We start from the raw sequence: 144179 nt of genomic DNA on the forward strand, positions 1-144179 counted from the left end.
GTTTCAGTTCGCAATTCATTTCTCATGAGCTTTAAGAAATGTATGAAACAACAACAACAAAAAAATCTGACAGTTACCGCGCCAAAGGAAGGACTCAACCTGAATCGCATCTTTGCCCGAACCGAGAGCCAGCTGGTGGGAGGCGCGGCCCCGCGAGCTGCATTCTGGGAAATGTAGTCAGCAGGTGCGCGAAACCTGAGGTGCTTCCCCTGGGGCATTCTGGGAAGTGTAGTCCTGGAGCTGGGTATAGTCGGCGGCTTGGAGGCACTTCCGCTCCAGGAAGGCGAGGTCGGGGCCGAGGTTGCTGGCAGTGAGGTGAGTTAAGCGCGCGTCCCTGCGGTCCCTCCGAGCCTTCTCGGCCTCGGCGTGGGGCCAACAGTCAGCCGGCCTTCGCTCCTGGGGAAGGGGTGTCGCAGCCGGCGGCGGAGGACGGGGACGTAGGCAGCGGCGCAGTGCCGCTGCTCCGCGAAGCCTCGGCGTCGGGGCGGACGCGCGTGGCGAGCGCAGTTTGAAGGTCTCCCGCGCTCTCCGCGTCCCCGGCCCGGGTCGCGGACCTGCCAGCCGGCGCTGCGCCCGCCTCGCGGTAAAACAACGGGCGAGTGACTTGACATCTCCTTGCCTCGGTTTCCCTTTGGCTAAAAAGCGTTAGCGCCTTCCCAGTGGTGTTCTGAGAATTCAGTGAGATTGGGTAGGAAAGCTAGAAATCAGTGCCTGGTGCAGGATCGGACGGGACCGTGAATTCTGTCGTCAAACTCGGGCCCCCGGTGGCTGGGAAGCTCCTGAGAGCCCGGCGTGGGCTCGGAGCCCCAGCTGCAGCTCCGCTGGCCCTTCACTGATTTACGCTGGGGGGCCGGTCCTGCACGCCTGGACTCATCCGTGACACTTCAGAGTTCTCTTCAGCCGGACCCTGGGGAAAGTTCTCCGTGGTTTATCCCAGAGAAACAGCTGTGAGCACGGCCTCGCAGAGTGTCTGCGGCATAGCGAGTCCTTAACTGTTCGCAGCGTGCCGCAGCTGCGTGTCCTTAGTTTACATGCAGCAGGATTTCTTAGTCTGCGGTTATTAGCCATTATTTGCCTCCGTGCATACGGGAGAAGAGACTTAGTTGAGGCTCTTCCAGCTTAGTAACATGCTCAAGTAATTACACCTATTAAAATGGTGTAATGTGGGGGGAATCATGACAGTCTGTCATTAGCAGTACAACAAATTATCTGTGGGATCACCAATCAGTTAGGGTAATGCTCTTAAAACATTTTTTTTTTTTTTAACAAATCTGCAAGGGAAGTTTTATGAAGCATAATGGCATCTGCTTATTTGACACTGCAAGACATAGGGAATACTGACATTCCTATGATCCCCGTTTACATGTGACTGGATGGAGGCGCAGAAAGATTAATAACTCCCTCAGGGTTTATGCTGCTAGGAAGTAGAAAGCAATAAGCAGAAATGCAGAATTTGAACCCAGCTACTTTGGCCCCATTAAGTTATATTGCCTGTATGTCTCTCATTTCCTCTCCTACCCAGGCTCAGGAGTGCTCTGGAAACTACCAGAAGCACTTATGTTAGGGACTGTTTTTGTATGAAGGCAGCTGACTGAGGGCGCCCAGGGGAAGCTGGAATCCAGCTCCTGTTCTAAGTTCTGCCTGGAGAAAGAGGCACCTTTTCCTGTTGGCACAAAGCACCACACGGACTAGCAGCTCTCTCATGATGACTTTCCCTTCCACAGTTTTGCCATCCCAGAGCTCTGCCTCTCCCCAGAAGGAAAAGGAGAAAAATGACCAAGTTCCAGGTAAGTTGGGCTTGCCTTCCTATTCCTTGAAATGATGTCTCATTTCAAAAGATCGGATGCATTTTACCCCTGCTTGGAAAGGGTAAAAGGGGACCCAAGATGTTTGCTTTTTATTTCCAAATAATAGTGTGAAAATTAATATAAAAAAAAAAAACTCCCACATTACAAATGTGTTTACAAATCAGTTTTAATTGTCCCACATGCCTTCTCATTTGAGTTGACATGTCTAGATTTTTAATCATACTTTAAGTACATTTTGGATTTTTTTAAAAGATTTTATTTATTTATTTGACAGAGATCACAAGTAGGTGGCAGGGGTGGGGGGAGGGTGGTGCAGGGAGCAGGCTCCCTGCTGAGCAGAGAGCCCGATGCGGGGCTCAATCCCAGGATCCTGGGATCATGACCTGAGCTGAAGGCAGAGGCTTTAACCCACTGAGCCACCCAGGCACCCACATTTTGCATTTTTAAATGTAATTTTATACTACCTACAATTTATGATGTTGATGATGATGATGGTAATGTTAGTCTCTATACAGTACATCATTAATTTCTGATGTAGTGTTCCATGATTCATTGTTTGCATATAACACCCAGTGCTCATTATAGTGGGTGTCCTCCTTAATGCCCATTACCAGGCCCACCGTCCCACTACCCCCTCCCCTCTAAAACTCTGTTTGATTCCTGGAGTCCACAGGCTCTCATGCTTCATCTCCCCCTCTGAATTCCCCACCTTCATTTTTCCCTTGCTTCTTCTAATGTCCTCTGTGCTATTCCTTATGTTCCACAAATAAGTGAAACCTTATGGTAATTGTCTTTCTCTGCTTGACTTATTTCACTGAGCATAATCTCCTCCAGTCCCGTCCATGTCGATACAAATGGTGGGTGTTTGTCCTTTCTGATGGCTGAGGAATATTCCATTGTGGATTTGGACCACATCTTCTTCATCCATTCATCTGTTGAAGGGTATCTCGGCTCCTTCCACAGTTTGGCTATTGTGGACATTGCTGCTATGAACACTGGGGTGCATATGGCCCTTCTTTTCACATCTGTATCTTTGGGATAAATACCCAGTAGTGCAATTGCTGGGCCATAGCTCTATTTTTTATTTTTTGAGGAACCTTCACACTGTTTTCCAAAGTGGCTACACCAACTTGCATTCCTACTGACTCTGTAAGAGGGTTCCCCTTTTTCTACAGCCTCTCCAACACTTGTTGTTTCTTACTTTGTCGATTTTTGCCATTCTAACTGGTATAAGGTGGTATCGCCATGTGGTTTTGATTTGAATCTCCCTGATGCCTAATGATGATGAACATTTTTTCATGTGTCTGTTAGCCATTTGTATGCCTTCTTTGGAGAAGTGTCTGTTCATGTCTTCTGCCCATTTTTTGACATGATCATTTGTTTTGTGGGTGTTGAGTTTGAGAAGTTCTTTATAGATCTTGAATATCAGATGTTTTCTTCTTTATCTGAAGTGTCATTTGCAAATATTTTCTCCCATTCTGTGGGCTGCCTCTTTGTTCTGTTGACTGTTTCCTTTGCTGTGCAGAGTCGTTTTATCTTGATAAAGTCTCAAAAGGTTTTTTTTTTTTTAAGATTTTATTTATTTATTTGACAGAGAGAGTGATCACAAGTAGGCAGAGAGGCAGGCAGAGAGAGAGGGGAAAGCAGGCTTCCCACTGAGCAGAGAGCCCGATGCGGGACTCGATCCCAGGACCCTGGGATCATGACCTGAGCTGAAGGCAGAGGCTTTAACCCACTGAGCCACCCAAGCGCCCCTCAAAAGGTTATTTTCACTTTTGTTTCCTTTGCCTTTGGAGACCTATCTTGAAAGAAGTTAATGTGGCTGATGTCAAAGAGTGCCTGTTTTCTTCTCTAGGATTTTGATGGATTTCTGCCTCACATGCGGTCTCTCATGCATTTCGAGTTTATCTTTGTGTATGGTTTAAGAGAATGGTCGAGTTTCATTCTTCTATACATAGCTGTCCAATTTTCTTAGCACCACTTATTAAAGAGTCTTTTTTCCACTGGATGTTTTTTCCTGCTTTGTTGAAGATGAGTTGACCATAGAATTTCAGGTCCATATCTGGGCTCTCTACTCTGTTCCTCTGGTCTATGTGTCTGTTTCTGTGCCAGTACCATACTGTCTTGGTGATCACAGCTTTGTAGTAAAGCTTGAAATCAGACAACGTGATGCCCCCAGTTTTGTTTTTCTTTTTCAGTATTTCCTTGGCAATTTGGGCTCTTTTGTAGTTCAATACAAATTTTAGGATTGTTTGTTCCAGCACTTTGAAGAATGCCATTGGTATATTGATCAGGATGGCACTGGAAATATAGATTGCTCTGGGCAGCATAGATATTTTAACAATGTTTATTCTTCCGATCCATGAGTATGGAATGATGGAATGTTTTTCCATCTCTTTGTGTCTTCAACGCCTTCTCCTAAGTGTTCTGTAGTTTCTAGAATATAGATCCTTTACCTCTGGTTAGATTTATTTTGAGGTATCTTAGGTTTTTGGTGCTATTGTAAATGAACCTGATTCCCCAATTTCTCTTTCTACAGTTACACTCTTAGTGTATAGGAAAGCTACTGATTTCTGTGCATTGATTTTGCATCCTGCCACATTACTGAATTGCTGTATGAGTTCTAGTATTTGGGGATGGAGTCTTTTGGGTTTTCCACATGAAGTATCATGTCATCTGCAAAGAAGGAGAGTTTGACTTTTTTTTGTCAGTTTAAATGCCCTTAATTTCTTTTTGTTTTCTGGTCGCTGTTGCTAGGACTTCTAGTACTATGCTGAATGATAGTTGTGAGAGTGGGCATCATTGTCATGTTCCTGATCTTAAGGGAAATGCCCTCAGCTTTTCCCCATTGAGAATGATAATTCGCTGTAGGCTTTTCATAGATGGTTTTTATGGAATTGAGGAATGTTCCCTCTATCCCTACACTCTGAAGAATTCTAATCAGGAAAGAATGCTGTATTTTGTCAATGCTTTTTCTGCATCAATTGAGAGGACCACGTGGTTCTTGTCCATCCTCTTATTAATGTGTTCTGTCACATTGATTGATTTGTGAATGTTGAACCACATTTGCTTCCCAGGGATAAATCCCATCTAGTCATGATGGATAGTCATTATAATGTACTGGTGGATCCTATTAGCTAGGATCTTGTTGAGAATCTTGGCATCCATATTCACCGGGGATATTGGTCTGAAATTCTCCTTTTTCTGGGGTCTTTGCCTAGTTCCAGGATCAAGGTAATTCTGACCTTATAGAATGAGTCTGGAAGTTTTCCTTCTGTTCCACTTTTTGAAACAGCTTCAGGAGACTAGGTTTTATTTCTTCTTTGAATATTTGGTAGATTTCCCCAGGGAATCATCAGGCCCTGGAATCTTGTTTTTTGGGAGGTTTTTGCTCACTGCCTCAATCTTGTTACTAGTTATTGGTCTATTCAGGTTGTCAATTTCTTCCTACTTCAGTCTTGGTAGTTTTATAGGTTTCCAGGAATGCATTCCTTTCTTCTAGATTGCTTAATTTTTTTGCATTTGGTTGTTGGTGATAATTTCTAAAAATTGTTTCTTCCAATTTTAGTATATGTGCTGCTGAAGCGAGCACTCTAAGAATTGTTTCTATTTCTTTGGTGTGAGTCATGGTCTCTCCCCTTTCGTTCATAATTTTATTACATAATTTTATTAATTTGGGTCCTTTCTCTTCTTTTGGATACATATGGCCAGTGGTTTATCGCTCTTACTAAGTCTTTCAAAAAATCAGCTTCTAGTTTCATTGATGTGTTCTCCTGTATTTCTGGTTTCTAATTCATTGATCTTTGCTCTAATCTTAATGATCTCCCTTCTTGTGCCTGGCTTAGGCTTTATTTATTGTTTTTTTGTTTGTTGTTTTTATTTGTTGTTCTTGCTACCCCAAATTTAAGGTGTAAAGTTAATTTGTATATTCAAAATTTTTTCTGTTTTTTTGAGTGAGGCTTGGATGGCTATGTATATCTCCCTTAGGACCACCTTTGCAGTATCCCTTAGGTTTTGGACTGATGTGTTTTCTTTCTCATAAGTTTCCATGAATTGTTTAGTTCTTTGATTTCCTTGTTTACCCAAACATTCTTTTTTTTTTTTTTAAATTTTATTTATTTATTTGACAGAAATCACAAGTAGGTGGAGAGGCAGGCAGAGAGAGAGAGAGAGGGAAGCAGGCTCCCTGCTGAGCAGAGAGCCCGATGCGGGACTCGATCCCAGGACCCTGAGATCATGACCTGAGCCGAAGGCAGCGGCTTAACCCACTGAGCCACCCAGGCACCCCTCACCCAAACATTCTTGAGCAGAATGGTCTTTAGCTTCCAAGTGTTTGAACTGGAATTCTAAACTTTTTCTTGTGGTTGAGTTCCAGTTTCAAAGTATTGTATTGAGAACATGCAGGGAGTAATCTCAATCTTTTGGTAACAGTTGAGACCAGATTTGTGACCCAGTATGTGGTCTATTCTTGAGAAAGTTCCATGTGCGTTTGAGAAGAAGTATTCTGTTGTTTTATGGAGGAATGTTCTGTATATGTCTATGAGGTCCATCTGGTCCAGTGTGTCATTCCAAGCTCTTGATCCTTTGTTGATTCTTCTGCTTAGATGATCTGTCTAGTGGTGAGAATGGAGTGTTGAGGTCTCCTACAATTAACATATTGTTATCAATATGTCTTTTTATTTTGGTTAACAGATGGCTTATGTAGTTGGCTGCTCCCATGTTGGGGACATAAATATTTAGAATTGTGCGATCCTCTTGTTGGATAGACCCTTTAAGAATGATATACTGTCCTTCTGTATCTCTAACTCCAGCCTTTAGCTTAAAATCTAATTTGTCTGATGTGAGAATTGCTACCTCAGCTTTCTTTTGAAGTCCATTGGCATGAAAGATGGTTCTCCATCCCTTCATTTTCAGTCTGGATGTATCTTTGGTTCAAAACAAGTCTCTTATAGACAGCATATGGATGGGTCCTGTATTTTTATCCAAACTGCAACCCTGTGCCATTTCATGGGAGCATTTAGGCCATTCATGTTGAGAGTGATTCTTGAAAGATATGATTTTATTGTCATCATGTTGCCTGTGAAGTCCTTGTTTCTATAGATTGTCTCTGTACATTTCTGTATCACTCTTGGGGTCGTTCTCCTTTTATAGAACACCCCCCCCCTTAATATTTTGTGCAGGGCATTTTGTTCTTCTCATTTTGTTCTCAGGGCATATTTTGTTCTTCTCATTTAATACCTTCACTATGTCTTTACCAGTCCTTTCTGGCTTGCCAGGTTTCTGTGGACAGGTATGATGTTATTCTGATGTGTTCCTCCCCCTGTACATAAGAAATGTCCTCTTCCCATTGCTGCTTTTGAGATTGTTTTCTTGGATCTTTGATTTATGAATTATACTATTATATTATAATATAATATGTCATGGCATTGGTCTGTCCTCATTGATATTGGGAGGGGTCCTCTCTGCCTCTTTGACATGAATGTTTGTTTCCTTTCCCAGATTAGGGAAGTTCTCAGCTACAGTTTGCTCAAATATATTTTCTAGACCTCTCTCTCTCTCTCTCTCCACCCATCAGGGATCCCAGTAATTCTAATATTGAAATGTTTCACTGAGTCCCTAATCTCTCAGTTTGATCCCTTGTGTTTTTGTTTTTCCCATGCCACCTCAGTTTCCTTCTTTTCTATCATCTCATTCTCTAGCTCACTAATTCGTTCTTCTGTCTCATTTACCTGGCAGTCGGAGTATCCAGTTTAGACTGCCTTTCATTCATAGCATTTTTAAGTTTGGCCTTATTAGAACTCATTTCTGCCCTTAGAGATTCTATACTATCGTTATTTTTTTTTCTCAAGCTTAGGTATCGCTTTGATAATTGTTACTCAGAAGTCTATTTCCAACATCTTGCTCATATCCATATCCATTAGTTCTGTGACAGAGGCCATAGTCTCTGATTCTTTCCTTTGTTTGGGGCTCCTCCCCTTAGTCATTCTGTTGAGGGGTGGTTGAGGGAATGTACAGAGTCTAAACTATTGACCATAACCCAAGCAAGATACACCTGTGTTTTATAAGGATCTTAGGGTTGTCGGCCTCTTGTTCTTTCGGCGTGTCTTCTGGGGGCGGGGACTGCCGCACTGTTCCTGTTTGGACAAAGTTGCCCTCTACCCTGTGGGGGAGTATGTGCTCAGTGAAAACTGGTTTTGGGAGCAGGAGAGTTTTGTTCTCTGATGGCTTTCCCTAGTGGCTTTCCTCATCTCTTCCAAGAGTCAGAGCAAAAGTGACCTTATCCAGTCCTTTGTCTCAGAACAGAGAGACCTCAGTCTGTTCTCCAGAAAGCCCTCCAGGCCACACTGTTTCTGTTTCTGTCTGTGCTGCTGAAAACTGCAGCCACCTGGGCTGTTTTCTCCACAGCAGCACTCCCAACCATCATTCCCAGGGCTGGGCATGTCTCTGCCCTTTGCACTTCTAAAACTGACAGTACCCCTATAGTTCCAGGTTTCAGTCTGGGGGGCTGCCCTGAAGTCCTTTCCCTGTGGCCTCCAGTCTTCAAAATCTATGCCAGGTCCGCAGTGCAGGAGGCTTTTGCCTTCCTGGCACAAGATCACTGAAGCTCCCTCCCCCTTCCATGTATCCTCCTATATCTGCCTGCAGAATCACAGCTCCCTGCTTCATACCTGGAGACCAACTTCCGGAGACATTCTGTTTGTAGAGCTCCAGATGCATCTTCTTATATCTCAGGCAGATTTTGTGGGTGTCCAGGATGGATACATGTCCAGCTAGTTCAGGGGACAGGTTGAAAAAGAGTCCCCTACTCCTGTGCCTCCCCACCACCATATTACCTACAATTTAAATGATCACATCATTTTCCATAATTTATCTATGCTTTATCCTAATATCCATTTATGTGGATTTTACCATTTTAAAGATGTTTGCGATAACAGTTTGCTAACATCATATAACCTTTATTCCTGTACAGAAACTCTGAGATCTCAGGGGTTTTTTTCCCCTCTTTAAAGCTCCAGGGACTCCATGGTTTTCTCACATGTGGTGCCTCACATTTTGTTGTAAGAATGTCTGTCTGTTGTAAGAAGTGTGGCTTGGTGTGGCATAGTCCACCTCAGACTAAAGTCAGAGAAAATAATTTTAGTTGTCTTTAAACAAGAAGAGCCAGATTTGGAGTGTACCTAGCTGGCTCAGGCCATACAGCATGAGATTCTAGATCTTGGGGTCTTGAGTTCAAGCCCCACGTTGGTCATAGAGCTCACTTAAAAAATAAGTAAATAATTTTAAAAAGGAGCTAGATTCCTTTTTTATTCTAAGTTAAACCATGTGCGTATTATAGTTAGATGTTTATTTTGTTCATTGACATGTTAGTATGTTTTAAAGAAGTACATACTTAGTTTTAAAAATCCTTAGTACTAGGGATTTACCAGACATTTACTCTGTGGAACAGATGTGTGAGGATATAGGTGGTCCTACCTGCTTTTTAAGATGAAGAAACAGGCTTGTGAACCTTCAGATACCTATTGACATCCACTCAGTGCCCAGTGACACTAAAGTTCCTATTGTCTAATCCAGGAGTTTCAGGTGTTAAATCACAGTAAATGGAAAGATCCAAAAGAAAAGAGACTTCTCTATTCAGGGACCTGAGGCCAGGCTGCATGCGTGCTGGCATGGCTGGTAGACGGAAGACTCCAAAACTAATACATCCTCACCTAATTCCCTTTCTTAGTGGCTGTCTCTCTGTCAGATATATCCACTCGTTGTTTAGTGTGTAGATGCTCAAAACTCTAGCTAGCATTGAGATAATTTTTATTTCTATACAGAAGAAGTTGGTATACATAATAGGAAACAGGAGCCAGTGGGTGGGGCAGTGAACGTGGGAATTTATACACACTAGGAAAAAGGCTTAATATTCTCAGTACAAATTTTACTGATCTATAAGATACTCTATAAGATCTATAGGATTATGAGCAAAGAAAACGAACGGGTAATATATAAAAAAATCAAAAGATATTTTAAAAATTATTTGTGTATTGGGGCACCTAGGTGGCTCAGTGGGTTAAGCCTCTGCCTTTGGCTCAGGTCATAATCTCAGGCTTCTGGGATCGAGCCCTGCATCGGGCTCTCTGTTCGGCAGGGAGCCTGCTTCTCTCTCTCTCTGCCTGCCTCTCTGCCTACTGGTGATCTCTCCGTTAAATAATAAACAAATAAATAATTAAATAAATATCTTTAAAAAATTATTTGTGTATAGTTGACATGCCATCTTGAAAGACAGTTTTTTAAAAAAATTAAGTAAGTGGAGGGCACCTGGGTGGCTCAGTTGGTTGAGTGTTTGACTCTCGGTTTCAGCTCAGGTTTGTGAGATCAAGCCCTGAGTCGGGTTCCACACTCAGCACAGAGTCTGCTTGAGATTCTTTCCCTCTCCATCTGCCCTGCCCCGCTTGCACGTTCTCTCTCTCTCACTCTCTCTCTCCCCCATCCCTCAAATCTTTTTAAAAATTAAAAAAAATGAAATAAGTGGAAATTTTTTTTTAAAGTTTTGATCACTTATCAAATTACCCAAAATTTTAGAAATAAGATAATGTCTAATTTTGGCCAGAAGATAGAGAATCAGGGATACTTCTGTTCTCTTACAGGAAGAGTTCATTGGGAAAATTGTCATTATATTAGCAAAATAAAGGTGCCTATTTTTCAACAGAGCAATTGCCACTTCTTGGAACTTATCCTAGGGAAATAACAGGACAGTTGGCTGAGATCTGTGTAAAAATGTTTTCTGCAGCATTATTAATAATGTAGAATAGCTATTCATTTCTTGGAATCATTAAATATATTCTAGATCACCACTTACAGAATATTATGCAACCAGGAACAATGATGGTAGCAGTAAGAGTGACAGCTGACATTTGTTGAGTACTTAATGCACATTAGATGATGTCCTACGTCCTTTATATATTCTCATTTGATCCTTATGATGTAGACTATCACACAAAGACATTCAAGTATTGAGAAGTTAGGTGACTTGACCACGGTCTCAAAGTCAGTAACGGACAGAGCCTTAGAGGCATGTAGTCTCCAGAACACAGGCTCTTAACCTTGACACTGAATTCTGCATTTGACAGATAGGGTATGCTCCTGCCCGGCAGGGTGCTGAAGGCCTGTTGGATGGGCACATGTGGACGAAGTAGTGAGACTGCCCAGTGAGAGAAGGAGACGGCCTCTATTAAATACTGTTGAAAAAAATTCATGCAACATTTCTGACAAATTTCTTAGAAAATTTGGCACTGTCGGTCAAATTCTAAAATGTGTGTGTGATACAATTTGACCATGACAGTTCTAGAGACGTAACTGTATGAAGGGCACCATGTTGCGTGTACACTGGTGGTTTTTGTTTTCTTCTTCTCTTTCTTTCTCCTCCCCCTGGGACCCTTGCATTTTTGGTGTGCTTGTGGAAGGGGAGAGACTACCACTAAGAAGAGTTGCTCTGATCCCACACAGTGTGGAACAACATCCCCATAGCTCCTCCGCCTCCTTAGCGCGGCCCTGCTGCCAGTGTCCACTGAGTGTGAGACTGAGTCTGCGTGTGCTTGTTGTTGTAGGAGGCAGTGACGTTCAATGATGTGGCAGTGGTCTTCAGTCAGGAGGAGCTGGGGCTGCTGGATTCCACCCAGAGGAAGCTGTACCGTGACGTGATGCTGGAGAACTTCAGGAACCTGGTCTCTGTGGGTGAGGATAGGATCCTTCTGGAACTCATCCCCTCAAGCAGGGTTTCTCCTGAGGTTGGAGGCAGATGGTTCCTTGTTTTGAGGAGTCTCCTGTGCATTTTAGGATGTTTAGTGGCATCCCTGGCCTCTGCCGACTAGTTCAAGGCTTCAGGACTCCTCAGACACCAGAGTTTTCCAGTCCCTTTGGAGCACAGAGACAAGACATTTCTAGTCTTTATTCCAAGGCAGGTGTTGTCTTGTGTAAATGAACTGTAAATGGACAGTTAAGCTTGTCTTTACCTGGATATGTATTTCATCTATCTTTTTTAAACTCATTGATCATGATCTACTGGTGGGTCAGGGAACTAATTTAGTAAATTGAATCAGCAGTCTTATTGAATACTTACAGAACAGAGTCATAGCATCAGAGCTGTTACTTAGAATGGCACACGTCCGTGCATTCAGCAGGGGTCAGAGCAAGTGGTTTCCAGGGAGGGGAGTCAGACTGGGAAGGATGCAACAGAAACAGACCTTGATTAGAAACAGTTCACTTTAGGGGTGCTGGGGGACCCTCAGTTGGGTAAGCATCCGACTTTGATTTTGGCTCAGGTCATGATCTCAGGGTCGTGAGATGGAACCCCACATGGGGCTCTGCACTCAGCTGAGTCTGCTTGAGATTCTCTCTCCCCTCCTGCCCCGACTTCCTCTCCAAAAAAAACGAAAGCGAGAAAGAATAAGAAACAGTTCATTGGATCACTTACTTCGAGAATTTGTATGGTAGTGATATACTTCTAATGATACCAAGTGTATTCCTTATTGTGGGTGGTGATAGGAAAGTGATAAATGCTGCCTTGGGGAGAGGCAGAGCCTTATTATGTTATGAAATCAGAGCCACAATTTTTTAGTACTTTTACCCTTAATGTTTTCCACTTTTATCTTACCGTTTCATAGGGCATTCATCCTCCAAACCAGATATGATATCCCAGTTGGAGAGAGAGGAGGAGAAGCTTTGCATGAAGGAGATCCGCACTGAAAGAGGTAGGCACTCGGATAAGAACTATGCGGCTGGGGTCATTGTAGGTGACAGCCCCATTGTTCTGCCTCTGTTCTGGATGATCTTCGCACGGCAGCCAGAGAGAGCCTTTGAAAACATGAATCATAGCACGTCACTCATCTGTTTCAGACCCTCCACAGGCTTCTGCCTTCACTCAGAGTAAAAGTGGAAGTGCTCGTGGTAACTGGGGGGCCAGTCATTGAAGCATCCACCTCTTTTTTGGGCCCAGGTCATGATTTCAGGGTCGGGAGAGTGAGCCCTGTGTCAGGCCCTGCTCTCAGTTCAGAGTCTGCTTGAGGTTCTCTCTGCCCCTCTGCCCCTCCCTGTGCGTTCTGTCAAAAAAAAAAAACCAAAAAAACTAAAACAGGTGCCTGGGTGGCTCAGTCAGTTAAGTGCTTTTCCAGCTCAGGTCATGATCCTGGAGTCTCAGGATCAAGTCCCACCTTGGCTCTGTGCTCAGTAGGGAGTCTGCCTCTCCCTTTGCCCCTCACCCTACTTGTGCTGTCTCGCTCGCTCTCTCTTAAAAAATAAAATCTAAAAAAACCAAAACCAAAGTGTTCAAGGGGCCTGGAAGGCCCTGTGGTATGTGCTCATCCCCCAGCTTCAACACGCATTCTGCATTTTCTTTTTTATTTTTTTTTTAAGATTTTATTTATTTATTTGACAGACAGAGATCACAAGTAGGCAGAAAGGCAGGCCGAGAGAGAGGAGGAAGCAGGCTCCCTGCGGAGCAGAGAGCCTGATGTGGGGCTCGATCCCAGGACCCTGGAATCATGACCTGAGCCAAAGGCAGAGGCTTTAACCCACTGAGCCACCCAGGCGCCCCCGCATTCTGCATTTGTCTCCAGTCGTCCCTTCCCGCCCCCCCCCCACTGCTTTGCCAACCTGACTTGTGCCTCAGACAACACAGATACGCTCTACGTCAGGACTGTTTCCTTTCTCTTCTCTGGCTGGAATGCTACCAGCCTGTACACTTCCAGTCACTCTGGCTTTCTTACTTATGTCACTGAGAAGTCCTTTCTTCCAAGGCCTTCTCTGACCACCGCTTAAAATGCCATCTCCCATCACACTCCATGCCCTTGACTTGCTTTAATTGTGTGTAAGCACTACACCACCAGACTGACTAGCATATAGGATTTTGAAATTGTGGTAAAATATACATAACATAGAATTTATTTTAGCTGGCTGCATTAAGTACATTCCTGTTGTTGCACAACCGTCAACGCTGTCCATCTCCAGAACATTTCCGTCATCCCAGACTGCACTCTACACATCAGGCAGTGACTCCCTGTTCTCTCCTATCCCAGTTCCTAGTAACCACTGCTCTCCTTTCCGTGTCTATGCATTTGACCCTTGCAAGTACCTCACGTGAGCGGAGTCATGCAGTGTTTGCCGTTAGTGTCTGGTTTCTCTCTTTTAGTGTAATGTCTTCAAGGTTGATGGTGTCGTATGTTAGAACTTCCTTCTTTTTTATGGCTGAATAATAGTTCACTGTATGTACAGATCACATTTTCTTCATCTTTTGTTGGACGTTTGGGTGGTTTGTACCATTTGGTTATGGTGAATAATGTTGCCGTGAACAGGGGTGTACAAGTATCTGTTCAGGTCCCTGCTTTCCATTTTTTGTGTGGATACCGAGACTAGAAATGCTGGATTGTATGGTAATGTTTTTTGATTATATTTGAGAGAGAGAGCATGCATGAGTGGGGTTGGGGGCAGGAGGGGCAGTGGGAGAGGGAGAAGCAGACTCCCCGCTGAGCAGGGAGCCCAACATGGGTTGGAGCCCATGACCCTGAGATCATGAGCTGAGCTGAAGGCAGATGCTTAACCAACTGAGCCATCCAGGCACCCCTCGTTTGGTAATTCTATTTTTAATTTTTGAGGAATCGCCATACTGTTTTTCATAATAGTCACACTATTTTGTGTTCCCACCAGCAATGCACAGGTTCCCACCAACAATGTCCCAGTGTATTGGGACATACACAAATCATCCTTACACTTGCTGTTTCGTGTGGGCTGTTGTTTTTTAACAACTAGTGGGTACCAAGTGGTATCTTGTTTTGATGTGCATTTCTCTAATAATTAGTGAAACTGAGCATCTTTTCATGTGCTTGTTAGCCATTTGTACATCTTCTTCGGAGAAATGTCTGGGCAAGTCTTTTGTCCATTTTTGAGTCGTGTTTGTTTTCTGTTGAGTTTTAGGAGTTCTCTGTATTCTGAATACTAATCCCTTACTAACTGGATATATGATTTGCAAATATTTTCTCATTCTGTGTGTGGCCTTTTTCTCTATTGATAGTGTCTTTTGATGCATTAAGAATTTTTAATTTTCATGAAATTTTCAAATTTATCTTTCTTTTATTCCCTGTGGCTTTGGAGTCCTATCCAAGAAATCATTGTTAAGTCCAATATCATGAAACTTTTGTCCTATGTTTTCTCCTCGGAGTTTTATAGTTTTAAATCCTTTAGATCTTTAATGCATTTTGAAGTAATTTTTGAAAATGGAATAAGGAATGGTCTGACTTCATTCTTTGACGTGTGGATATCCAATTTTTCTAGCACCATTTATTGAAAAGACTGTCCTTTTCCCATTGAATGGTCTTGGCACACTTGTCAAAAACCATTTGACTGTGTATGTGATGGTTTAGTTCTGAGCTCTCTAGACTGTTCCCTTGGTCTGTATGTGTTTATACCAGTACACTGCTGTTTTGACTACTGCAATGTTATAATAAGTTTTGAAATCAGGAAGTAACTGCCTCCAACATCTTTTTTCTTTTCTTTCCTTTTCTTTTTATTAACATATAATGTATTATTTGCCCCAGGGCTACAGGTCTGTGAATTGTCAGTCTTACACATTTCACAGCACACACCACAGCACATACCCTCCCCAATGTCCATCCCCCATCCACGCTATCGCTACCCCTTCACCCCCCAGCAACCCTCAGTTTGTTTTGTGAGATTAAGAGTCTCTTATGATTTGTCTCCTTCCCCGGTCCATCTTATTTCATTTGATCTCTCTGATATGAGGAATTTGAGAGGCAGGGTGGGGGGCTATGGGAGGTAGGAAACAAAACAACTTTTTTCTTTATTAAAAGTTGTTTTGGTGACTCAGGGAATTTCAGGATGGGTTTTTCTGTTTCTGTATTATTAGAATTTTGATAGAGATTGCATTGAATTTGTAGATCCTTTTGGGAAGCATTGATATCTTTTTTTTTTTTTTTTTACCCAATAGAAATGAAATCATTTTTATTTTTTTATTGTGTTAGTACCATACAGTACATCATTAGTTTTTGAGGTAGTGTTCCATGATTCATTGTTTAAATAACAGCCAGTGCTCCATTCAGTATGATTTCCTAACAATATTGAACCTTCCAATCCATGAACTTGAGCTGTCATTCCATTTTCCTATATTTTTAATTGATCAGTGTTGTAGTTTTCAGTGTACATGTCTTTCACCTCCTTGGTTAAGTTAATTCTCAAGCATTTTGTTCTCTTTGGCACTATTGTATATGGAATTATTTTCTTAATTTCCTTTTAGAATTTTCAGTGTATGTAGAAATGCAACTGATTTTGTGCATGACTTTGTTCCTTGCTACTTTGCTGAATTCATTTATTAAACTGTTTTTGTGTGGAACCTTTAGGATTTTTTCAAATCATATCCTCTATTAACAATTTTTTTAATTAAATTGATTTATTTTCAGAAAAACACTATTCATTATTTTTTCACCACACCCAGTGCTCCATGCAATCTGTGCCCTCTATAACACCCACCACCTGGTACCCCAACCTCCCACCCGCCCCCCGCCACTTCAAACCCCTCAGATTGTTTTTCAGAGTCCATAGTCTCTCATGATTCACCTCCTTTTCCAATTTCCCCCAACTCCCTTCTCCTCTCTAACTCCCCTTGTCCTCCATGATATTTGTTATGCTCCACAAATAAGTGAAACATATGATAATTGACTCTCTCTGCTTGACTTATTTCACTCAGCATAATCTCTTCCAGTCCCGTCCATGTTGCTACAAAAGTTGGGTATTCGTCCTTTCTGATGGAGGCATAATACTCCATAGTGTATATGGACCACATCTTCCTTATCCATTCGTCCGTTGAAGGGCATCTTGGTTCTTTCCACAGTTTGGCCATTGCTGCTATAAACACTGGGGTACAGATGGCCCTTCTTTTCACGACATCTGTATCTTTGGGATACATACATGACAATTTTAAATCATATCCTCTATGAACAATTTAAAATCATGTCCTCTATGAACTATTTTACTTCTTCCTTTCCAGTTTGGATGCCTTTTGTTTCTTGCCCAATTTCTTAGGCTAAAACTTCCAGTACTGTGCTGAATATTAGGGATGGAAGTAGGCATCCTTGCCTTAATCCTGATATTGGGGGAAAAGTTTTCAGTCTTTCACCATTGAGTCTGATGTATACTGTGTATTTTTCACTTAAAGCTTTTTATTACATTGAAGCAGTTTCCTTCTATTACTAGTTTGTTGAAAGTTTTTATCGTGAAAGCATTTTGAGTTTTGTCATTTGCTTTTTCTACATTAACTGGGATGATTATGTGATTTTTTTTTCCTTTATTCTGTTAATGTGACATATCACATTGATTTTTTTGGTGTGTTGAACCATCCTTGCATTTCAGGAATAAATCCTACTTGGCTGTGTTGTAGTGTCCTTTTAATATACTACTGAATTTGGTTTGCTATTATTTTTAGATCAGTGGTCATAAGGGATGTTCGTAGTTGCCTTTCTACTGTGTCTCTGTCTGGCTTTAGTGTCAGGCAATACTGGCCTCACAGAATAAGTAGGAAGTGCTCCCTCCTCTTCCATGTTTTTGGAAAAGTTGAACAAGGACTGAACATTCTTTTTTGTTTTTTTTTTTTTTTTTTTTAAGATTTTTATTTATTTATTTGATAGAGAGTAAGAGCAAGAGAGATCATAGAGGGGAACGGAGAAGCAGACTCACCACTGAGCAAGGAACCTCGCGTGGGGCCCAGCCCCAGGACCCTGACATCACAGCTCCGGCCAAAGGCAGATGCTTCACCAACTGAGCCACCCAGGCACCCCAAGAATTAATATTCTTCTTTAAATGATTGATAGAATTCACCAGTGAAGCCATCTAGTCCCTGCTTTTCTTTGTTGGGAAGTTTTTTTTTTATCACCAATTCAATCTTCTGAACAGTTACAGGTCTAGGTTTTCTGTTTCTTTGTGATTCAACCTTAGGTTTGTTTCTAGGAATTTGTCCATTCTATCTAGAATTTGTCAGTTCTATCTAGGTTATCCAGTTTGTTGGCATTGAAATATTCATAGTGCTGTCTTATAATCTTTTGTTTCTTTATGGTCAGTAGCAATGTCCCCACTTTCTTTTTTTTTTAAGATTTTATTTATTTATTTGTCAGAGAGAGAGAGAGCTCAAGCAGGCAGAGTGGCAGGCAGAGAGAGAAACAGGCTCCCCCCGAGCAAGGAGCCCAATGTGGGACTCGATCCTAGGATCCTGGGATCATGACCTGAGCCTAAGGCAGTGGCTTAACCAACTGAGCCACCCAGTCATCCCACCCACTTTCATTCTAATGTTAGAAATCTGAGTCTTCTCTCTTAGCCACTGTAGCTAATTTTTTGTCTATTTTGTTGCTCTTTTGAAGAAGCAGCTGTTGCTTCTCATTGATTTTTCTCTATTGTTTTTCTGTTGTATATTTGACTTATTTCTGCTCTTCGTTATTTCCTCCTGCTAACTATGGGTTTGGTTTGTTCTTTCTTTCTTCTTGTTAAGAGAGAGAGTGCACATGAGTAGGGGGGAAGAGCAGAGGGAGAGGAAGAGAATTTCAAGTGGACTCCACGCCTAGTGCAGAGCCTGATGTAGGGCTTCATCCCACAGCCTTGAGATCATGAACTGAGCTGAAATCAACTCAGATACTCAACTGATTGAGCTACCCAGGCACCCCAGTTTGTTCTTTTTCTATTCCCTTATGATGTAAAGTTTCTTTTAATGATGTAAAGTTTTATTGTTATTTGAGATATCTTTTATTTTTTTCCAGTTTTACTGAGGTGAAATTGACATCATTGTCCAAGTTGTACAACATAATGATTTTATATTTGTATATATTACAGAATGATTACTATAATTTTTGTTAACATCCATGACTTCATATAGTTGATTCTTTTCCTTGTGAGGGGAACTTTTAAGACTATACTGTTCAGAAACTTTTAAACATATAATGCAGTATTGTTAACTATAGTTATTCTGTTGTACATTACATCCCCAGAACTTGTGATCTGTTTTGTTAGAAGACTTGAGATCGAGAGAGAGATTTTTGTTATTCTATATTTGTTTCATGTACATCTTTTTTATTTTTCTTTTTTTAAAGATTTTATTTATTTATTTGACAGAGATCACAAGTAGACAGAGAGGCAGGCAGAGAGAAAGGAGGAAGCAGGCTCCCTGCTGAGCAGAGAGCCCAATGTGGGGCTTGATCCCAGAACCCTGAGATCATGACCTGAGCTGAAGGCAGAGGCTTTAACCCCCTGAGCCACCCAGGTGCCCTAAGTTTTTCTTTTCTTTTTTTTTTTTTAAACTCAATTAGCCAGCATATCATTGGTTTCAGGATGTAGTTGCGTATAACATCCAGTGCTCATCACATCACTCAGTAAATTCAGTTAGCCAACATATAACACATCATTAGTCTCAGATACAGAGTTCAACAATTTACCAGTTGCATATAACACCCGTGTCTTAAAGCTTTTTGCCCCTCTTTCATTATCACATTTGTTTGTTTAGTTGATTTTTTTTGTAGTGACGCATTTCAATTCTATAATTTTTTAAAAGATTTTAGAAAGTGAGCAAGCATGGGGATAGGCGGGGGTGTGGGGGAGAGAACCCTCAGGCAGACCCTCCACTGAGCATAGACACAGGCCTTAATCCCATGGCCCTGAGATCATGATCTGAGCTGAAATCAAGGAGTCATCCTTAACCAACTGAACCACACAGGCGCCCCTCAATTCTATAATTCTGACACCAGTTCTAATATGTGGGGGTTATTGCCATACTAAGCAATTAGTCAGGAGACCAGCTGGGTGCCATACATTTGAACTCAATTCTGACACCATCTGTCTGGATACAGCATCCAGTCCCCATGGCTTAAGTGCTCGGTCCTACAAGATGCCCACCCTCCTCCTTCATCCTCTTTCAGCAGCCAGCCACAAGTCCAAGTTGTTCACCATGCTCCAGAGGTCCCTGCAACCTCCACCTTGGGCTCAGTTGTTTTGCCCGAGGGGCTCACAGAACTCAGAGATAGAGTCTACTTACTAGGTTGTCAGTTTATTATAAAAGGACATAACCCAGAAGAGACCCAGGGGGCAAAGTCTGTGGGAAGGGGTATGGAGCGTCCACGCTCTCTCTGCGCTCACTGGTCTCCCTGCATCTCCACGTGTCCATGGACCTTAGGGCTCTCCAACTCCCTTCCTTTCCAGTTTGTGTGGAGGCTTCATTTCTTAGGCCTGATCAGTGTGGTCATTGGCTATTAGTGGTTGATTCAGCCTTCTGCCCCTCTCCCTTTCCCAGAGGTCGGGAGGTGGGACTGAATGTTCCATGGCTCTCATGGCACCCGGCCTGCCATCCTTGGGGGATTGCTAGAAGTCACCTCATTAACCTAAACTCAGATGTGGTTAAAGAGGTTTGTTAGGAAGTTCAGGACCCGTGTCCCCCTTATGGCTGTGGGAGGGTTTCAGGAACTGAGAACAAGAGACCAAGTATTAAAACAAAGATATTCCCATTGTTCTTTTGTCCCAGGACATTCCAAGGGTTTTGCGATGTGAGATGGGAACTGGCAACTAAAATACATATTTATCGTAAATCACAATATCACATTTTATAGTGTTCAGTGGGTAGGTTTTATAAATCCTTAATTTTTCAGAAGTTTATTTTTTGATGCTATAGAAATATTCCATTTTTCAGTTATTTGGCTTTACAACATAGGAATTCAATCAGTTTTTGACCTCCACCTGGTAGTCTGCAGTCTTCCCATATTAGTATATTCTAGAAACATTTTTATACTTTATTTGTACATTCCTAAAGATTTTTCTCTGCAGAAAATCATGATGTACAAATGTATATTCTTTATTCTTTCCTTTCCAATGTGAACACCTTTGGGGTTTTTTGATGGCTTGTTTCCCTGAAAGCACGTGGACAGCATTCAGTCTTTCACCACTGATAATGGTGTGAGCTGTAGGTTTTCTTATTGGGTTGAGCTCCCGTCTGTTCTTAGTTTCAGTGTTTTTATCATGAATGGGGTTATTTTGTAAAATGCTTAGTCTGCTGAGAGGACCATAAGATTTTCTCCTTTATGCTGTGAATATGGTAAAATGCATTGGTGATTTCAGTGCTAAACAACCTTGCATTCCTTCTCTTATTTTTTTTTAAAGATTTTATTTATTTGACAGAGATCACAAGTAGGCAGAGAGGCAGGCAGAGAGAGAGAAGGGAGGAAGCAGGCTCCCTGCAGAGCAGAGAGGGCCCAATGTGGGGCTCGATCCCAGAACCCTGGGATCATGACCTGAGCCGAAGGCAGAGGCTTCAACCCACTGAGCCACCCAGGCACCCCAGCATTCCTTCTCTTAAAAAACAAAATTACGCTGACTACATTTTTATTTATTTATTTATTTATTTATTTTTTAATTTAGACTTTATTTTTACAGTGTTCCAAGATTCATTGTTTATGCACCACACCCAGTGCTCCATGCAATACGTGCTCCCCTTAATACCCACCACAAGGCTCACCCATCTCCCCACCTTCTCCCCTCCAAAACCCTCAGTTTGTTTCTCAGAGTCCACAGTCTCTCATGCTTAATCTCCCCCTCTGATTTCCCTCAATTCATGTTTTCTTTCTTTCTCCTAATGTCCACCATGTTATTCCTTATGCTCCATAATTGATACCATATGATAATTGACTTTCTTTGCTTAACTTATTTTACTCAGCATAATCTCCTCCAGTCCCGTCCATGTTGATACAAAAGTTGGGTATTCATTCTTTCTAATGGAGGCATAATACTCTATTGTGTATATATGGACCACATATTCTTTATCCATTTGTCAGTTGAAGGGCATCTTGGCTCTTTCCACAGTTTGGCGACTGTGGTCAATGCTGCAATGAACATTGGGGTACAGATGGCCCTTCTTTTCACTACATCTGTGTCTTTGGGGTAAATAGTAGTGGGAGCTCTCTGCCGCTCATGGAGCTCCCAGGGGAGTGAGCCGGTCCGATGGTGGAAGCAAACGGGTCACACACAATAACTGAAAGCAAAAGCTGTTTATTAGCGCATACCACACAATAGCTAATACAAGACAGACAACTCTAGCCGCATGGGCTAGGGAGAGGACCCAGGGTACTCCCCCTCGATCCCCTTCTCTGGAGCACACCGTTTGGGTGCATCAACCGAGAAGGTGACCGATCCCCTCCCTGGAGCACACCTTTTGGGTGCATTGACCAGGAGGATGATCTGAGCGAGAGTGTCCCAAGAGCACACTCTGACAAGCAGAGGGCCAGTGCTGCTTATATGCCAGTTCAGTCACTGCGTCAAAGGTGCTTGTGGTTAATCTGCGGTCTGCTGTACGTGCAAGGCTGCTCATCTGCTGCTGCTGATGTTGCTTGTAGCACGTACACCATGTCCCGGTGGTCAATCTGCGGTCAGCTATAACATCCTGTGTAACACCTTCTAGTTCATAACAGTTCTTAACATCCTGTGTAACACCTCCTAGTTCATAACAGTTCTTGGAAGCTCTTTGCCTGTTTGGAAGCTCTACAACAGTGGGGTTCATGCTCACAGGACTCCCTCAGTCCACCCTTTTCTTTTCTTTTGTGGCAGGGTGGTGGGATTAATTCTTATGATGGTGTTCCCTTTTCTCTGTGGGAAGTCCAGGATGTCTTGTTTCGGGGCAGTTTGTTCCTGTTGTTCTGGACTCTGTCTCGAACACTCATCCACCAAGTGGAGCCGCGCAAATTGGGCTTCCAGCCTTTTCCAGGCTTGACGCCTTGCTCGAGTGATGATTCGTCGCCGAGCTCTACGTCTGCTTCCCCAAAAATGTCTGTCGTCATTATCTGGTCCACCACAGACATGGCAGGAAGGATTTGGTCCTGTTCAGGTATAAGAGAATAACCTACAAACTTATAAAGCATATTTTGAACACATTGAAAAAGGCATGGCCCGAAAAGAAGTAAGAGCAGTACTATAAGTGCTAGAATATCCCATGATCTCCACAGATCCTTGAACTTATTCCATATGGTAGTTAGCCAATTTGACTCCCCAAAATTTTTGAGTTGTACCTCTAATGATTGGAATGAGGCGCCACTCTCAGCCAGTTGCTGCAGTATTAACTCCTTATATGTCCTGCTTTGATTTAACCAGTTGCTCATGGTCCTATTCTTCATAGTAATGTTATATGTGGAATTCCAGACAAGGTGGGTCAGACATACTGGGGTAAAACTCCCACATCCGGCCAAATTCATTAATTGGGCTGTTCCCAGGATCCAATCGATTCTATCTACTCTTGCCTCCAGTTCCATCAGGCCTGTCTCCAGGGCCTCCTGTCTGTGCAACAACAATCCCTGGGTTTCAAGGATGCCTCTCAGGAGTTTCTGTTGCTCCTTCAAGACTCCTACCAGCCCTGAAGATTGGAGCACTCCAGTTATCCCTGATGTGGCTCCGATTCCACTCATCAGCAAGGAGAACAGAAGCAATGGTACCTGTACAGCTCTTTTTCTCCTGCCAATCGACTTTGTAGTCTCCCACATTGGGAATTCACTTTCCCTGAACACTCCTATTGAAGGTTGTTTGACTATGGAGTAGTCTTTTAACTGATGCATAAGGTTGGAGTACGGATCTATAAAATTTATAATGGTATTATTTTGGCATGAGCACTCTTCCTCTGAAGTATTATTATTACAGCTGCTGTTATAGAACCCTTTCCAGGCATTATAACATGTCCAGTTTCCTGTCATGCTTCTGAGAGATGTTCTGACCCAATTAGCTATTAACCTTTTGGCTCCTCCATCCCAGAAGGGAATATTCTTTGCTATTGTACAGTTGTTCCAATCTATTGAGGTGTTACTCGTGACACCACAGGAAGAGCTTTTGTTTTCGCCATCTATGCAAGGACATTGTATGATGACGCTAAAGTTTTTTGAGTGGCAAGGAAATAGGAACCACCTGGCAGGGTTTTCTTGGGGGCGGCTGGTATTGACTTTCCATAGATTTAATACTGCTCCAACTGGCCTCCAAGAGTCACCAGTGTAATTGCATTTCAATTGTTTATACCCTTTTTCCTTATAGCTCAAATATGATAGGGGAAAACCCCCAAATTTGCCTTGTATTGATACCCTTTGTTTCCAGATGGTTCTGGAGCAGTTGACAGACATATTTCTTGGTATCCAATGATATGTGTAGTTACATTTGTCAATGCCAGACATGCTCCCATAAAGTGTTCCATTAGGTCCAAAGATCGCTTCTGAGATCATGGTTTGGTTGATAAGAGTATTAGAAAGGTTAGTAATGCAATACTGCAAAGTTCGTTAGACACAAAAATATTTCTGAAGAAAGCAAAGCTGGCAGTGGAAAGCGCACTTTATGCACAAGCATGAGTTACTGCTAGCAAAGCACATTAATAGCATCTTGGGGGTTTTTGTCCTGTTAAGAGGAATCTCCACCAATTTGAGGTGTGCTTCCCACAGGATGCTAACCTGCATAACAGGCCAAACGCTCCTGGCCTATCCCATTTTCCTTCCCGTTCTTCCCAATTAACCTTGGTTCCTATCACTACTTTATATCTGTTGTACCAGATAGCTTCATTTTCTATATTTTGCATGCCTAAATTTAACCTAAATAGTTTCCTTCTGTCTTCTTGACTTCTTCTTTCGAGGAAGCTTAATTCCTGTCTAATGTGAAATTTTGGGGTTCCTCTTTTACAGATTGTGATTCTAATGACATTAGTTTTTTGGGTGCTACTAAAGGTTGTTCTCCATAGGTTTTGTGGCCTAGTCCTCTGGGTTAGGAACCTCCTTAAAGATTTATTAGGGATGAGGACTGGCCCATCAGGTGTTTGTATTACTATAGCATCTTCCCCTTTCCAAAGGATACAGGCAGGACCTTGCTAATTCCCCTTTTGCTTTCCTTGCTGAAGTCTGTAATAACAGAATTTTTTGTTATTTTGAGTTTTGTAGATATTTATTTGTTCTTGGTTATCTGTATTCATGTGGTATATCATTAGTTCCCAAGGTGTGATATCCCCTATTCCACCCCTTTGTTTTTTATGGAGCACTATTAGTGCTAGATCCAATGCAGCTTGTAATGTCTCTGTTTGCTCTCTGAACTGATTAGTCAGTCTTTTTAATTCCTTATGCTTATTTTCTACTATGGCCTGACTTTGAGGATTCCATGGAATGCCATATGTGTGTTTTATATTTAAGTATTCACATATTCCCTCCACCTGTCGGGATGTGAAATTTGGCCCATTATCTGAGTGGATCCAGTTTACATTCCATAGTTTGTATAAATTTAATATGGCTATAGCAGTGGCTTTTCCCAATTCTGAGGGCAGGATCACTGCATGCAAGTATCCTCAGGAGCTGTGACAAGCAGTAAAGATTATCTTTTCTCCCATATGAGTACAGTCTATCTGCCATAGTTGGGAGTCTACAGGGTTGATGCCTCTTTTTTTTTTTTTTTAAAGATTTTATTTATTTATCAGAGAGAGAGGGGGGCAGAGAGCAAGCACAGGCAGACAGAATGGCAGGCAGAGGCAGAGGGAGAAGCAGGCTCCCTGCCGAGCAAGGAGCCTGATGTGGGACTCGATCCCAGGACGCTGGGATCATGACCTGAGCCGAAGGCAGCTGCTTAACCAACTGAGCCACCCAGGCATCCCGGGTTGATGCCTCTTATTGGGTTTGCCCCTTTAATGCAATTTGGGCATTGTTTAATTATTTCTTTTGCCACTGTGGTAGGAAGACCATATTTCAATTTTAAAACCTTCCAATTATTATGCCATTTCTTCTGTTCTTCCTTTATTTGATTCAGGTTGTCTACCCAGTTGAAAAAGACACCTGTGCTGCCAAAGCCTTGTTGTCCTCTTTCTGTGTTTTTGTCAACTGTGCCTTGTTTAAGAAGTTCATGAAATAAGGATAGGATGATTAATTGTGCTATTTTCTGTCCTGATTGTGATGAAATTCCCCTCTTTCCTCCATTTAGTAACAACTTGAATATCACCTCTAAACCCTTGATCTATAATTCCTCCCTGGATTTGTAGGCCTTTTAAACCTAGGGATGATTTTTGGGTTATCCAACCCCAGTATCCTCTTGGGATTTCTATTTTTGTTTTTATGTTTAGTTTTATAATTTCCCTAGGTAATAGAAATAAATCTTTTGGGGTACATAGATCATAGCCTACATCTTTCGGTCTTTTGTCCTTAATATTTTCTCTCCCCACAACAATAGATACTAATTGGTCTGCTTTTGTGTTTCCAGGTACCCCTTTATGTCCTGGTACCCATTCTATATATCAGTTGTCCTTTTTCATAGCTGATGAAATTATCTCCTTCCATAAACTATCTTCTATGGTTTCTGGGTCTGGTCTAGCTCTTAAAATGGAGAAGCAGTACTTGCTAACTGTGATGATGTTAACCTGCGGATCTGAATCTTGAAAGGCCATTTTTATTCCATATTTTTCTGCTTGCTGATTTGATCCTACTATATGTTCTATTCTATTTTTTCCTGTGGATGTAACATATCCTGCCTTTGTTTGTTGTTCCTTTCTCCCTCCATCCGTATAGAAGACTTCCACATCCTCTAAAGGATCATCACTTTGGTTTGCTAGGGCTTCCTTAAACATTAAATCTGCATTTATTAGTTTGACATGGGGAAACCAGCGAAGATAATTTTGTTGGCTGTACCAATTTTCTAAGGTCCTTTTTTCCATGGGGAGTAGAATAATGGATTCTACCCCTAATCTGATTTTGCATTCTGTGCAAATATTTTGAATAGCTATGGCCAATTTATCTAGGATAGATTTCCCAATATCCCTCTTTAATGGTTGTCTTCCAACCCATAGTATTTGTTTTTTCCCTTGCTCTTCCTGATATATTCCATAATTTATTTCCTGAGAATCCTTTACAATCTTGCAATAAACCTCCTTTTCTGATATGTAGTAATGATATCCCTGATTTTCTGTTATTTTTTGTTGGGCATATTTTACTTCCTCTAAAGCTTCTGTCGTCCATTCCCTATGGGAGTCTAATTGCATATTGCCTCTCATTAAATTATGTAAGTTTTTTTTAAATTTTTTTATTAAAAGATTTTATTTATTTATTTGACAGACAGAGATCACAAGTAGGCAGAGAGAGAGAGGAGGAAGCAGGCTCCCCGCTGAGTAGAGAACCCAATGCGGGGCTCAATCCCAGAACCCTGGGATCATGACCTGAGCCGAAGGCAGAGGCCTTAACCCACTGAGCCACCCAGGCACCCTGATGATATATATTATTAATCTTATTAAATAATAGTTCTAGAAAATAAACTTTTGCCAAAATGTATGTCATAAAATCAATGTTTTAATGACTAACCATTACTTTTTTTTTCCTATATCCTTGTATTTAAAATGACTATTTTCAGACATGTAAACACTTCTAACCAGTTTATCAAGCTTACATTGAGAAAACTACCTGTAGAGAAGAAAGACTTTCTGAGAATCATTGTACTCAGAATCCAACCTTGCTATTTACTGTCTGTGGGATGTAATTCTGTTTATCATTCTTTTTTTTTTAATTTCATAAAATGTATTTCTTTTTTTTTATTTTTTATTTTTCATAAACATATATTTTTATCCCCAGGGGTACAGGTCTGTGAATCGCCAGGTTTACACACTTCACAGCACTCACCAAAGCACATACCCTCCCCAATGTCCATAACCCCACCCCCCTTCTCCCAACCCTCCTCCCCCCAGCAACCCTCAGTTTGTTTTGTGGGATTAAGAGTCACTGATGGTTTGTCTCCCTCCCAATCCCATCTTGTTTCATTGATTCTTCTCCTACCCACTTAAGCTCCCATGTTTCATCACCACTTCCTCATATCAGGGAGATCATATGATAGTTGTCTTTCTCTGCTTGACTTATTTTGCTAAGCATGATACGCTCTAGTTCCATCCATGTTGTCGCAAATGGCAAGATTTCATTTTTTTTGATGGCTGCATAGTATTCCATTGTGTATATATACCACATCTTCTTGATCCATTCATCTGTTAATGGACATCTAGGTTCTTTCCATAGTTCGGTTATTGTGGACATTGCTGCTATAAACATTTGGGTGCACGTGCCCCTTTGGATCACCACGTTTGTATCTTTAGGGTAAATACCCAGTAGTGCAATTGCTGGGTCATAGGGCAGTTCTATTTTCAACATTTTGAGGAACCTCCATACTGTTTTCCAGAGTGACTGCACCAGCTTGCATTCCCACCAACAGTGTAGGAGGGTTCCCCTTTCTCCGCATCCTCGCCAGCATCTGTCATTTTCTGACTTGTTGATTTTAGCCATTTTGACTGGTGTGAGGTGATATCTCATTGTGTGTGATTTGTATTTCCCTGATGCCGAGTGATATGGAGCACTTTTTCATGTGTCTGTTGGCCATCTGGATGTCTTCTTTGCAGAAATGTCTGTTCATGTCCTCTGCCCATTTCTTGATTGGATTATTTGTTCTTTGGGTGTTGAGTTTGCTAAGTTCTTTATAGATTTTGGACACTAGTCCTTTATCTGATATGTCGTTTGCAAATATCTTCTCCCATTCTGTCAGTTGTCTTTTCATTTTGTTAACTGTTTCCTTTGCTGTGCAAAAGTTTTTGATCCTGATGAAATCCCAATAGTTCATTTTTGCCCTTGCTTCCCTTGCCTTTGGCGATGTTCCTAGGAAGATGTTGCTGCGGCTGAGGTCGAAGAGGTTGCTGCCTGTGTTCTCCTCAAGGATTTTGATGGATTCCTTTCGTACATTGAGGTCCTTCATCCATTTTGAGTCTATTTTTGTGTGTGGTGTAAGGAAATGGTCCAATTTGATTTTTCTGCATGTGGCTGTCCAATTTTCCCAACACCATTTATTGAAGAGGCTGTCTTTTTTCTACTGGATATTCTTTCCTGCTTTGTTGAAGATTAGTTGACCATAGAGTTGAGGGTCTATTTCTGGGCTCTCTATTCTGTTCCATTGATCTATGGGTCTGTTTTTGTGCCAGTACCATGCTGTCTTGATGATGACAGCTTTGTAATAGAGCTTGAAGTCCGGAATTGTGATGCCACCAACTTTGGTTTTCTTTTTCAATATCCCTTTGGCTATTCGAGGTCTTTTCTGGTTCCATATAAATTTTAGAATTATTTGTTCCATTTCTTTGAAAAAGATGGATGGTACTTTGATAGGAATTGCATTAAATGTGTAGATTGCTTTAGGTAGCATAGACATTTTCACAATATTTATTCTTCCAATCCAGTAGCATGGAACATTTTTCCATTTCTTTGTGTCTTCCTCAATTTCTTTCATGAGTACTTTATAGTTTTCTGAGTATAGATTCTGTGCCTCTTTGGTTAGGTTTATTCCTAGGTATCTTATGGTTTGGGGTGCAATTGTAAATGGGATTGACTCCTTAATTTCCCTTTCTTCTGTCTTGCTGTTGGTGTAGAGAAATGCAACTGATTTCTGTGCATTGATTTTATATCCTCACACTTTACTGAATTCCTGTACAAGTTCTAGCAGTTTTGGAGTGGAGTCTTTTGGGTTTTCCACATATAGTATCATATCATCTATGAAGAGTGATAATTTGACTTCTTCTTTGCCGATTTGGATGCCTTTAATTTCCTTTTGTTGTCTGATTGCTGAGGCTAGGACTTCTAGTACTATGTTGAATAGCAGTGGTGATAATGGACATCCCTGCTATGTTCCTGACCTTAGCGGAAAAGCTTTCAGTTTTTCTCCACTGAGAATGATATTTGCAGTGGGTTTTTCATAGATGGCTTTGATGATATTGAGACATGTGCCCTCTATCCCTACACTTTGAAGAGTTTTGATCAGGAAGGGATGCTGTACTTTGTCAAATGCTTTTTCAGCATCTATTGAGAGTATCATATGGTTCTTGTTCTTTCTTTTATTGATGTGTTGTATCACATTGACTGATTTGTGGATGTTGAACCAACCTGCAGCCCTGGAATAAATCCCACTTGGTCGTGGTGAATAATCCTTTTAATGTACTGTTGAATCCTATTGGCTAGTATTTTGGTGAGAATTTTCGCATCTTGTTCATCAAAGATATTGGTCTATAGCTCTCTTTTTTTGATGGGATCCTTGTCTGGTTTTGGGATCAAGGTGATGCTGGCCTCATAAAATGAGTTTGGAAGTTTTCCTTCCATTTCTATTTTTTGGAACAGTTTCAGGAGAATAGGAATTAGTTCTTCTTTAAATGTTTGGTAGAATTCCCCCGGGAAGCCGTCTGGCCCTGGGCTTTTGTTTGTTTGGAGATTTTTAATGACTGTTTCAATCTCCTTACTGGTTATGGGTCTGTTCAGGCTTTCTATTTCTTCCTGGTTCAGTTGTGGTAGTTTATATGTTTCTAGGAATGCATCCATTTCTTCCAGATTGTCAAATTTGTTGGAGTAGAATTGCTCATAGTATGTTCTTATAATAGTTCGTATTACTTGGTGTTAATTGTGATCTCTCCTCTTTCATTCATGATTTTATTTATTTGGGTCCTTTCTCTTTTCTTTTTGATAAGTCGGGCCAGGGGTTTATCAATTTTATTAATTCTTTCAAAGAACCAGATCCTAGTTTTGTTGATTTGCTCTATTGTTTTTTTGGTTTCTATTTCATTGATTTCTGCTCTGATCTTTATGATTTCTCTTCTCCTGCTGGGCTTAGGGTTTCTTTCTTATTCTTTCTCCAGCTCCTTTAGGTGTAGGGTTAGGTTGTGTACCTGAGACCTTTCTTGTTTCTTGAGAATGGCTTGTACTGCTATATATTTTCCTCTCAGGACTGCCTTTGTTGTGTCCCACAGATTTTGAACCATTGTATTTTCATTATCATTTGTTTCCATGATTTTTTTCAATTCTTCTTTAATTTCCCGGTTGACCCATTCATTCTTTAGAAGGATGCTGTTTAGTCTCCATGTATTTGGGTTCTTTCCAAACTTCTTATTTTGGTTGATTTCTAGCTTCAGAGCATTGTGGTCTGAAAATATGCAGGGAATGATCCCAATCATTTGATACCAGTTGAGTCCTGATTGAGGACCGAGGATGTGATCTATTCTGGAGAATGTTCCATGTGCACTAGAGAAGAATGTGTATTCTGTTGCTTTGGGATGAAATGTTCTGAATATATCTGTGATGTCCATCTGGTCCAGTGTGTTGTTTAAGGCCTTTATTTCCTTGCTGATCTTTTGCTTGGATGATCTGTCCATTTCAGTAAGGGGAGTGTTAAAGACCCTACTATTACTGTATTATTGTTGATGTGTTTCTTTGATTTTGTTATTAATTGGTTTATATAGTTGGCTGCTCCCACGTTGGGCGCATAGATATTTAAAATTGTTAGATCTTGGGGCGCCTGGGTGGCTCAGTGGGCTAAGCCGCTGCCTTCGGCTCAGGTCATGATCTCAGGTCCTGGGATCGAGTCCCACATCGGGCTCTCTGCTCGGCGGGGAGCCTGCTTCCTCCTCTCTCTCTGCCTGCCTCTCTGCCTACTTGTGATCTCTCTCTGTCAAATAAATAAATAAAATCTTTAAAAAAAAATTGTTAGATCTTCTTGTTGGACAGACCCTTTGAGTATGATATAGTGTCCTTCCTCATCTCTTATTATAGTCTTTGGCTTAAAATCTAATTGATCTGATATAAGGATTGCTACTCCTGCTTTCTTCTGATGTCCATTAGCATGGTAACTTCTTTTCCACCCCCTCACTTTAAATCTGGAGGTGTCTTCGGACTTAAAATGAGTTTCTTGGAGGCAACATATAGATGGGTTTTGTTTTTTTATCCATTCTGATACCCTGTGTCTTTTGATTGGGGCATTTAGCCCATTAACATTCAGGGTAACTATTGAGAGATATGAATTTAGTGCTATTGTATTGCCTGTAAGGTGACTGTTACTGTATATTGTCTCTGTTCCTTACTGATCTACCACTTGTAGGCTCTCTCTCTTCGCTTAGAGGACCCCTTTCAATATTTCCTGTAGAGCTGGTTTGGTGTTTGCAAATTCTTTCAGTTTTTGTTTGTCCTGGAAGCTTTTAATCTCTCCTTCTATTTTCAATTATAGCCTAGCTGGATATAGTATTCTTGGCTGCATGTTTTTCTCGTTTAGTGCTCTGAAAATATCATGCCAGCTCTTTCTGGCCTGCCAGGTCTCTGTGGATAAGTCAGCTGCCAATCTAATATTTTTACCATTGTATGTTACAGACTTCTTTTCCCAGGCTGCTTTCAGGATTTTCTCTTTGTCACTAAGACTTGTAAATTTTACTATTAAACGACAGGGTGTGGGCCTATTCTTATTGATTTTGAGGGGCGTTCTCTGAACCTCCTGAATTTTGATGCTCGTTCCCTTTGCCATATTGGGGAAATTCTCCCCAATAATTCTCTCCAGTATACCTTCTGCTCCCCTCTTTCTTTCTTCTTCTTCTGGAATCCCAATTATTCTAATGTTGTTTCGTCTTATGGTGTCACTTATCTCTTGAATTCTCCCTTCGTGGTCCAGTAGCTGTCTGTCCCTCTTTTGCTCAGCTTCTTTATTCTCTGTCATTTGGTCTTCTATATCACTAATTCTTTCTTCTGCCTCATTTATCCTAGCAGTGAGAGCCTCCATTTTTGATTGCACCTCATTAATAGCTTTTTTGATTTCAACTTGGTTAGATTTTAGTTCTTTTATTTCTCCAGAAAGGGCTTTTATATCTCTCGAGAGGGTTTCTCTAATATCTTCCATGCCTTTTTTGAGCCCGGCTAGAACCTTGAGAATTGTCATTCTGAACTCTAGATCTGACATATTACCAATGTCTGTATTGATTAGGTCCCTAGCCTTCAGTACTGCCTCTTGTTCTTTTTTTTGTGGTGAATTTTTCCGCCTTGTCATTTTGTCTAGATAAGAGTATATGAAGGAGCAAGTGAAATACTAAAAGAGTGGCAACAGCCTCAGGAAAATATGCTTTAACCAAATCAGAAGAGATCCCAAATCGTGAGGGGGGAGTAAGGGGATAAAAAGAGGTTCAAAAAGAAAGAAAGAAAAAAAAAAGAATTTAAAAAAAGAAAACAAAGAAAAATATAAAAAAGAAAAAATATATATATTAGATAAACTAGTTAAAAAATGTTAAAAAAGAAAAGGGTAAAAGTTAAAAAAAATTTTAGCAGAAGAAGAGAAAAAAAATGAAAAAGAAAAAAATTAAATTAACTGCAAGACTAAAAAAATCACAGGGAGAAAGCCATGAGTTCCATGCTTTGCTTTCTCCTCCTCTGGAATTCTGCTGCTCTCCTTGTTATTGAAACCACACTCCTTGGTAGGTGAACTTGGTCTTGGCTGGATTTCTTGTTGATCTTCTGGGGGAGGGGCCTGGTGTAGTGATTCTCAAGTGTCTTTGCCCCAGGCGGAATTACACTGCCCTTACCAGGGGCCGGGCTGAGTAGTCCGCTCGGGTTTGCTTTCAGGAGCTTTTGTTCCCTGAGCGCTTTCCATAGAGTTCCGGAGGATGGGAATACAAATGGCGGCCTCCTGGTCTCCAGCCCGGAGGAGCCGAGAGCCCGGGGCCCCACTACTCAATGCGCCCTCAGAGAACAGCGCCCAGTTACTCCCGTCTGCCTGACCTCCGGCCACGCTCCGAGCTCACCCAGCCTGCGACCGGTTCAATGTAACCCGAGCTGCGAGCTTACTGTCGGCTCTGTCTCTGTAGCCGGCTTTCCCGTTCCAATACCTGCAAGCTCTGCGACACTCAGACACCCCTGATCCTTCTGTGACCCTGCGGGACCTGAGGCCACGCTGCCCCCGCGTGGGCTTCACCCCGGTTTAGCCACTGGAGCGATATCCCTCAGTGGAACAGACTTTTAAAAGTCCTGATTTTGTGCTCCGTTGCTCCGCCGCTTGCCGGGAGCCGGCCCCTCCCCCCGGGGTCTAGCTTCCTGTCGCTTTGGATTCACTTCTCGGACAGTTCTACCTTTCAGAAAGTGGTTGTTTTTCTGTTTCCAGAATTGCTGTTCTTCTTCTCTTCGATCTGCCAATGGATTTGCAGGTGTTTTCAATCTTTAGATAAGCTATCTAGCTGATCTCCTGCTAGCTGATGTAGTCTCAGCCTGCTACTTCTCCGCCATCTTGACTCCTCCCCAAATTACATAAGTTTTTTTTATCTTTAATCCTGGTATCATGGAGCTAGCCCAATTGATCTTCCCTAATATCTTTTGCAGTTGATTTAAAGTTGGTTTTTCCGGGATTTCCAGTTCCCATTTTTGCAATTTCCAGGTTTTAGGTTCTAATTCATACCCCATCCATTTATATAGGGGAGTTTCTTGTAGTTTCTCCTCTGGGGTCTCAAACCCCCATTGAAGTAGCATGTCTCTAAGATTTTGCACTATCCTTTGATGTTCCCTTTTGCTTAAATATCCTATTAGTAAATCATCCATGTATTGATATAATACTATCTCAGGATGTTGTTCTCTCCAGGGCAAGAGAATATCTCTAAGGGTGCCTTGGTATATAGCAGGGCTGTGACTCCAGCCTTGTGGGAGACAGCACCATTGGAACCTCCTTGATTGTTTAAGGAAGGTAGGGTGAATGCCTTGTAAGGCCTAAAATCAGGATCCAATGGGATAGTAAAGTAGGCATCTGCTATATCTAAAATAGTTATACATTTCTTTTCTGGCAACCCTGCAGGGAAGGGTATTCCTAATTGTATTTCTTCTCCCTTTAAAGTCATCTTATTAAGCTCCCTGAAATCTATTAACAGTCTATATTTCCCTGACTTCTTTTTTATGCAAAATATGGGTGTGTTCCAAGGGTTATCCCATGCTGCTTCTTCTATTTTCCCTTCCTTTAATAATTTCTCTATGATTTCTGTAATTCCCTCTAATTTATCCTTGCTAAGGGGCCATTGTTTTATTTGGGGTCCCTTAGTAGGGTCTTTAAGTTGTACCTTGTAGGGCCTAATCTTATCTGATAGATTAGCGCATATTAATTTAACCTTTAGTTTCTTTAAAATATCTCTTCCCAAGAGATTTAAGGGGACTTCTCCTACCAAGATTTTTGAAGAAATCCTTTTTTCTCCTACTTGAATATTTAAGGGACCATATTTTTGAAATCTTTGGAGACCCCCTACTCCAATTATGTTGACTGCCTCTAAGCATGGTCCTAGATCCAATTTTCTTGCTTCCTTGTTGCTGATAATTGATGTATCGGCCCCAGTGTCTATCAGCATATGAATCTCTTTTTTATTAATATACACTGGGGGCTATAGGCCTACTATTTAGGCTAAGGACAGGGAGGGATATAGTTTGTTGGTCCCCCCCTCCTGATGGGCGGATTTGCTCGCCTGCATTACCTTCCCAGGGGACAACCCCTGGGGGCGCTGCCCGTTTCCCTGTTTGCACTCCTTCTGCATGTGGCCTGGTTTTCCACATTTAAAGCAAGTCATTTTTTGTTGTTTCTTGGGCTCCCGACATTGCTTTGCTATGTGACCAGGTTTGCCACAGTTAAAACATTTTCCTTCATTTCCCCTCTTCCCTTGTCGCAGCCCCGCCTGCAGGGCTTGGGCTAGGAGAGCCATTTTGTGTTTATTTGACCCTATCTCCCTACAGGCATACATTTTGTCCTCTAGAGGATCTTCTGGTCTTAGATTTCTCATGGCTGCCTTGCAGTCCTCATTTGCATTATTTATACTTAGCTGCTGTTTTAGGTATGCCTTGATTTCCTGATCTGTTATTTCTTGATCTATTTGGCCGAATAATCTATCTATGAAATCTGGATAAGGTTCTTTTGGACCCTGTCTGATGGATGTGGCCTTAGGAGCCCCTTTATAGACTCTGATGGCATCCTGAAAGGCTTCAAGAATCATGTTTCTATATAGGTTCCTAGCCACATTCCATTCTGGTCTGGCAGCTTCTTCATTTTTCATGTTTAGACCTCTAATTTCTGCCACCGTCAGGGGGTGAGGTCCTGCTGCACCAGGGCCTGGTGGTGGATGCATCCTCTCATATTCTTCTAGCCTCTCATTCAATTTGGCGAGCAAAAGTTCCTTTTGCCCGGAGGCCCCTGGGACTATGTCTAAAAGCCCATTCATCTCCGGCGAAGTACTACTTGCCGTGATGATCCCCAAATATTGGAGAGTTGCCTGAGCAAGAAGTCCTGACTCCTGTACCTTGCCTATCCAACTGCTGTAGAATCTGGGATTAAATTGTTCATATTCTTGTTGGCCATGCCTAACAACTACTGGATATGCAGCCTGGACCTTTTGATCATCCTGCCTTAGGGGATTTTTGACATCCTCATCTCCAAAGCCTGGATGACAAACCTTGTATTGTACAAGTCCTTCTCTTATCTTAAATTTTTTAAGAAGACAACTCTCTTATCTTAAATTTTTTAAGAAGACACCATATGCTACATAAAGTTTCCAAGCAGACCTTGTATAACCCGTCTGGTTTGTTTCCTTTTGCTTCCACCCATCTCTGAATTAGGTCCTCTAGCGATTCCTCTGTCACCTCCTTAACTGGCGTCCCGGTTGCCTCAATGGCTGTCTTCAAGGCCCAGATACAGTTACCTCTGGTAACTGTCTCTTTACTCCCCAAACATTTCCTTACTCTTGACATCGCCTTGAAGACCGGTTGCAACCGCTTCTCATCACTCTTACTTAACCCAGCCCCCATGGCTGTTTTTCCTATCCCCTCTTGGGACAGTCTCAGATCTCTGTTTCAAGATCTCGGGGAGTACTCACCACTGAGGCTTTAGAGGCTCGAAGGATGGCTCACTCTACTTCGTCTGTGTCCTCCTGGCTGGCTCACCAACTGGGAGCTCTCTGCCACTCATGGAGCTCCTAGGGGAGTGAGCCGGTCCGATGGTGGAAGCAAACGGGTCACACACAATAACTGAAAGCAAAAGCTGTTTATTAGCGCATACCACACAACAGCTAATACAAGACAGACAACTCTAGCCGCATGGGCTAGGAAGAGGGCCCAGGGTACTCCCGCCCGATCCCCTTCTCTGGAGCACACCGTTTGGGTGCATCGACCGAGAAGGTGACCGATCCCCTCCCTGGAGCACACCTTTTGGGTGCATTGACCAGGAGGATGATCTGAGCGAGAGTGTCCCAAGAGCACACTCTGACAAGCAGAGGGCCAGTGCTGCTTATATGCCAGTTCAGTCACTGCGTCAAAGGCGCTTGTGGTTAATCTGCGGTTTGCTGTACGTGCAAGGCTGCTCATCTGCTGCTGCTGATGTTGCTTGTAGCACGTACACCATGTCCTGGTGGTCAATCTGCGGTCAGCTATAACATCCTGTGTAACACCTCCTAGTTCATAACAGTTCTTGGAAGCTCTTTGCCTGTTTGGAAGCTCTACAACAGTGGGGTTCATGCTCACAGGACTCCCTCAAGTAGTGCAATTGCTGGGTCATAGGGTAGCTCTATTTTTAATTTCTTGAGGAATCTCCACACTGTTTTCCAAAGAGGCTGCACCAACTTGCATTCCCACCAACCATGTAATAAGAGGGATTCCCTTTTTGCACATCCTCTCCAACACTTGTTATTTCCTGTCCTGATAATTTTGACCATTCTAACTGGTGTAAGGTGGTATCTCAGTGTGGTTTTGATTTGATCTCCCTGATGGCTAATGAGGATAAACATTTTTTCATGTGTCTGTTAGCCAATTGCATGTCTTCCTTGGAGAAGTGTCTGTTCATGTCTTCTGCCTGTTTTTCAATGTGATGATCTGTTTTTTTGAGTGTTGAGTTTGAGGAGTTTTTTTTTATAAGTCTTGGATATCAGCCCTTTGTCTGCAGTGTCATTTGCAAATATCTTTTCCCAGCCTGTGGGTTGCCTCTTTGTTTTGTTGACTGTTTCCTTTGCTGTGCAGAAGCTTTTGATCTTGATGAAGCCCCAAAAGTTCATTTTTGCTTTTGTTTCCTTTGCCTTTGGAGACATGTCTTTTTTTTTTTTTTTTTTTTTTTTGGAGACATGTCTTGAAAGAAGTTACTGTGGCTGATTTCAAAGAGGTTACTGCCTATATTCTCCTCTAGGATTTTGATGGATTCCTGCCTCACATTGAGGTCTCTCATGCATTTCAAGTTTATCTTTGTATATGGTGTAAGAGAATGGTCAAGCTTCATTCTTCTATACATAGCTGTCCAACTTTCCCAGCATCATTTATTGAAGAGACTGTCCTTTATTCCACTGGATATTTTTTCCTGCTTTGTTGGGGATTATTTGACCATAGAGTTGAGGGTCCATATCTGGCTCTTCTTCTATGTTCCAATGAGTCGGTAATATTCCAGTGTGTGTGTGTGTGTGTGTGTGTTTGTGTGTGTGTGTACACACACACACCATAGCATCTTCATCTGTTCATCTGCTGATGGACACTTGGGTTGCTTCCATGTCTTGTAAATAATGCTGTAGTGAAAACGGGTGCATATATCCTTTTGAATTAGTGTTTCATTTTCTTCTTTTTTTTTTCCTTTTTTAAAAAATTTTATTTTTTATTTGTTTTCAGCATAACAGTATTCATTATTTTTGCATCACACCCAGTGCTCCATGCAATCCGTGCCCTCTATAACACCCACCACCTGGTACCCCAACCTCTCACCCCGTGCCCCTTCAAAACCCTCAGATTGTTTTTCAGCGTCCGTAGTCTCTCATGGTTCACCTCCCCTTCCAATTTCCCCCAACTCCCTTCTCCTTTCTAACACCCCTTGTCCTCCATGATATTTGTTATGCTCCACAAATAAGTGAAACCATATGATAATTGACTCTCTGCTTGACTTATTTCACTCAGCATAATCTCTTCCAGTCCCATCCATGTTGCTACAAAATTTGGGTATTCATCCTATCTGATGGAGGCATAATACTCCATAGTGTATATGGACCACATCTTCCTTATCCATTCGTCCATTGAAGGGCATCTTGGTTCTTTCCACAGTTTGGCGACCGTGGCCATTGCTGCTATAAACACTGGGGTACAGATAGCCCTTCTTTTCACTACCCAGTAGTGAAATGGCAAAAATAAAACAGGGGGCATCACGCTATATATCAATACCCAGTAGTGCAATGGCAGGATCATAGGGAAGTTGTATTTTTAATTTCTTGAGGAATCTCCACACTGTTCTCCAAAGAGGGTGCACCAACTTGCATTCCCACCAACAGTGTAAGAGGGTTCTCCTTTCTCCACATCCCCTCCAACACATGTTGTTTCCTGTCTTGCTAATTTTGGCCATTCTAACTGGTGTAAGGTGATATCTCAATGTGGTTTTAATTTGAATCTCCCTGAGGGCTAGTGATGATGAACATTTTTTCATGTGTCTGATAGCCATTTGTATGTCTTGATTGGAGAAGTGTCTGTTCATATCTTCTGCCCATTTTTTGATATGAGTGTCTGTTTTATGTGTGTTGATTTTGAGGAGTTCTTTATAGTTCCTGGATATCAACCTTTTGTCTATACTGTCATTTGCAAATATCTTCTCCCATTCCGTGGGTTGCCTCTTTGTTTTCTTGACTATTTCCTTTGCTGTGCAGAAGCTTTTGATTTTGATGAAGTCCCAAAAGTTTATTTTCGCTTTTGTTTCCTTTGCCTTTGGAGACATATCTTGAAAGAAGTTGCTGTGGCTGATATCGAAGAGATTACTGCCTATGTTCTTCTCTAGGATTCTGATGGATTCCTGTCTCACATTGAGGTCTTTTATCCATTTTGAGTTTATCTTTGTGTACGGTGTAAGAGAATGGTCGAGTTTCATTCTTCTACATATAGCTGCCCAGTTTTCCCAGCACCATTTAGTGAAGAGACTGTCTTTTTTCCACTGTATATTTTTTCCCGTTTTGTCGAAGATTATTTTCCCATAGAGTTGAGGGTCCATATCTGGGCTCTCTATCTGTTCCACTGGTCTATGTGTCTGTTTTTATGCCAGTTCCATGCTGTCTTGGTGATCACAGCTTTGTAGTAAAGCTTGAAATCAGGTAGCGTGATGCCCCCTGTTTTATTTTTGTTTTTCAACATTTCCTTAGCGATTCGGGGTCTCTTCTGATTCCATACAAATTTTTGGATTATTTGCTCCAGCTCTTTGAAAAATACCAGTGGAATTTTGATCGGAATGGCATTAAAAGTATAGATTGCTCTAGGCAGTATAGACATTTTAACAATGTTTATTCTTCTGATCCAAGAGCATGGAATGGTCTTCCATCTTTTTGTGTCTTCTTCAATTTCTTTCATGAGTGTTCTGTAGTTCCTTGAATACAGATCCTTTACCTCTTTGGTTAGGTTTATTCCCAGGTATCTTATGGTTCTTGGTGCTATAGTAAATGGAATCGATTCTCTAATTTTCCTTTCTGTATTTTCATTGTTAGTATATAAGAAAGCCACTGATTTCTGTACATTGACTTTGTATCCTGCCACGTTGCTGAATTGCTGTATGAGTTCTAGTAGTTTGGGGGTGGAGTCTTTTGGGTTTTCCATATAAAGAATCACGTCATCTGCGAAGAGAGAGAATTTGACTTCTTCATTGCCTATTTGGATACCTTTTATTTCTCTTTGTTGTCTGATTGCTGTTGCTAGGACTTCTAATACTATGTTGAACAAGAGTGGTGAGAGTGGGCATCCTTGTCCTGTTCCTGATCTCAATGGAAAGGCTGCAAGCTTTTTCCCATTGAGGATGATATTTGCTGTGGGTCTTTCATAGATAGATTTGATGAAGTTCAGGAATGTTCCCTCTATCCCTATACTTTGAAGCATTTTAATCAGGAACGGATGCTGGATTTTGTCAAATGCTTTTTCTGCATCGATTGAGAGGACCATGTGGTTCTTCTCTCTTCTCATTTTAATTTGTTCTATCACATTGATTGATTTACGAATGTTGAACCATCCTTGTAGCCCAGGGATGAATCCCACCTGGTCATGGTGGATAATCTTTTTAATGTGCTGTTGGATCCTGTTTGCTAGGATCTTGTTGAGAATCTTAGCATCCATATTCATCAGTGATATTGGTCTGAAATTCTCCTTTTTTGGTAGGGTCTTTGCCTGGTTTGGGGATCAGGGTAATGCTGGCTTTCATGTGTTTCATTTTCTTTTGGTAAATGTCCACTAGTGCAATTACTAGTTGATGTGGTAATTCTATTTCTAATTTTTTGAGGAACCTTCCTACTGTTTTCCATGGTGGCTGCAAAAATTTACATTCCCACCAACAATACACAAGATTTCCTTTTGCTCCACATCCTCACCAAAACTTATTATTTCTTGTCTTTCTGATTCTGGGCACTCTAACAGGGGTGAGGTGGTATCTCATTATGGTTTTTTTTTTTTTTTTTTTAGATTTTATTTATTTATCAGAGAGAGAGGGGGGGAGAGAGTGAGCACAGGCAGACAGAATGGCAGGCAGAGGCAGAGGGAGAAGCAGGCTCCCTGCTGAGCAAGGAGCCCGATGTGGGACTCGATCCCAGGACGCTGGGATCATGACCTGAGCCGAAGGCAGCTGCTTAACCAACTGAGCCACCCAGGCGTCCCTCATTATGGTTTTGATTTGCATTTTCTTGAGGAGTGATGTTAGGCATCTTTTCATGGGTCTCTTGACCATCTTTAGGTCTTCTTTGCAAAAATGTCTGTTCAGGTTTCTTCCCATTTTTTAATTGGATTATTTAGTTTTTTGGTGTTGAGTTATAGAAGTTCTTTATGTATTTTGGATATTAACCCCTTATCCGAGGTATCATGTGCAAATATCTTGTATTCACTCGGTTGCCTTTTTACTTCATTGATGGTTTCCTTTGCTGGACAAAAGCTTTTTATTTTGATGTAGCCCCCGTAGTATTCGTGCTTCTGATTTCTTTGCCTGAGGAGATAGATCTAGAAAAATGTTGCTGAGGCTGAAGTCAGAGAGGTTACTGCCTGTGATCTTTTCTAGGATTTTTATGGTTTCCAGTCTCACACTTAGGTCTTTAAACCACTTTGAGTGTATTTTTGTGAATGGGCTAAGAAATTGGTCCAGTTTTCCCAGCACCAGTTACTCAAGAGACTATCTTTTCCCCATTTTGTAATCATGCCTCCTTTGTCATGCCCCCCCAATACCCATCATCTGATTACCCCATCCCTCGCTCCCCTCCCTCCTGTAACCCTTAGTGTGTTTCCCAGAGGCCAGAGTCTCTCATGGTTTGTCTCCCTCTCTGATTTCTTCCCATTCAGTTTTCCCTCCCTTCCCCTATGATCCTCTGTGCTATTCCATGTGTTCCACATATGAGTGGAAACCGTAGGATAATTCTTTCTCTGCTTGACTTATCTCACTCAGCATAATCTCCTTCAGTTCCATCCATGTCGATGCAAATGCTGCGTATTCATCCTTTCTGACGGCTGAGGAATACTCTATTGTGTGTCTGGACCACATCTTCTTCTTCTTTTTTTTTTTTTTTTAGATTTTATTTATTTATTTATTTATTTAAATTTTTAGAATTTATTTTCAGCGTAACAGTATTCATTGTTTTGGCACCACATCCAGTGCTCCATGCAATCTGTGCCCTCTCCAATACCCACTACCTGGTACCCCGACCTCCCACCTCCCCCTGCCCCTTCAAAACCCTCAGATTGTTTTTCAGAGTCCATATTCTCTCATGGTTCACCTCCCCTTCCAATTTCCCCCAACTCCCTTCTCCTCTTCATCTCCCCTTGTCCTCCATGCTATTTGTTATGCTCCACAAATAAGTGAAACCATATGATAATTGACTCTCTCTGCTTGACTTATTTCACTCAGCATAAAGATTTTATTTATTTATTTATTTGACAGACAGATCACAGGCAGGCAGAAAGACAGGCGGGGGGTGGGGAGCAGGCTCCCTGCTGAGCACAGAGCCCTATGCAGGGCTCTATCCCAGAACACTGAGATCATGACTTGAGCCAAAGGCAGAGGCTTAACCCACTGAGCCACCCAGATGCCCCAGGGACCACATCTTCTTTATCCATTTGTCTGTTGAAGGGCATCTCCTCTCCTTCCACAGTTTGGCAGCTGTGGACATTACTCCTGTGAACACTGGGGTGCGGGTGCCCCTTTAACTACATCTCTGTCTTTGGGGTAAATACCCAGTAGTGCAGTTGCTGGGTCATAGGGTAATTCTATTTTCAATATTTTAATGCCATTCCAATCAAAATTCCACTGGTATTTTTCAAAGAGCTAGAGCAAATAATCCAAAAATTTGTAAAAATAAAATCTTAAAAAAAAAAAAAAAAAGGTGTTTGACATCCTATGTCTTTAGTGAACTACAAATTAAAATGAAACACCACTATGCCTGTTAGAAAAGCCAAAATCCCAAACAATGACAACACCATTGCTGGGGAGGCTGTGCAAAATGCACTGCTGCAAAAATGCAAAATGATACAGCCACTGCGGCAGTTTCTTATAGAGCTACAAAAGGAAATTACCCAAATGGGTTGAAAACTTGTGTCCACACACAACTCATCACACAGAGCTTTACAGCAGCTCGGAAGCAATCCGCTGGATAAACAAACCGGTCCATTGGGACGACGGACTCTACCATCCAGTGCTCAGAAGGGAAGACTTCTCCAGCCTTGAAGGGACTGCGAATTACTACCCCACTCTGCCTACCTGTGATCTCTTTCTCTGTGTCAAATTAAAAAAAAATAATTTAAAGAAAGAGAAAATCAAACTCACAGGTTTTACCTTGTGCCATTAATGGTCAGTCACGGATTTGGGAGGAACTCACATTCAGATTAGTCTTATTCCTATGGCTCTCTGGCTTCCAGAATTTCTGCCCTGAGTTTCCTGCTCCCTGGCCCTCAACAGCTTTGGCTTCTTCCTGTCTGATCTGGAAGGGGGGTTCATTTGGGAAGCACTCTAAAGCAAAACAAGTCTTTAAAAGTTGTATAAAATTCTCATTCCCATTTGTAATCTCTCCCTCTCATCCCACACCATCCCCAGGCAACTGCACATCTACTTCCTGCCCCTCTCCATTACTTTGAATTTTAAAAAAATTTTTTAATAAATGGAATCATACAATATTTTTTTTTCAGTTGCCTCATAACTCAGTATAAGCTTAGAAGCACCAGTGTTGTTGCATCTGTCAGCAGTTCATTCCTTTTTATTTCTAAGTCATATTCTGGTGTGATATACTCCAGTTTATTCATTCACCTGTTAGTGGATGTTTGTTTCCGGCTTTGGGCTCTTATAGGTGAAGATCCCGAATGTTCTTATATCCCTGGGTGCCATAGACCTCCGTTTTCTTTGGTAGGAGTAAGGATTGGCGTGGTGGATCATGTGGTGGGCATGTAGGTTACCTTTTGTTCATTGTTTTCACTGGTGTGTGCCTGTATGTGTGTGTGTAGACATTTTTAAACAGATTTTCTTTTTCACACCACTTTTAGGTTCAGTGCAAGTGAGAAAATAGTTCCCACAGATCATACACACACACGTGTGTGCACGCACACACACACAGCATTCTTTCTCCTGACAACATCTGATACTAGGGTGGTACGTGTGTTGTAACTGGTGAACCTACACGGATATGTCGTTGTCACCCAGTGTCTGTAGTTTGCACCCGTGTTCACTTGTGGTGTCGTGCGTTTTGGGTGTTTGTTCCAATTTATAATGGTACGTAGCCGCCCTCCCAGCACCGTCCGGCCTGGGCTCTGTGCGCAACCAGCTCTGTGCGCAACGAGTGAGCCATTTGTTGGCACAGGTGCGCCTTTCCGGGGATCAGACAGGTGGACTCAGAGCTTTTAGCTGTTCCGGATTCACCTTTTTCATTTAGTAATTCACAGTCCCTTCAAAGCTCGAGAAGTCTTCCCTTCTGAGCACTGGATGGTAGAGTCCGTCGTCCCGATGGACCGGTTTGTTTATCCAGCGGATTGCTTCCAAGCTGCTGTAAAGCTCTGTGTGATGAGTTGTGTGTGAACACAAGTTTTCAACCCATTTGGGTAATTTCCTTTTGTAGCTCTATAAGAAACTGCCGCAGTGGCTGTATCATTTTGCATTTTTTGCAGCAGTGCATTTTGCACAGCCTCCCCAGCAATGGTGTTGTCATTGTTTGGGATTTTGGCTTTTCTAACAGGCATAGTGGTGTTTCATTTTAATTTGTAGTTCACTAAAGACATAGGATGTCAAACACTTTTTTTTTTTTAAGATTTTATTTGACAGAGAGAGAGTCAAACATCTATTCATGGGCCTGTTTGCTATCTATTTTCTCTAGTGGTGTGTCTGTTCAGATCTTTTGCCTATATTTTTTTTTTAAGATTTTATTTATTTGAGAGAGAGAGAGATAGCAAAAGAGGGAACACAAGCAGGGGGAGTGGGAGAGGGAAAAGCAGGTTTCCTGCTGAGCAGGGAGCCCGATGCAGGGCTTGATCTCTGGACCCTGGGATCATGACCTGGGCGGAAGGCGCTTAACAGGCTGAGCCAACCAGATGCCCAGGACATCTTGACAGTATTGAGTCTTTTTATAGAATATTTTTCTCTACTAAACATAGAATATTTTTCCATTTACTTGAATTTTGTTCATAAGCTTTAGTTTTTCTCATCTAGATCTTTTAGATTCATACCTACATATTTGACTTTCGAGTGTGCTAATATAAATGATAATGTGATTTTTATTTCAAATTCCGGTTGTTCAGTGCTTGTGTATATGAGAGCAATATACTTTCCTATGTTTTGTGTCCTACATCTTCGCTGTAATTATTAGTTCCAAGAGTTTTTTTGGTTGATTCTTTGGGGGTTTCTACATAGACAGTCGTATCATCTACCAGTGATGAGTTTTATTTCTTCCTTTGCATTCTGTGCCCTTTTTACTTCATTCTCTTGCACTAGCTGGGACTTACGGTACAGTATTGAAAAAGAGTGCTAAGAAAGGACGTCCTTCCTCCTGATTGTAGCAGGAAGGCTTTGTGTTCCTCACCATTCAGATGTTAGCTGTGAGTTTTACAGATGTCCTTTAGCCAGTTGAGTAATTTCTTCTATATTCCTAATTTGCCAAGAGTTTTTATTATAAACGAATATTGGATTTTTTAAAAAAGATTATTTGACAAACAGAGATCACAGGTAGGCAGAGAGGCAGGCAGAGAGAGAGGAGGAAGCAGGCTCCCTGCTGAGCAGAGAGCCGGATGTGGGGCTCGATCCCAGGACCCTGAGATCATGACCTGAGCCAAAGGCAGAGGCTTAACCCACTGAGCCACCCAGGCACCCCTAACATAGTAAGTTTAGATAAAATCCATTAATTTTTTTTAAAAAAATTAAAAAGGGGAGGACTATAAAAGAGCATAAAAAATATTTTCCCTTGTGATGAGAACTTCTAGGATATACATTCTTAGCAATCTTCAAATATGCCATGTAGCAGTATTAATTAACTCTGTTCATCATTATATTACATTACAACCTCAGTACTTACTTAACTTATAACTGGAAGTAGGAACCTTTTGATCCCTTTCATCCATTTCCTCCATACTTGGTAACCAAAAATTTTCTCGAGTTTTTTGTTTTTCTACCTATGAGAGAGATCATACAGCATTTGTCTGTTGTCACTTAGCACAATGCCCTTGAGGTGAATGTATGTTGTCATAGTGGCAAGATTTCATGCTTCCTTATGGCTGCATATTAAGCCCCCCCCCTCGGCTTACACACAGTTTATGCCTCCATCCGTCAATGGACTCTTGTTCTGCGCGTTAGCTCTCGTGAGTGCTGCTCCAGTGACGGTGGCGCAGAGCTTCCTCCCACATGCAGATTTTGTTTCCTTCAGGCAGAAAGTGGACTGCTGGGTCCTGCACTAGTTTCAGACGCTTTGAGGAGGGGCGCCCGGGCGGCTCAGTCTGACTCATTGTATGGGCCCCACACCCAGTGCTCCACGCAACACGTGCCCTCCTTAATACCCACCACCAGCCTCACCCATCCCCCACCCCTCCTCTCTAAAACCCTCAGTTTGTTTCTCAGAGTCCACAGTCTGTCTTGGTTTGTCTCCCCCTCTGATTTCCCTTTGGAGTATTTTTAAAAATATTTTTATTAGGGTCTCCTGGGTGGCTCAGTCATTAAGCGTCTGCCTTTGGCTCAGATCATGATCCCAGGATCCTGAGATCAAGTCCCCCGTCGGGCTCCCTGTTCAGCGGGGAGCCTGCCTCCCCCTCTGCGTGCTGCTCCCCTGCTTGTGTGTGCGCGTGCACGCTCTCCCCAACAAAATCTTTAAAGAAAAATGCTTTGAGGAGCCTCCCCACTGGTTTCCGTACTGGCTGCCCAGTTTACAGTCCCACCAGCAGCGCACAAGCTTCCCTTCCCTCCACATCTGCTCCAACGTTTTGCCAGTTTGATGCCCCCTCAGTCATGAGGGCCATCTTTGTGTGGTTTTGGTGCATTTTCCTGATGTTTAATGATGTTGAGCGTCTTTTCGTGCACAGGTGTCTCCTCTCCAAAAGTAGGCGGTTCCTGTGGGGGGAAAATAGTAAGATGAAAAGGACCTTATCTCATAACAGCAACAATGACGAAAAAGAAAACTCTTTGGGATTAACCAGAAGTATGCCAGATTTCTAGGAAGGCAATTATAAAACTTCCCTGAGGGCCTTGAAGAATGGCCAGAATCCGTGAGAGGCAGAGCGCAGTCCTGACTGGGACCGCTTAGAGAAGTCGGTCCTTCCCAGATTAGTATGCGCAGTCAGTGCAGGAGCCGTAGGAAATGTGCATGAATTAAAAAAAAAAAAATCTTTTGTAACCAAAACAGCATGAAGAAGTCATTTCCAGTCATTTCTATGGAAAATTTTTGACTGTTCCCAGACCCCAAAAATGACCTTTCTTAGGCTTTTTTCTACCTGGGCCACATCCTGCTAGTGGAGGCGCAGAGTTGGCTGAGATGGAGCAGGGGTGTGCGCACGCGGCTGCGAGCTCTAGCAGCTCCAGCGCAGAGAGGCCACGTAGAGCTCCCGAGGGCCCCGGCCCTCCGCCACTCAGGGTGCCCGCTGTGTCTGCAGCAGCTCTCGGCAAAACCAGCGCTAAATGCGATTTCCACTTTTCACCTATTTGCATAAAAATGAAAATCCTCTTTGGATTTCTTCTGGTTAGCAAACGCCAGTACAGATGTAGGTTTTTGTCAAAATGAAGTGAGTAACACCAACTTTCAAAAAGCAGGTGAGAACTGGGTGCCTGGGTGGCTGGGTGGGTTAAAGCCTCTGCCTTTGGCTCAGATCATGATTCCAGGGTCCTGGGATCTAGCCTCGCATCGGGCTCTCTGCTCGGCAGGGAGCCTGCTTCTCCTCTCTCTGCCTGCCTCTCTGCCTACTTGTGATCTCTGTCAAATAAATAAATAAAATCTTTAAAAAGGAAAAAAAGGTGAGATCTGTAACTGTGGGCTCTTTGATTACAGGTAAACCTCCCTTTACAAGGCGTTGTGGTTTGTTTGTTTACATGTTGAAGGTCTGTAGCAACCCTGCGTCAAGTCTGTCAGCACCGTTTCTCCATCAGCGTTTGCTCACTTCATTTCTCTGTCACATTTTGGTAGCTCTCACAGTATTTCAAACTTTTTCCTTGTGTTTTTTGTAACCCATGACTATGCCTTGTTCCTGATCTACAGAGGAAAGGGTTTGATCTGATTTTAGAACGTTAAACCAACCATTCTTGAAACAGTCATTCCTTCATGATTTAGTGCCCTTTTATACATCATCAGATTAAGTTGGCAAAGCGATGTGACTGTGACCCTGAGGGATATGGGTCTGTCATTGTCTTTTCTTGTAATGCCTGGGTCTGATTTTGGGGGTCAGGGTAATGCTGGCCTGATAAAATATACTGGGAAGTAGTCACTCGTACTCTTCTGGAAGAGTCTATGTGTCATTAGTATTATTTCTTCCTTACATGTTTGGTCAGTTTTATGCAAGAAGCCATCTGGGATCTGACTTTTCTTTGTGCAAAGTTGCAAGATATGAATTGATACAGGGCTGTACAGATTATACCTTCTTGGATAAGCCTTGTTTTCTCTTTCAAGAAATTTACCCATTTCATTTTAGCTTACTGGCATAATTTTTTTTTTAACATTTTATTTGTCGGAGCACAAGCAGGGGGAGCAGCAGGCAGAGGGAGAAGCAGGCTCCCCTGCTGAGCAGAGAGCCTGATGTAGGACTTGATCCCAGAACCCTGGGATCCTGACCTGAGCTAAAGGCAGATAACTAAGCCACCCAGACATCCCTGGCATAAAGTCTGTAATATTCTCTTGCCTTTAAAAAAAAAAAAAAAAAGATTTACTTATTTGACAGAGATCATAAGTAGGCAGAGAGGGAAGCAGAGAGGGGGGCGGCAAGCAGGCTCCCCCTGAGCAGAGAGCCTGATGCAGGGCTCATTCCCAGGACCCCAGGATCATGACCTGAGCCAAAGGAAGAGACTTAACCCACTGAGCCACCCAGGGGCCCCTTCTCTTACCCTTTTAATATCTGTACAATCTGTGTACAAATACCTGATAGTCTGCTTTCGTTTTATTTTGGTATGTATTGAGAAGTGGATCGCTTCTCTGCCTTTTGGCTAAGATCAAGTGGAGAAGTGGAATTGTTGAATAATGTGGGGGTTTCAATTTATTCAAATTCTGGTTAGTTAATGTATAAGGTAATACTGTTTCTGACATAGAGTTTAGTGATTAACACATATGTATAACATCCTATGCTCATCACAACTGCCCTCCTTAAACCCATCACCTGCCCACCTCCCTCCATCAACCCACAGTTTGTTCTCCGTAGTTAAGTTTCTTACGATTTGCCTCCCTCTTTTTTCCCTTTCCCTGTGTTCATCTGTTTTGTTTTTTAAATTACACACAAGTGAAATCATATTGTATTTGTCTTTCTCCGACTTCACCTAGCATAATACACTCTAGCTGCATCCACATTGTTGCAAATGGCAAGATCTCAATCTTTTTCATGGCTGAGTAATACTACATTGTGTGTGAGAGCTATATTATATAGATTAACACATAATATATGGATTTCATACATATAATCACATTATGTATATAGTTATATATATTATACATATAATCATTTTTTTAAAGATTTTTATTTATTTATTTGACAGACAGAGATCACATGTAGGCAGAGAGGCAGGCAGAGAGAGAGGAAGGGAAGCAGGCTCACCGCTGAGCAGAGAGTCTGACGTGGGGCTCGATCCCAGGACCCTGAGATCATGACCTGAGCCGAAGGCAGAGGCTTAACCCACTGAGCCACCCAGGTGCCCCTATATAATCATCTTTATCCATTCATCAGTTGATAGACATCTGGGCTCTTTCCGTAATTTGGGCATTATTGACAACGCTGCTATAAACATTGGGACGTACGTGCCCCTCTGAATCACTATTTTTGCATCCTTTGTGTAGATATCTAATAGTGCAATTGCTGGATCATTTAACTTTTGGGAAAACTCCATATGGTTTTCCAGAGCGGCTGCAGCAGTTTGCATTCCCATCAGGAGTATAAGAGGGTTCCTCTTTCTCCGGACCATCCTTGCCAACATCTGTCGTTTTCCGAGTTGTTAAACTTAGCCATTCTGACAGCTCTGAGGTGGCATCTCCTGTAACTTCTGATTTGTAGTTCCCTGTGAGTGATGTTGAGTGTCCATTCACGTCTTCTGCTCACTTTGTAACAGGATTGTTTTTTGGATGTTGAGTTTGAGAAGTTCCCTCTAGATTTTGGACACTAGCCCTTTATCAGGTTGGTCATTTGCAGATATCTTCTCCCACGCTGTAGGCTGCCGCTTTGTTTTGTTGATTGCTTGCTTCGCTGCGCAGAAACTTTATCCTGGTGAAGCCCAGGAGTCATTTTTGCTTTTGTTTCTGCTTCTGGAGATGGGCCTAGTAAGAAGTTGCTATGTCCAAGGTCACAGAGGCTGCTGCCTGCGTTCTCTAGGATTCTGTCTCATGTTTAAGTCTTTCATTATTTATTTATTTAAAGGATTTTATTTATTGACACAGAGAGATCACAAGTAGGCAGAGAGGCAGACAGGGGGCGGGGGGTGAAGCAGGCTCCCCACCCTGAGCAGGGAGCCAGACATGGGGCTCGATCCCAGCATCCTGAGACCATGACCTGAGCCGAAGGCAGAGGCTTCTGGGCCACCTGGGCCACCCAGGCTCCCCTCCTCCCATTTTAAATGTGGTTTTTTCCCCCCTACTGGACAGTCCCTCGTTCAGTGTAGATCTTTATTTTTCAGCCAGCCTCGAGTATTTTTTAATGTTTCCTTTCAGGAACAAGGGCTGAAGCTTCTCAGTTCACCACCTTGCTCATGTCACTCTCCTGTCCCTAATTCTTTCTCTCTCTATCCTCTCAGGAGGCAGGAATCCAAATGAGGCAGAAACTCTTCACGAGGCAGGAATCAGGTGCCTGTCACTGGGAGAGCTTTCATGTTGGCAAATCAAGAGACATGTTGTAAGCAAATTAATCAAAAACCAAGACTCTGGGATAGATATTCAAGGAAAGAGTGCTCCGTTCTTCGACCAGTGTGACTCCCCCTGCCAAGTGGGAGCCGGGATATGCATTCAGGCTTCAGTGGAGGACAGCTGCTTCATGAACCTTCTGGAGGGTCGTTCTAAGATCCTTGAAAACCAAGAATTTCTAGCCGGGAGAGTTCAGAATCCTTGGAGTAAAATCTATCTCAGCGAAACACAGAATTACCAGCGAAGTTGTAAGCAGACTCAGATGAAAAACCAACTATGTATATTTGCTCCGTATGTTAACATTTTCAGCTGTATTTCACGCCACGATGACGACACTGTGCACAGGAGAGACAGAGCTCATAACAGTGACTGCGGGAAGGTGTCCCCTCTTCTTCAGCAGACCTACCACTGCAGTGACTGCGAGAAAGCATTCAGCGATGGCCGCAGTCTTGAACTTCACCGGCAGATGCACTCGGGAAAGAAGTCCCCCCCTTACGGCGCACATGACAAGGGCAGCGGTTACAGTGCAGCTGTTGCCGTTCAGCAAAGTGTCTACACAGGAAAGAAACGCTATTGGTGTCACGAGTGTGGGAAGGGTTTCAGCCAGAGCTCAAACCTGCAGACTCACCAGAGGGTCCACACAGGGGAGAAGCCCTATTCGTGCCTTGAGTGCGGTAAGAGCTTTAACCAGACCTCGCATCTTTATGCGCATTTGCCTATCCACACCGGAGAGAAACCCTACCGCTGTGAGAGCTGTGGGAAGGGCTTCAGTCGGAGCACTGACCTGAATATTCACTGCAGAGTTCACACGGGAGAGAAGCCCTACAAGTGCGAGGTGTGTGGGAAGGGCTTCACTCAGAGGTCGCACCTGCAGGCCCACGAGAGGATCCACACCGGAGAGAAACCGTACAAATGTGGAGACTGCGGGAAGCGCTTCAGTTGTAGCTCCAATCTTCATACCCATCAGAGGGTCCACACGGAGGAGAAACCGTACAAGTGCGAGGAGTGTGGGAAGTGCTTCAGTTTGAGCTTTAATCTCCACAGCCATCAGCGAGTCCACACCGGCGAGAAGCCGTATAAGTGTGAAGAGTGTGGGAAAGGCTTCAGTTCGGCCTCCAGTTTCCAGAGCCACCAGAGGGTTCACACAGGAGAGAAACCGTTTCAATGCAACGTGTGTGGCAAGGGCTTCAGCCAAAGTTCGTATTTTCAAGCTCACCAGAGGGTCCACACGGGAGAAAAACCATACAAATGTGACGTGTGTGGGAAGCGCTTCAACTGGAGCTTGAATCTCCACAACCATCAGAGGGTCCACACGGGAGAGAAGCCGTATAAATGTGAGGAGTGTGGGAAGGGCTTCAGTCAGGCCTCAAATCTGCAAGCTCATCAGAGTGTCCACACGGGGGAGAAGCCATTCAAGTGTGAAGCGTGTCAGAAGAGATTCAGTCAGGCCTCCCATCTTCAAGCACATCAGAGAGTCCACACTGGAGAGAAACCGTATAAATGTGACACGTGTGGTAAGGCCTTCAGCCAGAGGTCAAATCTTCAAGTCCATCAGATCATCCACACGGGAGAGAAACCATTTAAATGTGAGGAGTGTGGGAAAGAATTTAGTTGGAGCGCTGGGCTCAGTGCTCATCAGAGAGTTCACACGGGAGAGAAACCCTATACATGTCAGCAGTGTGGTAAAGGCTTCAGTCAAGCCTCGCATTTTCACACACATCAGAGGGTCCACACCGGGGAAAGGCCTTACATATGTGACGTCTGTTGTAAAGGCTTCAGTCAGAGATCCCATCTTGTGTATCACCAGAGAGTCCACACTGGAGGAAATCTATAGATGGGTTAGGGGTGGTGTAGCTTTCAGTTAGAGTTCACATCCTCCTCTCCGCTGGAAAATCCATGCTGGGAACTGTGGAAAGTTCCTTCAGAACTCAGAAACCTCAAGGAATCTTCACATGCCTGTAAGCTCTGTACAGTGCTATTTTAAGGACTCGGTTGGGAGAGAAATTCTTTACAAACATCAGGTTTCACAGATAAGAGAAAACCTGTAAGTACACTCAGTGTTTATACGAGAATTCTGAATGTCCCGATTTTCAGGAAAGAATTTCAAAATTCATCCAAGTCTACCCAGGAAAGAAGCCTTATAAATGAAGAATAGGGGCGGAACTTGAACAAAAGTATCATGATGGGCGAAATGAATGGCAAGAGCAATGTATCCGCCACGTCAGAAGTGAGGTTTTTCACTGCTTTATCTCTACTGTGTAGACATGCGCTTGGCTCATGAGAAATGCCCAGCACTTACTGAACAAAGTGGAGAAAATCTGTAATTAGGACAAGTATTGGGAACTCATACTCCTCTGCGTGGATTTCATAATAATATACTCAAAAGGAATCTTGCAAGTAGCCTTAATGAGATTTCTTTCAGGAAACATTCAGGTACAGAAAATCACGTCATGCCGCCAGTCACAGCACTGCAAATTCGGATGGAATGTGGGAATGGCCCCATCCTCCATCCAGCCCTGGTTCTTTGTAGTAGGTCAGCCCTTGTGTACAGCATAATATTTAGTATCATTAGTGCTTTATAGACTGAAAAATACTGTTTTTAACTAGTAATACTACAATTTATATGCTTGGAAATTTTGGACTGTAATTCATTAAGGTAGGACTTCACTGTAACTCTCGAAAGTGTTGAAAGTAGACTAATGACAAGTTTTTTAGTAAACTCGAATTGTTAGCAAGTGGCTTCTTCTCATTATTTCCCTTCACGCTTAGATCAGACTGCCTTCTCTATGCACAGTCCTTCATCCAGACCACTGTAGGCAGCGCCTTTGGTAGATTTCAAGGACATTTTGTCACACCCCCATTTCTCCACCCGCCTGCACCCTCCCTCAAGAGTAGAACAAGAAACATTGAGTTTTTATTGAAATTTCATTAAATAACAATTTAGATATATTACCGTCAACGCAGCATTCTGTGTTCAACACCTCTTGTCAAGAGTGGTCATAAGCTGGTCAATATATACTGAAATACCCTTTGACCTGGCAGTCCTAGCACTGAACACTTTCCCTTTCAGGTTCTTCTCTCCCCATCTTGTGATTTATAAAAATTGGTAAAGGAATTAAATACAGATGAAACTCTAGTTCCAAAAGTACCCTAATATGTTTTTATTAGTATTGATTCTTTTATTTAGATCTATCGTTAGACATGTTTATTAGTTTTTTATTCATCTTAGAAATATACAATAAGTACTTTTTTATGAAATTAATCTTTAATGACTTAAATTCTTTTGGGTAGACAGGTCACAGGAATGGGGAGGTTTAATGCATGGTGGAAATTGGATAGATGTACAAAAGTTGGATGGCTGGTAAATGGCTATTTAATTCTTGGTATTTTTCTTTATATTTGAAATGTGCCAAATTTAAAATTTACATATTTATATAATTTTTTAGAAGACTTTATTTGAGAGAGAGACAGAAAGAGCATGAGGGGAGGTCAGAGGGAGAAGCTGGGAGCCCGATGTGGGGCTCGATCCCAGGACTCTGAGATCATGACCTGAGCCGAAGGCAGGCATTTAACCAACTGAGCCACCAGGCGCCCCTGTATTTTTTTTTTATGTAAATGAAAAGAGAGCTAGTGGTATAGACTTTTAGGTTTGGAGGAAGTTTACCAACTCTGCAGTTGATACAGTTGTTCTGAGGCTTGGACAGTTTACATTCTACCTGTAACTGAGGCTTTCTTAATAATTATTAAGAAAGTTCAATGAAGAAAGTTGTCCCCCCCAAGGACTCTAATCTTCCAAATGGTCTCCTGTTTTCCCTCATGCTCCTTGCACTAATGACCAGGTTTGGACATAGGGTGTATAGCCTTTGTCCATTTTCCCTTCCAAACGACTGACTCCCTCTCCCCCCATTAACTAGCACAAACTACCCACTATTCCTTCACGCAGCCACCTGCCAATCCCCTTATTCTTTCTTGCTCCTTGATTTTATCTCCAGAATCAGTCTTGCTACCCTATCACTACTCTTTTCAGACTACTTGCAGATTATTGTATCCATTCCCCAAACCCTGGCCTCTCAGTTCCTTGATTACTCTGCCTCTGGTGGTCTTGTCTTCCACAGCACCTCAGCCCTTGGCTCCAGAGGTAACATCTTGCCAGCAAGAAAATAAACGAGTTGTGTGACCATGTGACGTAATGAGCACTGGGCGTCATGTGCAACTATGAGCAACTGAACCGTACATCTGAAACTCATGATACACTGTGTGTTAATCTAACTGAATCGAAATAAGGTAAATGGAAATCCCTCTGTAATCTCAGATTCAAACACTCCATTCCAATCACCAACTCCTGTTTTACCAGCTTATACCCTCTTCATTCTCATTTTAATAACTCTTAAAATTCACAGGGACCAAAAACCCATTACTCCTACTCCCTTTTCACTCTTTATTTACTTAATTCCCTGTGTATCAGAAAGGAGAACAGACTTCCGTTTACACCCCAGTGCCCCAACTGTCTCATGTCAACCTCTAACACAGGAAGAAATACTTAAAGAGTGCTCATGTCACCCAATCTGTAGAAGAGGCAGAGAAGAGCAAACTGGGTTAGGAATATACACAAGATGAAGCGGTTTACAGTACATGGTTCAGATAGACGTGACTTCAGTGTATCTGACACTACATCCAACCCCAAGTTTTATCTCTCATTTAAGAATACTGCAATTCTCACGGGCGCCTGGGTGGCTCAGTGGGTTAAGCCGCTGCCTTCGGCTCAGGTCATGATCTCAGGGTCCTGGGATCAAGTCCCGCATCAGGCTCTCTGCTCAGCAGGGAGCCTGCTTCCTCCTCTCTCTCTGCCTGCCTCTCTGCCTACTTGTGATCTCTGTCAAATAAATAAATAAAATCTTTTAAAAAAAAAAAGAATACTGCAATTCTCAGGAAAAGGCTATTACAGTAATAATGCCAACACTCAGCATCTTTTTTTAAAAAGTTTAAGACTTTTGAGATTGATCAATTGCTAGAATAAGGTATCTGTGCAGCATTTCATGAGTTGTCATGATCTAGCTGGAAAACACAGCTTCAGAGTGCACTGGTCAATCGTGTAGACGCATACAAGTAACTGAAAGTAACCATATATGAATTATACGACAACGCTAGAAGCATCTTAAATGTGCTGACCAAGTAGTTCCTATTGCACCAAAGCTCCAGCAGATAACAAGTATAAATTCTAGACCAAATACTAAAACTATCCAAAGGCCCTGGAGAATGAACAAAATCAGGCAGATCCTGGAGATAGGTCAACACTTAGAAGAAGGAAATAAAATAAGTCAGTTTCCTACTTTTTATGGCTTTTACCCGAAAGCAAGTCCAGTCTGCACTATTTTAGGGCAGCTAAAACATACACGGAAAACGAAGTTTTCCAACAAAAGAGTTCAAGACCTATACAACTGCTGTTTGAAAGTATGGTGGGTAGTATACCCTGGAAGAGGGCCAGGGAAAGGAAGCTCCAAAGTCTGTGTCTAAGCAAATATGTGGCTCTCTCCTCAGCTATAAAAGGACAAAGAATACTTAAAGGAGCCAAACCAATACTAACAAGTGAATTAAAATTTGAGCTGCCACCTACAGGAAAGAGAAAATCTTTGATTGAGCCCAGCTAAATTAAATGCCTAATAAAAATATTTTTTCAAGATTTTATTTATTTGACAGAGACACAGTGAAAGAAGGAACACGAGCAGGAGGAGTGGGAGAGGGAGAAGCAGGCCTCCCACTGAGCAGGGAGCCCAATGCAGGGCTTGATCCCAGGACCCTGAGATCATGATCCCAGCTGAAGGCAGACACTTAATGACTGAGCCACCCAGGTGCCCCTAATAAAAATATTTTTAAAAATACTCCGGAGGGAAATCAGAGCAGGAGACCAACCATGAGAGACTGTGGACTCTGAGAAACTGAGTGTTTTAGAGGGGAAGGCAGTGGGGGATGGATGACTTTGGTGGTGGGTATTAAGGAGGGAACATATTACATGGAGCACTGGGTGTGGTGCATAAACAATGAATCTTGGAACACTAAAACATAAAATTAAAAAATACTCTGGAGGAACATAATGAAATCCAGTTTCCTCAGTGGATTAATTACAATGCCTAAGATATAATTTAAGATTACTAGATATTTGGGGGCGCCTGGGTGGCTCAGTGGGTTAAGCTGCTGCCTTCGGCTCAGGTCATGATCTCAGGGTCCTGGGATCGAGTCCCACATCAGGCTCTCTGCTCGGTGAGGAGCCTGCTTCCTCCTCTCTCTCTCTGCCTGCCTCTCTGCCTACTTGTGATCTCTCTCTGTCAGATCAAGGCCAAGATGATCCAGATGTGGGAATCAGACGATTTTTTTTTAAAGATTTTGTTTATTTATTTAACAGATATCACAAGTAGGCAGAGAGGCAGGCAGGGGTGGCGGGGGAGATGCAGGGCTCGATCCCACGACTCTGAGATAACAACCTGAGCCAAAGGCAGAGGCTTAACCCACTGAGCCCCCCAGGTGCCCCCAGACAATGATTTTTTAAAAGCTATTATAAACTATGCTTAAAATGTAAAGAAAAATGTCCTTATCATGAAGGAAAAAATAAGAAACCTTAGCTAAGAAATAGCAACTATCAAAAAATTACCAAATAGAAGTTCTAGGGGGTTGACAGTGGAGTAGAAGGACTCTAAGCTCACCTCAACCCACAGACACACCTAGGTGACACCCACATCAGTATAAATATCCCCAGAAAATGACCCAAAGACTAGCAGAGCAGACTCCCCAGAGCTACATATAAAGAAGAGGACTCAGCCAAGAAAGTAGGAAGGGAAGAGACATAAGAGCTAAATGGACCCGTGAAACAGTCTGGGGCGGGGGGTGGAGAAGGAACACACCCCAGATGCAGAGAGAGAAAACCAGACCCCAATCCGGGCACCCAGGCTTGGGGGACCCACACAGAGAAGAAAAATCTCCATAAAAATTGGCTTTGAAAACCAGAATAGCCAAATTTCATGAGTTTTTATCAGTGGAGCTAAAAACTGGAACTTTAAAAATCAGCAGGTGGCTCTGGAAGAGTTTGAAGGGCAACAGGAAACGGAGTCCTTACTCTTTAAGAGACAGCACAACAAACAGCTGGACGGAGATACAGCACAGAAGCATCAGTATGATAAATGCCACGCCTTCTCCTGTGGACCTGCCCTGGCCTAAGCCAGAATTTTGGGTGACTGCAAGACCTCCCCTTAGCTGACCCATGCTGGATGTGTCCTGCACCCTGTCCCGTATTCTCCTGAAGACCTGCCCCCTCCAGTATGCCCTTGGCCAGATCCTATCTAAAGCAGTGCCACAAGGAGCTGTGGGTGTTCAAACATCCCTAACAAAGGCCACCACCACTCCGAAGTGACTCCTGCCCAAGGGAAAGCAGAAGATGACCACACACACAAGTGAAAATGCGGCCCCAGCAGTGGGTTTGGGGGCAGACGTTGTGTCTGACTACAGGCCCTAACCACCAATGAAAGCTTCTCCAGGACAACACAGGGAGAGCGCCCTGCAGTTCAGTGCTACAGCAGCTCTGGAAAATGCCTGGTCTGACTCAGTTTAAGCCCAAGGCAGCCCAAACCAACCCACTAACACCACTTCCCTCAATAGGCAAAGAGAACCACTGCAGATGCCTGAAGGCAAAGCAGCTCAGCCACAGGAACAAAGCCACAGGAAAAAAGTATCTCCTGCATATAACACATGCAGGAGATACTATAAAGTTCCAGGTCCTGGTGAACAGGCGACATTGCACTGTAGGGCACTATGTTCTCTCTTCTTCATGAGGCCACTACTTTCAAGAGCAGGAAACATAACTGACTTTTCTAACACAAAGAAATAGACACAGAATTAGAAAAAATGAGGAGACACAGGAATATGTCCCAAGTGAAAGAAGACAAAATCAAAGAAAAAGAGCTAAACAAAACAGAGATAAGTAATACACATGTTAGAGAATTTAAGTAGTGGTCATAAAGATACTCACTGGACTTCGGTAAAGACTGGATAGCTTCAGTGAGACCCTTAACAAGAGAGTGAATACATAAAAAAGAACCAGAGATGAAAAACCCAGTAACAGAAATTAAAAATACACTAGAAACGGCACCCAGGTGGCTCAAATGGTTAAGTACCCGCCTTGGGCTCTGGTCATGATCCCAGGGTCCTGATCATGATCCATGATCCCAGGCTCAGCAGGGAGCCTACTTCTCTCTCACACACTCTCACTCCCTCTTTCTGGCAAATAAATAAAATCTTTTTTAAAAATAAAAATTAAAAAATACACTAGATAGGATGAATAGTAGACTTCAGGAAGAAGAACAGATCAGCAACCTGGGAAATGGAGTAATGGAAAGCAATCAAGCTGAACATAAGAGGGGGAAAAAAGAATAATGAAAAATGCAAATAGATTAAAGGAACTCAGTGACACTATCAAACCTAATAACATTCACGTTATTGGGATCCCAGAAGGGAAAAAGGGGGCAGAACATTTATTGGAAGAGATAATAGTTGAAACTCCAAATCTTGGGAAGGAAACAGAAATCCAGATGTAGGAGACACAGAGAGCCCCCAAAAAGCAACCCAAGGAAGTTCACATCAAGACATATAGTAATAAAAATGGTGAAAGGTAGTAATAAAGAGTTTTAAAAGCAGGAGAAAAAGAAAATAGTTACATACAAGGGAAAACCCAGAAGTATTCAGCTGGTTTTTCAGCAGAAACTTTGCAGTCCAGAAGAGAATGGCATGATATATTCAAAGTACTAAAAGAAAAAAACCTGCAACCAAGAATACTCTATTCAGAAAGACTATCATACAGAATAGAAGGAGAGATAAAGAGTTTCCTTTCCCATATACACAAAAGCTAAAGGAGTTCATGGCCACTAAACCAGCTCAATAAGAAATGTTAAAGGGGACTGCTTGAGTGGAAAGGAAAGACCATAAACAGGAGTAAGAAAAGCAGGAATCACAAAAGGCGAAAAAGTGTATCTATACAAATCAGTCAAGGGACTCACAAAGTATGACACCATAGACCTAAGATGGAGGGTCGAGGGGAGTAAAGAATGAGTTCCAACATAAGCAACCATTAACTTAATATAGACTGTTAATATGTAGAGTTTATTATATACAAACAGAATGGTAACCATAAATTAAAAACCAGTAACAGATATGCAAACAATAAAAAGTCAAGTATATCAATAAACAAAGCTAACAGAGAAGACAGCAAGAGAAAGAGAACAAAAACAACCACAAAGCAAGTAACAAACTGGCAATAAGTACATAGCTATCAACAGTTACTTTGAATGTAAATGGACTAAATGCTCCAATCAAAACACAGAGTGAAAGCATCAAAATATTAAAAATAGAACTACCATATGATCCAACAATTCCACTACTGGGTATTTACCTGAAGAATACAAAAACAGTCATTCAAAAAGATCTATGCGCCCTGTGTTTACTGCAGCATTATATACAATAGCTAAATTATGGAAGCAGTCCAAGTGTCCATTGACTAGTGAATGGATAAAGATGTGGTGTATATATGTAAACACGTACAATGGAATATTACTTAGCCATAAAAAAGAATGAAAGCTTAACATCCCTAACAAATGGATGAATCTAAAGGATATAAGGCTAAATGAAATAAATCAGAGAAAGAAAAATACTCTGATTTCACTCAAATGTGGAATTTAACAAAATAAATTATTTTGGCACTATTGTAAATGGGATTCTCTTTCAGCTGCTTCATTATTGTCGTATAGAAATGCAACAGATTTCTGTATGTTGATTTTGTATCCTGTGACTTCTTGGAATCTGTGTGACAGTTCTAGCAACTTTTTGGTAGACTCTTATGAGTTTTCTACATAGAGTATCATGTCAGCTGTGAACAGTGGAAGTTTGACTTCTTCCTTGCTGATTTGGATGCCTATTATTTCTTTTTGTTGTGTGAATGTTGAAGCTAGGATTTCCAGTACTATGTTAAATAACAGTGGTGAGAGTGGGCATCCCTGTCTTGTTCCTGACCACAGAGGAAAAGCTTTCAGTTTTTCCACACTGAGATGATGTTAGCTGTGAGGTTTTCATACATGCTCTTTATGATGTTGAAGTATGTTCTCTCTATCCCTACTTTGTTGAGGGTTTTTATCAATAATAGATGCTGTACTTTGTCATGTGCAATTTCTGCATTAATGAAAGGATCATATGGTTCTTTTCTCCTGTTAATGTGGTGCATCATGTGGATTGGTTTGCGAATATTGAACCACGCTTGCAACCCAGGAATAAATTCCATTTGGTCATAGTGAATAATTTAAATATACTGTTGGATTTGGTTTGCTAATATTTTGTTGAGAATTTTTACATCCCTGTTCATCAGGGATATTGGCCTGTAGTTCTCTTTTTTTAGTGAGGTCTTCATCTGGTTTTGGTAGCAGGGTAATGCTGGCCTCATAGAATGAATTTAAGTTTTCCTACCATTTCTATTTTTTTTTAACAGTTTGGGAAGAACAGGCATTAGCTCTTTAAATGTTTGGTAGAATTCCCTTGTGAAGCCATCTGGCCCTGGACTTTTGGCTTTTGGGATATTTTTTTATTACTGATTAAATTTCTTTGCTGGTTATCAGTCTGTTTAAGTTTTCTATTTCTTCCTGTTTCAGTTTTGGTAATTTATATATTTCTAGGAATTTAACCATTTCTTCCAGGTTGCCCAGTTTGTTGGCATATACTTTTCCTTTTCCTTTATTTCCTGAACTCCCTGGTCTCCAAGTCTTAGTAAACAACAGTTTCTTCATCTGAAAACTGTGGCTAATGATATTTGTCCTTTCTACCTTAGAAGAGAAGTAAAAATTATGCTTAATATAAAAACTTATTAAAAACAGAAAAGGGATAACCTGCAGGGTTTCAAAGTAGTTACATATTGAGCACCCAGTTTTTCATAATGTTCTCTAATTCTTAGTATTTCTGTGGTGCTAGTTGTTATTTCTCCTCTCTCATTTGTGACTTTATTTGGGACCTTACTCTTTTGATAATCGTCTGACTAGAGGTTTATCAATTTTATTAACTTTTCAAAGAATAAGCTCCAGGTTTCATTGTTTTTTTTTTAAGTTTCTATATCATTTATCATTATATATCATTTATTTCTGTTCCAATCTTTATTATTTCCTTCCTCCTACTGGCTTTAGGCTTCATTTGTTCTTTTTCTAGCTTCTTTAGGTGTAAGTTTAGGTTGTACCACAAACCATCCCATAATGTAGCTAGGAATAAACCTAACCATAGAGGTAAGAGATCTGTACTCTGAAAATTATAAAACAATGATGGACGAAAGTGAAGAGGACACAAAAAAATGGAAAGACATTCTATGCTTATGGATTGAAAGAATAAATATTATTAATAAAATCCTGAATGAAAGGGGGGTGATCACAACCACTACCAAGGAAATACACATGTGTTGGAACATATTATGAGCAACTATACACCAACAAATTAGGAAGAAATGGGTACATTCTTGGAAACTTATAACCTACCAAGACTGAAACAAGAAGAGGTATAAAATCTGAACAGACGAATAACCAGCAAGGATATTGAAGCAGTCTTCAAAAACTTCCCCCCCAAAAACAAGAGTCTGGGGCCAGGGGAATTCTACCAAACACTTAAGGAAGAAATAATACCTATTTTACTGAAGCTGTTTCAAAAATAGAAATGAAGGGAAATTCCAAACTTGTTCTATGAGTTCAACATTCCCTTGATCCCAAAACCAAAGACCCATCAATAAGGAGAATTATAGACCAATATCCCTGATGAACATGGATGCAAAAATACCCAACAAGATATTAGCTAATAGGATCCAACAGTACATTAAAAGGATTATTCACCATGACCAGGTGGGATTTATTCCTGGGATGCAAGGTTGGTCCAACATTTGCAAATCAATCAATGTGATAGAGCACATTAATAAAAGAAAAGAATCATATGATCCTCTCAATTGATGCAGAAAAAAGCATTTGACAAAATACACCATCCTTTCTTAAAACTCTTTGGGGCACCTGGGTGGCTGAGTGGGTTAAGCTTCTGCCTTTGGCTCAGGTCATGATCTCAGGGTCCTGGGATCTAGCCAGGCATCGCATCGGGCTCTCTGCTCAGCAGGGAGCCTGCTTCCCCGCCGCCTGCCTCTCTGCCTTCTTGTGATCTGTTTCTCTCTCTCTCTGTTTGTCAAATAAAAAAAAAAAAACTCTTCAAAGTATAGGGATAGAGGGAACATACCTCAGTATCATAAAAGCCATCTATGAAAAGCTCGCAGGGAATATCATTCTCAATGGGGAAAAACTGAGAACTTTTCCCTTATAGTCAGGAACATGGTAGGGATGCCCACTCTCACCACTATTGTTCAACATAACAGTAGAACTCCTAGCCTCAGCAATCAGACAAAAAGAAATAAAAGGCATTCAAATTGTCAACAAAGAAGTCAAACTCTCTCTTCACAGATGCCACGATATTTTATGTGGAAAACTCAAAATACTCCATGCCAAAATGCTAGAACTCATAGAGCAATCCAGCAATGTGGCAGGATACCAAATCTATGCACAGAAATCAGTTGTATTTCTATACACTATCAACGTGACTGAAGAAAGAGAAATTAAGAAATCAATCCCATTCACAATTGCACAAAAACTGTAAGATACCTAAGAATAAATCTAACCAAAGAATAAATCTAAACAAAGAGGTAAAAGATCTATACTCTAGAAACTACAAAACACTGATGAAAGAAATTGAGGAAGACACAAAGAGATGGAAAAACATTCCATGCTCATGGACTGGAAGAATAAACATTGTTAAAATATCTGTGCTGCCCAGAACAACCTACATATTCAATGAAATCCTTATCAAAATACCATCAACATTTTTCAGAGCTGGAACAAACAATCCTAAAGTTTGTATGGAACCAAAAGAGACCCTGAATCTCCAGGGGAATGTTGAAAAAGAAAACCAGAGCTGGGGTCATCACTATGCCTGACTTCAAACTTTATTACAAAGCTGTGATCATCAAGACAGCATGGTACTGGCACACAGACAGACATACAGATCAACAGAACCAAACATAGACCCTCAACTCTGTGGTCAGCTAATCTTAGACAAAGCAAGAAATAATATCCAATGGAAAAAAGATAGTCTCTTCAATAAATGGTGCTGGAAAATTGGACAGGAAATAGTAAAGGGGACCCTGAGTGGAAAAGAAGGACCGTAAGTGACAGTATGAAGGTAGGAAACACAAAAACAGGATTGATGAATATTTCCAGGAACCCACAAAAGAAAGGGCTGTAAAGTATGATACCACTTACTTAAAATGAGTGTGTGGAGGTGGGTCAAGTGAAGAATGTATTCAAGCTTAAATGACCACCAAGTTAATATAGACTGCTATATGCAGATGTTGTTATATGCAAGCCTAATGGAAACCACAAATCAAAACCAATAAATATACAAAGAACAAAGAGAAAGAAATCTAAATATATCACTAAAGAAAAACCACCAAACCATGAAAAAGGAAAAGAAAGGATCAGAGATAGTATTCAGAAACAACCACAAACAAGTGATAAATGTCAATAAATATATATATCACTAATTACTTTGTATGTAAATGGACTAAATGCTCCACTCAAAAGACAGGGTGACAGAATGGATAAACAAGATCCATCTATATGTTGCTTAAGAAGACTCATTTTAGACCTAAAGACATCAGCAGATTGAAGGTGAAGGGCTAGAAAAGCATTTGTCGTGCAAATGGACATCGAAAGAAAGCTGGAGTAGCCAAATTACGTTGGATAAACTAGACTTTAAAACAAAGACTATAACAAAAGACAAAGAAGGATACAATATAATACCAAAGGGGACAAACGAGAGGATATAATAATTTTAAGTATTTTTGTACTTAACGAAGGAGCACACGAATACATAAATCAATAACAAAATAATCAATAGTAATATGGTGATGATAGAGGACACCACACTTACATTGATCGACAGATCATCCAATCAGAAAATTGACAAGGAGGAGGGAGGAGTCAAGATGGCGGAGAAGTAGCAAGCTGAGACTGCTTCAGCTAGCCGTAGATCAGCTAGATAGCTTATCTAAAGATTGCAAACACCTGAAAATCCATCGGCAGATCGAAGAGAAGAAGAACAGCAATTCTGGAAACAGAAAAACAACCACTTTCTGAAAGGTAGGACCGGCGGAGAAGTGAATCCAAAGCGACAGGAAGATAGACCCCGGGGGGAGGGGCCGGCTCCCGGCAAGCAGCAGAGCAACCGTGCACAAAATCAGGACTTTTAAAAGTCTGTTCCGCTGAGGGACATCGCTCCAGAGGCTAAACCGGGGCGAAGCCCACGCGAGGTCAGCGTGGCCTCAGGTCCCGCAGGGTCATAGAAGGATCGGGGGTGTCTGAGTGTCGCAGAGCTTGCGGGTATTGGAACGGGAAAGCCGGCTACAGAGACAGAGCCGACAGTAAGCTCGCAGCTCGGGGTGACCTTGAACCGGTCGCAGGCTCGGTGAGCTCGGAGCGCGGCCGGAGGTCAGGCAGACGGGAGTGACTGGGCGCTGTTCTCTGTGGGCGCACTGAGGAGTGGGGCCCTGGGCTCTCGGCTCCTCCAGGCTGGAGACCAGGAGGCCGCCATTTGTATTCCCGTCCTCCGGAACTCTACGGAAAGCGCTCAGGTAACAAAAGCTCCTGAAAGCAAACCCGAGCGGATTACTTACCCCGGCCCCGGGTAAGGGCGGTGTAATTCCGCCTGGGGCAAAGACACTTGAGAATCACTACACCAGGCCCCTCCCCCAGAAGATCAACAAGAAATCCAGCCGAGACCAAGTTCACCTACCAAGGAGTGCGGTTTCAATACCAAGGAGAGCAGCAGAATTCCAGAGGAGGAGAAAGCCAAACACGGAACTCATGGCTTTTTTCCTGTGATTTTTTTTAGTCTTGCAGTTAATTTAATTTTTTCTTTTTCTTTTTTTTTTTTCTTTTTTTCTCGCCTTCGGGTAAAATTTTTTTTTTTTAACTGTTACCTTTTTCTTTTTTAACGATTTTTTTACTAGGTTATCTAATATATATATTTTTTCTTTTTTACATTTTTCTTAGGTGTTTTCTTTTTTAAAAAATTCTTTTCTTTTCTTTTTTTTTTCTTTTCTTTTTGTTTTTTTTTTTTTCTTTCTTCCTTTTTGAACCTCTTTTTATCCCCTTTCTCCCCACTCACGATTTTGGATCTCTTCTAATTTGGTTAAAGCATATTTTCCTGGGGTTGTTGCCACCCTTTTAGTATTTTACTTGCCCCTTCATTTACACTTATCTGGACAAAATGACAAGACATAAAAATTCAACACAAAAAAAAGAACAAGAGGCAGTACCGAAGGCTAGGGACCTAATCAATACAGACATCGGTAATATGTCAGATCTAGAGTTCAGAATGACAATTCTCAAGGTTCTAGCCGGGCTCGAAAAAGGCATGGAAGATATTAAAGAAACCTTCTCGAGAGATATAAAAGCCCTTTCTGGAGAAATAAAAGAACTAAAATCTAACCAAGGTGAAATCAAAAAAGCTATTAATGAGGTGCAATCAAAAATGGAGGCTCTAACTGCTAGGATAAATGAGGCAGAAGAAAGAATTAGTGATATAGAAGACCAAATGACAGAGAATAAAGAAGCTGAGCAAAAGAGGGACAAACAGCTACTGGACCACGAGGGGAGAATTCGAGAGATAAGTGACACCATAAGACGAAACAACATTAGAATAATTGGGATTCCAGAAGAAGAAGAAAATGAGAGGGGAGCAGAAGGTATACTGGAGAGAATTATTGGGGAGAATTTCCCCAATATGGCAAAGGGAACGAGCATCAAAATTCAGGAGGTTCAGAGAACGCCCCTCAAAATCAATAAGAATAGGCCCACACCCTGTCGTTTAATAGTAAAATTTACAAGTCTTAGTGACAAAGAGAAAATCCTGAAAGCAGCCTGGGAAAAGAAGTCTGTAACATACAATGGTAAAAATATTAGATTGGCAGCTGACTTATCCACAGAGACCTGGCAGGCCAGAAAGAGCTGGCATGACATTTTCAGAGCACTAAACGAGAAAAACATGCAGCCAAGAATACTATATCCAGCTAGGCTATCATTGAAAATAGAAGGAGAGATTAAAAGCTTCCAGGACAAACAACAACTGAAAGAATTTGCAAATACCAAACCAGCTCTACAGGAAATATTGAAAGGGGTCCTCTAAGCAAAGAGAGAGCCTACAAGTGGTAGATCAGAAAGGAACAGAGACCATATACAGTAACAGTCACCTTACAGGCAATACAATGGCACTAAATTCATATCTCTCAATACTTACCCTGAATGTGAATGGGCTAAATGCCCCTGTCAAAAGACACAGGGTATCAGAATGGATAAAAAAACAAAACCCATCTATATGTTGCCTCCAAGAAACACATTTTAAGCCCGAAGACACCTCCAGATTTAAAGTGAGGGGGTGGAAAAGAATTTACCATGCTAATGGACATCAGAAGAAAGCAGGAGTGGCAATCCTTATATCAGATCAATTAGATTTTAAGCCAAAGACTATAATAAGAGATGAGGAAGGACACTATATCATACTCAAAGGGTCTGTCCAACAAGAAGATTTAACAATTTTAAATATCTATGCCCCTAATGTGGGAGCAGCCAACTATATAAACCAATTAATAACAAAATCAAAGAAACACATCAACAATAATACAATAATAGTAGGGGACTTTAACACTCCCCTCACTGAAATAGACAGGTCATCCAAGCAAAAGATCAGCAAGGAAATAAAGGCCTTAAACGACACACTGGAGCAGATGGACATCACAGATATATTCAGAGCATTTCATCCCAAAGCAACAGAATACACATTCTTCTCTAGTGCACATGGAACATTCTCCAGAATAGATCACATCCTCGGTCCTAAATCAGGACTCAACCGGTATCAAAAGATTGGGATCATTCCCTGCATATTTTCAGACCACAATGCTCTAAAGCTAGAACTCAACCACAAAAGGAAGTTTGGAAAGAACCCAAATACATGGAGACTAAACAGTATCCTTCTAAAGAATGAATGGGTCAACCGGGAAATTAAAGAAGAATTGAAAAAAATCATGGAAACAAATGATAATGAAAATACAACGGTTCAAAATCTGTGGGACACAACAAAGGCAGTCCTGAGAGGAAAATATATAGCGGTACAAGCCTTTCTCAAGAAACAAGAAAGGTCTCAGGTACACAACCTAACCCTACACCTAAAGGAGCTGGAGAAAGAACAAGAAAGAAACCCTAAGCCCAGCAGGAGAAGAGAAATCATAAAGATCAGAGCAGAAATCAATGAAATAGAAACCAAAAAAACAATAGAGCAAATCAACGAAACTAGGAGCTGGTTCTTTGAAAGAATTAATAAAATTGATAAACCCCTGGCCCGACTTATCAAAAAGAAAAGAGAAAGGACCCAAATAAATAAAATCATGAATGAAAGAGGAGAGATCACAACTAACACCAAAGAAATACAAACTATTATAAGAACATACTATGAGCAACTCTATGGCAATAAATTTGACAATCTGGAAGAAATGGATGCATTCCTAGAAACATATAAACTACCACAACTGAACCAGGAAGAAATAGAAAGCCTGAACAGACCCATAACCAGTAAGGAGATTGAAACAGTCATTAAAAATCTCCAAACAAACAAAAGCCCAGGGCCAGATGGCTTCCCGGGGGAATTCTACCAAACATTTAAAGAAGAACTAATTCCTATTCTCCTGAAACTGTTCCAAAAAATAGAAATGGAAGGAAAACTTCCAAACTCATTTTATGAAGCCAGCATCACCTTGATCCCAAAACCAGACAAGGATCCCACCAAAAAAGAGAGCTATAGACCGATATCCTTGATGAACACAGATGCGAAAATACTCAACAAAATACTAGCCAATAGGATTCAACAGTACATTAAAAAGATTATTCACCACAACCAAGTGGGATTTATTCCAGGGCTGCAAGGTTGGTTCAACATCTGCAAATCAGTCAATGTGATACAACACATCAATAAAAGAAAGAACAAGAACCATATGATACTCTCAATAGATGCTGAAAAAGCATTTGACAAAGTACAACATCCCTTCCTGATCAAAACTCTTCAAAGTGTAGGGATAGAGGGCACATACCTCAATATCATCAAAGCCATCTATGAAAAACCCACCGCAAATATCATTCTCAATGGAGAAAAACTGAAAGCTTTTCCGCTAAGGTCAGGAACACGGCAGGGATGTCCATTATCACCACTGCTATTCAACATCGTACTAGAGGTCCTAGCCTCAGCAATCAGACAACAAAAGGAAATTAAAGGCATCCAAATCGGCAAAGAAGAAGTCAAATTATCACTCTTCGCAGATGATATGATACTATATGTGCAAAACCCAAAAGACTCTACTCCAAAACTGCTAGAACTTATACAGGAATTCAGTAAAGTGTCAGGATATAAAATCAATGCACAGAAATCAGTTGCATCTCTCTACACCAACAGCAAGACAGAAGAAAGAGATATTAAGGAGTCAATCCCATTTACAATTGCATCCAAAACCATAAGATACCTAGGAATAAACCTAACCAAAGAGACACAGAATCTATACTCAGAAAACTATAAAGTACTCACGAAAGAAATTGAGGAAGACACAAAGAAATGGAAAAATGTTCCATGCTCCTGGATTGGAAGAATAAATATTGTGAAAATGTCTATGCTACCTAAAGCAATCTACACATTTAATGCAATTCCTATCAAAGTACCATCCATCTTTTTCAAAGAAATGGAACAAATAATGCTAAAATTTATATGGAACCAGAAAAGACCTCGAATAGCCAAAGGGATATTGAAAAAGAAAGCCAACGTTGGTGGCATCACAATTCCGGACTTCAGGCTCTATTACAAAGCTGTCATCATCAAGACAGCATGGTACTGGCACAAAAACAGACACATAGATCAATGGAACAGAATAGAGAGCCCAGAAATAGACCCTCAACTCTATGGTCAACTAATCTTCGACAAAGCAGGAAAGAATGTCCAATGGAAAAAAGACAGCCTTTTCAATAAATGGTGCTGGAAAAATTGGACAGCCACATGCAGAAAAATGAAATTGGACCATTTCCTTACACCACACACAAAAATAGACTCAAAATGGATGAAGGACCTCAATGTACGAAAGGAATCCATCAAAATCCTTGAGGAGAACACGGGCAGCAACCTCTTCGACCTCTGCCGCAGCAACTTCTTCCTACGAACAACGCAAAAGGCAAGGGAAGCAAGGGAAAAAATGAACTACTGGGATTTCATCAAGATCAAAAGCTTTTGCACAGCAAAGGAAACAGTTAACAAAATCAAAAGACAACTGACAGAATGGGAGAAGATATTTGCAAACGACATATCAGATAAAGGACTAGTGTCCAGAATCTATAAAGAACTTAGCAAACTCAACACCCAAAGAACAAATAATCCAATCAAGAAATGGGCAGAGGACATGAACAGACATTTCTGCAAAGAAGACATCCAGATGGCGAACAGACACATGAAAAAGTGCTCCATATCACTCGGCATCAGGGAAATACAAATCAAAACCACAATGAGATATCACTCACACCAGTCAGAATGGCTAAAATCAACAAGTCAGGAAATGACAGATGCTGGCGAGGATGCGGAGAAAGGGGAACCCTCCTACACTGTTGGTGGGAATGCAAGCTGGTGCAGCCACTCTGGAAAACAGCATGGAGGTTCCTCAAAATGTTGAAAATAGAACTGCCCTATGACCCAGCAATTGCACTATTGGGTATTTACCCTAAAGATACAAATGTAGTGATCCAAAGGGGCACGTGCACCCGAATGTTTATAGCAGCAATGTCCACAATAGCCAAACTATGGAAAGAACCTAGATGTCCATCAACAGATGAATGGATCAAGAAGATGTGGTATATATACACAATGGAATACTATGCAGCCATCAAAAGAAATGAAATCTTGCCATTTGCAACAACATGGATGGAACTAGAGCGTATCATGCTTAGCGAAATAAGTCAAGCAGAGAAAGACAACTATCATATGATCTCCCTGATATGAGGAAGTGGTGATACAACATGGAGGCTTAAGTGGGTAGAAGAAGAATAAATGAAACAAGATGGGATTGGGAGGGAGACAAACCATAAGTGACTCTTAATCTCACAAAACAAACTGAGGGTTGCCGGGGGGAGGGGGTTTGGGAGAAGGGGTTGGGATTATGGACATTGGGGAGGGCATGTGATTTGGTGAGTGCTGTGAAGTGTGTAAACCTGGTGATTCACAGACCTGTACCCCTGGGGATAAAAATATATGTTTATAAAAAATTTAAAAAAAAAAATTAAAAAATTAAAAAAAAAAAAAAAAGAAAGAAAATTGACAAGGAAACAATGGCTTTCAATGAAATAATGAACCAGGTGGATTTAACAGATGTATTTAGAACATACTTTCCTAAAACAGCAGAATACATATTATTTTCCAGCGCCCTAGAATATTCTCCGGAATAGATCACCCATTAGACCACAAAACAAGTCTTAACAAATTCAAAAAGATCGAAGTCATCCCATGCATCTTTTGTATCCTGAGACTTTATTGAATTCACTTATTATTTCATCTTGTTGCAAATGGCAAGATTTCATTCTTTTTGATGGCTGAGCAATATTCCATTGTGTGTATGTATGCGTGTGTGTATGTGTATATATATGTATATACATATATATACATATGTATATGTATATACATATATATACACATATACATGTGTATATATGTATGTGTAGTGTATATACATACACACACACACACATATATGTATATATACCGTATCTTCTCTACCTATCAGTTGATGGACATTTGGGCTCTTTCCATAGTTTGGCTATTGTTGATAATGCTGCTATAAACATTAGAGTGCATGTGCCCCTTCAAATCAATATTTTTGTATCCTTTGGATAAATACCTACTAGTGCAGTTGCTAGATCATAGAGTAGTTCTATTTTTAACTTTTTGAGGAACCTCTATACTGTTCTGCAGTGGCTGTAGCAGTTTGCATTCCCATCAACAGTGTAAGAGGGCTCCCCTTTCTCTGCACCCTTGCCAACAGCTGTTGTTTTTGGTGTTAATTCTGGTCATTCTGACAGGTGTGAGATGGTAGCTCATTGTGGTTTTGATTTGTATTTCCCTATGATGAGTTAAAATGCATTGTTGGATTTGGTTTGCCAGTATTTTGTTGAGGATTTTTGCATCTATGTTCATTAAAGATATTGACCTATAGTTCTTTTTTGTAATGTCTTTCTCTGGTTTTGGTATCAAGGTAATGGTGGCCTCAAAGAATGAATTTGTGAATTTTCCTTTCTCTTCTTTGAAGATGGGGAAAAAACATGTTGAAAACATGATGCAAATTAGTTTTTAAAAAAAGCTAGAGTATCTGTAAAATTATAAAAATATATTTTAGAACAAAAAATAGGTATAAAGACATCCCCCCAAAATAAAGGGATAAATTTATTAAGAATAGATAACCACTTAAATATGTATACATCTACTTAGGATAGAAATTAAAGATATTGACACAGCCACAGTTGGAGTTGGAGACCTCCAAGCTCTCTTCTTTGTAAACAACAGAACAAGTAAATAGATAATCTGTAAGAACATAGAGAACCTGAATACCTCTATCAACCAACTTGACATAAGCACCATTTTTAGATCACTCCACTCAATGGCAGAATACTGATTCCTTTCATGTACACTGCTACTTTCAAAAAGAGTTGAAATCATAAATAAGATGGGATGGGGCGCCTGGTGGCTCAGTCATTAAGAGTCTGCCTTCGGCTCAGGTCATGATCCCAGGGTCCTGGGATCAAGCCCCACGTCAGGCTCCCTACACAGCATGAAGCCTGCTTCTCCCTCTCCCACACCCCCTGCTGTATTCCCTCTCTCACATTGTCTCTCTGTCAAATAAGTAAATAAAATCTTGGGAGGAAAAAGAGATGGGATAAAAAAAAGAAATCACGAGGGTAAACTAAAACACAAAAGGAGTTTATGCAATTAAAATGGTGCAAGAGGAGTGCCTGGGTGGCTCAGTGGGTTAATGTCTCTGCCTTTGGCTCAGGTCATGATCCCAAGTCCCGCATCAGGCTCTCTGCTCAGTAGGAAGCCTGCTTCCTTCCTCCCCCCCCCCCCACCCGCTGCCTGCCTCTCCGCCTACTCGTGATCTCTGTCAAATAAATAAATAAATCTTTATAAAGTGGTGCAAGAATTTAGAACACGAGGTGTTTATATTGAAATAGAAGAAATCAAGAACCTAAGCTTTCACATCCAGATACTAGAAAAAGAAAAGTCAATTAAGCCCAAAGTTTCATTTGGAAATATAATTAAGTAGAAATCATGAAACAAAAAACAGAAGCAGAATGAAGAAAAATTAGTAAAACAAAAATTTTGATTGTGTATATGTATTTATGTGTGTGTATGTATATATACATACACACATATATATATAATATAATGGAATACCACTCAGCTACAAAAAAGAATAAAATCTTGACATTTACAACAACAACAACAAATTTTGATTCTTTGACAAGACCAATAACATCAAATCTCCAGCCAGTCTAATTAGGAAGAAAGAGACAAGATCAAAATTATCAATATCAGGAATGAGAGTGAGCATCATTAGATATATTAAAGCCATTAAAATATAAAATATTATGAACACCTTTGTACCCATAAAACCCAGATGAAAAGTTCCTTGAAAGATATAAAATATCCATTATAAACCCAACAACATAGAGCTATTCTATTCCTATATTTATAAAATGGAATCTATAGTTAAATGTATTCCTTAAAATACAAAAAAAAAAAAAAAAACCCACACTAAATATTCAAGTCTCAGATTGTGACATGGGTGGATTCTACCAAAGAGTTAAATTAATACTAATTCTATATAAAGTCTTCTGGAGAATTGGAGGAAATTCTTTCCCATTCATCTTATGAAGCCAGCATTTCTTTGATATCCAAATCAAAGATACTACAAGAATGGCAAAATGTATTTTCTGCACAGTAAAAGAAAGCATCAATAAAACATAAAGGGAACCTAGTGAATTGGAGAACATGTTTGCAAATGATACTTTTGATAAAAGGTTATTATCCAAAATATATAAATCACTCCTACAACTCAATGCCAAAAACACAAAAAATCTGATTAAAATGGAAAGAACCCTGAGTAGACATTTTTTCAAAGACGACATCCAGATGGTGAATGGACACATGAAAATATGTTCAGCATAACTAGTCATCCAAGGAAATGTAAATCAAAACCACAATGAGATCTGGAGGCCAGAAGTTGCACATTTTCCAAGTGCTGGAAAAAACAAAATACCGATCTTCAAATTATATATCCAGCAAAACTATCCTTCAGGATGAAAGAAAAATAGAGACAGCTTCAGATGAAGGAAAACAAATAATTTGTTTCTAGTGACCTACCTTTAAATAGTGGCAAAAAAAAATTTCAAACAGAAAGGAAATGGTAATAGAAAGAATATAAGAACAACAAAAGGATCAGAAATATGACTTATCAAACTCAACACCCGAAAAACAAATAATTCAGTCAAGAAATAGGCAGAAGACTTAAACAGATATTTCTCCAAAGAAGACATACAAATGGCCAACAGACACATGAAAAAATGCTCCACATCACTCAGTATCAGGGAAATACAAATCAAAACCACAGTGAGATACCACTTCACACCAGTCAGAATGGCTAAAATCAACAGGTCAGGAAACAACAAATGTTGGCGAGGATGCAGAGGAGAACCCTCCTACACTGTTGGTGGGAATGCAAGCTGGTGCAGCCACTCTGGAAAACAGCATGGAGGTTCCTTAAGAAGTTAAAAAATGGAGCAACTTACAACCCAGCAATTTCAGTACTGTTACCAAAGATACAAATGTAGTGATCTAAAGGGGCACAGCACCCCAAAGCTTATAGCAGCAATGTCCACAATAGCCAAACTGTGGAAAGAGCAGAGATATCCATCCCCAGATGAATGGATAAAGAAGATGCGGTGTGTGTGTGTGTGTGTGTGCGCGCGCACACACACGCTCACATGCATGCACACATGCACACACACATACACACACACACATATATAAAATATGGGATATTAGCCATCAAAAAAGGTGAAAATCTTACCATTTACATCAACATGGGTGGAACTGGAGGAGATTATGCTGAGTGAAATGAGTCCATCAGAGAAAGACAATTATCATATGGTTTCACTCTTGGGTGGAACATAAAGAATAGTGCTGAAGATCACAGGGGAAGGGAGGGAAAACTGAACAGGGAGAAGTCAAAGAGGGAGACAACCCATAAGAGAAAACTCTTGACTCTGGGAAACAAACTGAGGGTTGCAGAAGGGGAGGTGGGTGGGGTGTGGGGTAACTGGGGGATGGGCACTACGGAGGGCACATGCCCTGGTGTTATATGCCACTGATGAATTACTGAACTCTACATCTGAAACTAATGATATATGTTGCCTAACTGAATTTAAAAAAAGAAAAATGGCCACATTCAGTATATAATCTTCCTGAGTTTCAGAAAACACATTAGATGATTGAAACAAATACCATATCACCACCTGATACTCAAGACAATGATATTTAAAAGTAGGGAAGGCAAAAGAACTTAAGTGGAAGTAAGTCTTCCACACTTCAACATAATAGCCAAAGCAACCATTAAAAAAAAAAAAAGAAAAACCAAAGAGATATATTTAAAAACCCTGTAAATAAACCAATATCCTAAAGCTCCAAATATCTGTACTTTTACGTCCATTTAACTATATGATAGGGATGCTGCCCATCATATAGCTAAATGTACATAAAAGTATAAAGTCCTTCAGGCAAAAGTCCTGGACGGGGTACCACCTCACTCCAGCTGGATTTCTATCTGAATCCAACTGGGAATATAGATCATGAGAACTAATTGGGTCTCAATTTCCGCATTTTTGAAATACCAGTGGCTGGAAAGGTAGATCTGTAAAGCCAACTGGACCATGTGTAGTGCTAAAATTCGATTATTCCATAAATTCCCAGTCTCCCTTTTTCCCATCCACCCTGTGTTATTCCTGATGACTTGGAGGTCTATAAAAGTGCTCTGAAAACTATAGGAAAGTGTACAAACAAAATGGTATTTGTAGGACACATTCAAGGCTCTTACAGACCCTGAGGCGGAGATGTGAGAAGGGCTGGAGACTTCAGGGTCCCGTGCACTATTGGAACATGGGCAGTTTCCCACCAGAGGAATCATTCATTGCTTTCCCACAAAGGGTAGAGGACAGAAGCAAGCAAGGCGGATTAGACCATTTACTGCTGTTCATTTAGCATTCTTCTGGGATCAGCCTATATCAAATCTATGAAACTAAATAAATTATGTCCAAATTGGCCAATACCTACCACAGTACACCAACCCAACATAGTTCTTCCTCAGCTCACCATGCTACCCTATCCTCTTGACATAAACAGTCCAAAGGTAATTTATCTTTGGAAGTACTAGGTGATGTATGGATGGTTTGGTATGTTAGACAAAGAAATTTAAAACAAAAATATGCCCTCATCATGTTTTATAGATATGTATAAACACCTTAATTTTGTCATAAAGGTAAAAAGGTCTCTGTTTTCCTATATATAATATGCAAGGATTTAGAAAACTATCAATTTCCTTCAATCTCTTATGTTCTGTGACTAGAACGAATTATTTTTCCTGAACAGAGTCAGGCAAAATCCTTAAGACAGTGTAAGCTTGCTGGTTAAGAGTTTGGATTTTGGGGGCGCCTGGGTGGCTCAATGGGTTAAGTCTCTGCCTTCAGCTCAGGTCATGATCTCAGGGTCCTGGGATCGAGCCCCGCATTGGGCTCTCTGCTCAGCAGGGAGCCTGCTTCCTCCTCTCTCTCTGCTGCCTCTCTGCCTACTTGTGATCTCTCTCTCTCTGTCAAATAAATAAATAAAATATTTCTTTAAAAAAAGAGTTTGGGCTTTGGCGTTATACGTACCCATGCTAAAATGCTCTAATTTGTGTATCTGTTAGCTGAGTGGCCTAGTTTCCCACCCTGGGCCTCAGGATCTTCATTTGTGAAAAGGATATGGGAATACCTCCTTTACAGGATTGCTGTAGGAACCAATGTGTCGAAGGCATTGGCATATAAGCATTCTACCATGAAAACTTTGTTTCCATAATTATGTTTACCTCAACAATATAGTGAAGCATTTCAAACTAGATGTCAGATTAGTTAGGGTTTTTTAATGTTATGTTTATCACTATACAGTACATCATTAGTTTTTGATGTAGTGTTCCAGGATTCATTGTTTGCATGTAACACCCAGGGCTCATTGTACCCTTAATACCCATCGTTGGGCTCACCCATTCCCCCACCTCCCTCCCCTCTAAAACCCTCAGTTGGTTTCCTGGAGTCCACAGTCTCTCATGGTTCATCTCCTCCTCCGATCTCCCCCCCTTCACTTTTCCTTTCCTTCTCCTAATGTCCTCCATGCTATTCCTCATGCTCCACAAGTGAAACCATATGATGTGACTTTCTCTGCTTCACTTATTTCACTCAGCACAATCTCCTCCAGTCCAATCAATTTCGATGCAAAAGCAACCACTTTGGAAAACAGTGCAGAGAGTCCTCAAAAAATTAAAAATAGAGCTACCCTATGACCCAGTAATTGTACTACTGGGTATTTACCCCAAAGATATAGATGTAGTGAAAAGATTAGTTAGGTTCATGGCACAAAAGTATATTAAGTTCTATAGTCAGTAGAGAGCTTACCTCTGAAACCCTAATTCTGTCTTATTTGGGACTCTAAGATCACTTACCACGTGACTGCAATGCTGAGTTAACCTCTATCTCTTACATTAGTTCAGTGGTAACCCCTTCCACATTTGGTGTAATGTGTTCTTAAAATAGGGTTAAATCCTGCTTCATTTGTATAGTATAAATCTGACACTGGTGATTTTTTATAAAGCTTCTATCAAGCCAAGAGCTCTTTTCTTTGAGAGAAAACTTTTGCATAAAGACAAATAACCATTTTAAGAATTCATCTCCAGGGACACCTGGGTGGCTCAGTGGGTTGGGGCCTCTGCCTTCTGCTCGGGTCATGATCCCCGGGTCCTGGGATCAAGCCCCGCATCGGGCTCTTTGCTCAGCGGGGAGCCTGCTTCCCCCCTTCTCTTTCTGCCTGCCTCTCTGTCTGTCAAATAAATAAATAAAAAATCTTAAAAAAAAAAAAAAAAGAGGGTGCCTGCCTAGGTGGCTCAGTGGGTTAAGCCGCTGCCTTCGGCTCAGGTCATGATCCCAGTGTCCTGGGATCGAGCCCCGCATCGGGCTCTCTGCTCAGCAGGGAGCCTGCTTCCTCCTCTCTCTCTCTCTCTCTCTCTCCCTCTACCTGCCTCTCCATCTACTGGTGATCTCTCTCTGTCAAATAAATAAATAAAATCTTAAAAAAAAAAAGAATATCCTCTCCATTATTTTAGCCTCTACTAGACATGCAAGTGTATCTTTTCTGTGTTTTTTTTTTTCAAGATTTATTTATTTATTTGACAGAGAGAGAGAGATCACAAATAGGCTGAGAGGCAGGCAGAGAGAGAGGAGGAAGGAGGCTCCCCGAGGAGCAGAGAGCCCGATGCGGGGCTCAATCCCAGGACTCTGGGATCATGACCTGAGCCTGACCTGAGCCGAAGACAGAGGCTTAACCCACTGAGCCACCCAGGTGCCCTGATCTTTTCTGTTTTTAATGCCAACCCAATATATGCCAAAATGGTCCCCTCAAAAAATTATGTAATAAAAGCACACATTCCAAGAAAACAAACAAACCAAGAGGTATCCCCTTATACCTGTCAGAAAGTCTATTATCAAAAAGAAAGAACAAGTGTTGGCAAAGACGTGGAGAAAAAGGAGTCCTTGGTCACTCTTGGTGGGAATGTAAACTGGTGCAGCCACTGTGGGGAACGGTATGGAGGTTCCTCAGAAAATTAAAAATAGAAATACCATATGACTCAGCAACTGCTGGTTTTCACGCTAACAAATGCAAATGCTGATTCAAAAAGATTCATGCACCCTTACAACAGCTAAGATGTGGGAACAACCCAAGTGCCCATCAATAGATGAGCAGATAAAAAAAGATGTGGTGTGTGTGTATATTTCATATTTATGTACTCATATACACATATATAGTATTTTAATATATAAATGGAATATTTACATTTGGAACAGAGTATATGCTTGAAATGGAATATTACAAACCTCAGAAAGAATGAAATAGGGGCATGTGGGTGGCTCAGTCAGTTAAGCATCTGGCTTTGGCTCAGGTCATGATCCCAGGGTCCTGGGATCGAGTCCCACATCAGGCTCCCGGTTCAGTGGGGAGTCTGCTTCTCTCTCTCCCTCTGCCTCTCCCCACCCCCTAATAGTGTGCTCTCTCAAATAAGTAAAAAAGAAGCTAATGAATTGCTGAACACTACATATGTCGGCTAATTGAACATAATAAAAATATAAATAAATAAATAAAATCTTTTATACAATGGATTATTATGCCTCCATCAGAAAGGATGACTACCCAACTTTTGCATCAACATGGACAGGACTGGAGGAGATTGTGCTGAATGAAATCAGTTAAGCAGAAAAAGTCAATTATCATATGGTTTCACTTACCTGTGGAGCATAAGGAATAATATGGAGGACGTTAGGAGAAGGAAAGAAAAACTGAATTGGGGGAAATCAGAGGGGGAGGCGAAGCATGAGAGACTGTGGACTCTGAGAAACAAACTGAGGGTTTTGGAGGGGACGGGTGTGGGGCATTGGGTGAGTCTTGTGGTGGGTATTAAGGGGAGCACGGATTGCATGGAGCACTGGGCGTGGTGCATAAACAATGAATCCTGGAACACTGAAAAAATTTAAAACTCTTTCTGGATCAATTAAAGGGGAACAAAAAAATTAGAAAATCACATCCAGCAATATTTAAAACAATAAATTCATGACCAAGTGGGGATAATTCAGGGAATGCAATGTTAGTTTGACACTTAAAATTATATCAATATAATTCACCATGTTAATAAGACTAAAAAGAATGACCACATGGCCATTTTATAGCTATAAAATTCAATAACCATTAATGATTAACATTCTCCATTAACTATGAATAGAAAGGAATGTCCTCTAACAAAGGGATTTATAAAAACTCTACAGCTGGGTGGCTCAGTGGGTTAAAGCCTCTGCCTTTGGCTCATGTCATGATCTCAGGGTCCTGGGATCGAGCCCCGCATCGCATCGGGCTCTCTGCTCAGCGGGAGCCTGCTTCCTCCTTTCTCTCTGCCTGCCTCTCTGCCTACTTGCAGTCTTTATCTGTCAAATAAATAAATAAAATCTTAAAAAAAAAAAAACACCTCTACAGCTGGGACACCTGGGTGGCTTGGTCAGTTAAGCGGGTGGCTGGCTGCCTTTGGTTCAGGTCATAATCCTGGAGTTCCAGGATCAAGCCCTGTGTCCAGCTCCCTGCTCAGTGGGGAGTCTGCTTCTCCCTTTCCTTCTGCTCCTTCCCCTGCTTATGCTCTCTCTCGCGTTCTCTCTCTCAAATAAAATATTAAAAAAAAAGAAAAAAGAAAAAACCTCTACAACTAATGTCATACTAAATATTGAAAGAATGAATGCTAAGTTTGAGAACTACGCAAAGATGTCTGTCCAGTTTCACCACTTCCATGCAAATGGGCTTGTAGGATGACCAAACACTGGGGAATTTCCGCTTTGAAGACTGAAATCATGATGGGCAGCTTTAATGATCTGTCGCCAGGTAGGACCTTTTTTTTTTCTTTTTTAAATTTATATTTGTTTTGGTTTTGGATTATTTATTTCCATACATTACCCAGTGTTCATTTACCACAAGTGCATTTTTTTAAATGCATCTTTTTTATTGAAAGGTTGCATCTAAATGTTCAATCACCATATTATACACCTGAAACTAATGTAACATTGTAGTTAACTACAGTGGAATTAAAGTTTCAGAAAAGTGTAAAACAATTAAAAAAAAAGATTATTTGACAGAGAGAGAGCAAGAGAGAGCACAAGCAGAGGGAGCAGCTGGCAGAAGGAGAAGCAGGCTTCCCGACGAGCCGGGAGCCAGATGTGGGACGTGATCCCAGGATCCCGAGATCATGACAGGAGCTGAAGACAGACATTTAACTATGGAGCCACCCAGATGCCCCTATATTTGTTTTATTAAAAAGGAATAATTACTGGTGGATTTTCTTCTGGAAGCCAGAAGAGACTTAAAGATACAACCCCCTTCTTCGTTCATGAGCCAATGAAAACTTTAACTTTTATGTGTCCTGTTCCACAAAGACCAAGTCCCTGTTTAACAATACCTGAGTAGGGGCACCTGGGTGTCTCAGTGGGTTAAAGCCTCTGCCTTCAGCTCAGGTCATGAATCCCAGAGTCCTGGGATCAAGCCCCACATCAGGCTCTCTGCTCAGCAGGAAGCCTGCTTCCCACCACCCCCCGCCCCCTCTGCCTGCCTCTCTGCCTACTTGTGATCTCCATCTGTCAAATAAATAAATAAATAAAATCTAAAAAAAAAAAACCAATAACAAAAAAACCTGAGTAGTGGGAACAAAACCCAACCCATGGAGTTGTCTGGGGGGTTTTGTGAGCTTATCTATGTAAGATCCGGCAGTAGATAGATTCTTCACAAATAATGAGGATTTTGAGGATTGTTGCTCCCATTTAACAAATAAAGAGACTGAGGTTCAGGGAGACAAAGTCACCCAGGTCATAAAGCTCAGAAGAGGCAGTGGCCAGACCCGAATCCAGCTCTGACTCTAGAGCCTCTGCTCTTTGCCCGGGGGCTGCTCTAAGAGGAGAGGAGATGCTCACCGAATCAGCCAAAGGTCAGTGCAGGAGCAGATTTGCTTCTGGTGGTGGCTATAATAACCCGACTTAAACCAATTCCTTTTGGTTTCTTTTCTTCCAGTTCTAGTAGTCAAAAGTCCAAAGAAGTGTTACAGAGTTAAAAATCAAGGGACTGGAAGAGATTATGCTGAGTGAAATAAGTCAAGCAGAGAGAGTCAATTATCATATGTTTCACTTATTTGTGGAGCATAACAAATAGCATGGAGGACAAGGGGTGTTAGAGAGGAGAAGGGAGTTGGGGGAAATTGGAAGAGGAGGTGAATCATGAGAGACTATGGACTCTGAAAAACAATCTGAGGGGTTTGAAGTGGTGGGGGAGTGGGAGGTCGGGGTACCAGGTGGTGGGTGTTATAGAGGGCGCGGATTGCATGGAGCACTGGGTGGGGTGAAAAAATAATGAATACTGTTATGCTGAAAATAAATAAATTTAATTTTTTTAAAAATCAAGGCAACAGCAGGTCTGATTCCTTTTGGAGACTCCATGGGAGACTCTGTTTCTTGCTTCCTCCAGCTTCTAGAAGCTGCTCGTGGCCCCTTCCTCCACCTTGAAAGCCAGCTTCAGAACACTGCTCCTTTCCTCCAGCCACCTGTCTTCCTCTTGTAAGAGTCTTGTGATTCCTTTGCGTCCACCTGGGTAGTCCAGGCTACTCTCCCCATCTCAAGACCCTTAACTTAATCACCCCTGCAAGGTCCTTTTTGCCCTATAAGGGAGCATGTTCACGGGCTCCGGGATTAGGACATGGCCATCTTTGGGGGCTGCTCTGGAGCCCACCACAAGGAGAGGAGGACAAACACAGAAAAGAGAAACCTCCTGCTGGCAAAAGACCTGTTTGCCAATAAGATGACACAGGGAAGAAGGTGGTTTCTGGAGCCACATCTTTGAGGTTCTAATACTGACCTGCTACCTCTCTCTGCTTTGTCGTCTCATCTAGGGAAGAGGAAGATAATCGTAGCTTCCTTGGAGGGTTGGGAGGCATAAAGCGGTAAAGATGCAGAAATCATACAGAGCCGTGCAGGGCACAGGGCCTTCCTCTCTTGGGCTCCAAGAACCCTGGAGATACCTTCAACCGGGAGTTGCACAGAAAAACCCACCGGACCAAAGGCAGGTCTGGTGAGCCTGGCTCAGCTTCGCCCAGGACACCAGCAGGGCCGCTTCTGGCCCCAGCTATCCAGACACAGTCTTTCCTGAGTCAAGGTCTCTCCCCATTTTGCCCAGGCCAGTGTCTCCACCTGGGAGGCCCTCGTCCCCTTCATTTCTGAAGGGCGGGCACCAGAACCCGCACGTGCCCCTCAAAACCCCACCCAGCTGTTGACTTCGTGAAGCCTCCCATCACCCTCCCGGGATATTTCATTAATTAACCTCCTGTACTGCCTGAGAGGCTCTTAGCTCTTCCTGGGCTTCATGTCAATAGTCCCCCGAACACAAGAAGGGCGGACTGCGAAATGAGCGAAGGGATGTGTGAGCCCCAGATTGGGTGGGGGTGGGGGGGTGCGGGTCTAGGTGAGGGTTGAGGTTCCCAGGTCAGGGATTTGGGAGAGCAACAGTGTCATTTTCTGGCTTCTACTTCTGCGTTTCTTTCTCTCTCTCTCTCTCTCTCTCTCTCTCTCTCTCTTTTTTCTCAGCAAAAATTTTCAAAGATTTTATTTACTTATTTGGCAGAGACAGAGAGAGAGAGAGAGAGAACAGCAGGCTCCCCCCTGAACAGGGAGCCCTAGGCGGGACTCCATCCCAGGACCCCAGAATCATGACCTGAGCTGAGGGCAGATGCTTAACCGATTGAGCCCCCCAGGTACCCCCACTTTTGACTTTCTTACCTTACCTGCTGTTCTCAAGCATCTCGGGGGATCTTGGGATATCCTCGAAGACATGAAACGTTTCCCGTGAAGCCCTGCTTTGGCCACCTGCCCGTCCCCTACAAAGTGCCCGCTTACCCGCCTTAGAAAAGAAAAGCTCTGTTCCGTCTCCGTTTGAGACACCTTCGGATTTCTGGAACTGGAGCATTCTCCCTACTGCAAGGCCCTTTGAATGGAGTCTCTCCTCACTGAAGTCCACACATGTTTCTGTTTGACACACGGGTCCCTCGAGCTGGGGACGCAGTCTCTGAATGGGCACCTGTTGCGGGTCAGCAGCCCGGCGTCAGATGACCCCATCAGGCAATACGCCCTCTGCTGGGGGTGTCTCCTTGTGATCCAGAGGGCCCAGCGTCACCCTTTTTTTTTTTTCTTGATTGAGATACATCTGGCATATAACACTGTGTAAATTTAAGGTGTACAACAGACTGATTTGATACGTTTATATAAAAATAGGATTGTCACCATAGCATTAATTCCCATGGTGTCACGGATTTATCATGTCTTCCAGGGTTGAGAACACTTAACATCGAGTCTCTTAGCAACCCTAATGTTTATGAGACATGTATGTTGTTCAGAATCCTTGCACAGTGTATCAGGTAACCAGCCGCAGCCTTAACCAACATCTCTCCCATTCCCCCACTGCTAGCCCCGGGGAACTGGTATTTCACTGGCTTTTATGACTTAAGTTTTTTTCTTAGATTTTATTTATTTATTTGACACAGAGGGAGACAGAGCACAAGTAGGCAGAGAGGCACGCAGAGGCAGAGGGAGAAGCAGGCTCCCCGCTGAGTAGGGAGCCCGATGTGGGGCTCGATCCCAGGACCCCGGGATCATGACCTGAGCTAAAGGCTGACACTTAACGGACTGAGCTGCCCAGTGATTTAAGTTTTTGTTTTGTTTTGTTTTGTTAGATTCCACATATAAAAAATATATGGTGGGACACCTGGGAATCTCAGTCAGTTAAGCAGCCAACTCTTCGTTTCAGCTCAGGTCATGATCTCAGGGTCTGGGAATCGAGACCCACATCATGCTCACTCTCTCTCAAATAAATATATAAATCTTATACATGTAATATATATTAAGTACTATGTATATGTTATATATGTTAAATATTAAATGTACATATTTAATATTAATATATAATATTGATAATATATAGAAATATACATAATATAGATTTAATATTAAATATATATTAAGTACTATATATATGCATACAAATATATATTAAACACTATATATGTATATAGTATTTGTCTTTCTCTGACTTATCTCACCAATGTTCCCTATGTTTACCCATGTTGTCCCAAATGGCAGAATTTCCTTTTTTCTTATCGCTAAATAGCATTTTATTATATATATACACCACATCTTTTTTCATCCTATTCATCTGTCAGTTGGTAGACATGACACTTGGGCTGTTTCTGTATCTTGGTTATGGTGACTAATGCTGTAATAAATATGGGGCACAGCATCTCCTGCATAATCCACCTTCATTCCCTTTGGCTATGTACTTTGGCTGTAAGGGTCACATAGTCTGAGCCAGTTTCCTGAGTGGAGCAGTTCCATCCCAACCCCACTGGGCCCAGTGCACGCTGGGGCTGAAACCCCTCAGGCAGACGAGTGTCGGGTTTCAGCCCAGAGACAGGTCCAGGCCAGGGGGATCTGTGAGTTCAGCATCCCAAAAAGCAGCTGCTTTTCTCTGGCAGCAGCAGCGCAGAGGCTCTACGGTCAGACAGCTGTGCCCAAGTCCAAGTAAAGATGTCCGGAGCCCTTTCTACCTCGTCATTCTTCGAGCCCAAACTGACCCTTCAAAAATAAGCACACCAGGGGCACCTGAGTGGCTCAGTGGGTTAAAGCCTCTGCCTTCAGCTCAGGTCATGATCCCAGGGTCCTGGGATCGAGCCCCGCATCAGGCTCTCTGCCTGGCGGGGAGCCTGCTTCCTCCTCTCTCTCTGCCTGCCTCTCTGCCTACTTGTGATCTTTGTCTGTCAAATAAATAAATAAATAAAATCTTTAAAAAAAGAAAAAAAAAAAGCATACCAGGTGGGAGAAGTGGCTGCTGCTCAGGTCAGATACCTGATTTTCCAAGAGCTCATTAGCAACTAAAATCTGCTTTGTAAAACTCCGTAAGTCTATCTCCCCATGGAGATGGGCTCTCTTCGTGTTGCCTCCCTTCCCCAGCGGCTCCAAAAGGCAAGCGGCACAGCAAAAATCATCACTTCTAGAGACTCATTCTAGTCCCAAAATTCAAAATTTAAATCTCAGCCTGTTCACAGGTGGCAGGAAGCAAGGGAGTGTGGCCCCTGAAACATTCTCTGAAGCTTCCTCCTATTAGGATGATGCCGCTGGTGTTTAGGTTAAAAGCACATGAACTTGAGGTGCAGAATACGAAGCCTTGTCTTTAAAAGTCCTCCTCTCGGGCACCTGGGTGGCTCAGTGGGTTAAGCCTCTGCCTTTGGCTCAGGTCATGATCTCAGGGTCCTGGGATCGAGTCCCGCATCGAACTCTCTGCTCAGCGGGGAGACTGCTCCCCACCCCACCTCTCTGCCTACTTGTGATCTCTCTTCCTCTGTCAAATAAGTAAATAAAATCTTTGAAAAAAATTTAAAAAGAAAAAGTCCTCCTCTCGGGCACCTGGGTGGTGGTAGTCGGTTGAACGTCTGATTCTTTGTTCTTGGCTCCAGCTCAGGCCATGATCTCAGGGTCATGAGATCGAGCCCCTCATCGGGTTCCACGCTCAGCACAGAGTCTGCTTGAGTTTCTCTCTGCCTCTCCCTCTGCTCCACTCCTCCCCCATCTAAGCAATAAATCTTTTTTAAAAGTCCCCCATTCTACCCTCTTGTTGTAAGCTCGCTCAAACCCTGAGCAGTAGGTCTAACGTTTACAAGGTTAACAACAGCTGGAGAGGGTGGGTGTGACAATGCCGCCGAGTTTTCTCTGTTAGGGAAGCTCAGTGCTTCCCTCCTCTCCCCTCTCTTTTTTTGGTCTGGTTTAGCTATAACTTTGTCTCATGGAGTGAAGAAACGATCCAAGCTTCCAAGAGTCCTCTCCGTATGGAGTCACACAGAACACACGTAATTCCCCCACAACAAGTTGTGGCAAGACAGGTGAATTATGTCTACGAAGAAAGCCCATTAGACACTCAGTAACCAAAATTTCTACTGCACACAGGCACACTCTGCCTAGCCTGAGTTAGAATTCCTGACACCCAGAAGGAAAAACCACGTTATTTGTACTGTCTCAACACAGTGCCTAGACTTTACCCGAGGGGATGGTGAAAACCCTACAGAAATCCAAGTTCCCAGCTGTCAGAGGTCAGAGTATCTTTGACAACATCTGTCCTCATTATTTCCTTGTATTTGACACAGAGAAATTGACAGCGCGTACTCCTTGGTAATGGGATGGGGAAATACGTTTCTCATGAACCTTTTGTCAGAATATATTGGTAAAGTCTTTCTGGAAGACTCTCAGACAATGTGGCTCCAAATGTAAAATGTGACATTACGCTAGTAAGCCCATAAAGAACTGAATCACTCAGACGTTGCTGGTAGGAATATAAAATATCATGGATACTCTGGAAAACAGTTCCGTAATTTCATTTAAAAACAAACCATGCATTTACATTGCACACTTGAGCATGTATCCCAGAGGAGGGAAAAAAAAAACTTTTGTTTATGCAAAAACCTGCATGTGAGTGTTTATAGCAGCTCTATTCAAGCCCGGAAACAACCCAAATGTCCTCTAACAAGCGCTTGGTTAAACAAAAGTGTAGCAGGTGGAATACTAAACAGCAATAACAGGAGCTATGGAAATTAAGAAAAGGAAACCTCGCTACAATGGAGCCGGAAGGCCAGAAGGGGGCGCTCTCACACTGTCCCACCATCGTCAGGAAGCGACGATTGCCAGTTTTATAGAGCACCCAGTGACGGGTATGAACGAGGGAACGGATTGCATGGAGCCCTGGGTGTTGTATGCAAACGATGAATTGTGGAACCCGACATCAAAAACTAATGAAGTACTGTACGGTGACTAACATAACACAATAAAAAAAAAAATTTTAAGATTTTATTTATTTATTTGACAGAGATCACACGTAGGCAGAGAGGCAGGCAGAGCGAGAGGGGGAAGCAGGCCTCCCACTGAGCAAAGAGCCCGATGACCCTGAGATCCCACTGAGCCACCCAGGCACCCCACAATAAAAAAATTTTAATTAAAAAATAGTGTCAATTACAGAAGCGTCTGGGCTGCTCAGTTTATTGAGCATCTGCCTTCGGTTCAGGTCATGATCTCAGGGTCCTGGGATCAAGCTCTGCATGGGGCTCCCTGCTCAGTGGGGAACCTGCTTCCCCCTCTCCCTCTGCTGCTCCCCCCATGTGCACTCCCTAGGTCTATCAAATAAGTAAAAATCTTTTCTTTTTTTTTTTTTAAAGTGTCAATTACAGACCCCAACAGAAGAATTCTCAACAGGAAAGAATCATCCGAGGCTCAGGAAAAGACTGCATCGCCTCTGGCAGCATCCACCGCCTCCCCTACAGGACAGCAGCTCGGCCAGGGACAGACTCATCACCCTGAACGCCTGCCCTTTGTCCAGTGGACTTTCCTTGGAAGTGACCTCTTCCAACTTCCACCTGCAGAAAAGAACATTTCTCTCCTTTGTTGGACTACCTGTGGTTTCTGCTACTGCTGCTTGCCCCCAAACTGCAATTCTCTGCTCTTCTGAATAAACCCATTTTTGCTGGTAACATAACTCTTCTTCTTAAGGTCAACGAACAAACTATTGATGCAAGCAACAATTTGGTTGGATTTCCAGGTCATTATGCTGAATGAAAAAAGCCAATTTCAAAAGCTTACACTGCAGGGTTCCATTTATGTAACATTGTTTTGAAGGTTAGCAAGACATGTTTTGTTATGTTCAGTTAGCGGGCGTATAGTATGTAACATTTTTGAAATGAAATTGCAGGGACAGAGACCAGAGTAGCGGTTGCCAGGGGTGAGGGGTGAGGGGAGGGGGTGGGGTGTCTGGCTATAAGGGTATCAGTGGGGGGGCCTATGAGGATAGGCCGGCTCAGTTTCTGGATTGCAGGGGTGGTTACATAAAACTACATAAAATCACATAGATATATATACACAGACACTCAGAGTGTTTATAGAACTGGTAATACAGTGTCAATTTCCTGGTTTTTTATATACTACGGTGTAAGATCAGGGGCAGAGGGAGAGAGGGAGAGAATCTCAGGCAGACTCAGAGAGGAGCACAGACCCTGACATGGGGCTTGAACTCACGACCCCGAGATCATGAGCTGAGCTGACATCCAGTCTGCTGCTTAACCAAATGAGCCACCCAGGCGGCCCATATATAACCGTATTTTTATAAAGCTTTGGTATTTGAGAGCATAACCCTGCAGTTGTTCTAGACGATCTTCAGTGTTCATGGCCCTTTAAATATGTCTGTACATTTTAGGATCAGTTTGTCATTTTCCACATATTTCGAACTGAGCGACCCAGATGCCCCTCTTTCAATTTCTTTATAAATTCTTTTACTTCTAACATTATAATTTTCACTAATATACAGGAATACCATTGAATTTTTCATTTTTATGTCATGCCTTGAATTTGCTAATTCTAATATATTTTTTTTTTAATTTTTTATTTTTTATAAACATATATTTTTTATATACATATATTTAATTCTAATATATTTTTAAAATTTTTTTTAATTTTTTATTTTTTATAAACATATATTTTTATCCCCAGGGGTACAGGTCTGTGAATCACCAGGTTTACACACTTCACAGCACTCACCAAAGCACATACCCTCCCCAATGTCCATAATCCCACCCCCTTCTCCCAACCCCCCTCCCCCCAGCAACCCTCAGTTTGTTTTGTGAGATTAAGAGTCACTTATGGTTTGTCTCCCTCCAAATTCCATCTTGTTTCTTTTTTTTTTTTTTAAAGATTTTATTTATTGATTTGAAAGACAGAGATCACAAGTAGGCAGAGAGGCAGGCAGAGAGAGAGGAAGAAGCAGGCTCCCTGCCGAGCAGAGAGCCCGATGCGGGGCTCGATCCCAAGACCCCGGGATCATGACCCGAGCTGAAGGCAGAGGCTTTAAACCACTGAGCCACCCAGGCGCCCCCCATCTTGTTTCATTGATTCTTCTTCTACCCACTTAAGCCCCCATGTTGCATCATCACTTCCTCATATCAGGGAGATCATATGATAGTTGTCTTTCTCCGCTTGACTTATTTCGCTAAGCATGATAGCTCTAGTTCCATCCACGTCGTCGCAAATGGCAAGATTTCATTTCTTTTGATGGCTGCATAGTATTCCATTGTGTATATATACCACATCTTCTTGATCCATTCATCTGTTGATGAACATCTAGGTTCTTTCCATAGTTTGGCTATTGTGGAATTGCTGCTATACATTCGGGTGCACGTGCCCCTTTGGATCACTACGTTTGTATCTTTAGGGTAAATACCCAATAGTGCAATTGCTGGGTCATAGGGCAGTTCTATTTTCAACATTTTGAGGAACCTCCATGCTGTTTTCCAGAGTGGCTGCACCAGCTTGCATTCCCACCAACAGTGTAGAAGGGTTCCTCTTTCTCCGCATCCTCGCCAGCATCTGTCATTTCCTGACTTATTGATTTTAGCCATTCTGACTGGTGTGAGGTGATATCTCAGTGTGGTTTTGATTTGTATTTCCCTGATGTCGAGTGATATGGAGCACTTTTTCATGTGTCTGTTGGCCATCTGGATGTCTTCTTTGCAGAAATGTCTGTTCATGTCCTCTGCCCATTTCTTGATTGGATTATTTGTTCTTTGGGTGTTGAGTTTGCTAAGTTCTTTATAGATTCTGGACACTAGTCCTTTATCTGATATGTCGTTTGCAAATATCTTCTCCCATTCTGTCAGTTGTCTTTTGATTTTGTTAACTGTTTCCTTTGCTGTGCAAAAGCTTTTGATCTTGATGAAATCCCAATAGTTCATTTTTGCCCTTGCTTCCCTTGCCTTTGGCGTTGTTCCTAGGATATTTTTAAATTTTTTAAAAGATTTATTTTTAGGGCGCCTGGGTGGATCAGTGGGTTAAGCCTCTGCCTTCAGCTCAGGTCATGATCCCAGGGTCCTGGGATCGAGCCCCACATTGGGCTCTCTGCTCAGCAGGGAGCCTGCTTCCCCCCTCTCTCTGCCTGCTTCTCTGCCTACTTGTGATCTCTGTCAAATAAATAAATAAATATTATTTTAAAAATAAATTTATTTTTATTTTTTAGACAGAGCATGTGGGGGGGGGGAAGGGGCGAAGAGAGAAGGAGGAGAAACCTAAGCAGGTTCCACACCCCTGGTGAAGCCCCAATGGGGCTTGATCCCACGACCCTGACATCATGACCTGAGATGAAATCAGGAGTCCATCAGGTAACCAACTAAGCCACTCAGCACCCTTCTATTTTATTTATAGATTCTTTGGGATTTCCTACATACATGATAATATCTGCAAATAATTCATTTTCCTTCTACTCTTTGTTTAGTTATGGTTTCCAAGCACTGGCTAAAATCCATAATTAGAGATAACGTGTGAGAATAGACATTCTTGTGTTATTCTTTTTTTTTTTAAAGATTTTATTTATTTATTTGACAGAGAGAAATCACAAGTAGGCAGAGAGGCAGGCAGAGAGAGAGGAGGAAGCAGGCTCCCCGCTGAGCAGAGAGCCCGATGCAGGACTCGATCCCAGGACTCTGAGATCATGACCTGAGCTGAAGGCAGCGGCTTAACCTACTGAGCCACCCAGGCACCCCTCTTGTGTTATTCTTGATCTCAGAAGATTGCTTCTGGTGTGGAACTATTAAGAACTGCTTGCCAAGGTTTTGTCAGTGTGTGTGAGTGTGTGTATATCAGATCAGTGAGACAAAGATCCACGAGTTGTTGTTGTGAGCTGGGTACAGGTTCCACTACTTGACATGTATTAATTCTTTCATTCCTAGTATTCCAAGTATTAGCCTCATTCAACAATGGAGAAAGAGAGGCAGAGAGGCTCACTTACCTGGATATGGTCACACAACCGTTAAGTGGTCACACCAGTACCTATACCTAAGCAGTCTGAGTTCACATTTGGGTGCTTAAGCACAACACCCAAGCCCAGAAGGTTTCACTGGAGAATTCTACCAAATATTTAAAGAATAATCAGAATTAATTCTTCACAATCTCTTCCAGAAAATAAAAGACGCCAGTATAATCCCAATTCCAAAATTGGGGGGTGGTGGGGGAAGAGGGGTATGGAGGAAGATAAAGTAAAAAAGAAAAGGAAAAGTAAGAAAAGAAAAAACTAGACTAAAATGAAACATTTGAGGGGTGCCTGGGTGGCTCAGTGGGTTAAGCCTCTGCCTTAGCTCGGGTCATGATCTCAGGGTCCTGGGATCGAGTCCCGCATCGGGCTCTCTGCTCAGCCTGCTTTCCTTCCTCTCTCTGCTGCCTCTCTGCCTACTTGTGATCTCTCTCTCTGTGTCAAATAAATAAAATCTTTAAAAAAATAAAATGAAACATTCGAAGCAATCACAGAAATTTGAGTATTTTGTTAGGTTTGATAATGGCTTTGTGGTTTTGTAAAAAAAAATAGCCAATATTAAAGAGATGCCTATTGAAATAGATAGGTGTGATATAAGGTATCAGGGATTTGTTTTACATTATCTCAGCATTTGAAATAAAAAGAAGGGATAGATTAAGCAAACGTAAAATCCTGATAACTTGAATTTGAGAGATGACTATGTGGGGAACCATTATATTTTCTCTTCTTGAGATTTTTCATAATTAAGAATTAAAATCTTGAATTTTGGCAACCTGTGGAAATCCTGCTACTTGTGGGAAATAGGGCAATAGTTTTAAACTTCTCAAGCCCGTTACAATGGGGATTACCATCATCTGCCTCCCCGAGGCTCCAATACATATGAACGGTGTCCCTGGGGCGCCTGCGTGGCCCAATCCGTTAAGCATCTGCCTTTGGTTCAGGTCATGATTCCAGGGTCGAGGCATCCAGTCCTGCATCAGGCTCCTGCTCAGCTGGGAGCCTGCTTCTCCCTCTGCCTGCTGCTCCCGCTGCTTGTGTGCTCTGTCAAATAAATAAAAATCTTTAAAAAAGAAAAGAAAAAAGAAAAAGAAAAAAACGGAAAGAAAGAAAAGAAAGAATGGTGTGCCTGCAGTACCCATCCTCCCAACCCCCTGTGGATGTTAAGATTCCCTCACTGGACAGAGCCATCCATCCCTGAGGCTGGACCAGGTATGCAAGGAAGAAAAGACATCTCAGTTCCCTGAATTCACTGAACTGTTTTCCTTTAGAAGAGAAGCAAAACGAAGAGTCATCTATAAAAGCCGGTCTGCCCGACCCTCCTGACTACTCAGTCTGGGCATCACCTGGTAGGAAGTGGAACATCGGACCAGCTATGACGACTCGCTCCTCCCTTACTTGAAACACTTGCTCATACACGCTTTTCCTTAAAGATGATCTTCACCGTTCTTACCTGTGAAGACCGCCCCCACCTGAGACCCTTGTCGCTCTCACCTCTCTTCCTGGGCTTCTGAATCAAATCCTCCCCATTCTTTTTCTTTCCCAAGTCTCCCAAGTGCAGCCACACTATCTTGCCCTAATTACCAAGGACAGAAGTTCCAGAATCACGGATTTGGAAAGAAATCTCAGCAAAGATTTTTACTGGCCGAGTTGTCTGGTTTTACTTTCAAAAGCAAGGCTTGTTTATGTCTGCCTGGGACCTGTTGCCCACAGGGCTCCCAAAACTCATTCTCTCCAGCAAGGATCCTACCCTCGGAAGCCTCAGCCTCGTTGTTTCTATAAACATTCACTGCATAGACATTACATGATAAAACATGATGTCTGCCCTGGGGTTCCTCCGCCCACTGAGCTTTCCAGCTAGAGAATAAACAGCATTAGCCACATCTAATTTGCTTTTGAGGCCATCTATTAAATTCTTTTTTTTAAAAGATTTTATTTATTTATTTGACAGAGATCACAAGTAGGCAGAGAGGCAGGCAGAGAGAGGAGGAAGCAGGCTCCCTGCTGAGCAGAGAGCGGATGTGGGGCTCGATTCCAGGACTCTGAAATCATGACCTGAGCCAAAGGCAGAGGATTTAACCCACTGAGCCACCCAGGTGCCCCTAACTGTGTTTATCTTTGAGTGGATACAAGCACATTTGGAAAAGTGCTTTGAGAGAGCAAAGTGCTTTGAAAAGCAGACACAGTTCAGACCACACATGAAAATAGAATTCCAGACTACAACCTGCAGCAAGGACCAACCTACCGAGAAGACCAATCCTCTTACCAACAGCCCATGATGACAGCCTGCTTTGAGTCACACTTGTGGGAAGCTAGATTGCTATCTCCAGTGACAATCCAGGAAGACAAATAGTAACCGCTTTAAGAATTGACCCTAAATGGTCAGGACTTGATTAATAACCAAGAGCTTCCCTGATTTTTGTCCCTGCTTCTAACTTAGGACCAGCTCCTAAGAAACCCAGATATATACCCTAACCAGGGACCTCCAGCGTCCCTGTGCCAACAACCATCAATCAGGACACAGCCGAAGCCTTCTCTTTCTTCCACTATGAAGCTTTCCCATCCCTCGGCCTGCCTTTGAGTCTCTGCCCAATTGCAAGTGACAGGAGCCAACTCCCTTATTCCAGCCAGCTCTGAGTAAATGGCGCCCCAATCTATTAAATTCTTAATGAGTTGCTGCATTTGTCAAATCCAGGACTGTTAGATTTTTCTTTTTTTAATTATTGCAGTTCTCTGGTGAAATTCTCTGTATTTTCATGAACATAATAGAAGCTATTTTAAAAATCCATGTTTGGCAACTCCAATTTCTGGATCACTGTGGGTCAATTTCAATCACCTTTTTCTTTGTTTTGGGTCAGTTAGTCTTTATTTTTCCTGAAAAGAATTAATTTAGGTTTTAGCCAGACATTGCTTATAAAAATATGTGGAGGCTCTGCCTGGTATCTTTGTCCACAGAGGATTTTTTTTCCTTCTGGCAAGCAAGACAAATACCGAGAGGCCATTTTTATCCCATCAAGATTACTCAGGAGGGTAGGGAAATGAGCAGTCCTGTGTACTTTTGGAAGATAACTGCCCAGTATATACCAAATCTAAAAGCCATTATTCTTGGATATAGCACCGGTTCTAGAAATTTCTTCCAAGGAAATAACAGTACGAAAGCATGAGAATGCATGTCATTGTTCTAATTTTTCATTGAACTGCTTAGAAGATACAAACTGAACATTCGACAGGGAATTGGTTAAAATCTGTTACGTGTTTGTAGACCAATATTGGTAGAAAATCCTTCCAACATATTACTGAGGGAAGAAAATCAAGTTACACTATCGTATGCATATTATGCTAGTTTTGTAAAACTGAACAGATCCATATCCATAAGCACAGACACTCTAAAAATATCCAGTATTGTTTACGTGTGTCAGCAATGTCACGTGAGTGCTTTTTCTGAATTATTTTGCTTACCTAAAACTTTCAGATATTATTTTTTAGGAAAAAAAATCAAATTTTACATGGGAAAGAAAGAAAAGATTCTCCAGAAGACAGAGGCATGATAAAAATGGCAAACTGTAACTCACAGTAACCCTATAAATATTCGCATTTAGATATGGTATATTTAAGAAAATGCCAAGCCTTTGGTGGACTAACAGGGACAAGAGGTTCAGAGGTTAGAAGTACACAGAAAGCGCGGTGGGTGTGTGCTGGAAGTTCAGGGAGCGCCAGTTCTTTAAATAAATCTCCTAAGAGCAGGTTGGAAAAGACAAATGTGAGAACCAATTCAGCCTGAAAGGCAGAGGTAAGGGAATCACAGAAGAACTGCTCCAGAGCCGTTTCCAACTGGGCCTGTGTCCTGGCCTACGCGTATTCTTTTTAATCCCGAGCACCCGCAAATTCTCCCTTGTCTCCGCTCGTCGGAGCTGGGCTTTCTAATTTCTTACAACTGAAAACATCCTGCTACAAAGAGCCAGGAGGTTCAGCAGAATCTGGTAATGACAAAGTACCGTGATTTGTTTTGTTTGTTTGTTTGTTTGTTTACGATTTTAGTTATTGATTTGTTAGAGACAGAGAGCGCACCAGCAGGGGGAGCGCAGGCAGAGGGACAAGCGGACTCCCCGCTGAGCAGGGAGCCCGATGAGGGACTTGATCCCAGGACCCTGGGATCATGCATGACCTGAGCCAGGCAGCCCAACAGAGCAGTGTTAGGGGCGCTGGGTCTCTGATGGTAACATGGAACGCAAGTAACCAGCGTCCCGGAAGGTAAGGTCTGGGGGGACAAAATTGTGGGAAACTTCTCTCTCTCTTACACTGAAGTAAACTGTTCATTCAACCCGGCGAACTTGAAAGCTACTGAGGCAGCTGGGAAGCACGGGGTGGTATTCAAATGCTCTGTGCCTTAGTAGCTTAGTTCAATGTCCAAAATGCATGCTAAGACATGCTCCCCCCTTTTCCCACACTCCTCTCTCATCATCTTTTATGAAATTAAGAACAAGTTCCTCTTTTCCTTTTCATCCTGTCTGTTCCTGTTACAAAAGACCCAGAGGAGACAGTGAGGTGTGGGCTCTGCACGACCGATGATGCACAGAGAGGTCTTAAATGGTCAGATGCAAACGTAAGCTTATCGTGGCTGGAAAAGTGAACATCTGCGGAGGACAGCAGCCAACTGCAAAAAAACCCTCTTACACTCAAATTGCAGGTTGCATGATTTTATGTATTTTTATGAAGTGGTCACTTCCTTCAATTGTTTTAAAAGCTTCTGAGAAGAATCCTTTTCCTGGGGTGCCTGAGTGGTTCAGTCTGTTAAGCATCTGCCTTCAGGTCAGGTCATGATCCCGGCGTCCTGGGATGGAGGCCCGTGTTGGGCTCCGTGTTAAGCAGGGAGTCTGCTTCTCCCTCTGCCCCCCCTCCGCTGCCCTGTTCTCTCAAAAAGTTCATCATCATCATCATCATCATCATCATCATTTTCCAGGTACAGCTGATAATGACTAACTGAGGCTGAGCTCCTTACAACTTTCAAGTATTTGTCTTATTTATAATAGTTTTCCTCTCCACCAAGTTAGACATTTCCAGGGCACCTACTGTTTGTTAAGCACTGGTCTGAGGTCACGGTCACTGAGCAGTAAACAAAGTTCCTGCCCCGCATGGAGCTTCTCTTCTACTGGCACGGACTCGGCCATGCCCCTCCCTACACTTCTGCTAAAGTCCTGACCTTGCTTACCCTTCTTAAGGCCTGTCTCCTGTGTGGATTAGGTTGGCTGTGAAGGTTCTGACTGAAACTGACTGTGCCATTCTCACAGGCTTTCTACGTCGGGAGGACTGTGAAATTTGGGCTCTGCTGGAAACACTGTCTACGATGACACAACAAACAGGATGATAAAAAAAATCCAGCTCTCTCCTGAATTTTAAAACACAGTATTTTTTTTTAAACACAGTATTTCATAAATAATCTCTGCTGTGTGGATTTTCTGATGAAAATGAGAAGTTTACATTCTGAAGAACATTTTTATCACACTCATCACCTGTATTGGATTTATCACCACTATGGACTCTCTGATGAACCTGAAGACGTGAACTTTTACTAAAGCCCTTACCACAGTCAAAACATTTGTAGGGTTTATCTCCCATATGGACTCTCCGCTGGGCTTGAAGATGTGAGGTCTGATTGAAGCTCTTCCCACACATGTAACATTTACAGGGTTTCTCTCCCGTGTGGATCCTCTGATGAACGTGAAGATACGAGTTCCAGATGAAGCCTTGCCCGCATTCTTCACATTTGTAGTGTTTCTCCCCCGTATGGACTCTCTGATGGGCTTGAAGATGGGAGCTCCAACTGAAACCCTTCCCACACACATCACATTTGTAGGGTTTCTCTCCAGTGTCGACTCTCTGATGGTCTTGAAGATGCGAACTCTGACAAAGCCCTTACCACATGTCTCACATGTGTATGGCTTCTCTCCTGTGTGGACTCTCTGATGGACCTGAAGATGGGAAATCTGAGTGAAGTACTTACCACATGTGTCACACTTGTATGGTTTTTCTCCTGTGTGGACTCGCTGATGGGCCCGAAGGTGGGAATTCCGGCTGAAGTTCTTATCACACACATCACATTGATATGGCTTCTCTCCAGTGTGGATTCTGTGATGGGCTTGAAGATTTGAGGCCTTACTGAAGTCCTTCCCACATACCTCACATTTATATGGTTTCTTTCCCAAGTGAACTCTCTGGAGAGGACCAGGATTCTGATTAACTAGCCTGTCACATGCCTCCCATTTGTAGGTTCTGTCCCTAGGCTGGGCTCTCTGATAGGCCTGAAGTTGTGATGTCTGAATGAAGCCTTTATCACATATCTCACAGTCAGAGGATTTCTCTCCAGTGTCATCTACACAGCAAACGCTGAGATGTAGACTCTGACTAGAGCCCTTCCCACACATGTCACACCTATACGGAGCCCCTCCTGGGTGGAGGGGCTCACGGGTAGGAAGACAAGAGTTCTGATTGAAGCTCTTAGCACATACTGGATGTTTGCAGGGCTTTTTTCCTGTGTTGACTCCCCGATGATTTTGCAGGTCTGAGCTCTGACTGAAGCCCCCGTCGCACTCATCATTCCTACCACATTTCTCCCCTGAGTGAATGCTCTGGCAAATGCAAAACACTGAGCTGTCACTGATGTCCTGCCCACACTTACTATGTATATCATGCTTCCCTCCTGAGTGGGTCATGCTATGTTGATGTGATTCCCTCGTGAAGTCTTTTCCACAATCACTGTGGCCACAAGCCTTCCTGATTTTGTGTTCTTCCTGATCATGATGATGATGGGAGGTCCTTGTCGTAACATAACAGTCACACTTACATGGTTTATTTTTTATGTCGACCTGCCGACACCTACTCTGGTAATTGTGTGACTCTCTCAGACAGATTTTCTTCCAGAAATCACCAGTGGTCTTAATTGGAAACTCTCAACTTCTGATATTATTGGAACTCTCCCTTTGAAGCTTTATTACACAGTTTTCATCTTCAGAAAATGGAGGAGATTCTCCTGCCCACATCTGACATGAGGAACCACTTTGTTTTGGCAACTTGGACTTCTTGCTTTGCAGATTTATTGTTGAGTCTTGATTTCTGGCTAATTTACTTGTAAATTGTTCCCACAGCTGCCAGCATGTAACATCTTCATGTAAAAGGTAGCTTAGTCCTACTTTTTGAAAAGTCTCTATCTCATTTCGATTCTTGAGCCCTGGAAGGATAAAGAGGATTCAGAGGTGAAAATGTGGACAAGTGAAATATTTCATTGGTCAGTCACACCAAGAGAACTTATTCAACCCATAAAGACTTCAGCTTGACTTTCTCACTGGCTTTTTTATGCCTACGGAAACAAAGAGGTAATGATTAGGCTCCTGCCCGCTAAGGGCCAAGAAGACTTATTTCCAATGATACCAAAACTAATGTCTGGGATCAAAATTAGAAATACAAAGCTTCAGAGCAACAAAAGATGTCCCAGAAAGATTATATAGAGGAGAAACTTTACTTCCTTGTCCATAAAAATAATCACTTAAATAATTCTTGCCTTTTCTGCAGCAGGTTTGTAAGGGCTACAGAATTGTACATATTTACAAGCCTTAAAATCACGGTTATATGGGGCGCCTGGGTGGCTCAGTGGGTTAAAGACTTTGCCTTTGGCTCAGATCATGATCTCAGGGTCCTGGGATCGAGCCCCGCATCGGGCTCTCCACTCAGCGAGGAGCCTGCTTCCTCCTCTCTCTCTCTGCCTGCCTCTGCCTACTTGTGATCTCTGTCTGTCAAATAAATAATAAATAAAACGTAAAAAAAAAAAAAAATCCCAGCTATACTATACTACCTGCATATTTGTATAAGACAAGCCAAAAATGACGACAGAAGGCTGAATCTGTCTGTTTACAGGTGGGATTGTCGGGTGATGGCAAGAGTTCCCACAGAAAAAAAAGAGAGGGGACGCCTGGGTGGCTCAGTTGGTTAAGCAGCTGCCTTCGGCTCAGGTCATGATCCCAGCATCCTGGGATCGAGTCCCACATCGGGCTCCTTGCTCCGCAGGGAGCCTGCTTCTCCCTCTGACTCTGCCTTCCACTCTGCCTGCCTGTGCTTGCTCTCGCTCGCGCTCTCTCTCTGACAAATAAATAAATAAAATCTTTAAAAAAAAAAAAAAGAAAAGAAAAAAAAGAGAGGACATCTTTGAAAAGTGATTGCATGTATTTGCAAATAAAATGTATTATTTGAAAAAAAAATGTATTTGCAAAAGGAAATACTTCCTCTGTTCCAATGAATCCATGCAATGGTATGTTTATATCCTTAACTTAGCCAGTAAACACACACTAAACAAGCTAGATTTGAGAGAATTCCCCTTTATTCCCATGAAGTCCTAATATATGATATTCAACTGATAAACATTGTAACTAGAAAAAAAAAACACCTAGAAAATGTAATCCCACACATCCCATAGGAGTAAAATCCTATGGCCATCGTGGTCACTTAATTGGGCTGGATTTTCTGATAAGCCTGGAAGGTTAATGTCATTTTTCAGGTTTTGTGGGCTCATATGTACACAAAAGGTGCTGTGGTAGTCAGCACGCAAGACGGTGACCCGGTGGTCCCTGCCTCCGGGTACCCAGACCCCTACAAAGGTCCCCTCCCACAGTGTACCAGGATCAGTCTATGAAACCAACAGAACATGGCAGAAGTGATGCTATGTCATTTCCAAGGTTAGGTCAGGGAAGACATGGTGGCTTCTGCCTTCCACTCTCCACAGCTCTTGGGGAAACCAGGTGCTATGTTTTAAGGACACTCAGGCAACCATAGGGAGAGACCCACTTGGCAAGGAACTGAGATGCCAAACAGCCAGCAAGGAACTGAGATATTTTGCCAACAACAATGTGAATGAGCCCATCTTGGAAGTAGACCCTTCGGCCCCATCAGGCCCTCAGCTTCAGCCCGGGGGCTCCTTGTCAGTGACTTTATGAAGCCCGGAGCCTGAACCACCCAGAAACTTGCCCCAAGATTCCTGGGTTCACATTAACTGTAAATAAATATTTGTGGTTGTAAGCCAATAAGTTCAAGAGTAATTTGTTATATAGCAGTAGGTAGTTAATACAAGTGCCACAGAACTTCTAATCAGGTCGACATTAACAATGTTCTGAAATAGTCCTTCAGTCACGCTAGCTTATTCTGCTCATGCGAACTGTCTTCGGGAGGAGCGTGAACAGTGGGACCCTTCTCTGTGAGCTTCTGTTTGTGAAGATTATTAAGGGAGAAGAAACCCTTCAGTCTGAGCTTCTGTGCAGTAAAAACAGACCTCAAGAAGATTCTTCACAGATGGGGCAGGGCACCTAGATGGATAGACAAAACACAAAATCCTGGAGTGTCCTGATGTTTGCTTAAAGAGCTTTTAATAAGGGACAGGGGAGGGGTGCCTGAGCGGCTCAGTGGGTTAAGCCTCTGCCTTCGGCTCAGGTCATGATCTCAGGGTCCTGGGATCGAGACCTGCATCGGGCTCTCTGCTCAGTGGGGAGCCTGCTTCCTCCTCTCTCTCTGTCTGCCTCTCTGCCTACTTGTGATCTCCGTCTGTCAAGTACATTTAAAAAAACACTAAAAAAAAAGAAAAATAATAAGGGACACGGGAACAGAATATGTTGTGAGATTGTTCTGCATTCAGAGGAATACGGCTTACAGAGGACTGTCCAGTTGTCAGAGCTGTGCACTGAAGATGTGCAAATTTAAATTGTACCTCAGTAAAAAGAACTGTAAGGCAAATAAGTCATTTTATGCCCTGAAAATTCATGGGGCTGTGCGATTATAATTGGTGCAGTTTTCTGTACCTGAGATATATTTCAGTAAAAAGGCCAAAATTTAAAAAATAAAAGTATAGATTTGTACATGGAGGCAAAGCAGCTGGGAAACTACCTAATCAGTAGCAAACAGACAGGGCCCCTCGGGGGCTCAGTCGGTGAAGCGTCTGCTTCGGCTCAGGTCATGATCCCGGAGTCCTGGGATTGAGCCTCCCATCCGGCTCTCTGCTCAGCGGGAGCCTGCTTCTCCCTCTGCCTCAGCCTCTCTCTTTCTGTCTCTCATGAACAAATAAAAAAAATAAAATAAAATAAAAAAGCAGCAGCAAACAGACCATGGTAATCACTGGGATCCTACCCCCCAAGGTTAGGTTTATAGGTAAGAACAAGGCAGCAAGTTGGACGGAGCGAGCACCCAACATGCCTGACCACTTTCGGCCTCACGCAGCAGAAGGATACATGGAAAGAAACAACTGAAGACCAGGGAGACCTTCCCCTCACTACTCACGACACCAGATTCGCAGAGGGATTTTTTTGGTTTTTTGTTTGTTTGATTTGGTTTGGGCTTTGCTGTTCATATCCAGCAGGAATGACTACTGCTGTCCTCTTGGGCCGGGTGTACCTGAGGGATACACAGATTAAAGACAAATGGAGGAAGGAGGGAGCGGAGAGAAGGGGCAGGAAGGGAGGAGAGAGGCGAGGCCAGAGCTGGAGGATGGAACTGTGCGGGGAGGGGGCAGCGCTCACCCAGGGTGAAGCAGGGAGCCCAGGTCAGGACAAGCCCGCAGAAGGCCACCTCGCTACTGGCCAAACGGCCACCGTGAGGACAGCGGGTTGTACGAAGACAGGAGTCAGAGAAGACTAAACACGTGGAGCGACACGGCTGACTGCCCGGTCCTCGCGCACATGCAGAACAGAGCGCCCCCTGGACGAGCTGCTGCAATGAGGCAGGGCAACGGATGCGGGGCGGGGGCGGGGGCGGGCCATCGGGGAGGTGGTGAGGACCCCGAGCTGCCCGCCTCTTACCTGAACGCCCACCCCCCGGGGGTTTCTGCCTCCATCATCCAAACTTTCTCTTCTCTCCCCAACGGTAATGTCGTATCTAATCTGAAGGGTTCACAGCCTAGGAAAAAGAAATGGCGCGTGTGGGTGCCTGGGTGGCTCAGTGGATTAAAGCCGCTGCCTTCGCTCAGGTCATGATCTCAGGGTCCTGGGATCGAGCCCCGCATCAGGCTCTCTGCTCAGCAGGGAGCCTGCTTCCCTCTCTCTCTGCCTGCTTCTCTGCCTACTTGTGATCTCTGTCTGTCAAATAAACAAATGAAATCTTTAAAAAAAAAAAAATGGCACGTGTACAGTGTGCATAAATTGAAGGCAAAAATGCTAATTCCAGAATTACAATCTTTATGCTCTTTACGTAGTATTTTCCCAAATTCTGACCGTGACTTGCTGTAACAAACACCTTTTATGTTGTGATCCAGGATACAAGCACACAGATGTGCTGACCTCACTCCAACCACAACCTACTCCTGCCACATTTCCTTTCCTGCTTTTGCTCACAATTTCTGTTGCACAGTATGTAGCTCCTGACAAGGAGCTATGCCATTTCTGACCTGTCTCATTCAACACAATAATGACGTAAGTCACCACCTGATTCTAAACCTCACAAGATGTCACAACTGTAATCTGATAAAAAACAGACAAGGTACAGAGAAGGTGTCCCACCAGAGTGAGGAACCTGCGACCCCCAAGTTTGGGGAAGCACTGTAAGAGTCCCCAAGTCGTAAGCATTTGAAACCAAGACATTCCAGGGGCTGACATGGAGTCAGAGAGAGCCCTTGTGCTCACCCACGGAGAGCAGGTTCCTGAAGTTTTCCAGCATCACATCCTGGTACAGCTTCCTCTCGACAGGATCCAGCAGGCCAAGCTCCTCTCTGGTGAAGACCACCGCCACGTCCTTGAATGTCACCGCCTCCTACAACACCAAGCACATGCAACTTCATCTCATAACCAATGGCCAGTGGGGACAAGGCACACTAAGAAGGTGGGAGGATGGGTGAGACGCTGTTCTGGATTCTGAGGGCCTTGGCGCTACCTAAGTGGCTTCCTCTTCTCCACCCCACATGTCATTTCCATGACTTTGCCACAGTCACATCAAACATATGACTAAAAAATTAAAAACTAATTTAAAATTTAAAATAATTAAAAATTTCAAATTAAAGTTAACATTTTAAAGTTTAATTGCAATTTGAACAGAAAGGAGGGGTGGGGGAGGATGGATAACCAGGTGCCCTGGGCATTACGGAGGGCGTGCGCTTCGATGAGCGCCGGCTGTTCTACGTGACTAATGAATCACTGAACACTACGGCAAAAACTAATGATGTACTATATATTGGGCTGAACATGATTTTTTAAAAAAGAACACAACCAATTACAAATAATCCCTGTATATTTAACGCAGGAACATTTGCGAGTATTCCTACAGTCAGTGCCCTAGAACAGTAACTCTGGAATCATGGGGTATATACAGTTTATAATTTGATAGGTCCTACCAAACCGTCCCAGAGATGTTAAGTCAATTTAGTCCCAGCAGTCCCAACAAATAATTTTTGTCTTTCCTTTCTGATTCACACAATCACTACGTCAGGGGACAATCACTTCATTACACTCTGACAAACCAACAGGTCACCCTTCTTGGGGAGCGAGACAATGGACCCTCTGCAGTCTGAAGGCCATGCCACCTACCCATGACAGCATTCAAAGTGTCCCAGTGTTCAGTGTTTCTTGCTATACCGTGTAAGTCCCCAAGCCCTGGCCCTCACAAGCTGTAAGGTCTTCAGACAAATCCTTAATCTATTTCCTCATCTGTGTGAGGTGTCCATGCTGGAAGATGGCGAGTTATGTAACTGGATATATATATAATGTTTTCATAACTGTGCTGCCCAATTCAGTAGCCATGTGACTCACATGTGACTAGGTAAATTTAAATTTTAAATTACATAAAATTAGAACTTCACTCCCTCGGTTCCACTAGCCACGTTTTAAGTGGTCAAGAGCCACATGTGGCTAATGACCACCGTATCGGACAGCACAATCTAGATGATTTCCATCGTCGCAGATGTCCACCAGACAGATGTATAGAACACATACATCTGCCACAGAGTAGGTCCTCAAAGGACGCTCATTTTTATTAATGTAATTATAATTGATATGGTAAGTGTATGAGTACAGTTCCACATTGATTTAGTCACCCCTGCTTTCTTTTGATTAATGTTTGCATGGTGTATCTTTTTCCACCCTTTTACTTTTCAACCTGCTGATACCATTATATTTGAAGTGAGTTTTTTTCAACTTGAACATCTGATTAGTTTTATAAAGTGTTTCATGAATAAGGTAGCATCCCATAGAAGGGATAATAGAAGGGAGCCCCCTGTGGTAAGTTTCTTTTGGACTGCATAGTTTGGTCATATTTTTTATTTTTTTATTTTACTTTTTTAAAAGATTTTACTTTTATTTATTTGTCAGAGAGAGAGAAAGAACACAAGCAGGCAAAGAGACAGGCAGAGGGAGAAGCAGGCTCCCCACCAAGCAAGGAACCCAATGTGGGACTCGACCCCAGGATCATGACCTGAGCTGAAGGCAGAGGCTTAACTGACTGAGCCACCCAGGTGCTCTGGGTAATATTTGTTTTTAATTTTTATTTATTTCCAGTATAAATGGCAACAATACATTAGTTTCCTTCATTTGATAATGTCTTGATTCTCCCTTCTTTCTCAAAGGCTAACCTTACTGGACACAGAATTCTGAGTTGACAGCTCTTCTCATTCAGCACCTTAAAAATAATGTGTCAGGGTGCTTGGGTGGCTCAGTGGTTTAAAGCCTCTACCTTCGGCTCAGGTCATGATCACAGGGTCCTGGAATCGAGTCCTGCATCGGGCTCTCTGCCCAGCAGGGAGCCTGCTTTCCCCTCTGCCTACTTGTGATCTCTGTCTGTCAAATAAAAAAAAAAAATTAAAAAAATAGTGACATTTTCTTGGGGCCACCATGGTTTCTGATGAGAAATTCACAGTCTTTGAATGTTTTTTCCCTTATAGCTAAGGCGTCGTATCTCTTTCCCTTAATTTTTTTTTTCTTTGTTGTTAGTTTTCAGAAGTTTAACTAGAATATGTCTTGGTGTACTTCCTTTTTTCTTTTTAGCTATTATTATTGCATTTACTGTTGCTACTACTGGTAGTAAAGACAACAGAGTACTGAAAAGGGGGGAAGACCCCAGAATAGTTTGTGTGTTTATCTTCCTCATTATCAAACCTTAAAGAAACATCTAGTTTAAATAAGAAGTCTGTAATTGCTTATTTTTTAATTTAATTTTTTCATGTTCCAAGATTCATTGTTTACGCACCACACCCAGTGCTCCATGCAATACGTGCCCTCCTTAATATGATAGCTGCTCTAAAATCTTTATCCAATGGATGAATCTAGAAGACATTATGCTAAGTGAGTAAGAAGCCAGTCATAAAAAGGATTGTGTATATGATTCTATCTATACGAGGAATCTAGAATAGTCAAATACATAGAGACATGAAGACATCTTCAAACTGGTGGTTTCCAGAGGCTGGGGTGGGGAGGTAGTGATAGGAATTACTGTTTAATGGGTCCAGAGTTTCAGTTTGAAGATGAGAAAGTTCTGGAGATGTGTGGCAGTAATGCTTGCATGACACTGTGAATGTACTTAATGTCATTGAGCAGTACACTTAAAACCACTTAAAATAATATATGTTATGTATATTTTACCACAATAAGGAAGTCTTTGTCAGATAACGGACATTTTATATCACTTATTACTGAGAACTACAATCAGCGAGCATCATCTTACTGTGTCTGTTGATCATCCTTTAAACCAGCTGAGATTTCACGGTTCTTGTAAACCAAGTGATTTTCCACTGGAACTTGAACCTTTTGAGTTATTATGTAATCAGACTCGTGATTTCATTAAAATCTTCTGTTTGACTAGGCCTCCTCTGACACATCTTTCAAAGGGGAAGGGAGATAGAGCTTTGTTACTGCCAGCTCGGGGACGTAAGCCCAGATTCTCCACTTGGCCTCTGTTGACATCTGGTGGAGTGAGAAGGTTCTGGGCTCAGACTTCTGGCCCTTTACTAGGTCTGTGGAGAGAATATTACATCCTGACTAAAAGGGACGCAGGTGGGTTGCTACTGTTCCCCATTGGCTTCTTCTTCTTCTTTTTTTAGTTTTTAATTAATTTTATTTATAAAATTATATAACTACACTTTTAAAAAAATTCTTTTTTTAGTGTTCCAAAATTCATTGTTTAAGCACCACACCCAGGGCTTCCCATTGGCTTCTACTGACATGAGGGATGGTGGGGGTTTGCCTCAACTCCACTGGGTAGTAGTCAAAGCCCTGAACTTCCACTAGGCTTGCCCTGACACCACCCATGCTGGGAAAAGGAGAGGCAGCTCATTGCCGCTAGGTGAGTGTGGAAGTCCAGGCTCCCACATTGTCTCCGCTGACGCCGGTGGCAGGTGGATGCTCATTCATTACTCCCTGACAGGTGGGTTGGGGTGGATCATTACAGCCTGGAAAGTCAGGAAGTCTAGGCTCCTTGTTATAGCCTGGTAGGGGTGGGTGTGGGGCTCCAGGTTTATGTGTGTGTGTGTGTGTGTGTCTGGTTGAAAAAGAGCAGTTACTATCTAAAAGTTTTCTATCTTGCTAAGCTGCCGTTTCCTTACCCTCTGGCCAGAGAAGGCTTTCTTGGGCTTTTTGGTCTGAGCTCATTGGTATTTCCATGTTGCCATCTTCTCCAGCAAGAAGTCTGGGGTACATGAGGCAAAAAGAAAGGCCAAGTATCTCACTACCACATCACTCCTCAAGTTAGCTCCCTAGCCTGTCGGCCTTCTCTCCACCTTTCGTGTTTGCTTTACATGTAACATCCAGGATTTTTAGCTGTACTTAGTGGGAAGAATAACATGTCCTCCATCTTCCCAGAAGGGGCAGTTTCCAGAATTGTTTTTTAAGAACTGAGCTTTTATGCAGGGAAACTATTGCAGCAGTGTTCTCTAAAACATTTTTTAAAAATCTTAAATTCCTGGGGTGCCTAACTGGCTCAGTCAGGTAAGTATCAGACTCTTGATTTCAGCTTAGGTCATGACCTTAGGGAGACTAAGTCCTGCCTCCGGCTTCCCGCTCAGCAGGGAATCTGCTTGAGAATCTCTCCCTCACCCCCTCCCTGTCCCAGTCTTGCTCTCTCAAATAAAGAAATCTTTTTAAAAAATCTTAAACTTAAATGTCTAGGATTAGGGAATATTTTAAATTTAAAGTTTTATTTATATACCAAACAGAGAAAACACACTCGTGCACACATGCACAGAGGGAGAGGGAGAAGCAGACTCCTGCTGAGGGGAAGCCCAATTCGGGGCTCAATGCCAGGACCCTGGGATCAAATGCCCAACCAACTAAGCCACCCAGGTGTCATGGGAATTTTGGGGGGGTTTAAGGAACATCAGTTCATTGAAATATCATGCAGTTGTCAAAAATGCAGGTGAGAAAAACCTCTGTTTCTGGCTATAACAGAATAACTGGTACTAAACAGGTCCTCTGGGGCGACTGGGAGGCTCAGTCAGTTGAGCTTCTGCCTTTGGCTCAGGTTATGATCTCAGGGTCCTGGGATCAAGCCCCACCTCAGGTTCCCTGCTCAGCAGGGAACTCCTGCTTCTTCCTCTGCCTCTGAATGCCACTACCCGCTTCTTGTGTGCTTTCTCTCTCTCTCTGTCAAGTGAATAAATAAAATCTTTTTTTTTTAAGTCCTCCAAAAAAAAATAAAAAAATTTTAAAAGTCCTCCTATTATAAATAGTAAATAGAAAAAGAGTATGAAAACAAACTGCTTTCAGACACTGAAAGCACAATACTTCAATCTCTGAAATGAAGGGAAAAAAATGAGGCGAGCCCTCTGATTACCCTAGATGTTTGCCCATCGATGACTTCTGAACTGCAAGCACAGGAAGGGAGAACCCAATCAGAGCCTTGCTGAATTGAAGAGACAGAAAAATCAGAATGGGGAGACCGGAGAGGTAGAAAATGCAGAGCAAAGTTCCAGAAAGGAGGGGATTATGCACAAGAAAAGCACTGGATCTCTGCACAGGAATCCTTTTGAGTCTATTGCTAAAAACCAGACTGTGCACATTAGGACTCCACAGGCCAGGCAAAAAGTACCTGGGGAGCAACAGGCTGAATGGTTCCCAGAGCTGAGTAGGACTTAGAAATGTTTGAATTCCAAACAGCCAAATGGAAAGCCCTCACTCACCATTAGGGACATTTGACAGCAACTGAAGGGCCGCCCTACAGTAGAAGGGTAAACTCTCTCTAGAACAGAGTTTCTCAACAGTTGACATTTTGTACCAGGCAGTTCTGTGTTTCTGGGAGCTATCCTGTGCACTGTAGGGCATTTAAGAGCATCCCTGGCTTCTGCCCAGTAGCTGTCCGTGGTACTGACCCTCTAGTCCCGACAGTCCAAAATGTCCAGACATGCCAGATGTTCCGTGGTGCGGCAAAATCATTCCTGAGAGCCACTGCTCTGGAATAAAGGTTACTCTAGACCCACCCAACCAAGCTTTAAAAAAAAAAGGGTTTCAAAGACTTTAACTGAACCAAAGAAACAATGACTTCAGATTATTTTAAAAAATGCACTTACAAAGTTGACGCTCATTCATAACAAAAACTCTGAGTAAAGTAGGACTAGAGGGAACTTCCTCACCCCAAATGATGGACATCTACAAAAGCCCACCAGACAGTGGAAGACTGAATGCTTTCTCCCTAAGATTCAGAACAAGGAGGGGTGCCTGGGTGGCTCAGTTGGTTAAGCAACTGCCTTCCGTTCAGGTCATGATCCCAGGGTCTTGGGATCAAGCCCCATGTCAGAAGCCTGCTCCTCCCTCTTCCTCTGCCTGATACTCCACCTGCTCGTGCTTTCTCTCTGTGTGTCAAATAGATAATAAAATAAAATAAAAAACAAGGAAAGGAGGGTGCCTGGTTGATTAGTCGGTTAGGCATCTGCCTTTAGCTCAGGTCATGATCCCAGGGTCCCGGATAGAGCCCTGGGTCGGGCTCCCTGCTCAGTGGGGTGACTGCTTCTCTCTCTCTCTCTGCGCCCCCCTCCTCATGCTCACTCTCTTGCTTGCTCTCTCTCTAATAAATACAATCTTTTTTAAAAAAAAAGATTGTATTTATTTATTTGAGAGAGAGACAGTGAGAGAGAGCATGAGAGGGGAGAAGGTCAGGGGGAGAAGCAGACTCCCCATGGAGCTGGGAGCCCGATGTAGAACTCAATCCTGGGACTCTAGAATCATGACCTGAGCAGAAGGCAGCTGCTTAATCAACTGAAAACCCAACCCAGGTGCCCAATAAATACAATCTCTAAAAAAAAAAAAAACAGAAAAGAACAAGGAAAGGATATATATGGCAAAACTGTTCTAGAAGTTTTAGCCAGTGCAATAAGAGAAGAAAAGGAAGTCTATACAATGGAGACAGGAATGGAAAAAAATACAACTCTTTATTTACTGATGACTGTACAGAAAATCCTGACAGCTTAGAAAAATGTTTCTAGATTTAATATGCAAATTTAGCAAAGTCAAGATACAAAAGTCAATTGTATTTCTATATTCTAGCAACAAACAAGTAGAAATTGAATTTCAAAAACAACAGCATTCGGAATAGTATCCCCAAAACATAAATTACTTAGGGATAAATTAAACAGGATACATGTAAGAAACCCACATGTTGAAAGCTATAAAACATGACTGAGGGAAAGAACTAAGACCCCCCAAAATGAAAGAAGATATAAATGAAGGACCTAAATGCCCATGGGTCTGAAGGACAAGTATTTAGAATATTAAAAGAACTATTAAAATTCACTACAAAGATAAACAACTTAGTTTAAAAGTAAGCAAAAGAACTGAACAAACCTTTCAAAAAGAAGATATGCAGATGACCAAAAAGCAGAAAAAAGACATTTAACATCTCAGGCATCAGGAAAATATATGCAAATGAAAGCCGCAATGATGTATCACAACACAACTGTCATAGGATAACTAAAATTTAAGACTGAAAATATCAAATGTTAGAAAAAAATGTGGAGCCAACTGGAACACGAACACATTGCTGGAAGGAATAGAAAACAGGCAACCACAACAGAAAATGATTTGACAATTTCTTAAGAAGTTAAGCATATGACCCAGAGATTAGATTCTCCTCCTAGTATCAGTGAGACAGAGAAAGGCTATGTTCATCCAAACATCTAGTACACAAATACAGAAGGAACAATCCGATGTCCCAAAACAAGACGCCACCTAAACGTCCATCAGCGGGTGAATGGATAACCAAATCCGGTAAACTCACACAGTGAAATACTATGCAGCAATAAAAGGACTGTTGATTTGTGTCCAAAAACATGATGAGGAACAAACGGAGCCAGACACAAAATGAGGACAAACTGTACACCTTCATTTACGCGGCGTGGGGGGAACGTCATCAAGAAGACAGTCACTTGGACTGCCAAGTGACCTGTGAGCTGGACCCTGGCACTCGGGGACTCCTCACCTCCTCCCTGTCCTTGGGATGTGGGTTCTGCTTATCTTTCCTGCTCTCAGAGGCTGCTCCAAGGATATAGCCTTGAGACAATGATGTGGTGTTGAAAACAGTATACACGACTGAGGACAGTCAGGGCCTCTTTACAAACTTGCAAGACTTGGAGGGCAGCCGAGGGGATCCATTCATCCTGTTGCGGCCCAAGACAGGCCTCACAGGTAAGTTCCCTTTGCTTAGTGAAATTGCCACCTACCAACCTGGAGTGGCCGGCCCTTTCTTCCATCTCTCCCTGCCTCCCACATATGGGGGCCCATTTCAGATTATACCTGGGAAGTTCCCGAGAGGACCAACATATGAAACTCAAGAAACTTAAGATGAATCTGATCTGTCATGACATAAAGTAGATCAGCTGTTGCCTACAGCCAGGTGTGTGGCACTGGGATTAACTGGGAAGGGACATGAGGGAACCTGAGCTTTTAGAGGTGACAGAAATGGTTTACATCTAGATTGTGGTGGTGTTCATGTAGGTGTGTGTATTTGTCAAAACTGATCAAATGTTTTATGATATGTAAATCATAGGCAAGCTGTAACTCAAAAAGTGATTTTTAAAAAAGATTCTGTTTTTATTTATTCGAAACAGAGAGAGCACGCACACACTTGCACACAGGTAGGGGGAGGGGCAGGCAGAGGGAGAGGGAGAAGCAGGCTTCCCACTGAGCTAGGAGCCCGAAAGGGGACTCGATCCCAGCATCCTGAGCCCAGCGTGACCTGAGCTGAAGGAAGATGCTTAACCGACTGAGCCATGTGGGTGCTCCTAGGAGCCCTTTTAAGATGAGCACACAAAAGAACGCTGAATCACAAAAAACTGAAGTGATATCCAAGTGAAGAGACAGAACTGGAAACCATACATATAATGCAAGTACAATTATGTAAATAGAGCCCAGGGAAAACAGCCGACATACGCAGTGTAGTAATGTGGGCTTTTTCTTTTTTTTCCATTTTCTGAGATCTATAAATTTCTGAGCTGTTATTTGTGAAATGGAGACGATGCTAAAATAAAACCAAAGCTAAAACCAACACAAAAGCTAAGGACAGAAACAAAAAAAGAACCAATCAAAAATTAAGTAACTGGCACATAGCAAATACCGTTTTCCTCTTTGATCCTTCCCACAGGAGAGAAAAGAGATGCATCTCATCTTGGAGGAAAAGGTGTGTAATTTCGATTAAAATCAAAACTCAACTCACCTGAAACTTGGTCATTTTCTCATGCTGCTTCAGGGAGAGGGCAGAGTCCTGGGGAGGCCGAACTGGCAGAGAGAGGCCATGAGACGTAGGCTCTGCCCAGATGGCTGCTCTGTGTGAACTTTAAACAAACCTGTGCTTCAAATCTGTCAGCTGCAAAAGCAAGAGTGCTTCTGTCACAGGATTACTGGGAGGGTCAGCTTGTGGATAGAGGGGGAAACTCATAGCTGACTCCCCCGTGGCTGCAAAAAAAAAAAAAAAAAAAAAAGCAGGTGATGTAATGCACCATAAATTTGTCCTTGCTAATGTCTTCTGCTGTCATTTCCAGTAAATGAGTCTTTTTTTTTTTCCCAAAGATTTTATTTATTTATTTGACAGACAGAGATCATAAGTAGGCAGAGAGAGAGGAGGAAGCAGGCTCCCTGCTGAGCAGAGAGCCCAATACAGGGCTCCATCCCAGGACCTTGAGATCATGACCTGAGCTGAAAGCAGAGGCTTTAACCCACTGAGCCACCCAGGCGCCCCAGCCAGTAAACGAGTTTTTATAAGACATCCAGATTTCAGAGCCTGTACTGTTCATTCTTCCTTTCTATGTATCCACCTATCTATTATTTAAGTAAACTCTGCCCCCATCATGGGGCTCAAACTCAGGACCCTGAAATCAAGAGTCCCACGATGCCCTGACTGAGCCAGCCAGGCGCCCCTTACAATTCTTAGTCCTAAGGAATTCACCTTACCTCTGAAAAGCCCATAATTCTAATTGGGTATATTACTCAATAATCTGTTGTCTTGAAATGATGTTTAATTGACATCAGTATCTGGTTTTGTAAAAGCTGTGAACATGTGAGTTTTCCTCACGCTGCTGCAAGAGGCCCAGTGGTGACTGCCCCTCTCCTATGCTCATGGTGGTCAAGGGAAACTAAAATGATGGCTTCTAGATGTTCTCATTTGAAACAAAAACCTGACAGTCTCTCACTTAAATGAATAATACTTCCAGATCCCAATTTAACGACGTCGCTCTGGGGAATATGTGAGCAAGTCTAGCAAAGCTGCCCAAGCAAATCCAGAGACAGAAAGTGAATTAGTGGTTGCCAGGGCTCGTAGAGCAGGGGTGAGGGGTGAAGCTAAGGAGTGTGGGGTTTCTTTTTGGGGTGATGAAAAAATCCTGGAACTAGATTAGTGGTAGTGGTTATACAACCTTGTGAATACACTAAAACCAGGGAATTGTATACTCTAAAGGGTAAGTGGTATGATATGTGAATTATACCTAAAATTAAAAAAAATATTTACTAGCTATGGGATAAGATTAAAAAAGAAGTTAATAAATTTTTAAACTGGAGTATGTAGCCATATTGAATTCATATTAATAATTCAAAATACAACCTTGGCTCTGTGCCTGGCACGTTGTATAAACTCTAAATGATGAGATGAGGGTTACTGCTCCCATTTAATGGATAAGGAAGCTGAGGATTCACAAGATTAAGTTACTATGAAGGTCACAGAGCTTGGTGAGAGATGACAATGGGCCTGAGTCCAACTCTGACTCCAGAGCTCGTGTTTTTATCTGGTCTCCGGGTTCCTAACCACAAACATGAAGAGGACGTAGAAAGGATGAGAGAGAGGGGAGCCCGAGGGCACAGATCTGCTGGAAGTGATCTGCGGGGAGATACTGGAGCCAGTCCATCAGGATTCTACCATGGACTCTTCTGACTTCCTAGCCCTTCGTGCCCTATTTCCACATCTGTAAGATAGGATCATAACAGTATCCAGCACCTAGTGTTGTAGGAGGTTTCTGTGAACACAATACACACAAATATGCGTCCAATAGGCAACAGCCACTCATGTTCATGGCTCCTCCTACTTCAGACAGAAGTATTCTAATAAAGAGAGCAACGTATCCACTTCTCTCAAAGCCTGGAAGAAATCTCAGTTCGTGACACCAATTCCCTCATCCCGGGCCCTCTTTCTGCTTCCCCTTCTGCTCTGCTCAGTTACAGTTTTGCAAGGAGACCTGACATTTCACAGAGTTTAGTGGGCTAAAGGGCATGAGGTCTGGGGTCCCTGGCTCAGCTCTCCACTTCTGGACTCCAAGAAGCCTTCCATCACCTGAGGGCCACCAGGGTGATAATTAGTGGTTAATCATCTGTTTTGCCTATGATACACCTTTTTCTCCCCAGCACCTAGGATATACTGAGGACTCAAAACACAGGAATCAAAAGATGACTGAGAAGACACTCCATGGGGCAACGTTTGGACTCCCTAATCTCCTTCCCTCAGAACTGTAAGATTCTGAGGGTGTTCTTAATTGGGGGAAAGAGAGATGAACTCTATCTTCCAATGGCTCCATTTCTTCCTCTGGGTTTCCCTTTTTAATTTGCTTGGTTCAAGCAACATCACAGTCATCCTTAAAAGTTAAATAATCATAAAAGGGTCAGTCATGGGCTCTGGATAAAGCAAATCCTATTTAGGTATTTATTTAATGTTTAAAGTTAACTTATTTAATTGTTTACATAGCACCATCAGTTCCTTACTCAAATGTTATTCCACGGACATCTTTATGTAACTGAAGCCCCCCTCCCGACCACTTCCCTTCTCCTTCCAGTCACGCCCCTTTGATACTCGGCATCAGCACTCTCTAACATATTAATGTGTCTTTTAGTTATTTATCTTGCTTATATCTATCCACCTTTTTAGAAGGTAAGCTGGTAGCTGAGAGCCTCATTACTACTCACCAAGCACGTTCATGCATACATTCAACGAGTACACACTGAGCATCTGCTATGTGCCAGGCACAATTCCATATAGTAAAGATACAGCACTGAACAAAGTCCCTGCGCTCATGAAGCTGATACCATAGTTGAAAAGGTAGATAATTTACCAGCCAACAGATAAGCATAGGAGGCATCAGCTGGTAATGGATATTGTTAAAAACATGGCGGGGAGGTGCCATGTTAAGACCTGAGGGTTTTAGGGGCGCCTGGGTGGCTCAGTGGGTTAAGCCACTGCCTTCGGCTCAGGTCATGATCTCAGGGTCCTGGGATCGAGTCTCGCATCGGGCTCTCTGCTCAGCAGGGAGCCTGCTTCCCTTTCTCTCTCTCTGTCTGCCTCTCTACTTGTGATCTCTCTCTGTCAAATAAATAAATAAAATATTAAAAAAAAAAAAAAAAAAGACCTGAGGGTTTTAGTTCAGTGCCATATTACTGGCTGAGTGATCTTCTGGAGACCACTTGTCTTCTTGTATCTCATCTGTAATGTGGGGATCATAACAGCATTCTTTTGAGGAATAAATAAGTTAATACAAAAAAAAAAAAAACACTGGAAACTGCCTCATAAAAAGCTCCCAATAAATACTAGTTATTGTTTTCACCAACTCCGTTATGACACAGTGATAAACACAGAAATGATTCATTAGTCCTGCTCTGTTCCTAAGTAAGTTTGTTTTAGGATATGAAAGTATTATCAGTAAATGGCTGTCAACTTCTGAATGCTGAAAGGGCTGGGGCTTCTGTATATGGCCACAGAGTGAGATAAAGGACAAAAAAATCTCTATATGCATCCTTGTTACTATTTGGGGACTTAATCTGTTTTCAGGAAACCAAGAGCAAATTAAATTCCAAAGGCACAAACTAAATTTGTCACATTGTTTTCTTTCATGGCAACTCTTTTTTAAAAGATTTTATTTTAGAGAGAGGCAGAGAGAAAGAAAACACACATGAGGGGGATGGGAGACAGAGAAAGAGGGACAATCCCAAGCAGACCCACACCAAGCTCAGAGCCTGACGCAGGGCTCAATCTCACGACCCTGAGATCACAATCTGGGCTGAAATCAAGAACTGGATGCTTAACTGATGGAGCCACCGAGGCACCCCTCTTTAACTGCAACTCTTATGGGGCCCCTGGCTTTCTCAATAACCACGATTTTCCTAATCACCACGTAAAAACTTCGGAATCGTTTATGTCCTCTCTCCCTTGACCTCCATATACTTATGATAATCTAGTATATATCCTCTTGCCTCAATGTCTGGATTTTTTTTTGCATTAAAATATTCAAGCAAAAAAAAATGGGAGGGAGGATTATATAGCAAGATGCACAAAACTTAGAACAGCTGAAGGATGACCAAGGTTGATGGATGTGAGACTTCATTATAGTACACTGTCTGTGTCAGACAAAGGGGTAGGATCCAAGATCTGTAAAGAACTTCTCAAATTCAACACCCAAAAAAACAAATAATCAAGTCAAAAAATGCACAGAAGACAGGAACAGGCACTTCTCCAAGGAAGACAAACAGATGGCTAACACACGAAAAAAGTTCATCATCATTAGCCATCAGGGAGATTCAAATCAAAACCACACTGAGTTTGAGTTGTTCTTTATAGATCTTGGATACTAGCCCTTTGTCTGTAGTGTCATTTGCAAATATCTTCTTCCATTCTGTGGGTTAGCTCTTTGTTCTGTTGACTCTTTCCTTTGCTGTGCAGAAGTTTTTGAGCTTGATGAAGTCCCAAAAGTTCATTTTCACTTCTGTTTCCTTTGCCTTTGAAGACCTGTCTTTTTTTTTTTTTTTTAAGATCTTTTATTTATTTATTTGACGGGGGAAGATCACAAGTAGGCAGAGAGAGAGAGAGAGAGAGAGAAGCAGGCTCACCGCTGAGTAAAGAGCCTGATGCGGGGCTTGATCCCAGGACCCCGAGATCATGACCTGAGCTGAAGGCAGCAGCACAACCCACTGAACCACCCAGGCGCCCCTGGAGACGTCTTGAAAGAAGTTGCTGTGGCCGATGTTGAAGAAGTTATTGCCTATGTTCTCCTCTAGGATTCTGATGGATCCTTGCCTCACACTGAGGTCTTTTATCCATTTCATTATCTTTGTATATGGTGTAAGAAAACAGTCGAGTTTCATTCTTCTACACATAGCTGTCCAATTTTCCCAGCAGCATTTATTGAAGAGACTGAGTTGGGGGAGATTGGAACGGGTGACGAATCATGAGAGACTCTGGACTCTGAGAAACAAACTGATTTTGGAGGGGAGGGAGAAGGGAGGTTGGGTGAGTCTGTGGTGGGTATTATGGAGGGCACGTATTGCATGGAGCACTGGGTATGGTGCATAAACAATGAATTCTGGAACACTAAAAAGAAATTTAAAAAACACACACACACATTGAGATACCACTTTATACCAGTTAAAATGGCAAAAATCAACACGGCAAGAAACAACAAATGTTGGAGACACTGTGGAGAAAGGGGAATCCTCTTACACTGTTGGTGGGAATGCAAGTTGGTGTGGCCACTGTGGAAAACAGGTTCCTCACAAAATTAAAAATAAAGCTACCCTATGACCCAGCAATTACACTACTGGGTATTTTCCCCAAAGATACAGATGTAGTGAAAAGAAAAGCCATATGCACTCCAATGCTCATAGCAGCAATGGCCACAATAGCCATTTGGAAGGAGCGGAGATACACTTCAGCAGACAAATGGATAAAGAAGAGCACCTGAGTGGCTCAGGCGGTTAAGCATCTGCCTTCCCCTCAGGTCACCTCAGGTTCCTGGGATCCAGCCCCTCATGGGGCTCCCTGCTCAGCTCCGAGTCTTCGCCCTCTCCGCCTGCCCTCCCCAACCCTCGAGCTTCCTCTCTCTCACACATAAATAAATAAAAAAAATTTTTTTTTAAAAAGGCACAGCATGTTAAATTTCCTCAGGGTGGGACACTGTTACCAGTAGGCAGGGGAACACTCCCTCCTCTCGGCACACTCTGGGAACTCTGGGGCGGAGAAGGGAAAGGAGATAGAACAATTTTTCCCCCTGTGGTCCAGAACAAATCACGGTAGACCATCGCAGGCGCCAACTGGGGTGAGACCAATCTTTCTTTTAAAAAAGGAAGGGTGCGGTCGCGGGGAGTCCTAAGGAATCCTAAACAGCCCTGCTTCCCGCAGGGCTCACTGTTTTCAGGGGCTGGCTCCTCGCCCAGAAAACGCAGATGGGTGACAACCGGCCACCGTTTTCGCGCCGGGACCGCTTCCAAGCATCTTCCATCTATTTAACTCTCGGAACCCTCGCTACACACCCCCGATGGAGGAACGATCCTTAATCCCACTCAACGAAGGAGAAACGGAGAAAGTAAACAAGTCTACGAACGTGTCGCTAGAAGGCTGCAGAGCACGCAGAGGTGGGGAAGGCCAAGGAAACGGCGGTCGCGACGCCCGCCCCACGCGGCCTCTAATCCCTGAGAGCGAAAGGCGGCGCCTGCGGGTCCCACGCCCGGGCGAGCTGGCCGGAGTCGCAGGGGCTCAGCGCTAACTCACGTCCCAGAAGGTTTCCAAGGACTCCGGCTCCGCACTCTCACAGCGCAAATGCGTGGACCCGTCGCAGCTCGGGGACCACCCTTCCCAGAAGCCCCAGCGGAACGAGGTTCAGTGTGTTCTCTGGTGAGATTACCATTTGTTTTGTTTCTTTTCCTTCTTTAAGAAAAAAAATTTTATAGGGCGCCTGGGTGGTACAGTGGATTAAGCATCTGACTCGGTTTTTTTCCCAGGCCGTGACCTCAGGGTCTGGAGATCAAGCCCAGCTCAGGTTCTACACTCAGTGCAGAGTCCACTTGGGACTATCTCTCCCTCTCCCTTTGCAACTCCTCTCCCCACCTGTGTGCACTCTCTCTCTCTAAAATAAATAAACAAAATTTTTTTAAAGGGCCAGAAAATAAATATTTTAGGGTTTGCAGTCCATATACATTATCTGTAGCATATTCTTTGCTTTCTCCTTACAATTTTTTTTCCTAAAATTCTTTACAAGTGTGCAATTCCAGCTCTCATACAAAAATAAGATAAAGGCTGTACTTGGCCAACAACTGTTCCCTGGCTTAGAATTTTATAACAACACATACAGTAATAATTTTATCTATTGAAGATAAGAGTTAATACTGTATAGCTCTTACTATATGCCAAGCATCAAGTTTCCACCCTCACAACAGAAGAGATATTATCCACACTGAACACACAAGCAAATTGAAGAATAGAGAGATTACGCATCTTTTTTGCAGTTACTCAACTGGCAAATGGCTGAACCAAAGTCTAGCTCCGGAGTCTGCTTTTTAATTACAATAAACTGTTTTGTAAACAATATTCCAGTTTGGTCTTTTTAACTTTAGTTTCTCCTAAAATACTTTCAATTCTCTCAAGAAGCAGTGGAGCACTGTGGTCCTTGGTGGCCTGAGAATTGTCACACTCACTCTGAGTAGTATAGGGAAAATGGGAGGTGAACAGCCGATGATGTAATGCAGGGCTGGCCAATGGCCGGATGTGCTCCCCTACCAGTTCTTCACAAGGAACCATTCCTTCACATTAGCCACACTAGCATTAGCAAGGAATCACTATCCGGTGCGTTCTCACTGGGATATGCCCATCTGTGGATTTTTCTTTTACTTTTCTTCATGGTCCTATGAGGTTTTACTTGGTTTAAAGAGTCAATGCCCTGAGAAAGAGAAAAGTTATGGTGCAAACACTATGCCATTCAAATCACCTCTGGCACTAGTTACCCAATACCCCATTCTTTTTCCATGAATAGAACCCCTAAGTTGTAGTTGGGTGCATGTTTACACTCTCCAGTAAATATGTGGATGATACTGGAGCCAATTTTTTTTTAATTCTTGGAGAACAAAGATGCAATTTCTAATTGGCAAAGGCTAGAAAGAACACTATGATGTTGAATTCAGAATTGGTGGTAGAGGGGCACCTAGGTGGCTCAGTCAGTTAAATGTCCAACTCTTGATTTTGGTTCATGATCTCAGGGTTGTGAGATCAAGTTTGAGATTATTTCAAAACAGTAAGTTTAAAGAAATATAAAAATAAATGTGAAGCAAAATCTCATCATTTAGCACTAATTAGAACTAAATATCTTTTTATCTACAATTTTTTTAATGAGATCACATAAAAATCCCGTGCTTTATTTTTTCAGATTAATATATGCTGGACATCTTCCAACATACTTAATTACAATTTACTTTTTCCCGTTTGATGTCTGCATAGCGTTCCACTGGATTAATAATCATAAAATACTTGGGCAATCCATTTGATGGTTTCTATGTTTGCTATTATAAACAATGACCCAATGACCATTCTTTTACATACACTTACAGCAGATACGAATTTACTGCTGAAGATCGAAGATTCATCACTGGGGACCTATTCCTTAATTCTAATCCAATATACCATAGGAAACAGAGCAATGAGTTATGAGTTCTTGGTTACAGGAAATTTTAGTCAGTAATTTTATTCATTTTTCATAGCTTTACAGCTTCCATAAAAATAAAAGTCACTGTAAATAAGTATAAAATGTAAGTTAAAGGGGAAATTATCCTAAAAACTTTCCTGACCCCCTCCCAAACTAGCTAGTATATGGCAAATATCCTTTTCACGCCTTATTCTTAGGCATATATTCACGTTTTTGGGGGGAGGCATATATTCACTCTTAAAGACCATTTATATCACTTGGATCTTGCCAAGAGGGCTGCAAGACATTCCTGCCCTGAATATTAGTTCTATTCCTATTATTATGGTTCCATGTCATCATTTTAGTGGATTTGTTAGAAAGATTCTATCTGAAGAAATCCCTTTCCACTCTCAATGCTTGACAGTTTATTACCAGCACAGACTCTCCAAACGCACGATCTGCATCCTGACCAAAGCCATTAACACAGTCTTCACTTTTAACGATTTCTGCCAGTGTGGACCTTCTGATGGTACATGAGACGCGAACGGTGACTGAAGTCCTTACCACAGACGTCACATTTGTAGGGTTTTTCTCCAGTGTGGACTCTCTGATGGGCCTGAAGACGTGAACTCTGACTGAAGCCCTTACCACACTCCTGACATTTAAACAGTTTTTCCCTAATGTGGACACTCAAATGGACCCTAAGATTTGAGGGGAGACTGAAGGCCTTACCACACTCCTCACACCTATGGGGTTTCTCTCCTGTGTGGACCCTCTGATGATGGCGAAGGTTCAAGCTCCTTCCAAAGCCTTTCCCACACTCCTCACACTTATAAGGTTTTTCTCCAGTGTGGCCTCTTTGATGGTATATAAACTGCGAACTGTACCTAAAACCCTTTCCACAGACGTCACACTTGTATGGCTTCTCCCCAGTGTGGACTCTCTGATGGGACTGAAGACCAGAGGACTGACTGAAGCTCTTACCACATACACCACATTTGTAGGGTTTCTCTCCAGTGTGGACTCTCTGATGTACCCGAAAATCTATAGCCTGACTAAAGCTCTTATCACACTCCTCACATTTATAGGGTTTCTCTCCAGAGTGGACTCTCTGATGAGCGTGAAGATTTGATCGCCAACTGAAGCCCTTCCCGCACTCCTCACATTTATATGGTTTTTCTCCAGTGTGAATCACTTGGTGCAGTTTCAGATTGGAACTGTAACTGAAGTCCTTACCACACACATCACATCTGTATGGCTTCTCTCCAGTGTGGACTCTCTGATGGGTCTGAAGCTTTGATGACTGACTGAAGCCCTTCCCGCATGTTTCACATTTGAATCGTTTCTCCCCCGTGTGGACATTCTGATGGACTTGAAGATTAGAAGCCTGACTGAAGCCCTTCCCACATTCCTTACACTTGTAGGGTTTCTCTCCCGTGTGAACTCGGAAGTGGATGTGAAGATCTGTATTGCGGGTAAAGCCTTTCCCACACGCCTCACATTTGTACGGTTTCTCTCCAGTGTGGACTCTCCGATGGCATATTAACGGCGAATTGTGGCTGAAGCCCTTACCGCAGACATCGCATTTGTAAGGCTTCTCCCCAGTGTGGACCCTCTGATGTATGTGGTAGTGTGCAGCCTGAGTGAAGCCCTTCCCACACTCTTCACACTTATAGGGTTTCTCACCCCTGTGGACCCTCTGATGAACGCGAAGATTAACACTCCAACCAAAGCCCTTACCACACTCTTCACATTTATACGGTTTTTCTTCAGTGTGGACCCTCTGGTGGCACTGAAAGTTTGAACTCTGACTAAAGCATTTCCCACACTCCTCACATTTATAAGGTTTCTCTCCAGTGTGAGTCCTGTAATGAATGATAAGGCCTGTGCTGCTGCTGAATCCCTTGCCACAACTGTCACATCTATAGGCCTTCTCCCCCGTATGGTTAAGTTGATGAAAAGAGCTCTTACTAAAGCAAGCATCAGATCCACGACGTTTGTTGAGTTTCTCTCTTGGGCGAATTCTCTGATGGGTCTGCAGATGAGAGCTCTGATTAGAGCATTTCTCTCTCGTGCAAACGTTCTGATGACATGGGAGCGCCAAGCTATACCCGACACCCTTTCCACACTCATGACATGGACGGAATTCCTCTCCTGGGGTTACATGAGGAATGAAGCCGTCACTCGTGCTTTTGCCACACGTGTTGAATTTGTAAGGTTTCTGTTCTGTGTCAGGGTTACTAAGATCACTGACGGGCGATCTCTTCATGAAGGCTTCACACATACACCGGTTATTTTTCCCATGAACTTGCGGACCTCCACTCTGAATCTGTGACTCACGCAGGGATGTGTTCCCACAGACATCCTGGGTTCTCGAAACTGACAACTCTTGATCGGCAGTGCAAGTGGAGCCATTTCCTTTATGATTCACGACACTATTTTCATGTTCAGAAACCTGAATGGAATCACCATGTGGTAACTGGAAACGCTTTCTCTGAAGACACCTGGTTAAATCACTTGCAACCTGTCTCCAGATTTGCCAGCAGGATAGTTCTTCATGGGAAAGGTATTTCAGTGCAACTTTTCGAAGGGCCTCCATCTCATTTTGATTCTTGCCGCCTGTAAGAAAAAGCAATATTCAGAGATGAGGACAAGCAAATGCTTTGGTAGAGAAATGGCAGGATTCCACATCTATGCCATGGGATAAGGCCTCAATAAACCAGGGGGAGGGTCATGTTTGTACAACATCATTTATCCTTTTATGTTCTTCCATGCAAGTCGAAGCAAAGAATAGGGGTCAACAGACTTATCCACCAAGCATAAATGCGACCCATTCAGACCATAAATTTCCTATTTTAGTAGGAGAGCTGTAAGTTTGAAATCAAATAGCTGCAGGCCACAGAGGCAATCCATACTCCATCCTATAATAACATCAATTAGGGATGCCTGGGTGGCTCAGTTGGTTGAACGACTGCCTTCGGCTCAGGTCATGATCCCGGAGTCCCGGGATCGAGTCCCGCATCAGGCTCCCAGCTCCATGGGGAGTCTGCTTCGCTCTCTGACCTTCCCCTTGCTCATGCTCTCTCTCACTGTCTCTCTCTCAAATAAATAAATAAATAAAATCTTTAAAAAATAAAAAAAAAATAACATCAATTAAAATTCTCCTCACCTTTTCCTCAGTAGGCTTATCACAAGAGGGATTCTACCTGGTTATAAGGTTACAAAAGCTCAACTCGTAGGCAGAAACGGCCAGACCATCCTGAACGCACCTAGTCTTGTCTGATCTCAGAAGCTAAGCAGGGTCGGGCCTATTTAGTACTTGGATGGGAGAAATTAGTAATTTAGGTCCTGGCAGGAATTCTCTTCCAAGAGTAAGTTTGGGAAGTGGTTGGAATACTAACATTCATAGTAGTAATTCAGGGCTCTAGAAAGAAACGGCAAAGGGAAAACTAATCTTGTACGACTGAGAAAGACCCTGGGAGAAAGAAAGCAGCGAAGCACAGTGTACTTGCAAAGGCCACCCTGAAGAGGAAGAGGGGAATTAAACTCTCCTAGACGGTCAAAAGGCTTGGTTTTTTTATTCATTCCCTTTAGGTCCTCACTCTAATGGTGCTCAGTTGGGTAAGGCCTTCCTCATCACCCAATATAAAATAATTCCTTTCCACTCCCATAACACCTTGGATTCTCCGCATTTGGCTTACCCTGCTTTATTTTTCCCTACAGCACATACTATTTGACTTAACTGTATACTTCCTAACTTTTTCTTGTCTTTTTAGACCCACTAGAGTATAACAGTTATGAAGAAAACCTGCATTTTGTTTTCTTCGTTATGTTATTTCCACTGTAGTAGAATTTTTTAAATTGTCGGGATGCATTAATGAACTATCAAACCAATTCCATAAATAAACAAATAGTTAAAAAGAAAAACAGAATATGAGAAGTGTATCACAAACGGTAAGGATAACACTATGAAATGCTTGTTTCAGCTACAAACACACACATAAATACATACATACGTTACACCCAAACTAGGTCAGATGTAAAATATATGACTGAAGATTGTGGCTAAAAATGAATGGAAGCACCGGCTTAAAATGTTTGGGGTGAGGGGAGCAGCAGCACCAAGTCCTTAATGATTAATTTGCTTAAATGTAAAGTTACAATCTAATATTATAAGCTAAAAAAGTCTCAATACATATGTACACATTTCTAGGTGTGGTGGGACAATCAAATGGCCCCTAAAGATGTCCATGCCCTAATCCCTGGAACCTGTGAATATGTTCATGTATGTGACAAAAGGGATTTCATTAAATTTCATTAAAATTAAGGATTCTGAGATCGGGGTGGGGGGGGGCACCTGGGTGGCTGAATCAGTTAAGCAACCAACTCTTGACTTCGCCGCAGGTCATGATCTCAGGGTTGTGGGATCAAGCCCCACAGCAGGCTCAATGTGAAGCCTGCTTAAGATTCTCCCACCCTCTCCCTTTGCCCCTCCCCCTGACCTCCTCTCTTCTGCTTGCATGTGCTCTTTCTCTCTCAGAAAAAAAAAAAAAAAAAGAATCCTGCAGTGGGAAGTTATCTTGTATTATGTGGGTGGGCCCAAAATAGTTACAAGGGTCCCTATCAGAGGGTACATCCATAAATTACTCACAGAATTTGTCACCTAATTTATCACATTTGCAGACAGACTTCTCTTAATTTTTCAAACAGAGGGAGAGCATATGAATTTACTTGCTCTGGGAATATTGAGGTTTGTTTTGTTTTGTTTTTTTAAAGATTTTATTTATTCATTTGACAGACAGAAATCACAAGTAGGCAGAGAGGCAGGCAGAGGGAGAAGCAGGCTCCTCGCTGAGCAGAGAGCCCGATGCAGGGCTCAATCCCAGGACCCCGAGATCATGATCTGAGCCGAAGGCAGAGACTTAACCCACTGAGCCACCCAGGCATCCCTGGGGATGTCGAGTTTTTAATTTCTAAATGAGGAGAACTGAGGAATATGTAAATTAAAAAGAAAGGAAAGGAGATGGGAAAGTGAGGTGAAAAATGAAGAGGGACAGGGCAGGAGAAAGTGGGGGGAGGTGGTAGGCAGTGAAAGGCTTGGTGGGAAAGAAATCGGTGGCTGGGGACATGAACCAGGCATTCTTTCCCGTCCGAGAAAGGCTGGTATCATAGCTCACTCCTATAAGGACTGTGACTATTTAAATAATTTAATCATTTAATAAGTGGAGAGGATCCCCTCCTATGCAGAAAGGCCATCCAAGGCCTTGAGTAGACACAACAAATGAAACTGCCAAAACTCCTACTTCAACGGGAGACAGAGGGTGAGCAAGTAAACAAAAATGTGTTGGGAGGTCAGGAGGCGATCCGTACTCAGACACAAAATAAGGCAGGGTGAGGGGATGAAGAACGGAGAGGATGAGGTTTGAAAGGGCAGACATAGAAGGCCCAGCGGATGCAGATGAAATCCGAGCAAAACCTTAGTAAGGGAGTGGCCGCAGACTCGGCCCAGGCAGAGGGGAAGCTGAGCTGGTCCAAGGCCAGGAAGCAGCAGAGAGAACACTCCAGGGGAGCCAGGAATGACCTAAGTCAGGGTAAAAGCAAGGCTAATCAAAAAAGAACCTGGTGAGGAATCTAGATCAGGGAGGGTCTTGTAGGCCACTACGAGGGCTCTGAGCAAAACGGGAAGTCTTTGGAGGGTTTTTCAGCAGGGGAATGGCATGACCTCACTTGCTTTCTAAGGAATCACTCTGGTACCATGTGGAGAACAGATGACAGGAGAGCAAGAGAGAAGGCAGGGAGACCAACGTGGAGGCTGCTGTCCCGGTGCAGAAGACAGGACAGAGCTCAGATGAAAGTGCGGTAAGCACGGATGTGGGGAGATGCAGATTAGCTGGTACCTGAAGGAACAGCCATGTGGTCCTCACTGGTCACACTTTTTTGGGGTTCCCCTTCCATCATCCAAAGCTCTTCTGCTTCCAACTGAGAAACCATCTCTGGCTTGAAGGGAAGATGTCCTGTGAAAGGGCAGATATACACCTCTAAGATAGACACATGGCTAAAATGTATTTCTGTCCAAGTTTTACAACCCTCAGAACCTTTAAAGTGATATTTCCGGAACTCTCCTGATCATGAACTGTAATAGGTAAATTTAGGCCATGACCTAGTTCATGTCTAGATAGAGATAAAATTAGATTCAGCCAATGTCTGTTCTCAGCCTACTTCCGACACTCACACCACTCACCACAAATGGTCAGTTTCTGCTGCAGTGTGAGGTCTTGATAAGGAACTCTTCTAGTTTCTATCCTTATTCTATTTTATTGAAAAAAAAAAAAAAAAAGTGCCAGCACAGGGTACTAAATTAATGCCATGACCCACCAATGGATTACAACCACAATTTGAAAAAGCATTTGCAAGACACAGTGTAAAAGCCAATTTATATTTATGTTTCCCATTTGTAATTAATTGAGTCAGGGTTTCTCAACTGAGGCACCGCTGACATTCTGGACTGGCTAATTCTTTGCCCTGGAGGTTGAACTGTACACTACAGGAGGTTTAGCAACATCGGTGGCCAGTGGAGCCCCTCCCCGACGAACTGTAACCATCAAACCCGTCTCTAGACATTGCCAAATGTCACCTCGGGGCAAAATAGCCCCTGGACAGAATTTTACCTGAGCAGAAAAACAAGGAAAACCTATGCCTGTAGTCCTAGGGATTAGAAAAACCTGAGTCTTAGGGTCAGGGAATTAATTCAAAAGATCCAAAGCTTTGAACAACTAAGGACACTGACTCTCAAGGGGGTGTCATGGGGCGACTGTCCTCACCCACTGACACCAGGTTCTTGAAATTCTCCAGCATCACATCTCGGTACAGCTTCCTCTGGGTGGAATCCAGCAGCCCCAACTCCTCCACGGTGAAGACCACCGCCACGTCCTTGAACGTCACTGCCTCCTACACATGAAACGCACACAACCTTAATCCCACAAGCGCCACTGGAAAAGGGGCAGCACAGAGGAGGATAGAGGATTACCCCCCCCAAAAAAAACGGCTGCCACTTTGGAGGGTGCCTAGGCAGATTTTTAGTCCCAGAGTGTCCCCCCTCACTGTCCCCTCCTAAGCACCCCACAAGGCTTGGGTTCTGTCTCGATGTCAGCAGTGTTCACAGGCCTTGGGCAGCCCTCCCGGGACAAGCACACAGCTTTTCCGTGTTTTCAACGTACGTGCTGCATCTACCTGCAGCATTCACGGCTGGTGAAAGCACTAAGCTCAAATTTCACAGTTTTAATTCTAGGGCCTTGGGGAAATTCCTTACTTCCCACTATCTCCATTTCCACTTCTCTTTAATGATGTCTGTACCACAAATTGTTTGAAAGCATTAGATGAGTATTTGTAAAGCACGTAAAATGGTGCCTAGCATGTAGCTAACTGCTCAATAAACTTGAATAATTACCATCGTCAGTGTCTCATTCCATTTTATGACCACAGAGTTTAATTTCCCTTAACTGATGATATATCTTCCATCATCCAAATCACATATAGTTACAGATCTTCAATTTTTTTTTTTCAGATTTTATTTATTTGAGAGACAGCAAGAGAAAGAGAGAGAGAGAGAGAATGCACAAGCAAGGGGAAAAGGAGAAAGAGAGGGAATGGGAGAAGCAGACTCCCCGCAGAGCAGGGAGCCCGATTCGGGGCTTTATCCCAGGACCCTGGGATCATGACTTGAGCCGAAGGCAGTTGCTTAACCAACTGAGCCACCCAGATGGCCCCAGATTTTTCATTTTAATCAGTGCTGCAGAGATCCTTTTACTGAGACCTTAGCTAAAATTAACAACTACAAAGCCACAGAATAAACTTTCAAAACTTTCAAAATTTTCAAAGCACAGTGGCAGATTTCCCTCCCAGGAGGTTTTCCCAATTCACCTTTCATGCAAGAGAGTACAAGGGTTCCTGAATCTCTAGACTCTGACCAAATAGGACAATCTAAGTGAAATAAATAATTAGAAAGCTTTTGTTAACATTTGCACATATTTACTTATTAACGATCATTACTTTTGCCATAAATTTGCCTTGACACTCCATTTTTTTTCACTCCTATTCCAACTTGGTTTTTCCTTATCTTACTAATCTTTTTTTTTTTTTTTAAGATTTTTATTTATTTATTTGACACAGAGAGAGAGAAAGAGAGCACAAGTAGACAGAGAGGCAGGCAGAGAGAGAAGAGGAAGCAGGCTCCCTGCTGAGCAGAGAGCCTGATGCGGGGCTCCATCCAAGGACTCCAAGATCATGACCTGAGCCGAAGGCAGAAGCTTAACCCACTGAGCTACCCAGGCACCCCTTATCTTACTAACCTTAATAAAAGAGTTATTAAGTCTTTCTCTAATGTATCTAAGTACAGGTGACTCTTTAACAAGAAGGGTTTGAGCTGCATGGGTCCACCTTACATGCATATCTTTTTACAGCACTAAAAATGGATCCTCTCTTACAATTTTCCTGATAATATTTTCTTTTTCTCATTTACTTTACTATAAGATACAATATACGATACAGAAAACATATAAAATATGTGTTCATCAATTGTTGATGTTATTGGTAAGGCTTCTGATCAGCAGTAAGCTAAGAGCTAAGCTTCTGGGAAGTCAAAAGTTCCATGTGGATTTTCAAGGAGGTCAGGGTCTCTAAACCTTGCATTATTTGAGGATCAACTATGTATCCCATCACTTCCAATACTACAAATATAAAATTACAAATGCAAGTAAAAAAGGCATAAGGTAAAGTACAAAGAGTTGGCCAATGAACAAGGTAGTACTGTAAATTCTTTTGGTCTATTTCAAATTTTTATTACGTTTCCAAAAACTGTCTTGTGAAACAATAAAGATAAGTACTAAACACACACGCGCACACATAGCCTGGCATACCACCCGCACTCAAAATCTGTGGTTTTCCATTAACTTTTCCAAAGAGGAGAAAGATGAGCCTAATCTGTGAGAAATGAAATCACATCTAAGGAAACAGAAAAGAATTCCTTACCTGAAACTTGCTCATTTTCTCCTGCTCTTTCTGAGGAAGGTCAGAGTCCTGAGAAGACATAACTAGGGAAGGACAAAGAAGCCATGAGATGCAGGCCAGAAATTAAATGACAGCTCTCCTACTTCCAGGCTGCAGAGGCTACAGACAGCACAGTGAGCAGAGCATGGAGCAGACTCCAACCCCGAAGTCTGTCAGCCATGGGCCACTGGGCAGTGACCAGGACAACCAAATGCAGTATTCCTACTAGAAGAATGACATCCTGAGGATGTAGGAAATGAAGGGTGCTGTTAACATTTAGTTTAAAAAAAAAAAGGGTTCTAAAGTCAATGGCCTAGGTTTAAATCCTCAAAATAATTCTCACCATCCACATAATGTTAGGGTTGTTAAAAAAAAAAAACCATGCCTCACTGTGATCATCTGCACATGAAGATAAGAGCTGTGTATCTTAACTCACCTCAGAAGGTTGTTCCACAGACTAAACGAGCAGATGGAAAATTCAAAGAACCAGGAGGCCCTTTTTCTTGCAGCTGCAAAAAAGCAGACGATACTTTGCATCATAAACTCTAACTGCACATGTCTTTTCCAACAAAAGCAAAAAAGACCTGGAAGGTATCTGGACTTCATACACTAATGCTCTCCTATGAAAGTCACCTTTATTCTCTGAAAATCCTAATTCCCACTTAAAATTTTTTCTTACGGGGCACCTGGGTGGCTCAATGGATTAAAGCCTCTGCCTTTAGCTCAGGTCATGATCCCAGGGTCCTGGGATCTACAGAATCAGGTTCTCTGCTCAGCAGGGAGCCTGCTTCTGCTTCCCCCTCTCTCTGCTTCCCCCTGCCTCTCTGCCTACTTGTGATCTGTCAAATGGATAACAAAACCTTAAAAAAAAATTTCTTACTTGTCTAACTAAAAATAAATAAATAAATAAATTTATTTCTTCTTACTTACAATTTTTTGCCCACCTAGTAACATTTTATCCACACTGGCATTAGCTTTCTAAAAAGCATCACTTCAAGTCAATTTACCTGGTGAAGTAAAAAAGGCTTATTGATAAATGCGTTTTATCCCATGTGCATAAAATTAAAGAAAGATGCAAAATAAAAATCAAGACAGAAGATAGAGTGAGAGGCTCCAACATTTGTTCAATGGGAGGAGTATGACGAAAACAGAACCGAAGAAATGGCAGAGAGCTCCTATTTCAAAAGATAATTGCTGAGTTCATATACAGCAATTCTGAACAGTACAAATAAAAATAAATACTCTCCTGGGGTGCCTGGGGGCTCAGTCAGTTAAGGATCAGACTCTTGATTTTGGCTCAGGTCATGATCTCAGGGTTGCGAGACCCAGCCCCTCTTTGAAGTCTGCACTGAGCATGGAGCCTCCTTGGAATTCTCTCTTTCCTTTTCCCTCTGCCCCTCCCCCACCTATACAATTTTTTAAAAAATAAATACATCCTAAACAAATCATGCTGAAACTCAGGAATGTAAAGAATTAAAAACTGTGAATAAATAAAAAGAACTGAAAACAACAAAAATCCTTAAAACCCCCAGAAAGAAAATACAGTTTACCTAACAAAATGACAATTTGATTGACAGAATCAAGGAAACAGAATGGAGACCTCAAAGGATTGAATGCTATCTCCAAAAGGAAGAATGGAAATAATCGTCAAACTTGAATTCTATGTTCAACCAAATGACTACTGACGTGAGAGAGGGAAAAAAAGACATTTCAGCTGAACAAAGATGAAGAGCAATCATTAACTGTACGAACCTGGAAAGAAGCAATGGTAAGAAAACACTTGTAAATATGCTGGTAACATTTTTGTTATTTAAAAAAAGGGGTGGGGGGCGCCTGGGTGGCTCAGTGGGTTAAGCCTCCGCCTTCAGCTCAGGTCAGGATCCCAGTGTCCTGGGATAGAGCCCACATCCAGCTCTCTGCTCAGCAGGGAGCCTGCTTACCCTTCTTAATCTCTGCCTGCCTCTCTGCCTACTTGTGACCTCTGTCAAATAAATTAGGGAAAAAAAAAAAAAAACTTAAAAAAAAAAAAAAGCCCAAGAACGATAGGACCAATTTCGAGGGTTGTTGTAACAAAATACAGACCGATAACCTGACCTCCAGTTTAAAAAAGGTGGTGGTGGTGAGGTGCCATCATCAAGTATCAAATACAGATTTCGTTTCTGTATTTCTCAGAATGAGAATACACAGCGGCTACATTTAGTATCTGAGACAAGCAACCGTTTTTATTCCAAACCAGTTGAGCAAGTAAAAGGAAACCAAACTGCAAACAAGGAAGAGCAAAAAGTAAGTGTAGGAAGTCGTAAATTCCAAAAATAAATACACGTGCGTGTGGTTTAAAAAACAACAAAAACGGGACGCCTGGGTGGCTCAGTTGGTTAAGCAGCTGCCTTCGGCTCAGGTCGTGATCCCAGCGTCCTGGGATCGAGTCCCACATCGGGCTCCTTGCTCCACCGGGAGCCTGCTTCCCCCTCTGACTCTGCCTTCCACTCTGTCTGCCTGTGCTCGCTTTCGCTCGCGCTCTATCTCTGACAAATAAATAAATAAAATCTTTTTAAAAAAAACAACAAAAACAAAACGAAACACAAAAAACAAAACTCACCTACACATTCACACATATTAACAAGGAGATGGAACACCCGCAGGTGGATACAGCAAACACTGGAACATTTCCCTAGTAAGTCACTGACCGAGTGACTGAAACCCGTGAACGGAAAACAGAGAGGACGCATCAAAAAAGTACTTTCGCGGGGCGCCTGGGTGGCTCAGTGGGTTGAAACCTCTGCCTTCGGCTCGGGTCGTGGTCCCAGGGTCCCAGAGTCCCACGATCGAGCCCCGCATCGGGCTCTCTGCTCAGCAGCGAGCCTGCTTCCCTTCCTCCCCTCTCTCTGCCTACCTATGGTCTCTGTAAAATAAATAAATAAAATCTTAAAGAAAAAAAGAAGAAGAAGAAAGTGCTTTCGCTAGTACGCACCCAGGAGTCCGTCCTTCCTCCCCTTCCCGAAGTCAGGGGACGCGAAGAGCAGGACGCGGTGGGACGACACGACGGCGAATGCCCCGCGGATAAACTGCAGCGGACATCCCTGGGCGCGGGCGCGGGCGGCTCGGGGCTCCTGAAGGAGACAGGTGGAAAGCTCGGGAAGAGCTGGGTATCCGGGAGGCTGGCAGCCGGGCCACGCCATTGCTCCCAGAGCCCGGGCCCCGCTCCCTGCACCGCGGCTTCCAGGCAGAAGGGAGCGGGGCAGAGAACGCCTGTTAGCAATGGCCAACCCGTTACCCCGTGCCGCCCCCTTTCAAAGCTCCGGACACGTAGCGTCTCGTTTCCTGCGAATCACAGCTCGACCCGAGAGTTACTCCCGCTGTCGCGACTTGACGGAGGAGGAAAGGAGAGCGCAGAGAGCAAGTCGCCAGGTACTGTACCGACAGAAGTAGCAGCGCTGCTGGGTAAGCCGGGGAGGAGAGCCGAGGGAATCCAAACTTCTGCCCTCAATCGCTCAGCCTCCGCCGGCGGCCGCGACTTCTCCATCCTAAAACGGCCGGCTAGGTAGCGACTAGTCCCACGCTCAGGCGGAAAACACTCGGAGGGGGCGTGAGGGTGCAAGGCTGACTCACCTCCGGACCGAAAAGATGGTGGCGGTCTTGCTTTTCCGGGGCGGAAGTGTCTCTGACTACACGGCGCCCCGGAACTACACTTCCCAGAAATCCCGAGGCGGGGGAGGAGCAAGCGCTTGAGGGCGGGGCGGGGGAAGTCCTTGTTAGTTGAGGACTACATTACCCATATCCCCCAAGAGGAGGAAGGACTATGTCCGCCCCCTTAAACCACGCCTTCTTCCTCCGAGCGAATCTCCTCCTTGTAGTTGGAGGACTTCAATTTCCAGAACCCGCTTTCGGGCTTATCATTTTGCAGACATAAAGCAGTTCTCTGATGCCAGGGAAGTTGAGTTTTTTCCATTGACAAACAAAACGCACTTAGCAAATATTTGAACAGAGGCTTAAAAGAAAAAGTTTGTAACAGAAGCAGATCGCGTGATCCGTCACTAATGAAATCGTACCCACTACTACTAGACAAAGAAGGGATAAAAACGATAGCCTTTATTTTGCAGTTTCAGACCCTTTTTAGACATAAAAAAAGAATGAGAGCCCCCCAAAATGCAGTGAAGGCAGAATACATTGTAGACATCAACTTTTGTGAGAGGCACAAATAATTCAAAACTTGGCTTTGGGGAACAGCTAGACATACTCAGAGTAAAAAGACAAACTTCAGCATCCTTGTTTGATCAGTTTCCCAACCGGGGTTTTTGTCTTCATTCCTCAGAGAGACTTCTGAGTTTGAGGGATGAATACATTACCGCTAATTAGATTTTTATGAAATGGTGACTGTAAAAATTATTATTTGCTCAAACATATGATAGCACTGATGTTTAAAAGATATAAAGATGGGGAGCAGAAGGGAATACCCCAAAATATCCATACCTCCCCTATAATATATGTTTGCATTTCTTCTTTACTGAACGTGTTGGGCAGGAAGCTAGGCATGAGAGACAAGAGGATGGACCTTAGACGTCCTGAAAGAGAGCCCCAAACAAGGACCGCCCAGAGACCACCCTAGTCCATCCTGTAGCAACTCGTTTTCGGTTACAACATCCTGACAGAGGAAGAGTTTGGTTTGTTGTGCTCGTTGCACTTGTGCAGAAAGCTGCCTCTTGTCCGCATTGGACCTGTCTCCAGAAGAGAAATAATGCAGTTTCCTACCCTGTGCAGGCATTTCCAATATATTTTGGAAAAGGACATGTGGAGTTGGCTAATTATTATATAATCCAGGACTTTCTCTCAAATGTTGCAACCCCAGCACCAGCCCCAAAGGGGAAAAATGATAGAAGCCCACATCTGGGAGTTTTTTTTTTGGGGGGGGGTGCATTGTCTCTATCCATTGGCCTGCTCCTCTCTTGGATTGTACTTTAATAAAACTTTGCTCTGCTTTCCTTTCCTTTAGCTGTCCTGTAATTCTTAACTGTGGCAGCGAAAAGAATGGAGACTTCTTTCCGTTTCCATCTAACTGTCAATAATAAACGTGTATTCCTTCTGTTACACACATATCTTTCATGAAGTTCTCAATGTATGCTACGGACTATCCCAAACACTTTAGACTCCGGGATTCTCTTGTAACAACTTGTTTTTTATGTAAATACTATTATTTCCTTCACTTTACAGGATCCAGAGGCAGAGGAAGGTTAAGTAATTTGCCCGTGTTACTGAAATAGCAAGCGTTAAAGCCAGGTTTCAAGATTTGGTATTTGAGGGCCACCTGGGTGGCTCGGTGGGTTAACCCTCTGCCTTCGGCTCAGGTCATGATCCCAGGGTGCTGGGATGGAGCCCCTCATCAGGCTCTCTGCTCAGCCAGGAGCTTGCTTCCTCCTCTCTCTGCCTGCCTCTCTGCTTACTTGTGGTCTCTCTCTGTCAAATAAATAAATAAAATCTTAAAAAAAAAATTTTGGCATTTGACAAACGGAGCCTGAGTGCTAATCACTCATTAGTCACATCTTGTATAATCAACATGAACAGATATTTAATTTCAATCACTTTTTTCCTCCCTGATGCCAGAGAGATATTGCATAACACGGAAATTCAGTTATTTTCACCTGCATATCTATCCAGTGCCCTCAAAGAAGTTCCAAATGCTTTAGCAAGTCACATGAACAGGAAACTTCCATATTTTTTTCCTCCTCAAATCCACTTTGTATTCATGCCCAGCTGTAGTAAATAACTTACACTCCCATGAAAAGCCTCTTTGAGGGGCACCTGGGTTGCTCAGTTAAGAGTCTGCTTTCGGCTCAGGTTGTGATACCAGGGTCCTGGGATGAGTCCCGCAATGGGCTCCCTGCTCAGCCCGAAGCCTGCTTCTCCCTCTCCCACTCCCCCTGCTTGTGTACCCTCTCTTGCTGTGTGTCTCTCTCTGTCAAATAAGTAAATTAAATCTTTCCAAAGATTAAAAAAAAATTTTAAAGCCTCATCATATCTGCTACTCATTAGGTCATACTCACCTGCTCCATTCACTTACAGGATGCGGTCTTCCCCACGGCTTAAATATTCTTTGCTCCAATAAGACATCTTGTGGGGTTTTGTCCTGTATGCTAATAAAAGCAATGTGTAAAAGACTACAGGCTTGGAATCAGGCTGCCTAGATTAAAATAATAATCCTGCCACTTATTCTGTGAACTCTGTCCCTTTTTTTACTTGTAAAATGGAGATAACAATAGGAATGAGAAGGAACATCTTGATAAATACACATAAGGGCACTGGAAACTCGACCTGACTCATGACCAACCTGTAAAAAATAAATATTATCCTCAGATGATGGGAAACATGAATGAGGGGTGGATGGTTTAGTAACTTTGCTTTATGATGATTAAAATATTATCAATAACTGCACATCCATGAAGCATCTGGCTCTTGATCTCAGTTCAGATCTTGATCTCAGGACCATGAGCTCATGTCGGCATTGGGCTCCATGCCTCATCAAAATGTTGACAAGGGCTGCAGATGACTCAGGTATTCTGAGCGTGTGTGGATTAATTCCTAGAATGCCAGAGAGAATCTTGGTGAAATTGTGCCATTTTAGGCTACGAGTGTCTTCCTTGATTCTGTTACTGAAAACCAGGCAGCATAAGAATAAATTCCTATTTATTTGGAATAAAGTTCCAAAATAATATTTAAGAAAGAAATACCATTTGTAGTACAGCACCTATGCATAAATACATTACAAATGATAACAGTGGTTATGTCTAATCCCTGAGATTACAGGTTATTCCTACCCTTTTTATATTTTTGTATGTCCTAATCTCTCTATAATGGGCATATATTTTACTATAATAAGAACATAATGTATAAAGCCCCAAAAGATCTTCTAAACCTGTTAGAAAAAAAAACTTCCTCAGAACATATTCAGAACTATTTCCTGTTATATTTTTTTATGTACAACATTGAGATTAAAAACATAGACTTGAGGCTCTAACACCTTGGGTTCAAATGGCAGTTTTGCCTCTTACCAGCTGTAAGTTTTGGGCAAACAAGCTTACCAAGAGTAAATGAAAAAGGAAAAACAAAAAAGGAATTTTCCTTGTCCAAAAGATGAGAGCATTTTCTTAAAGCATTTCCATAGGAAACCCAGGGCTTTTGGGATCTTTTCTCTGACCTTTAGATGCACTTGTAAATCTTGTTAGAGGCCCAATATGCCTCTTAGCAAGTTTAGAATCCAGAAGTGCTTTTCAAAGGTCTAGACTTTAAATTAAACAATTAAAAAATAAAATAAGAGGTCAGGGCTTTGTCCCCTTTAAATGTAAATGTATGAGAAAATAATCCAGTGTCCCTATCACTGTGTGGGTTGAACCAAGGTGCTGTTCTCTGAACTTCAGATCTGCTAGCAGGGGAGATGATACATTTCATTACTCCCTCAGATAAAGTCAATTACCTAAGACATGATTCCCAAGTAAATTTTAGCATAAATTTATCAAACAATTTGCAGCATATGGTGCAGTCAAGTCCTCTTATAGGAAGAAAAGCTATTGTTAATCTTGAGAATGCACAGATCTAGTGGTTGGATTGCATGTATCCAGTATTGAAAAATATAATGGTATAGAAAGCTTGTAACCGCTTGACTGTATAAATGGGATGAAACTTCATTCTTTGTCATCTCTTTCCCTAAAAAGATAATAACAGCATTATCTACCTCACAAGGCTGTTGTCATTTCACGAATTCTTGTAAAATGATAAGGGACCACCACCAGATACACTACTTGTAAGATGAGAATAACGAGACCAAGAAAGATTAAGTAAATAGCAAAACACTGTTCTGCTGGGAAGAACTGACTGGTCGGTGAGGAAAGCCGGCAGGAGAGCCAGGAGACCTTCAGACCAGGAGCCACGAGACCTGCGCCGCCCCAACCCGGAGAAGCACCAGGCCCTCCCCGCGGGAGGCGAACGCAAATCCCTCCCACTCCACCTCCTCTGCCAGCCGCGGTTTTTCTTCCTTTCCCCGAGAGCAGAGGTCCCGCTGGCTCCCCGCTCAGTTTTAGAAAGGTCCCTGGGATGGAAGATACTGGACAGGAAGGTGAGCAGCGGCGTAGCACTATAGCGAGTCTCCTTCCGCCTAGAGGGAGCACCTGGACCACTTCCCACAATCCCCCGCTCCAGCTGCCCAGAAGCGGAAGTGCTGCAGGCTACAAGGACTCCAGACTACAACTCCCAGAATGCACAAGATAAATGACGCCCGAGCTCCGCCCTCTGAGGAGAAACTACTTCCAGGTATTCTGAGCGTGTGTGTATTAATTCCTAGAATGCCAGAGAGAATCTTGGTGAAATTGTGCCATTTTAGGCTACGAGTGTCTTCCTTGATTCTGTTACTGAAAACCGGGCAGCATTTTAGCCACTCGTGAGGACGGGTTCGGGAGGAGGTAAGAGTAAGGTGGTGAGTAATCCCCAAGAGCTTCCCGGTAGGAGTAAAAATATAAGGGAAGTGGATTGTCTTTGGTAGAGACTGAAGACAAACTCCCAATCACGTCACTACTTGAAATTGGTTTACGGTGAATCTTTTTTGTTACACTCTTCAAGCACCTAGCACAAACAAATGAACATCTTTTCTAGAGAAAGAGAACATCACCCTAGGCTTCACATTTTTTCTAAACTCTAAAAATGTATTAATACTAGACCAAAGAGTCCTTGAAGATAAAAGCATTATGAGGTATACAAATAAACACTTCATAAGCTTCAGATGATCAAGAATAACAGCTTCAATGTAATATAAAGCAAACTTTAAGAAGCAAAATTAAGAGGCACATCCGTTCCTGGGTCAGTTAAGCTAGGGTCTCTTGATTTAGGCTCAGGTCATGATCCTGGGGTTGTGGGATCCAGCCCTATGCAGGACTCCCAGCTGGGTGTGGGACCTGCGTTGAGATTCTGTCTCACCCTCTCCCTCTACCCCTCTGCCCCCCCAAGAAAAAAAAGCAAAATTGACAGAATTACAAGGAGAAGAAATTCACAATCAGAATGGGAAGGTTTAGGGTGCCTTCGTGGCTCAGTTGGTTAAGGTCTGCCTTCCGCTCAGGCCATGATCCCAGGGTCCTCGAATCAAGTCCTGCATGGGGCTCCCTGCTCAGCGGGGAGGCTGCTTCTCCCTCTACCCCTCCCCCTTGCTCATGATCTCTTGCTCTCTTACTCTCTCTCTCTCTCTCAAATAAATAATTTTTTTTAATCGGAAGTTTCAATCCTAGGTGGAATTGTAGAGTCTTAAGAGCATTTACTATAACAGAAGGGAAGCTAAAAATAAAAGTGGAAACATCCATCTCAGGAATTTAATAAAAAGAAAACAAAAATATGGTAAGTAGATGGAAGGAAATGATAAAGATAAGAAATTCATGAAATGGAAAACAGACTGAATTTTTTTTTAAGTCCAGAGATCATTCCATGAATAAAACAATAAAAATGATGAAGTTTGGTAAGAGTGACCTCTGGCCTCTCCCCTTGTGCTCTCTCACTCACTCTCTCTAAAATAAATAAACAAATCTTTATTTTTTTTAGAAAGAAAGAAACCATTGCCTAATCCAAGGTCATGAAGATTTATGGTTATGTCTTCATCTAAAAGTCTGATTTTTAGGTTTTTTAAAATTTTGTTTATTTGAGAGAGAGAGTACAAGCAGGTGGAGTAGCAGGCAGAGGGAGAGGGAGAAGCAGGCTCCCAAGAAGCCCAACATGGGTCTTGATCCCAGGACCCTGGGATCGTGACCGGAGCCAAAGGCAATCACGAAACCAACTGAGCCACCCAGGTGCCCCTGATTTTCAGTTCTTATGTTTAGGTCCTTGATCCTAGTTTTTGTATATTGCGTGAAGAAGCGGGTGTGACATCTTTTGCCTGTGCACATCCAGTTGTCTCAGCACCATTTGTTGAAGAGACCATTCTTTTGCCACTGAATTGTCTTGGCACCTGAACTGGATTTTTAAATTCATTTATTGTGTCCTACATTGAATAAACATCCTTAGTTATGAAGAAACTAATTTTTTTTTAAATTTATTTGACAGACAGAGATCACAAGTAAGCAGAGAAGCAGGCAGAGAAAGAGGAGGAGGCAGGCTCCCTGCTGAGCAGAGAGCCCGATGTGGGGCTTGATCCCAGGACCCTGAGATCATGACCTGAGCAGAAGGCAGAGGCTTTAACCCACTGAGCCACCCAGGTGCCCCTATGAAGAAACTAATTTAACAAAATTTGTCTTAATTTCCGTGCTTTTGAAATTCCCAAGTTTCAACAATATTATCTTGCATCTTAAAAATTAACTTTCTTGGAGCTCCTGGGTGGTTCAGTCCGTTAAGCATCTGATTCTTGATTTTGGCTCCGGTCACAATCTCAGGGTCATGAGATTGAGCCCTTCCTTCAGCTCCCTGCTGAGTGTGCAGCCTGCTTAAGATTCTCTCTCTTGGGGTACCTGGGAGGCTCAGTCAGTTAAGTGACCAACAGGCTTGTGGCTCAGGTTGTGATCTTGAGGGACAATAGAATGCGTAAATAAAAATGAACTCATTCCATATGAAATGGAATATGGATTTTTAAAAATATTTTTTGTTTATTTGTCAGAGAGAGAGAGAGCACAAGCTGGGGGAGTGGCAGGCAGAGGGAGAAGCAGTCTCCTTGCTGAACAAGGGGCCCACTGTGGGACTTGATCCCAAGATGCTGGAATGACCTGAGCTGAAGGTGGACACTTAACCAACTGAGCCACCCAAGTGTCCCTGGAATGTGGACCTTAAAAGATTTAAAAAGAGATACTAAAATATCTTCATTTTTAAAAAATACCTTCATGAATTTGTGATAGGTGAAGATTTCTAAAAATCACTAACTAAAAAAACCATGGGAAAACTTAAAAGCATGATTGTTCACTGAAAGGTACCATAAGGAAAATGAAGTTGGGAGCCACAGAACTGGAAAAAAAATCACAATACACAGTATTAAAGAATTTTAGCAGAATATAAAGAAATCCTGTAAATCCAAGAATAAGAAATCACAACAAGAAAAAAAATCCACAAATCATTTGAACAAGCACTGGATAAAGGAGGATATATAAATGTATAATAAGCCTTTGAATAGGTCCTCAATTTTCTCAATAGCATTAGTCATCAGAGTAATAATAGAAACCTCAATGAGACACCACTCTCCACAAACCCTTGTGACCAAAACAATTTTTTAATTAAAAATCTGGCACTACAAAAGTGTTGACAGGGATATGGAGCAACTAGAACTCTATTGCTTTGCTTGTGGGACTATAAATTGTAAGGACCTATATAGCCAGAGTGACTCCATCTTGGGTAAATAGCCATTTTGTTGTTTGTGCAGTAAACTTAAATTGACTCTTCCCCCGGAGAAACTTACTTAGAAGCAAGTCCAGAAAACCAGTAAAATGTAGTTGGCTAGTTCCTGATAACAGAGCCCAGAATACAAAGATGAGTCAGGCCAGGTAGAGACATCTAATCAGTACAAAGTACTGTTTGTAACAGTGAGAAGGTCTTGCCTAAACCTAAATGACTCCATCTTGGGAAGAATGACAATCTTATTATTCACACTGAATATGTATGAGAATAACATATTGAATGAATGAGCCTTCATTCATATGAATATGAATTCATATGAATAAGCCTTCCCAGAAAGTACTGTTTGTAATGGTTCCTAGTATGAAGTAACCTTGAATAACACATCACCAGACCGGATGAAACTAGCCAATCAACAAGAGACACACAAACCCGATGGGTTGAGATACCAAAATATGGGTTGCAGTTTTACCCAATAAAAGGTAGCCTGTAAGATTGGGAGGGGTCGCTCTCTTCGGAGTCAGCCCTGACCCGTCAGTCAGTCAATTCTTGAGCCTGTAAGCTGGAGGTGGTTGCTCTCTTCGGAGACGGCCCTGGCCGGTCAGTCTGACTTCTAATGCTTGGCATAGAATAGAGCTTTGCATAACTTTAACTTTGTTTCAGTCTCGTTCCCTTGGCTGATCAGTCTGATTTCTAATACTCAGCATAAAACAAAGCTTGAAATAACTTTCACTTTGTCTCAGTCTCATTTCATTTAATAACGGACCTAACATAAATTAGTTCAATCACTTGCAGAATGTTTGGCAGTGTCTGTGAGAATTAAATATATGCATCCTCCGTGACACAGGAATTCCATTCCAGCAAGCAGAAAAATAAACACACAACACACACATCCCAAAATATCTGGCCTATAGGATGTAGGTTGCCTACTTTGCTCTGCAATAACAGAATAGGTAAATGATTGCTTAGAAACAATATGTTTCAATCTCACAAACACTATACTGAGCAAAATAAGTGGGACACAAAAGCGTATAATATAGTTCCATTTATGTGAGGATAAACAAAAGGAAAAGTAGCCAATGGTGACAGAATTTAGGAGAGTGCATGTGAGAAGGGTAGTCACCGAAAAGGAGCAGCAGAAATTATCTGTTGCATCTATCCAAGCCTACCAGTGGTAATGCTCTTGTCTATGGATGCCTGCGGCACTCGTCCAGGTTCTGTGTTATTTGTATAGAGCCCCACTGGGGCCAGTGTTGTGGCTGGACCAGCTCTTGTTGGTTTTTGCTATGATCACAAGGCACATTTAAGCAAAAAACTAGGAATAAGATTTATAACTCACACATCCTGGAGGGTACATGGCATCCCCAAAGGCCACACAGGGAGGTCAAAGAAAAACAACGAGCTCAGACCGGGAGCTCTGCCTTTACTTGGGTTCAAGGGCGGGACATCTGGGGTTTCACAAGGATTCACTCATTATTGGCTAAGTTGCAACATACAAGTGTAATTAGCTGGGAGAGCAGAGGCCAGGTCACGGAAGCGGTCAGTTATCTAGGTTATCTAGGCCACCCATGGCTTCTGAAAAAGTAAGTTCATGGGTGTGGATGGCCTAGATCATTACCTGGTTGCTTTGCTAGAAACTGTGTCATATAGCTGGCAATAGGTTTACTCAAAATGAATCTTTTTATTTTTTTAAAGATTTTATTTATTTATTTATTTTTTATTTTTTTTTTTTAAAGATTTTATTTATTTATCAGAGAGAGGGGGAGAGAGCGAGCACAGGCAGACAGAATGGCAGGCAGAGGCAGAGGGCGAAGCAGGCTCCCCGCCGAGCAAGGAGCCCGATGTGGGACTCGATCCCAGGACGCTGGGATCATCACCCGAGCCGAAGGCAGCTGCCCAACCAACTGAGCCACCCAGGCGTCCCTAAAGATTTTATTTATTGACAGAGATCACAAGTAGGCAGAGAGAGAAAGGGGGAAGCAGGCTCCCCACTGAGCAGAGAGTCCGATGTGGGGCTCAATCCCAGGACCCTGAGATCATGATCCGAGCGGAAGGCAGCGGCTTTAATCCACTGGGCCCCCCAGGCGCCCCTCAAAATGAATCTTTTAAAATGGATGCCTCAGTAATCAGTACCTTAATGTCAGGCACTTACACTGCAGGGTTCAATATCAGCCAGTGTTCAGTCAGGAAAGCTGTGCCACTAAACTTTAAAATAGGAATTAGACCTGACACAAATGTGGGAGCATAAGAGTTTGTAGGAATTCTGAGAATCCAGGCACATTCAGCTACTGAAGTGGGACAGTTAATGGGGAACATGGTAGAAGATCAGTGAATCCGCAAACATGAGCCCCATTGCTACAATTCTTTTTTTTTTTTTTTTAATTACAGCACAAACAGTGGTAGATGGAACACCATGAGGAAAAATAAAGCAATGTGTAAGGTCCACAGATGGTGATTTTGCAGCACTGGGCAGGAGAGGCAATTCCATATCTAGAGCAACTTTTCTCCAATGAAAACAGTGTGCTGTCCCTTCCATGATGGAAGTGGTCTTGTGTAACCAAATTCCTAGCAGGGGGTTGGGTAGTTCTCTTTGGAGAACACTCTCAACTGACCACAGAGAACTACTCATGAGGTCACAGGCATGGGTTGAGAGGTGGAGTCACAGAAGCAGGAACTGGAGCTTTGGCAATCTGAGTCACTTGTGACTGTCATGCCGCTTACTTGTGACTTCTGTCTAAACCCACTCTCATCTGTGTCACTTCCACTTGATGTTGAAGTGCTACTGCTATAATCAAATTTATGACTTCACTGCATA

At 42.4% G+C, this 144179-nt stretch overlaps 3 protein-coding genes across 6 annotated transcripts; 1 reads left to right on the forward strand and 2 right to left on the reverse strand.

Annotated features, from left to right (window-relative positions):
- Nucleotides 1-239: 239 nt before the first annotated feature.
- Nucleotides 240-53891, forward strand: ZNF235 (zinc finger protein 235). 2 transcript variants are annotated; one of them, XM_059152162.1, is made up of 5 exons: nucleotides 240-315; nucleotides 1725-1787; nucleotides 11402-11528; nucleotides 12458-12544; nucleotides 51051-53891. In XM_059152162.1, exons 2-5 carry the CDS (start codon nucleotides 1773-1775, stop codon nucleotides 52988-52990), a joined length of 2169 nt encoding a protein of 722 aa, XP_059008145.1. In that variant the 5' UTR covers nucleotides 240-315; nucleotides 1725-1772; the 3' UTR covers nucleotides 52991-53891. The 2 variants fall into 2 exon arrangements, with proteins under 2 accessions (XP_059008145.1, XP_059008146.1); XM_059152163.1 differs by lacking the exons at nucleotides 240-315; nucleotides 1725-1787; nucleotides 11402-11528 and adding an exon at nucleotides 23120-23301.
- Nucleotides 53892-97435: 43544 nt separating this feature from the next.
- Nucleotides 97436-118807, reverse strand: ZNF233 (zinc finger protein 233). The gene is given in 5 exon segments (XM_059151249.1): nucleotides 97436-98036; nucleotides 98039-99360; nucleotides 102969-103056; nucleotides 103779-103905; nucleotides 118715-118807. Coding segments are annotated over 5 exon segments (2109 nt in total). The 3' UTR covers nucleotides 97436-97557.
- Nucleotides 118808-121023: 2216 nt separating this feature from the next.
- On the reverse strand, nucleotides 121024-133714 carry ZNF227 (zinc finger protein 227). Of its 3 annotated transcripts, none has more exons than XM_059152492.1 (7): nucleotides 133634-133714; nucleotides 132996-133134; nucleotides 130461-130533; nucleotides 130007-130068; nucleotides 127801-127927; nucleotides 126877-126993; nucleotides 121024-123598 (listed from the first exon to the last, which is right to left on the reverse strand). In XM_059152492.1, exons 4-7 carry the CDS (start codon nucleotides 130064-130066, stop codon nucleotides 121476-121478), a joined length of 2427 nt encoding a protein of 808 aa, XP_059008475.1. In that variant the 5' UTR covers nucleotides 130067-130068; nucleotides 130461-130533; nucleotides 132996-133134; nucleotides 133634-133714; the 3' UTR covers nucleotides 121024-121475. The 3 variants fall into 3 exon arrangements, with proteins under 3 accessions (XP_059008475.1, XP_059008476.1, XP_059008477.1); XM_059152493.1 differs by lacking the exon at nucleotides 133634-133714 and adding an exon at nucleotides 133442-133627; XM_059152494.1 differs by lacking the exons at nucleotides 130007-130068; nucleotides 130461-130533; nucleotides 132996-133134; nucleotides 133634-133714 and having other exon boundaries at nucleotides 127767-127875.
- Nucleotides 133715-144179: the final 10465 nt, after the last annotated feature.

Source organism: Mustela lutreola, chromosome 16 (genome assembly GCF_030435805.1).
Source record: "Mustela lutreola isolate mMusLut2 chromosome 16, mMusLut2.pri, whole genome shotgun sequence".
NCBI lineage: Eukaryota > Metazoa > Chordata > Mammalia > Carnivora > Mustelidae > Mustela > Mustela lutreola.

What these genes read in the sequence shown, in the direction of transcription:
- ZNF235 (XM_059152162.1), top strand. An exon ending in CAGGAACCTGGTCTCTGTGG is followed by an intron (nt 11,529 to 12,457) that starts GTGAGGATAGGA and finishes ACCGTTTCATAG; the next exon opens with GGCATTCATCCTCCAAACCA. An exon ending in GGAGATCCGCACTGAAAGAG is followed by an intron (nt 12,545 to 51,050) that starts GTAGGCACTCGG and finishes CTATCCTCTCAG; the next exon opens with GAGGCAGGAATCCAAATGAG.
- ZNF227 (XM_059152492.1), bottom strand. Translation starts at nt 130,066, where the DNA reads ATGTCTTCTCAGGACTCTGACCTTCCTCAGAAAGAGCAGGAGAAAATG. An exon ending in AGAAAATGAGCAAGTTTCAG is followed by an intron (nt 127,928 to 130,006) that starts GTAAGGAATTCT and finishes TTTCATGTGTAG; the next exon opens with GAGGCAGTGACGTTCAAGGA. An exon ending in CAAGAACCTGGTGTCAGTGG is followed by an intron (nt 126,994 to 127,800) that starts GTGAGGACAGTC and finishes GCCCTTTCACAG; the next exon opens with GACATCTTCCCTTCAAGCCA.